General features: G+C 45.5%; 2 protein-coding genes and 1 long non-coding RNA gene across 3 annotated transcripts in view; all 3 read right to left on the bottom strand.

The window, feature by feature from the left end:
- Positions 1–4,617, bottom strand: part of slc26a6.2 (solute carrier family 26 member 6, tandem duplicate 2) — an 18,018-nt gene extending 13,401 nt beyond the window's left edge. The window contains exon 1 of the mRNA XM_031803928.1: positions 4,490–4,617. Coding sequence (XP_031659788.1) covers positions 4,490–4,617 — 128 coding nt within the window. The remainder of the gene's footprint in view (positions 1–4,489) is intronic.
- A 12,483-nt stretch (positions 4,618–17,100) lies between these two features.
- LOC116356988 (uncharacterized) lies at positions 17,101–18,458 on the bottom strand. The gene is made up of 3 exons (XR_004205271.1): positions 18,043–18,458; positions 17,742–17,837; positions 17,101–17,622 (listed from the first exon to the last, which is right to left on the bottom strand). It is a non-coding gene; the product is annotated as an uncharacterized LOC116356988 (long non-coding RNA).
- A 15,554-nt stretch (positions 18,459–34,012) lies between these two features.
- Positions 34,013–100,123, bottom strand: LOC109869744 (cadherin EGF LAG seven-pass G-type receptor 3-like). Its single transcript, XM_031803927.1, has 35 exons — positions 94,854–100,123; positions 84,149–84,486; positions 83,644–83,932; positions 76,897–77,119; positions 76,268–76,383; positions 76,071–76,159; positions 75,326–75,483; positions 72,299–72,462; positions 71,791–71,916; positions 71,505–71,674; positions 71,132–71,317; positions 70,387–70,497; positions 68,482–68,650; positions 58,277–58,418; positions 57,470–57,590; positions 55,999–56,182; positions 55,645–55,746; positions 55,058–55,152; positions 54,754–54,963; positions 54,451–54,634; positions 54,020–54,169; positions 53,697–53,883; positions 53,274–53,441; positions 52,709–53,042; positions 52,147–52,321; positions 51,851–51,963; positions 39,156–39,235; positions 38,853–38,979; positions 38,619–38,738; positions 38,152–38,249; positions 37,751–37,842; positions 37,303–37,476; positions 36,889–37,086; positions 35,739–36,696; positions 34,013–35,527 (listed from the first exon to the last, which is right to left on the bottom strand). The coding sequence occupies exons 1-35, from the start codon at positions 99,709–99,711 to the stop codon at positions 35,500–35,502; spliced, it is 11,037 nt and encodes a 3,678-aa protein (XP_031659787.1). The 5' UTR covers positions 99,712–100,123; the 3' UTR covers positions 34,013–35,499.
- Between the last annotated feature and the right edge of the window lie 23,822 nt (positions 100,124–123,945).

Genomic DNA, 123,945 nt, shown 5'->3' with positions numbered 1-123,945 from the left:
CACACATATGTGCACACACACACACACACACACACACACACACACACACACACACACACACACACACACACACACACACACACACACACACAGATACTTAGAAAAGCTAACACTAATGAGACATATGCAGGTCTGTGGTTAAAGAGGGTACAAAGATTCGCCTCTAATGTTCTACTGTTTGAGTACCAGCACCTGGTATCAATTTCCAGTTCTAAAGTTTTTACCCTGGTATGACAACAGTAAATTGAGTACCGATAATCCCTTAAAGCCCTGAAACAGGCACACAGGACCTACTGAGACATACAGGTGTAGGATCTTAATAATTGACATTTCCTGTTGCGGCAGAATCATTTTCCTGCTGTAGCAAACTTGCTCCTATTAAGATCCCACATCTGTAGGGGGAACTAAGAGGCACACTCAGATACTCTTAGACAAACTGCTAGAACAACACTAGGATACACTGAGACTGTCCAGGCATTACAGATGTTATTATATTTACTGTAGTCAGTTACGTTACCAGCTCAAATTTTGTAATCAGATTACAGATACTTTTGAAAAATTGGATGATTACTTCTTGGATTCGTTTTAGGGAAGAGAAAGGGGGATACTTAGTCAGTTGAATATGGAAAGGGGGATACTTAGTCAGTTGAATATGGAAAGGGGGATACTTAGTCAGTTGAATATGGAAAGGGGGATACTTAGTCAGTTGAATATGGAAAGGGGGATACCTAGTCAGTTGAATATGGAAAGGGGGATACCTAGTCAGTTGAATATGGAAAGGGGGATACCTAGTCAGTTGAATATGGAAAGGGGGATACCTAGTCAGTTGAATATGGAAAGGGGGATACCTAGTCAGTTGAATATGGAAAGGGGGATACCTAGTCAGTTGAATATGGAAAGGGGGATACCTAGTCAGTTGAATATGGAAAGGGGGATACCTAGTCAGTTGAATATGGAAAGGGGGATACCTAGTCAGTTGAATATGGAAAGGGGGATACCTAGTCAGTTGAATATGGAAAGGGGGATACTTAGTCAGTTGAGTATGGAAAGGGGGATACTTAGTCAGTTGAATATGGAAAGGGGGATACTTAGTCAGTTGAATATGGAAAGGGGATACCTAGTCAGTTGAATATGGAAAGGGGATACCTAGTCAGTTGAATATGGAAAGGGGATACCTAGTCAGTTGAATATGGAAAGGGGGATACCTAGTCAGTTGAATATGGAAAGGGGGATACCTAGTCAGTTGAATATGGAAAGGGGGATACCTAGTCAGTTGAATATGGAAAGGGGGATACCTAGTCAGTTGAATATGGAAAGGGGGATACCTAGTCAGTTGAATATGGAAAGGGGGATACTTAGTCAGTTGAATATGGAAAGGGGGATACCTAGTCAGTTGAATATGGAAAGGGGGATACCTAGTCAGTTGAATATGGAAAGGGGATACCTAGTCAGTTGAATATGGAAAGGGGGATACCTAGTCAGTTGAATATGGAAAGGGGGATACCTAGTCAGTTGAATATGGAAAGGGGGATACTTAGTCAGTTGAATATGGAAAGGGGGATACTTAGTCAGTTGAATATGGAAAGGGGGATACCTAGTCAGTTGAATATGGAAAGGGGGATACCTAGTCAGTTGAATATGGAAAGGGGGATACCTAGTCAGTTGAATATGGAAAGGGGGATACCTAGTCAGTTGAATATGGAAAGGGGATACCTAGTCAGTTGAATATGGAAAGGGGGATACCTAGTCAGTTGAATATGGAAAGGGGGATACTTAGTCAGTTGAATATGGAAAGGGGATACCTAGTCAGTTGAATATGGAAAGGGGGATACTTAGTCAGTTGAATATGGAAAGGGGGATACTTAGTCAGTTGAATATGGAAAGGGGATACCTAGTCAGTTGAATATGGAAAGGGGGATACCTAGTCAGTTGAATATGGAAAGGGGGATACTTAGTCAGTTGAATATGGAAAGGGGGATACTTAGTCAGTTGAATATGGAAAGGGGATACCTAGTCAGTTGAATATGGAAAGGGGGATACTTAGTCAGTTGAATATGGAAAGGGGGATACTTAGTCAGTTGAATATGGAAACAGGGATACCTAGTCAGTTGAATATGGAAAGGGGGATACTTAGTCAGTTGAATATGGAAATGGGGATACCTAGTCAGTTGAATATGGAAAGGGGGATACTTAGTCAGTTGAATATGGAAAGGGGGATACTTAGTCAGTTGAATATGGAAAGGGGGATACCTAGTCAGTTGAATATGGAAAGGGGGATACTTAGTCAGTTGAATATGGAAAGGGGGATACCTAGTCAGTTGAATATGGAAAGGGGGATACTTAGTCAGTTGAATATGGAAAGGGGGATACTTAGTCAGTTGAATATGGAAAGGGGGATACCTAGTCAGTTGAATATGGAAAGGGGGATACTTAGTCAGTTGAATATGGAAAGGGGGATACCTGGTCAGTTGAATATGGAAAGGGGGATACTTAGTCAGTTGAATATGGAAAGGGGGATACCTGGTCAGTTGAATATGGAAAGGGGGATACCTAGTCAGTTGAATATGGAAAGGGGGATACTTAGTCAGTTGAATATGGAAAGGGGGATACTTAGTCAGTTGAATATGGAAAGGGGGATACCTAGTCAGTTGAATATGGAAAGGGGGATACCTAGTCAGTTGAATATGGAAAGGGGGATACCTAGTCAGTTGAATATGGAAAGGGGGATACCTAGTCAGTTGAATATGGAAAGGGGATACCTAGTCAGTTGAATATGGAAAGGGGGATACCTAGTCAGTTGAATATGGAAAGGGGGATACTTAGTCAGTTGAATATGGAAAGGGGATACCTAGTCAGTTGAATATGGAAAGGGGGATACTTAGTCAGTTGAATATGGAAAGGGGGATACTTAGTCAGTTGAATATGGAAAGGGGATACCTAGTCAGTTGAATATGGAAAGGGGGATACCTAGTCAGTTGAATATGGAAAGGGGGATATTTAGTCAGTTGAATATGGAAAGGGGGATACTTAGTCAGTTGAATATGGAAAGGGGATACCTAGTCAGTTGAATATGGAAAGGGGGATACTTAGTCAGTTGAATATGGAAAGGGGGATACTTAGTCAGTTGAATATGGAAACAGGGATACCTAGTCAGTTGAATATGGAAAGGGGGATACTTAGTCAGTTGAATATGGAAAGGGGGATACCTAGTCAGTTGAATATGGAAAGGGGGATACTTAGTCAGTTGAATATGGAAAGGGGGATACTTAGTCAGTTGAATATGGAAAGGGGGATACCTAGTCAGTTGAATATGGAAAGGGGGATACCTAGTCAGTTGAATATGGAAAGGGGGATACCTAGTCAGTTGAATATGGAAAGGGGGATACTTAGTCAGTTGAATATGGAAATGGGGATACCTAGTCAGTTGAATATGGAAAGGGGGATACTTAGTCAGTTGAATATGGAAAGGGGGATACTTAGTCAGTTGAATATGGAAAGGGGGATACCTAGTCAGTTGAATATGGAAAGGGGGATACTTAGTCAGTTGAATATGGAAAGGGGGATACCTGGTCAGTTGAATATGGAAAGGGGGATACTTAGTCAGTTGAATATGGAAAGGGGGATACCTAGTCAGTTGAATATGGAAAGGGGATACCTAGTCAGTTGAATATGGAAAGGGGGATACCTAGTCAGTTGAATATGGAAAGGGGGATACCTAGTCAGTTGCACAACTGAATGCATTCAACCGAAATGTGCCTTCCGCATTTAACCCAACCCCTTTAAGTCAGAGAGGTGAAGGGGGCTGCCTTATTAATCGAAGTCCAAATCATCGGCACCCGGGGAATTAAGTTCAGAAAGTGTGTTTGCAGAAAATGCATGACGACACCTTTCTGTTTACTCAATGACATTCAATTCAGAATTTAAAAAATGTGCAAGTTTAAGTTTGTTCCACCTGAAGGAGTCTGATGACGAGTCAGATATCCCTATGATGACATACCAAATGCATTTGATGGATGCCTCTCAAAGTGATCCTTCAGAAGTTTTGTCTAATTTCAGACAGTAGAACGTGGTGTACAGCAAAAAAACATTTTTTTCCCCCTGATTTTTGGTAATTCATATGATATGTTGCAAATCCAATTCGTAAAAAATGCTACGAATTTGTTGTGCTTAAGATCACAGATGGCATCTTTAGGGGAAAAGCAGTCTAAAAGTAACTGAAAGTAATCAGATTACATTACTGAGTATGAGTAATTCAAAAGTTGCGTTACTCATAATTTTGGACAGGTAACTTGTAACTGTAACCGATTACATTTACAAATGAACCTACCCAACCTTGTGCATTATTATACTTAACAATACTCACTCAATTGTGAGTCATTTCTGAGACACATCATTCTAGAGACGTCAACACTAAACACTGTTTTGTCACAGTTTCATTTCATTTCATTTTTGTTTTGTATGCAAGGTTAAAGTAAGGTTATCACCTTACCTCAATGACTCTCTGATTTTTTCAGAGAAAGGGACTCTAACATCTGATTTCTCAGCCAACTGGTCCACTTTTCCCTCATCCAGCACCTCTCTGTGAACACAGTAGCCCACACGCCTTCTCTCCTCCATGGTTGGGCCTGTGTGATCTGTTAGAGTCCCGTATGTGTAGAGGTCACCTCTGATAATTCCTTCAACCTTGTCTCTCCCTGTGCTCTGATGTGTTGTGATCTTATGACTTAAATGTCTTATGTCTCAATAGAAAGTGGCTTCAGGTTGATTCTCAAGGATCAGTTGTGATATCCCATTTGTCGTAGTTTCAACCTGTGGAAAGATGTTTCTCTCCTTCAATGTCGGTTTGTCCAAATATGTTCATCCAAATGCTTGATGAATCTGTGTCTAAACTCTCTGGGCCTTTGTATGACTTTGTTCCAGTTAGAGAGGATATTTTTTATCTAATTAATCCCTTTGAGATTCACTGAGAGCCACACTCTTTTCCTCCTTAGCCTTCTCTGATACTGAGTATTCCCGCTTGTCCAAGTATCTTGACAGTGGACCTTGAAGACAAAACAGAGGTATAGTCGTGGAGGTGGGGAGGACTGAGGAGGAGAGCAAAGTCCCAGTCAATCATTTGTCACAGCTGAGACGGACAGCCAGGCATGCGGTTGGACATTGGAGCTTCAAGCCAAGGCAGTGAGACAGCAGGTCTTTAGAAAGAGACAATATGAGGAGTCTTATCTGGGCCTGATTAGATAGAGGACATCATTCAGTCGAGTCAGGGATATTACCATTGTTTTTGCTTACACTGTATGGATGGTGTACGACCAGGTTGTGTGCACAAACTGATACGGCCCCAATAATGATACTAGGGGACCTTGAGGTATAAATAATGAACCTGTTGGGCTGGAGTTTGTTGGACATTCTAATGTTAAAAACCAAATCTCTTTTGGAACAGGTTATTGTTGGTCCATGTCAAAGGAAATGCCTAAAACGGTGATCCTGGATGACCTTTCAACTTTGCCCTCCAGTTCACCCCTCTTGTGGAGTCCCTAATATGTAACTATATGTATGCTCTCTGCTCTCTACTTATTATCTACGGGCAGTTCTTCTGTCCCTCCCTTTGCAGTAAAGTTAAATTATAGGCTGTACTCTCTTCCCCCCCCCTCTTCTGACATGGAGCGGATATTTAATATTTATTCATATTTCATTTCTATCTGAAGCTTGATGATATATGTTGAAACAATATGACTTTATTTACTATTCAAAAGGTTCACATAGACTAACATAGAAGTGTTGGCTTCATAAATTTGCATTGGGAAAAGACTCCTAATGATAAGTAATCTAATAGGGGTGTTGCACCTGTCAATCATTAAAAGTAAACCCACCGTTGTGGAAACTGTGTGTGTGTGTGTGTGTGTGTGTGTGTGTGTGTGTGTGTGTGTGTGTGTGTGTGTGTGTGTGTGTGTGTGTGTGTGTGTGTGTGTGTGTGTGTGTGTGTGTGTGTGTGTCAGTGCTATTTGGTAAAATTCTTAATTTTGTGTATGTATCAGAAACAGGGGTGGCTCAACTTACCCCACTCTCCCCTATGAAACATCAGCTCAATTTACCCCACTCTCCAAAATAAAACATCAGCTCAACTTACCCCACTCTCCCCTATGAAACATCAGCTCAACTTACCCCACTCTCCCCTATGAAACATCAGGTTGACATGTTTATTGTCATCAGGTTTCCCCAGCTGCAAAGTCAAAATTGCCTGTATTGTAAACATTTATGAAAAAAAAAAGTGCTTTTTGGTCTTAATTTAAGGTTAGGGTTAACAGTGTGGTTACAACATGGTATCACAGGATAACGTCAGCTTGGTTTAATTTATTTTTTAATGTCACAGTAGTTAACAGTTCATTCTCTTCTATCTCCCTCTACTCTTTCCCTGCCTCCCCTCATCTCTCTCTCTCCTTCTCCCTCCTCTCTCCCACAGACAGGCCGACAGACAGACAGACAGACAGACAGACAGACAGACAGACAGACAGACAGACAGACAGACAGACAGACAGACAGACAGAGACAGACAAACAGACAGACAGACAGGCAGGCAGGCAGGCAGGTAGGCAGGCAGGCAGGCAGGCAGGCAGACAGACAGACAGACATACAAAGACAGAGACACAGACAGGCTGACAGACAGGCAGTTAGGCAGGCAGAGAAACAGAAAGACAGTTTCAAGTTAATAAAAACAAAAATTGACCAATATCCTCTTCAGAATTCATTCAATAATTCAATTAGTTTTCTAGAACTGCAAGACCATTGTGTCCAATGGAGGTCAAAAAACGCTTTTGGTTCGATTGACTTCAGATGTCATATGCAGGGTCCCCAGATCACAAATATGGAACATTTGGGAAGATTCAACTTTTTTAACCCTTTGAAACCACCCCTACGATTCCCAGTTAAGTCACGTCAATGTACAGCTTCCTGGGGACACTGTTTAACGATGCCCTGTCTTTCAAATCTTTACGTTAAGAATTGACCGATAGATGTGAGATGTTGAGGACTAAAAACAAAAACAGAACTATTGTAAAAGAGATTGTGTCCGTAAAATGTATATAGTATGTATGTATAAGCTGGAAGTAGAAGCCTAAGTGTTGTTGTTCATTCATTTACTCCAATTAGTGTAGTGTAGGGTTAGGGGAGGGGTGGTAGTGTTAGGGGAGGGGTGGTAGTGTTAGGGGAGGGGTGGTAGTGTTAGGGGAGGGGGAGGGGTGGTAGGGTTAGCGGAAAATAATGAAGGAAAATATATTTTAAAAAGAAGTGTGAAAAATATATATATGTACATATATACAGTTGAAGTCGGAAGTTAACACACACCTTAGCCAAATACATTTATATCCGTTTTTCACAATTCCTGACATCTAATCCAAGTATAAAATTCCATGTCTTAGGTCAGTTAGGATCACCAATTAATTTTAAGAATGTTAAATGTCAGAATAATAGTAGAGAGAATGTGTAACGGTTCTCTTGTGGTGAAGGAGAGTCGGACCAAAATGCGGCGTGTAGATTGCGATCCATGTTTAATAAACATACGTAAAACATGAATCAATACAAACACTTCAAAAACAACAAACGTGGAAACGTAACGAAAACCGAAACAGCCTATACTTGTGTAAACTAACAAAGACAGGAACAAGGACACTAAGGACAATCACCCACAAAACACTCAAAGAATATGGCTGCCTAAATATGGTTCCCAATCAGAGTCAATGATAAACACCTGCCTCTGATTGAGAACCACTTCAGACAGCCATAGACTAAACTAGAACACCCCACTAAGCTACAATCCCAATACATACACACCACATACAAAAACCCATGCCACACCCTGGCCTGACCAAATAAATCAAGATAAACACAAAATACTTCGACCAGGGCGTGACAGAATGATCTATTTCAGCTTTTATTTCTTTCATCACATTCCCAGTGGGTCAGAAGTTTACACAAAGGCAATGCTACTATTGAGTGTAAATTGTTTAACTTGGGTCAAACGTTTTAGGTAGCCTTCCACAAGCTTTTGGCCCATTCCCCCTGACAGAGCTGGTGTAACTGAGTCAGGTTTGTAGGCCTCCTTGCTCGTACACGCTTTTTCAGATCTGCCCACAAATGTTCTATGGGATTGAGGTCAAGGCTTTGTGATGGCCACTCCAATACCTTGACTGCGTTGTCCTTAAGCCATTTTGCCACAACTTTGGAACTATGCTTTGGGTCATTGTCCATTTGGAAGACCCATTTGCAACCAAGCTCAAGATGTCTTGAGATGTTGCTTCAATATATCCACATAATTTTCCTACCTCATCATGATTCCATCTATTTTGTGAAGTGCACCAGTCCCTCCTGCAGCAAAGCACCCCCACAACATGATGCTGCCACCCCCGTGCTTCACGTTTGGGATGGTGTTCTTCGGCTTGCAAGCCTCCCCCTTTCCCCTCCAAACATAACGATGGTAATGGCCAAACAGTTCTATTTTTGTTTCATTAGACCAGAGGACATTTCTCCAAAAAGTACAATCTTTGTCCTCATGTGCAGTTGCAAACCGTAGTCTGGAATTTCTATGGCAGTTTTGGAGCAGTGGATTCTTCCTTGCTGGGTAGCCTTTCAGGTTGTGTCGATATAGGACTTATTTTACTGTGGATATAGATACTTTTGTACCTGTTTCCTCCAGCATCTTCACAAGGTCCTTTGCTGTTGTTCTGGGATTGAATTGCTCTTTTCGCACCAAAGTACGTTCATCTCTAGGAGACAGAACGTGTCTCTTTCCTGAGCGGTATGGCGGCTGCGTGGTCCCATGGTGTTTATACTTGCGTACTATTGTTTGTACAGATGAACGTGGTACCTTCAGGTGTTTGGAAATTGTTACCAAGGATGAACCAGACTTGTGGAGGTATACCATTTTTTTCTGTGGTCTTGGCTGATTTCTTTTGATTTTCCCATGATGTCAAGTTTGAAGGTATGTCTTGAAATACGTACATCCACAAGTACACCTCCAATTGACTCATATTATGTCAATAAGCCTATCAGAAGCTTCTAAAGCCATTACATAATTTTCTGGAATTTTCCAAGCTGTTTAAAAGCACAGTCAACTTAGTGAATGTAAACTTTTGACCCACTAGAATTGTGATACAGTGAAATAATATGTCTGTAAACAATTGTTGGAAGAGTTACTTGTGTCATGCACAAAGTATATGTCCTAACTGACTTGCCAAAACTATAGTTTGTTTACAAGAAATTTGTGGAGCGGTTGAAAAACTAGTTTGAACCTAAATGTTTGTAAACTTCCGACTTCAACTGTACACACACACACACACACACACACACACACACACACACACACACACACACACACACACACACACACACACACACACACACACACACAGACACACACACACACACACACATACACAACCAGTCAAAAGTTTGGACACCTACTCACTCAAGGGTTTTTCTTTATTTACAATTTTTTACATTGTCGAATAATAGTGAAGACAATTACATTGATGGAAGCTACAATCTATCTGCAATATTAAAGCTGATCTACCCCCTGAAAAGTTTTTAAATATATATTTTTGGACCATTCTACAGATGATGGAAGACTGTTTTTGTGTAACTGCAGGGAGAGAATAAAGGACCATGTTGATTAATTAAGCCATTTCCTGTTGCCACATGGAGTAGAACATCAACATAGAGCATCCCTATAAGCTCCCGATTGGTTGTGGGCAAGGACGGTTAGCTAATTCAATCCCATTCAACGCGGGCAACATGGTTATGTGAGGGCTGTAGGTAATGCTTTTCTATGGAAGAAAGCCTTGTTCTCTGTGGGACCAAGTTTTCACTGTAAACAGTTCAAGTAGGCTTGCATTCTGTTGAACAATCCCCATGCGCACATTTTGTTTCAAGCCTCAACCGTTCTGCTGATGCCACTCAAAAGCACATTAACTCTAGGTCAGGCTTCAATTGAGGCCTACCTTTCTGCCATGCAGTGGCGGGAGGGGCAAATTAATAAATTGGCTTAAGTGTAGGATTGAGGTCCTAACCTTAACTCTAGCTTCATGTCCACATCCCAGCTCAACCCTAAACCTAGCCTCAACCCTAACTCTAGCTTCATGTCCACTCCCAGCTCAACCCTAATCCTAGCCTCAACCCTAACTCTAGCTTCATGTCCACATCCCAGCTCAACCATAAACCTAGCCTCAACCCTAACTCTAGCTTCATGTCCACTCCCAGCTCAACCCTAATCCTAGCCTCAACCCTAACTCTAGCTTCATGTCCACATCCCAGCTCAACCATAAACCTAGCCTCAACCCTAACTCTAGCTTCATGTCCACTCCCAGCTCAACCCTAATCCTAGCCTCAACCCTAACTCTAGCTTCATGTCCACATCCCAGCTCAACCATAAACCTAGCCTCAACCCTAACTTCATGTCCACATCCCAGCTCAACCATACACCTAGCCTCAACCCTAAAATAAAGGTCAGAACGTGACATATGGCTAGGGTTAGGGTTATGGCTATGGTTAGGGTTATGGCTAGGGTTATGGCTAGGGTTAGGGTTGAGCTGGGAGTGGACATGAGGCTAGGGTTATGGCTAGGGTTACGGTTATAGCTAGGGTTAGGGTTATGGCTAGGGTTATGGCTAGGGTTAGGGTTGAGCTGGGAGTTGACATGAAGCTAGGGTTAGGGTTATGGCTAGGGTTAGGGTTATGGCTATATGTGTATATATATGAAGTTAGGTTTCGGGTTGAGTTTAGAGTTTGTCTGCCTGCCTGCATCCCTGTCTGTCTGAGTTTATGCCTCTCTGTCTGCCTGTCTGTGAGTGGATATATACACTGAAGATACCAAACATTAGGAACACCTTCCTAATATTGATTACACTCCCCCCTTGTGCCCACAGAACAGCCTAAATTTGTCGGGGAATGGACTCTACAAGGTGTCGAAATCGTTCCATAGTGATGCTGGCCCACAATTGTGTCAAGTTGGCTGGATTTCCTTTGGGTGGTGGACCATTCTAGATACACACGGGAAGCTGTTGAGTGTGAAAAACCCAGGAGCATTGCAATGCTTGACACAAACTGGTGCGCCTGGCACTTACTACCATATCCCGCACTTAAATATTTGGTCTTGCCCATTCACCCGCCATCGTAATGACATCAGCTGAGCTCACCCATTTCTTATCTCATTGGAGGTGGTCCAAGAGAAACAGCCAACCGTTAAACTCACACAGACACCTCTTATCATTGCGCAGGAGGGTTGGACATGGACATGTCACAGAGATTGCAGACAGACCAACCGACTGACTTAGGCTGGCTCCTCTCCCTATGCTGCCTTTTCATAGCTCAAAAGAAGACTACAGCATGTTAATATTGAGCTCAAAAGGAAAGAAAGCTTCCATAGTCCTACATTACAATCTGAAACCGACATGCCCAGTACATTACAATCTGAAACCGACATGCCCAGCACATTACAATCTGAAACCGACATGCCAAGTACATTACAATCTGAAACCGACATGCCCAGTACATTACAATCTGAAACCGACATGCCCAGTACATTACAATCTGAAACCGACATGCCCAGTACATTACAATCTGAAACCGAGATGCCCAGTACATTACAATCTGAAACCGACATGCCCAGTACATTACAATCTGAAACCGACATGCCCAGTACATTACAATCTGAAACCGACATGCCCAGTACATTACAATCTGAAACCGACATGCCCAGTACATTACAATCTGAAACCGACATGCCCAGTACATTACAATCTGAAACCGACATGCCCAGTACATTACAATCTGAAACCGACATGCCCAGTACATTACAATCTGAAACCGACATGCCCAGTACATTACAATCTGAAACCGACATGCCCAGTACATTACAATCTGAAACCGACATGCCCAGTACATTACAATCTGAAACAGACATGCCCAGTACATTACAATCTGAAACCGACATGCCCAGGACATTACAATCTGAAACCGACATGCCCAGCACATTACAATCTGAAACCGACATGCACAGTACATTACAATCTGAAACCGACATGCCCAGCACATTACAATCTGAAACCGACATGCCCAGCACATTACAATCTGAAACCGACATGCACAGTACATTACAATCTGAAACCGACATGCACAGTACATTACAATCTGAAACCGACATGCCCAGTACATTACAATCTGAAACCGACATGCCCAGCACATTACAATCTGAAACCGACATGCCCAGCACATTACAATCTGAAACCGACATGCACAGTACATCACAATCTGAAACTGATTTCTAAAACAACTGCAGCTGCCATCACATCTTACACCAAAAACAGTACTATCAATGTCCTGAGGGGTACAAATCATAGCAATGTCCAGTTCCACAATAGGATATACAGTATATACAGTACATCAATCACTGTTGAGGGAAGAGCAGGGAGTTTTATAAGGGAGGTTGTCATGGCAGTAACATGACGGTTTGTGGGAATTTATCTGGGCAAGCTGCCAGAAACACACAGTATGGAATATCTCTATCTCACGCTCTCTCTTATGCTCATTATCACACACACACACACACACACACACACACACACACACACACACACACACACACACACACACACACACACACACACACACACACACATACACACCTTATTCGAAAACTATCTGTATGGTTGAAGATAACACAGAACACACAGATAACATCAACAACATCCATTATGATGTGCTGTGAGGTGAAGGAGGCCCATACATTTTGATCTCACAGCACAGTCATATTTTATGATATAATGGGTATTATGTTTGGCTGGATTATGCAATATGTTATGCACCAGTCACAACGCTATTATTAAAGGCAATCAACCCAATAAAGCAAATTGTTTGTACAGCTGGAATGCAGAACTAGAGATAATGACCTAACATAGTGTGGTAACATCATTGTCTTTACATGGGGATTTGTGTTATTTGTTTCAGGCAATGACTGTTTGGGCTCACCTTGCATAGTGCTTTGATTGACAGAGTCCATGAAGATGACTGAGGTTAACTCTAGCACCAGACCTTGCCTTGTTCCTGACATTTGAGGTAAGGGATGGTTCTCAATGAGGACTGCTGTTCTTTAAGCAAGACACAACGCGGAGTGCCTGGATACAGCCCTTAGCCGTGGTATATTGGCAATATACCACAAACCCCCGAATTGCCTCATTTCTATTATAAACTGGTTACCAATGTAATTAGAGCAGTAAAAATAAATGTTTTGTTATACCTATGGTATACGGTCTGATATACCACAGCTGTCAGCCAATCAGCATGCAGGGCTCGAACCACCCAGTTTATAATTGATGTTATATTGTCTGGGTTGAGCTATGGTTTATGTTATATTGTCTGGGTTGAGGTATGGTTTATGTTATATTGTCTAGGTTGAGGTATAGCTTATGTTATATTGTCTGGGTTGAGGTATAGCTTATGTTATATTGTCTGGGTTGAGGTATAGCCTATGTTATATTGTCTGGGTTGAGGTATAGCTTGTTATATTGTCTGGGTTGAGGTATGGTTCATGTTTTTTGTCTGGGTTGAGGTATAGCTTATGTTATATTGTCTGGGTTGAGGTATGGTTTATGTTTTTTGTCTGGGTTGAGGTATGGTTCATGTTTTTTGTCTGGGTTGAGGTATGGTTCATGTTTTTTGTCTGGGTTGAGGTATAGTTTATGTCTCGTGCCATGTAGCCTACCTCCAGTACCTCAGAGAGCAGAAGAACAGCTCAGCGTTTGCAAAGCACAGAGGGTTGGAGCAGGAGAATACAGTCACTCCAGTTATCAGAGAGAGGGCCATGGCAGCAGTCAGGCCCAGATCCAGATTGAACAGCAGGGTGGAGATTAGGGTGGCCAAACACACCAGCTGTAGGGAGAGATGGACGTACGGTGTCTTTTTATGACGGCTTATTCTAGTCGGCCATTTTTATGAAGTCTTATTACTGACCAGAATATGTATTTTTCTGACCACCATACGACCAGCAGGTCATAATTCTGACCACTATGTGGCCTACTGGTCATAGTTAAGACCTCATCATAACCTGGGGTAACACTTCATATTAAGGGCTGCTTGTTACAGTGTAATTGCATGTGTAATTACAGTGTAATTAGTGTAACAAGTATTGTAGTTAACTGTAACTAATAGTTAGTGTAATAACAAGTAACTGGTAGTAATAGTGGTCTGTGATTACAAAGGTGTAACAATTAATGGGCAGCTTTCCACTACATGTTTCTTCTCAGCTGCATCCGATTCAGTAACAACTCTCACAAAGGTTGTGACTCCTCGTGGATGTGCTGGGTGTCCGAGAGATTATGCTCAACAGACTAATTACTTACCCATGAATGTGGACTGTTGAAAATATATCTCCAGCCAATGTTATTGCTAGCACTTGCCACCAAAATAAAGTGTACCATCTGGGTTAACTGAAAACACACTATTTCAAAGCATAGAACGTCACTTGGTATTTTATTAGGATCCCATTAGCTTTTGCAAAAGCAGCAGTTTCTCTTCCTGGGGTCCACACGAAACATAATACAGAATGACATAATACAGAACATTAATAGACAAGAACAGCTCAAAGACAGAACTACATGCATCTTTAAAAAGGCACACGTAGCCTACATATCAATACACACACACAAACTGTCTAGGTCAAATATGGGAGAGGTGTTGCTTTATCTGTTTTTTGAAACCAGGTTTGCTGTTTATTTGAGAAATATGAGATGAGGGAAGTTCCATATAATTAGGGCGCTATTTAATACTGTACGCTTTGTTGAATTTGTTCTGGATTTGGGGACTGTGAAAAGACCCCTGGTGGCATGTCTGGTGGGATAAGTGTGTGTGTCAGAGCTGTGTGTAAATTGGCAATGCAAACAATTTGGGATTATCAACGCATTAGTGTTTCTTATAAAAAGAAGTGATGCAATGTAATTACTAGGTGTTACACAGGATTTAGATAGTTAAAATGAAATGTATCTTGAGGGGTACTTACTTGTAATTAATATGTACTTATACAGTACATTATGCATCCTGACAACCTGGCCCACATTTTAAAGCTTCTGGAACTTTCAAAAAAGGGCTCCTCGGCTGTCCCCATAGGAAAACCCTTTTTGGTTCAAGGTAGAACCCTCTGTGGAAAAGGGTTCTTCATGGAACCCAAAAATGTTATACCATTTAGCAGTCAAATATTTTTGGATTTTTTTGTGTACATTTTGAGAAACTGTTGTTTCCTGCTTTGTTGTTGTGTAGCCTACCAGTGGCACTGTCCCAACTACCATACGGGTATGTTGACCGATGTGCTCAAGCAAGCAGGCTGCCTGCACACAGAGATCAATTGCTGCACGTGATTCCAATCCAAGTTTTAGCTGGAACTGATATGCCTACCTCCTTATTTAACTACTAAAATTGAAATAAAACGTTTAAACAATTAACATAATGCATTGTCATTTTAAGGGAAAATATAACAGTCATATATTTGGGGTCAAGTTCAGGTGCAATACTTTTTGGACTAATTATTGAAGGAAATAAATGCAATAAAAATATATATTTTTAAATCCTGGTGGATTGTAGTAGGATATTGAAATACAATACATAGGCCTAGGTGTTATTTGTTAAATAATGGGCAACTGGACATTTAACACATGACCCTAAGCATGATGGGATGTTAATTGCTTAATTAAATCAGGAACCACACCTGTGTGGAAGCACCTGCTTTCAATATACTTTGTATCCCTCATTTCCTCAAGTGTTTCCTTTATTTTGGCAGTTACCAGAAAATATACAGTAGCAGTCTAAAGTTTGGACACACCTACTCATTCAATGGTTTGTCTTCATTTGTTCTATTTTCTACAATGTAGAATAATAGTGAATACATCAAAGCTATGAAATAACATTAATCCCAAACCATCTCAATTGGGTTATGGTCGGGTGATTGTGGAGGCCAGGTCATCTGATGCAGCACTCCATCACTCTCATTGGTCAAATAGCCCTTACACAGCCTGGAGGTGTTTTGGGTCATTGTCCTGTTCAAAAACAAATGATAGTCCCACTAAGCCCAAACCAGATGGGATGGTATATCATTGCAGAATGCTGTGGTAGCCATACTGGTTGAGTGTGCCTTGAATTCTAAATAAATCACAGACAGTGTCACCAGCAAAGCACCCCCACACCTCCTCCATGCTTTATGTTGGGAACCACACATGCGGAGATCATCCATTCACCTACTCTGCGTCACAAAGACACGGCGGTTAGAACCAATTTGGACTCATCAGACCAAACAATAGATTTCCACCGGTCTAATGTCCATTGCTCATTTTTCTTGGCCTCTTCTTATTGGTGTCCTTTAGTAGTGGTGTCTTTGCAGCAATTCGACCATGGAGGCCTGATTTCACACAGTCTCCTCTGAACAAATGATGTTGAGATGTGTCTGTTACTTAAGCTCTGTGAAGAATTTATTTGGCCTGCAATATGAGGTGCAGTTAACTCTAATGAACTTATCCTCTGCAGCAGAGGTAACTCTGGGTCTTCCATTCCTGTGGCAGTCCTCATGAGAGCACGTTTCATCATAGCGCTTGATGGTTTTTGCGACTGCACTTGAAGAAACGTTCAAAGTTCTTGACATTTTCCAGATTGACTGACCTTCGTGTCTTAAAGTAATGGACTGTCATTTCTCTTTTCTTATTTCAGCTGTACTTTCCATAATATGGGCTTGGTATTTTACCAAATAGTGCCATCTTCTGTATACCACCCCTACCTTGTCACAACACAATTGATTGGCTCAAATGCATTAAGGAGGAAAGAAATTCCACAAATTAACTTAACAAGATACGCCTGTTAATTGAAATGCATTCCAGGTGGCCACTTCATGATGCTGGTTGAGAGAATGCCAAGCGTGTGCAAAGCTGTCATCAAGGCAAAGGGTGGCTACTTTGAAGAATCTCAAATATAAAATGGATTTTGATTTGTTTAACATTTTTTTGGTTACTACATGTCTTCACTATTATTCTCCAATGTAGAAAATAGTACAAATAAAGAAAAGCCCTGGAATGAAGTATTTATTTGTGCCAGAGTTTAGTCTAGTGACAATGCAGCCAACTATGGACTACATATTCCCACATTTAACATCACTACCTGAGTTTTCACCCCAACACTCCCTTGGACCGTACTGTGTGGCAAGGATCAGCTGACAGCGAAACACATCCCTCCAATTGTGTTGCAGAGGCCTATCGCCAAACAGGTTCCTACAGCAGGGAGACCACTTATAGCAGTGAAATAGGGGGAGAGAAAAACTGGTTCTTCTGACAGTGGAGTGAGGATAGTGAGTTCATTATGAGAGCTCATTTCTCAGTTACCTGGTTGCTGTCCAAGGTGTAACCATGTTTGTGGGAGAACATTTATATCACAAATAAATTCACTTTCACTATTATTTCTCTACATTGCACAAACAGATGGAGACAGTAAGACTGACCCAGTGGGTATGTGTCCTACTACCTTGACACAACTCCAACTGCACCGACAGGAAGGTGGCCAGGATTACTCCAACTGCACCGACAGGAAGGTGGCCAGGATTATCTGAGGATAAAGTGAAGAGAACAGAGAGGAAATCATATAGGAACAGTCATCCACAGAAAGACAGACCTTTATGCAATTCTGACTCATTTCTGAATGTGTGTGTATATGTGTGTGTCTACCAGCACCAGCTCCCATGGAATGGGCAACTTCATCTTGAAGAGTCTATTCAGCATCTTGAGTCCCACCAGGATCACCATAGAGATGACCAGAACAGCCTGCCAGGCGTTGCAACAGTCAATCAATCAAATGTATTTATAAAGCCAAACTTACATCAGCTGATGTCAAAGTGCTGTACAGAAACACAGCCTAAAACCCCAAACAATGCAGGTGTAGAAGCACATGCTGTCACTCCAGACAGCACATCAACCAGCGTCTCTCACTCTCTCCTGCACACACACACAAACACCAAGCAAAGCTTACCCAGCCTACAACCAGAATGCCACTCTGCCTGTAGGTTGGGATGCCAAGAGTAGAGGCAGCTGGTGGATGTTGATATGGAGCGCTGGTGCCATGGTGTAGCCACTCAACAGGGACTGAGACAGCCAGCTACACACACCCCAACAAAAACAACAGTATCTGTAGAGTAACAGAGACAATTGACAGGGTGTGTGTGCGTTCACCTGTATGAGGCCACAAAGGAAGGTAAGTTGTACTGCCACACACTGTAACGGCAGATCTCCTCTTCGTCTGAAGAGGAATAAGGATCGGAACAAGATGCAGCATGGTAAGTGTTCATGATACAAAACAATAAATGTGACAATGAACGAAACCGAAACAGTACCGTGTGGCGACAAACACTCACACGGACACAAATACCCACAAACCAGCAGTGAAACCCAGGCTACCTAAGTATGATTCTCAATCAGAGACAACTAACGACACCTGCCTCTGATTGAGAACCATACTAGGCCGAAACAGAAACCAAACATAGAAAAACAAACATAGACTGCCCACCCCAACTCACGCCCTGACCATACTAAATAAAGACAAAACAAAGGAAATAAAGGTCAGAACGTGACACACACACTCTGGCCACGTCCCTGTCAACCCTCCCGCTCCTCAACACCGTTGCTAAGCAACTCCACGTTACACTTCACAGTGCCAATCACGATAGCAAGAATGGCGAAAGTACCTGTGTCAGTCATACATACAAACATACCGATAGCTATTATATTTAAAGCCTTGCATGATTTTCTCTCTCATGGTAACTTGACCCACATTTCACTCTTTTAGCACAAGCTGAAAGGACAAATAAATGACTCCTCCATCCTTTCTCCTCCATGACCTGGAAACTGATAAGTGGTTGAGTGATCGAGGAGTGTCAATTCGTTATTAGGTGAATGGAGGAGTCTGCCTCTGTCCTCCATTGCGTCTTCCCGCGGAGCAAGCACAAGTGTATCCTCTGAGTTTACTCTGCCACACACAAGAGAAAATCATGCACCAATTTCAAAACAAAATGCTACTTATCCTTTTATCTCTAAAATACATGTGTACAACTTTAATCATGTATTTTGGGATTCATACTCTGTAAGCATCATTTGCCCGATACTGTGCTAGTGGAGGAGTCTCATTTCATACAAGTGCATTTGTTTCCAAGTTCCAAGTTTCCTCAATTACCTTTTTCAAAAGGATGTAAGGAGAGTACGGAGGACAGAGGAGTTTAGCGAAACCCTATTGAGAATCTTTCCATGAACACAGCGCTGGGGCAAACAAGGCCCTCACTCACCAGCATTCTGTCTTCTACCTCTCCCAAAATGACCGGGACTTCTTTCTGAACCGCTGCACAAGGATATTCAGCTGTGTGCTTCATCCAGCATGGCTGTGTGATCAGGCAAAACAGGCTTGAGAGAATTAAGAATAATACTGTTCATCCTGACGTCAAAAGCACAGTGCAGAAACACTCTCCAGCACTGCTAGATAAGGACAGTCAACATTCCCTGACTTCTGACCATTTTCCATTCGCCAATGTCTCTCTATTTTTTGTATAAATAGTTGAGTGAAACAGTTTAGATATAATTAGAGTGAATGCAAAAAAAATAATAGCATAGTAATTAAATAGGGAAATATCCAAACAGTGTGTAGTAGAGTAAAAACCTGTAGGAAACTATGTGCAGAGAGAACAAGTAGGCCTATGTAACGTGAATGTGAGAGTGTGTGTAGCGTACACCATGTGAGCCTGGGAGGGTGGAGTGAAGCCTTGAACTCGACTCAGAATAGGGCCAATCCACCCTCCCGACTCCCTCCCTTCCCCTCCCCTTTCCCAACTGTTCAATGCTACTGAATGCCTCCTTTATCAATGGCTCCCATTCAGACAGAGGCAGCATCCTAAATGGCACCCTATCCCTTTGGCACTATGGGCTCTGGTAAAAAGTAGTGCACTATATGGGGAATAGGGGGCCATTTGGGAAGAGAACTGTGGCTTTAGTAGGGCTTTGCCCAGGAGAAAGAATCCAAACAAACCCCATGATCTCCTGGCCCATCTCTATAGCCATACTGTCACATCCACAGGATGACTTAAGCTATCAAGCAAATGGGTTTCTTTCTAAGAGCTCAGTCTAAAATCCTACAACACCATCAGTGAAATGGTTGGTGGATTACAAGGCATCATTCACGACTACACTGAACTAATCCCTCAAAGCCAACAGTGTGGAGAACTGAGGAAAGCATTCAACACATATACTAAATCACTAAACACACAAACCGCTTAAAAAGGTCCTGAAAAATGAAAATCCTGTTGTTTTCATGAAATTTGATTATATTTGAATGAAACCAGATCAAATAAGGACTACCAAAGTATGAAACATGACTGTTGCTTCTACACTGATAAAGTTTGATCACAGGGTTATATGTGTGTTATATTCCACCCCATTCTGGAGGACAAAGTCCAAATAGACAACATCAAAGCCTCTAGTTATCAGTCTCACTATCCATTGATATCAGACACCCACACGTGACACGATGTCAGTTAGCACAGGAGGGCATGTACACTATATGACCAAAAGTATATGGACACCTGTTCGTCGAATATCTCATTCCAAAATCAAGGGCATTAATAAAGGAGTTGGTCCCCCCCTTGCTGCTATAACAGCCTCCACTCTTCTGGGAAGGCTTTCCACAAGAAGGAACATTGCTGCGGGGATTTGATTCCATTCAGCCACAAGAGTATTTGTGAGGTTGAGCACTGATGTTTGGCAATTAGGGCTGGCTCGCAGTCAGTGTTCCAATTTATCCCAAAGGTGTTTGATGGGGTTGAGGCCAGTCAAGTTCTTCCACACCGATCTCGACAAACCATTTCTGTATGGACCTCGCTTTGTGTACCGGGGCCTTGTCAGGCTGAAACAGGAAATGGCCTTCCCCAAACTGATGCCACAAAGTTGGAAGCACAGACTCATCTAGAATGTCATTGTATACTGTAGCTTTAAGATTTCCCTTCACTGGAACTAAGGGGCCTAGCCCGAACCATGAAAAACAGCCCCAGACCATTATTGCTCCTCGCCAAACTTTACAGTTGGCACTATGCATTCAGGCAGGTAGTGTTCTCCTGGCATCCGCCAAACCCAGATTCGTCAGTCGGACTGCCAGATGGTGAAGCATGATTCATCACTCCAGAGAACACATTTCCACTGCTCCGGGGGTCAGATGGTGGCGAGTTTTACACCACTCCAGCAGACTCTTGGAATTGCGCATGGTGATCTTATGATTGTGTGCGGCTGCACAGCCATGGAAACCCCTTTCATGAAGCTCCCGACAAAGAGTTATTGTGCTGACGTTGCTTCCAGAGGCAGTTTGGAACTGTTACCTGTGGTGCTGATGTTTAGGCCAAGGTATATATAGTTTTTTGTGTACTCTAGGGCAACGGTATCTAGATGGAATTTGTATTTGTGGTCCTGGCATCTGGACCTTTTTTGGAACACCATTATTTTGGTCTTACTGAGGTTTACTGTCAGGGCCCAGATCTGTCAGAATCTGTGCAGAAGATCTCTCTCTCTCTCTTTCTTTCAAATCAAATCAAATTTATTTATATAGCCCTTCGTACATCAGCTGATATCTCAACGTTCTGTACAGAAACCCAGCCTAAAACCCCAAACAGCAAGCAATGAAGGTGTTGAAGCACGTTGGCTTGGAAAAACTCCCCAGAAAGGCCAAAACCTAGGAAGAAACCTAGGCTATGAGGTGTGGCCAGTCCTCTTCTGTCTGTGCCGGGTGGAGATTATAACAGAATATGGCCAAGATGTTCAAATGTTCATAAATGACCAGCATGGTCAAATAATAGGACTGGGACAGGTAGCATGTCCGGTGAACAGGTCAGGATTCCATAGCCGCAGGCAGAACAGTTGAAACTGGAGCAGCAGCTCGGCCAGGTGGACTGGGGACAGCAAGGAGTCATCATGCCAGGTAGTCTTGAGGCATGGTCCTAGGGTCCTCCGAGAGAGTGAAAGAAAGAGAGAATTAGAGATTGCATACTTAAATTCACACAGGACACCGGATAAGACAGGAGAAATACTCCAGATATAACAGACTGACACTAGCCCCCCGACACAAACTACTGCAGCATAAATACTGGAGGCTGAGACAGGCGGGTTCAGGAGACACTGTGGCCCCATCCGATGATACCCCCGGACAGGGCCAAACAGGAAGGATATAACCCCACCCACTTTGCCAAAGCACAGCCCCCACACCACTAGAGGGATATATTCAACCACCAACTTACCATCCTGAGACAAGGCTGAGTATAGCCCAAAAAGATCTCTGCCACGGCACAACCCAAAGGGGGGCGCCAACCCAAACAGGAAGATCACATCAGTGACTCAACCCACTCAAGTGACGCACCCCTCCTAGGGACGGCATGAAAGCGCACCAGTAAGCCAGTGACTCAGCCCCTGTAATAGGGTTAGAGGCAGAGAATCCCAGTGGAAAGAGGGGAACCGGCCAGGCAGAGACAGCAAGGGTGGTTCGTTGCTCCAGAGCCTTTCCGTTCACCTTCGCACTCCTGGGCCATACTACACTCAATCATATGACCTACTGAAGAGATGAGTCTTCAGTAAAGACTTAAAGTTTGAGACCGAGTCTGCGTCTCTCACATGGGTAGGCAGACCATTCCATAGGAGAAATCCCTGCCTCCAGCTGAAATTCTAGGGACAATTAGGAGGCCTGCGTCTTGTGACCGTAGTGTACGTGTAGGTATGTACGGCAGGACCAAATCAGAGAGATAGGTAGGAGCAAGCCCATGTAATGCTTTGTAGGTTAGCAGTAAAACCTTGAAATCAGCCCTTGCCTTAACAGGAAGCCAGTGTAGGGAGGCTAGCAGTGGAGTAATATGATCACATTTTTTGGTTCTAGTCAGGATTCTAGCAGCCGTATTTAGCACTAACTGAAGTTTATTTAGTGCTTTATCCGGGTAGCCGGAAAGTAGAGCATTGCAGTAGTCTAACCTAGAAGTAACAAAAGCATGGATTAATTTTTCTGCATCATTTTTGGACAGAAAGTTTCTGATTTTTGCAATGTTACGTAGATGGAAAAAATCTGTCCTTGAAACAGTCTTGATATGTTCGTCAAAAGCGAGATCAGGGTCCAGAGTAACGCCGAGGTCCTTCACGGTTTTATTTGAGACGACTGTACAACCATTAAGATTAATTGTCAGATTCAACAGAAGATCTCTTTGTTTCTTGGGACCTAGAACAAGCAATTTTGGGGCTTCAACATGTTTCATGGAAATGTACAGCTGTGTGTCATCCCCATAGCAGTGAAAGTTAATGTTATGTTTTCGAATGACATCCCCAAGAGGTAAAATATATAGTGAAAACAATAGTGGTCCTAAAACGGAACCTTGAGGAACACTGAAATTTACAGTTGATTTCTCAGAGGACAAACCATTCACAGAGACAAACTGATATCTTTCTGACAGATAAGATCTAAACCAGGCCAGAACTTGTCCGTGTAGGCCATGATTATTTTCATCATTGTGTCAAGAGATATAGTACTAAAACACTTGAGTGTCTCTCTTGATCCTAGGTCCTGGCAGAGTTGTGCAGACTCAGGACAACTGAGCTTAGAAGGAATACGCAGATTTAAGTCCGTAATTTGCTTTCTAATAATCATGATCTTTTCCTCAAATAAATTCATTAATGTATTACTGCTGAAGTGAAAGTCATCCTCACTTGGGGAATGCTGCTTTTTAGTTAGCTTTGCGACAGTATCAAAAATACATTTTGGATTGTTCTTATTTCCCTCAATTAAGTTGGGAAAATAGGATGATCGAGCAGCAGTGACGGCTCTTCAATACTGCACGGTACTGTCTTTCCAAGCTAGTTGGAAGACTTCCAGTTTGATGTGGCGCCATTTCTGTTCCAATTTTCTGGAAGCTTGCTTCAGAGCTTGGGTATTTTCTGTATACCAGGGAGCTAGTTTCTTATGACAAATGTTTTTAGGGGTGCAACTGGATCTAGGGTATTGCACAAGGTTACATTGAGTTCCTCAGTTAGGTGGTTAACTGATCTTTGTCCTCTGACGTCCTTGGGTAGGCAGAGGGATTCTGGAAGGGCATCAAGGAATCTTTGTGTTGTCTGTGAATTTATAGCACGACTTTTGATGCTCCTTGGTTGGGGTCTGAGCAGATTATTTGTTGCAATTGCAAACGTAATTAAATGGTGGTCAGATAGTCCAGGATTATGAGGAAAAACATTAAGATCCATAACATTTATTCCATGGGACAAAACTAGGTCCAGAGTATGACTGTGACAGTGAGTAGGTCCAGAGACATGTTGGACAAAACCCACTGAGTCGATGATGGCTCCGAAAGCCTTTTGGAGTGGGTCTGTGGACTTTTCCATGTGAATATTAAAGTCACCAAAAATTAGAATATTATCTGCTATGACTACGAGGTCCAATAGGAATTCAGGGAACTCAATGAGGAACACTGTATATGGCCCAGGAGGCCTGTAAACAGTAGCTATAAAAAGTGATTGAGTAGGCTGCATAGATTTCATGACTAGAAGCTCAAAAGACGAAAATGTCATTTTTTTTTGTAAATTGAAATTTGCTATCGTAAATGTTAGCAACACCTCCGCCTTTGCGGGATGCACGGGGGATATGGTCACTAGTGTAACCAGGAGGTGAGGCCTCATTTAACACAGTAAATTCATCAGGCTTAAGCCATGTTTCAGTCAGGCCAATCACATCAAGCTTATGATCAGTGTTTAGTTAATTGACTATAACTGGCTTTGAAGTAAGGGATCTAACATTAAGTAGCCCTATTTTGAGATGTGAGGTATCACGATCTCTTTCAATAATGGCAGGAATGGAGGAGGTCTTTATCCCAGTGAGATTGCTAAGGCGAACACCGCCATGTTTAGTTTTGCCCAACCTAGGTCGAGGCACAGACACGGTCTCAATGGGGATAGCTGAGCTGACTACACTGACTGTGCTAGTGGCAGACTCCACTAAGCTGGCAGGCTGGCTAACAGCCTGCTGCCTGGCCTGCACCCTATTTCACTGTGGAGCTAGAGGAGTTAGAGCCCTGTCTATGTTGGTAGATAAGATGAGAGCACCCGCCTCCCGGGTGACGCAGTGGTTAATGGTGCTGTACTGCAGCGCCAGCTGTGCCATCAGAGACTCTGGGTTCGCGCCCAGGCTCTGTCGTAACCGGCCGCGACCGGGAGGTCCATGGTGCGATGCACAATTGGCCTAGCGTCATCCGGGTTAGGGAGGGCTTGGTCGGTAGGGATGTCCTTGTCTCATCGCGCACCAGTGTCTCCTGTGGCGGGCCGGGCGCAGTGCGCGCTAACCAAGGTTGCCAGGTGCACAGTGTTTCCTCCGACACATTGGTGCGGCTGGCTTCCGGGTTGGATGCGCGCTGTATTAAGAAGCAGTGCGGCTAGGTTGGGTTGTGTATCGGAGGACGCATGACTTTCAACCTTCGTCTCTCCCGAGCCCGTACGGGAGTTGTAGCGATGAGACAAGATAGTAGCTACTTACTACAACAATTGGATACCACGAAATTGGGGAGAAAAAGGCATAAAAATTCAAAAATAAATAAAAGATGAGAGCACCCCTCCAGCTAGGATGGAGTCCGTCACTCCTCAGCAGGCCAGGCTTGGTCCTGTTTGTGGGTGAGTCCCAGAAAGAGGGCCAATTATCTACAAATTCTATCTTTTGGGAGGGGCAGAAAACAGTTTTCAACTTTTCTGTTGTGTAATTATTGTGCGTTTGTTTATCCCATGTGTAACTCTGTGTTGTTTGTGTCACACTGCTTTCCTCTATCTTGACCAGGTGGCAGTTGTAAATGAGAACTTGTTCTCAACTGGCCTACCTGGTTAAATAACGGTGAAATAAATACACATTTAAAAAACAATTAGGCGTTTATGGTAGAGTGGCCAGACGGAAGCCAGCTAAAGACTCTCAGACGATGAGAAACAAGGTTCTCTGTTCTGATGAAACCATTGAACTCTTTGGCGTCACGTCTGGAGGAAACCTGGCAACACAGGAGTGGCTTCGGGACAAGTCACTGAATGTCCTTGAGTGGACCAGCCAGAGCCCGGTCTTGAACCCGATCGAACATCTCTGGAGAAACCAGAAAATAGCTATGCAGCAACGCTCCCCATCCAACCTGACAGAGCTTGAGAGGATCTGCAGAGCAGAATGGGAGAAACTCCCCAAATACAGGTGGTAGCGTCTTACTCAACAAGACTCCAGGCTGTAATCGCTGCCAAAGGAGCCTCTACAAAGTACAGAGTAAAGGGTCCGAATACTTATGGAATTGTGATTGTTTTAACATTTTTTATAAAATAGCAAAAAAATGTAAAACCATTTTTGCTTTGTCGTCATGGGGTATTGTGTGTAGATTGAAGAAAAATAAATAATTGAATACATTTTACAATAAGGCAGTAACCTAACAACGTGGAAAAAGTCAAGGGGTCTGAATACACGGTATAGTGTATGTGTGTACAGTATGTGAATGTGTGTGTTTCAGCAGCTGTCATGTTCTCTCCAAACACTGTCATTGTGGCACCAAGGCAGTGGGGTATAGGTGTTCGAAAATGATTGTGCAGGTGAACTCAGGTATCTGTACAAGTGAGTTGGTCAAAGCTCAGGTGTATGTGATTATGTGTACTTGCTGTACTGATATGCAGAACGGCCTTTGGACAAATCCTTCATTTGCCACATCACATATTAACACATTAAAGACTATAACTGATTGTAGAATATAAAGTGATATGACTAAAACAAATATGCTGAAAAAAGATGTTTCCCCATTATTGGGAGAGAATTATTGTGAACATATGCCACATTATATTGAACATTAAAGAGATTCTCCGGTACTTTTGTGTACTTTTTAGCCAGTAGTTCTGAAAGTAGCGCTCACGAGACAAAAGTGGTCACCAAAAATGCCTTACTATCTCACATGTGTAGATATGTGCACCACGTCATTGCTCTCCCTCTGCTGTGTTTGTATCCTGCTAGCTGTCACTCAAATAGCGAGGGGCTGAAGATCACTGGCTAGAACTGGCATTGGGGCGCTGGCACTTGTGGAGAAACGGCGCAGCACAGCTTACAGTCGCTTTCAAACTAGGATTTCATGGCTAATTGAGGTAAGACCATTGGGTGTGTCTAGAACATTTTGAATGGGGTGGCCAAGGCGGGGCACAGACCCAGTTTAGGGGGGCCATAACATTTTTTACCTTAATCGATGCAAGGTGTATTTTCTATATAATTATGATGGTTCATTGCATTAAATACTTCAGTTTAGGTTTAGTCAATTTCACTGTTCAAATAAATCAAATGATTGTTAGCGTTTGGTCAGGATTTAATATAATGTATTAGCATACAGCAGTAAGATCACTTGAAAGTGCCATCCTTCCGTGACAAATGTCTTATGAGCTTTATAATAAAGACATATTTCCTTTGAATGTGAACACAACTGTTCATGTTATCATCTGATTGTCAAACTAATCCCTTTAAGTTGGTTACCTGCGCATGTTCGTCTACTCCAAAATAAGTCCAGCATCTCGAACAGTGCACTGTGCACCCGCCCTTTGAAAAGGACATCTATTACAAACACTAAGTTAATGACATTCAGCCTAAAAAGTTGTGTGTATTCATAGTTGCCAAGGGAAGCCATGTTTCCCCCCAAAACTACAATAAAATAAACACATTTCTCATCCATGTTTCATCATTTTCCTGCAATACGCAGCGCCCCTCTGGTTTAGTATCTGTAGCCTATGTATCTGCTCTCTACTCTTTTTGGCCAGATAGCGTCAGATACTGTACATGGGTTACAAATACTAAGACAGAGGGGCGCTGTTTCACTCACTCGGATGCTTTCTCCAGTGAGATAGATTTCTGTTGGTGCGTGCTTTGGTCAAAATGATCAATATATTCAGAGACAACATATCAGAACTAAGAGGGGGCGGGGCAATCAGATTTCAGGGGGTGCCACACCCTGGACATGCCACTGGGTAAGACAGTAATTCTGCTCATAAACTCAGGAAAAAAAAGAAACGTCTCTTTTTCAGGACCATCTTTCAAAAAGAATTAGTAAAAATCCAAATAACTTCATAGATCTTCATTGTAAAGGGTTTAAACACTGTTTCTCATGCTTGTTCAATGAACCATAAACAATTCATTAACATGCACCAGTGGAACGGTCATTAAGACACTAACCGCTTACAGACAGTAGGCAATTAAGTTCACAGTTATGAAAACTTAGGACACTGAAGAGGACATTCTACTGACTCTGAAAAACACCAAAAGAAAGATGCCCAGGGTCCCTGCTCATCTGCGTGAACGTGCCTTAGGCATGCTGCAAGGAGGCATGAGGACTGCAGATGTGGCCAGGGAAATACATTGCAATGTCCGTACTGTGAGATGGCTAAGACAGCGCTACAGGGAGACAGGATGGACAGCTGATTGTCCTCGCAATGGCAGACTACCTGTAACAAGACCTGCACAGGATCGGTACATCCAAGCATCACACCTGTGGGACAGGTACAGGATACCAGGCAACAGCGTTACCTATGGGCACAAGCCCACCGTCGCTGGACCAGACAGGACTGGCAAAAGGTGCTCTTCACTGACGAGTTGCATTTTTGTCTCACCAGGGGTGATGGTCGGATTCGCGTTTATCGTCGAAGGAACGAGCGTTCCACCGAGGCCTGTACTCTGGAGCGGGATCGATTTGGAGGTGGAGGGTCCGTCATGGTCTGGGGGCGGTGTGTCAGCATCATCAGACTGAGCTTGTTGTCATTGCAGGCAATCTTAACGCTGTGCGTTACAGGGAAGACGTCGTCCTCCCTCATGTGGTACCCTTCCTGCAGGCTCATCCTGGCATGACCCTCCAGCATGACAATGCCACCAGCCATACTGCTCATTCTGTGTGTGATTTCCTGCAAGACAGGAATGTCAGTGTTCTGCCATGGCCACCGAAGAGCCCGGATCTCAATCCCATTGAGCACGTCAAGGACCTGTTGGATCGGAGGGTGAGGGCTAGGGCCATTCCCCCCAGAAATGTCCGGGAACTTGCAGGTGCCTTGGTGGAAGAGTGGGGTAACATCTCACCACAAGAACTGTTGTTGTGAGCGTTACAGTGCATTGTTTATTATTTCATGCCCTGTGTGTCTCTGTTGACAGGATCAAGTGTCTGTTGACAGAGAACAAAGCCAGAGGAAAACAAACACTTGAGAGCCAACAGAGATGAGAGGGGATGAAACAGGATATGAGGAGGAGTAGGAGAGGATGCAGAGCAAGAGGAGAAGGAGCTGGCCTTTTAAACAGTCATGGACCAGAAGTCAACACACAGACAGTGAAGCAGGTTCAAATAGTAGCGCTATTAAATTAAGTGGTGTGAAACCTTAGTTGGTTCACAGTACCTGCTGGTTTCCTTCCAGAGGAGCCAATCATAGGCAACCGATCCCGTAACACCATAGTGCCTATAACCTGTGAGGACAGAGCAGGGAGATCACAGTTCATTACTTTAGTCCATAATAACACATGACAACAATGTTACCCATCTTAACTAAAGTACCTCTCTGGTGGGTGTGGAGGGCTCCTCCTCCCTCGGGGGTCCACTGGCACACCTCCGCCTCGTTCTCCTGGCTCTGGCGACGCCGAGGTATCCCTCACGCACCACTACACACACACACCACTACACACACACACATCACTACACACACACACACACCACTACACACACACACACACACACACCACTACACACACACACACCTCCTTTGTCACTTTAACCTCTCAGCAGACAATGCCTTCTGTCCAACTGTGCTTACAGTAAATGACTTCACCAATCAGCCCCGACTCCCTTCAGGCATCAATAGATTCCTTCCATGAGTCTTCTCTCACTCTGCACAGACACAGTTGAATTACAGGTCTTTCTATTGAAACAAAACAAATCCAGAGATTTCCCATTGAGCCTGTCAGAAGCAATGTGTATGTATTCACATATACAGTTGTTTTTATACGGCATTGGTCAGAAGGCATCCCCTCCTTCCATCCTCTGGCTCTTTAACTAACATTCTCTCAATAGTTTACTTATTTATTCACCTCTGCTGTCCATTTCCATACTCAAACCCTTCTCTCTCTCTCGTAGCCTTTTTCTGGTCATCGAGACATTCAGGTCATCGAGACCTCCATTTCACAACACAGCACTTGCAATACACCCCCCCCCCCCTTAGGAAAATGTCAGATGCTTTGACAATGAATTTAGTAAAGTACCAGTCCATGGGTCTGAAAGCACTGGGTCCTGTACACAACAGGTCATGTTGACTTGTCTGGTGAAAAGACTCTTTCACACATCCCACACATCTTTCTTCCAGTTGTATGCTACCCGTTCCCTCCATCCTCCATGTCTGTTACCTTCAGCAGCTGTAACCCCTGTCCACAGACAACCACCCAGCCCCTGTCCCTAGCCCCAACTACAGGCCCAGCCCCCATCCATACATCCAGCCCTACTGGGTCTATGCCATGGGAGAAGAGTGCTCCCTGCTGGCTGAGTCCGGTACTGGCCAGCCTCAACAAACACCCTCTGGTCAGGGGAGGTGGACATCAGCAGGGCTCAGCATCCTTAGGGCAGTCAGAAGGGCAGTGTGAGCTAAAGCCACTGACCACTGAGACTGGAGCTGTAGGCACTCTGCTGCCCTCTACCTCCTCCCCCATGGTACTGCACCCTGATGAGTGTCCCACACCACAAGGTGGACCAAGTGGAAGACCATGATCACAAAGTGGGCCTTTTTACCACTCCCAGACCCAGTCCCTTCTAGTTCCTGGACCTTCAGGTCATCTTTAGAGTCCTGGGGTTCCAGAAGTAGAACTCTCCAGCCACTCCATCCCCCTGCATGACTGATGGACCCTCAGAACCTCAAGACTCTCTGGTCCGACCCAGAGGACTCACACAGCTATCTCTACCTGCGCTGTACAGCTGTCCGCGATGCTCACACCCACGTCACCTCTTGCTTCGGGTGTTCTCTCCCTTCAAAAAGAAGCAGTGATCCTCTCCTGTTTCCACATAGCAACAGTGCCCCCTGTGGATGGTTGAGGTAAACTACAGCAGTGAGCCGGCGTTTTGCACAGGAAGGCAGGAGGAGAGCACAGTGGTTCTACCTTTAGATCCAGTCCTGTGTCTCATCTCTACCTCCACCTGCAAATGATAGACCAGCCCCTCTGCCCCGGACACCTGCAGGTATCCCCTGTCCCTCTGCCTGCGCCACCCACAGCACACTGTGGACCTTCCCTGGCCCTGCCCTCAACAACACCCCTGCACCAGGCTGGGACATGGGGAAGACATACACCCCTTCACGGAGGCTGCCTATAGCACACAGCCCCTCCCTGGATGCAGCAGACCCCCAACCCATAAGTCTCAACACCTCTAACACACAGGACCTGAACTCAGAACCCCCGTCACAGGAGGGGAAGTCAAGGTCCACCAGGCACGTAGCTGGACTACGTGCATTTAAATGGGGAATCCCAGGTGTATTAGTTTGACAGTAATGCTATCTAGCAAACCTGCTAAGGTAGCAAGCAATGCATTCGATAGGTGGATGAAAAATGTGGAATCCTTGCGAACGGTGGCTGATGCCTCTAAAAATCTCAACCTTGCTGCAGGTATTCATATACATTTGAATTTCGTTCTGATGTGTGTCCTTCTATTTCAAACCCGGAAAACAAATGATTTTGTGCGTGATTAACAATCACACAATTGACCACTGCACGTGTTCATCATGTAATTTGATGTAACAGTGGACAGCCATCTGTTACTGTGAGAACATTCCAAACCAAGTAAATACATACACCTAGCAGTTCTTGCAAATGATCAGGTCAACAAATTAGACTAAACCACACACCAAACACTGTCACCGAAAACAACCTTGTTTCAAATTCAACTGAATGCTAGCTAGCTGCATCACATCCAGCCGTGATTGGGAGTCCCATAGGGCAGCGCACAAAACCAGAGCAGGACTAGACCCCTTAGCTCCACCCCATTGCCTTGGCAACCAACAACCATGTCGTACCTCACTCCCAACTTCACTATGCAGCAAAAGCTCTACTTCCTGCAGAGGATTCAAAGCATGGTTCGCACAGTCCAGGACTACAGGAAGGACACCAACGGTGCACTGCAATGCCATGTGGGGCGAGGTGGTGAATGTCTTCAATGCTGCCTTCCCTGACCGGCCACTCAGCTCGGTGGGTACCATGAAGACACTGTGGAAGAGACTGAAGGTGGAGAGTCGCCAGGTGCTGCACCGGTGCCAGAAGCAGGTGGTCACTGGCCTGCCTGTCACGGCCATGGTGCCCAACCTCATCACCAACCAGGACGACATGGACAGAGAGGAGGGCTACACCGGCCTCTGGCCTGGCTCCCCCACTGCAGGTGATACCACACTGCTCAAATCCTATTTATTTATAAAGCCCGTCGTACATCAGCTGATATCTCAAAGTGCTGTACAGAAACCCAGCCTAAAACCCCAAACAGCAAGCAATGCAGGTGTAGAAGCACTACTCTGTGCTGACACTCTGCTAAGATGAGCTCATCACATTGAGTTTATAATATTTGTTTTCCTCAGATGATATAATGATGTGGTGTCATCTGCTCACACACATAGTCAGTCCAAAATTATTTGCACCCTTGATAAAGATTAGCCCCCCAAAAAACTAAAATAAATACAAATATTGTATGCTCCAAAAAATGATTTTATACAAATAAAACCGGATTGGCACCCTGTTTTCAATACCTTACTTTACGTAGCCAGTAGATCCGACCTGCTTGCTTACAGCTGCACTAGGGTCAGACAGATTTCCTGTGTAGATCAAGACACCGCGAAGCCGGACGAGATATGGCTCAGAAAACGTACATCAATCCAGGGATGAGAAATGCATTGTACTCTGAATTGTCCCATTATCTCAACTGTTACCCTGAGAAGATTGTCCAATCTTCTCGGTGTAACAGTTGGGATGAATTATTAAATATTAAAGCATTAGACCTCACTAAAGGTTAAAAGTTGAAAGTTCTTCTATTATAAGGGCAGAATGTCTGACAGTAGAGTTAATCTAACCCAGTGTCATGTCTTCCCCACGAGTGTGAGAGTAAACACCAGGTAGACATGAGTATCGGCATCACCTCCTTTACAGTACTAACAGAAAGTGGTGGACTCCTTCTGGCCCCCTCCACCAACAAGCCCAATGCCTCCACCCTCACCCACAGTGGATCCACTGGGTCTGGGACGTCCCCCTCCTGCCCTTCTCCACCCATTCCAGCTGCCTCATCCGCTAGCCTGCTCACCTCTTGCCCTGTGAACTTTGACCTACCCTACACCTCCCGGGCCACCACACGACCCCTCACCTCTCTGGCGGCAGTGGCAGGGCGAGGTGCGGAGGACCCGCGGTATGGGCCGCGCATGTTGTAACTGTCGGAGCTGGAACATGAGCAGAGGATGAGGCTTCTACAGATGGAACAGAAGGTTCTAGATGATAAGAGACAGGCGGTGAAGCAGAAAGAAGGCCTACAGGCAAAAAAAAATAGATACTATCAGGCTAAGCTGAAGAAGATGGGGGAAGAGGTACGACTGTCCTCTAGTAGCAAGGACATTGAGGATCACGATCAAATCATTTGACGTTTGTTGCTTTTTACATTTTTATTGCTCTTATTTTCTTATTTTCAGTTTGACAGTTTCAGGTCTTTGTGATTTTTGTTTTAGTATTCCTTTTCATTGCTGCTCAGAATCAGGGGGAGTTTTGTTGTAATGGGCTGGGGGATATCTCTGAATATGAAAAGACACCTGGCACATAAAAATACCTGAGAGAGAAGAGCCTCCGGAAACAAACTGTCAAAACTGGTCTCTGCTAACACTTGTTTTCATCAGGGAATGTCACTCACAGAAAACACATCTCGTTAGGAATAGTTCTTTTTTTTAATGTGCAACATTTCTCTTGTATGGTTTCCATGGTAAATGAGGAGCAGCCGTTTCAAATTCCCCCTATGCTGACTGGATAGCACATACCCCAGAATAAAGTAACTGACAAAGACAATCCCCCGTCCTCTCTCTATCCCTTCATCATCACATCATTGTCTTTTCTCTTGTCATCTCACTCTCTTTTCTCTCAACGCATTTTGTCACAGTGGGAGAGTCAGGCCATAGGAAACATTACATCCTCTCACACAAAATTACAAAGTAAGAAATATGATCGTCATAAATAAAATAAAATCTTATGTCTGTACAAGTTAAAGGTAATGCAATAATAAATCCTGTGAAAAAATAACTGGCCAGTAGCTAAATAACTGGAGCAGCTAAACATAGATGGAACATGGGTAAGGATGGATATTGGGGGTACCCCTGGGGACATTTTTGGCAATTATAGTGTCACATTTATAATAACATATCACCAAAGACATGAAATGATATTACAGCAGGTCATTGAAAAGAGATATTCTACACATAAATGGACCACATATCCTCAGGCAGAGAAACCATTAGATACGGAACCATGTCTGATATAATACTTTGTTTTGGCTGATATGTTTTGTTTGTGATTTATAGTAGCACAGAGAGCTATATGATGCTGTAGAATAGATGTTCGACATTCAAATGCAGTGGGTCTTGGATTAACAGAACAATTATGTCTAAAGAATGAGGAGATAATCAAGCCATCATCAAGCCTTGCAAATATAAAAGTATATCTGCTTTCTTTCTTGTTCACAATCATTTGTTCTATCAAAACCCGCTTTCCTAGAATTCCTTCCTATTTACAATCACCCGCCCCCAACATCTTCCTCATCCTATCACGTCTTGTAATCTCATCCAATCAACACTAACCAACCCCAGTCCCTAGTTTTATAAACATAGTTGACAGGTTTGAGGAAAGGTTTCGGGATAATGGTAGTGGAATTTGGGATTGAATTAGGACTATCGCCCATAGAAACAGATTCCATTCACATCTCCTTCACAACCACACATGGACACAATCTTCCAAAACATCACAAGAGATTTTTTCTTCTTCATCTCTGTTGAAAAAGATACAAAATGTATAAAAATGTTATCTACAGGTTCATCTTTTTCTTAGCAGATCGATTCCGATCTTTGTGTTCATGTTGAAATCTGAGGATCGAAGAATGTTAAAACGTAGTGGCTGAGGTAGCCTCTGTTTCAATCATATAGCCCTCCTCCCCATACTGGTTGCTACTTGTGACCGAAAATACTTAACAGCAGCACCAACCCAGCACCTCCAAACTCCCTCTCACTGTCTCTGCCTTCCTTCAACACATATCCTCCAGTATCCCAAAGTGCTTCAGCAGTCCAGGGGCTCCTTGACCTCTGCCCTACCCCCGCGCAGTCCTTGGTCACTCCACTAGACATGCATTGTGGGATTTGGAGAGTGTCATCAAGACTGTCCTTCACTTCTGTTGACTCTGAAGAGGCAAGAGAAAAGAACATGATTGTTATTAATGCTACATAAATCTCCAGATATGTAGGCTATGACACATTTAGAATCCAAATCACCACATCTTTGATGGGGACCAAAAAGAGGGATGCATGAGGATAAAGAGAGCAGAGCAGGAGTGTGAAGAGAAAAGGAAGCAGGTAGATGAAGGTGAGTGAGTGATTGAGTTTAGGACTTACTCAGAGTCTGGGGAAACCTCAGAGATGCTGTGGGAGGTGGCGGAGTGGGGCGGGGAGGGGGAGGGTCCCTGTGCAGATGAGGGGTCTGGGGGCGTGAGCACAGATGAGCTGAAGGAGGCCAAGATGGAGGACAGGATGTCCAGGTGCTCACTGGACGGGTGGCGGCTGGGGGGTGCGCCGAGGGCAGGGAGGGGGTACCTACATGGGGGAGCAGAGTCCAGCCGGCCGCGACGGGGTAGGGGGGATTCCTGGGGTTCCTCGCTGATTGGGGGTGGAGGGGGGGAGGGTGGGGGCTGGTCAGGGTGCGAGGGCTGACGCGGGGGCAGTGTGCGCAGCCACTCCCTGCAGGGCTGGGTCTGAGTCCCCCCACCGCCCCCATTGCCCTCCAGCTGCTGGCGGGAGTGGCTGCTCATTAGCGCTCCTCCCAGGTGTTCACGAGAGGAGGCCTGGCGTTGCATCAGGTTGTTGAGCTGGGAGCGCGACCCCCCCAGACTCGGCTCCACACCTCCATTCCCACTCAAGTCCTCCTGGGAGGCATGGGCGCTGTGCTGCTGGATGTCCAGCCTGTCTCTGGAGCTGCTCAGGTTCTCCCTGGAGGCTCTGTCCAGGCCCGGCTCACGGCGGCGGGGGAGCAGGTCCAGGTTGTCCCGGGAGCCCTGGCGGTCCAGGCGGTTCTGGGACCCTCCTCCAGCCTGGCGGCCCAGGGGGTCTCTGGAGAACTGTCGGCGAGCCAGAGAGTCCAGGTGCTCCCTGGAAGAGTAGCGTGAGGCAGGCTGGGACAAGGAGCCCGTGCCAGACAGGGAGCCTGTCCCACTGTACATGCGGCCGTAGGAGGCTGCCGGGACGCCCCTGTGGCCCAGGGTGGAGGTGCGGTACCAGGAGAGATCGCTGGGGACCCGGCCCATGGTGGAGAGACCCTGCAGGGCCGGCGGACAGCCAATACGGTTCTTCAGGATGCCTGAGACAGCAGGGAGAGATGAGAAGAGAGAAAAGGTTAATCATGTGTATGTATTTTGGCCTTTGAGTCTACATGAATCTGTATGTGGAACCCATTGGTAATAAATGCCGGTCATCAGCACTCCAAAGTCAACCATTGATACCCCCACAGACCAAAATAGTATCATCTGGTCCAACTGAGGTTGTGACTCACCCTTGCGGTGGCGGCTGGGCTGTCCTGTCAGTCCGTTCTCGTCCCCGCTGGTCAGCGCTGCGTCAGGCTGGTTGTTGTTGGAGCCATCCTTGCTGTAGTCAGCCCCTAGGCGGCGCTCTGAGCCCCACTTCTGCAGGGAGTGGACCTCGCACTCCTCCAGCGCTGGCCAATAGGAGAGCAGGTCATTGCCATCCAGGTCTGACACAAAGATGGATAATCGCCAATGGCCAACAATTCAAAATAAATCACAACTGTATCCAATATGAGATAATGTTTTGTAGAAGTGACATGTAAATGGATAAGGATTTTTATTGATTTATGGATATCGGTTTCTGACATTTATAACATCTGTATGTATTCATTTGTGAATCTATGATTCTATCAGTCTGACATTTTCTTAGCGTCTGTGTGTACCTTTGGTGCTATTGTGGGTGGGCTCTGTGAGCAGCCGCTCGCTGTGATTGGTGCGTTTGAAACGCCGCTGGATGCGTCCACGGAGACGAACGTTGTCCTCACTCTCGGAGGAGGGGATGGAGAGACTACGTTCCCCTTCCAAAGAGACATCTGAGTCTGTGTCTGAGTCCTCACCTGAGAGGAAAGATATAACGAGAGGGAGGGAGCAAGAGAGAGAGAGAGCGTGGTTATAGAACCAGTTATCAGTCAGTCACCAATAAAAACTTAAAAGTGGTAATGTACATTTGTTATGATTTTAAGTGTATTGTATACAGTGCAATAAAACCCTAGTTGAGTGTTTATGAATGTGTGTATTTCTATTACAATGCATGTGTGCACACGTGGGCAAGACTGCCTGCGTGTGTGTTTGTTTGTGCGCATATGTGTGTGTGTGTGTACCAGTGGGTACCTCTGTCTCTATGGAACATAGCCACGTCCAGGTCTGTAGCTCCAGTATGTCCCAGATTGTGTTCCAAGGTCTGGCGGGCCAGCAGGTTCTCTCTGTGGGAGGAGAGGAGGTGTTAACCAGAGCATTTACACATGACATCACACAAACTGAGACACTAGACTGGTCACTACATTAACCAGGCTCCATATAAACCTTATTTACAAACAGTGGAAGTCTGCAGTACATGTACACCATGAGCCGGTTTCCCAGACTCTGACTGAGCCTGGACTTAAAAGCATGGTTGATGGAGAATCTCCATTGAAATAGCTTTTAGCCCAGGACTAAGCTGAATCTGTGTCTGGGAAACTGCAACTTCATATTTCAGTCTCACAGATCCTGTGCATCTCAGATGGCTTACTGACCGAGCGCTGCTGACAGAGGAGATGGTGGAAGCCCCGAGGGTGATGCGGTGCAGCCCGCTCTGCTCCAGCAACGATGCATTGTTGTAGGGGTTCTGACCCTTGACACAAAACACACACGTATTGAAAAATACATTCAGGACTAGAGCACACATCAACATTCTTGCGCTAGTTGAGTCAGAATTAGTCAGAGCAAACAGCAACAATCATTCCCCAGATGAGTCAGTGGCAGAGAACAATTGTAAAGACAGCAGGCTAAGCACAGTGCATTGTGGAATGTGGGTCAAGTGAAGAGCCCTGAGGGGATCATGTTAAGGGAAGACTAGGGTGTGCTGATTTGGATTGGGGGGGGGGGGGGGGGGTGATGTGTGTGGTAGAATGGGGCCAGATGATGTACAGTGGATGGGTGGGTAGATGGGTTCCTTGTTGGTGTAGTGGGCTGTGTGTGTGTGAGGGGGGGGCATGCTCACAGGGATCTGTGGGGCTCTAGGTGCGTCCTCGTCGGGGCTCTTCTTGCCCAGACATGACAACTTCCAGACCTCCTGCACCTCCGCGTTCAGCACCGTGAATACCAGGAACATGGCAAGACCCTGGGAGGAGGGGAATGTATACATTAACACACCACAAAGTACTCACCAGGACTATAAAGCAACTCACACAGTCTAATAACACACACACACACACACACCAGACAGGGTCAGTACCTGCAGTAAGCATAGTACAATGAAGATATAGTGGAAGGCCAGAATGCTGTTGTTGACAGCCATCAGCCCAAAGAACCACGTAGAGGTGGCCAGGAGCAGCAGGAGGATGGCACCGCGTATAGTGGCTCTGGAGAGACAGAAGGAAAAGGAAAAGAATAGAGAGGAAAAGAGAGAGAGAGCTTGTCAAACAGTGAAGAGACAGAGAGGTTCTTTATCAAAAGAGCTTTAATGGCTGGATGTAAAGCTCTACTGTAGAACCCGGACATGTATATGTAATATGTTCAACCTCTCTGGGATACTCACATGACAGGTAGTTTCTTGGTCTCTTTCTGGGAGGGGTTGCAGGACATGCGAGCCACAAGCAGAAACATCCCACCATTCATCTGCAACAAAGAGACAGCAATGAGGCAAACAAACTGACTGACACAGAACTAGAGGTATAGAGGCAAACAAAGTGACTGACACAGAACTAGAGGTATAGAGGCAAACAAAGTGACTGACACAGAACTAGAGGTATAGAGGTATAGAGGCAAACAAAGTGACTGACACAGAACTAGAGGTATAGAGGCATAGAGGCAAACAAAGTGACTGACACATAACTAGAGGTATAGAGGCAAACAAAGTGACTGACACAGACCTAGAGGTATAGAGGTATAGAGGCAAACAAACTGACTGACACAGAACTAGAGGTATAGAGGCAAACAAAGTGACTGACACAGAACTAGAGGTATAGAGGCAAACAAAGTGACTGACACAGACCTAGAGGTATAGAGGCAAACAAACTGACTGACACAGACCTAGAGGTATAGAGGCAAACAAAGTGACTGACACAGAACTAGAGGTATAGAGGCAAACAAACTGACTGAAACAGACCTAGAGGTATAGAGGCAAACAAAGTGACTGACACAGAACTAGAGGTATAGAGGCAAACAAAGTGACTGACACAGAACTAGAGGTATAGAGGCAAACAAAGTGACTGACACAGAACTAGAGGTATAGAGGCAAACAAACTGACTGACACAGAACTAGAGGTATAGAGGTATAGAGGCAAACAAAGTGACTGACACAGAACTAGAGGTATAGAGGCAAACAAAGTGACTGACACATAACTAGAGGTATAGAGGCAAACAAAGTGACTGACACAGACCTAGAGGTACAGAGGCAAACAAAGTGACTGAAACAGACCTAGAGGTATAGAGGCAAACAAACTGACTGAAACAGACCTAGAGGTATAGAGGCAAACAAAGTGACTGACACAGAACTAGAGGTATAGAGGCAAACAAAGTGACTGACACAGAACTAGAGGTATAGAGGCAAACAAAGTGACTGACACAGAACTAGAGGTATAGAGGCAAACAAACTGACTGACACAGAACTAGAGGTATAGAGGTATAGAGGCAAACAAAGTGACTGACACAGAACTAGAGGTATAGAGGCAAACAAAGTGACTGACACATAACTAGAGGTATAGAGGCAAACAAAGTGACTGACACAGACCTAGAGGTACAGAGGCAAACAAAGTGACTGACACAGAACTAGAGGTATAGAGGCAAACAAAGTGACTGACACATAACTAGAGGTATAGAGGCAAACGAAGTGACTGACACAGACCTAGAGGTATAGAGGTATAGAGGCAAACAAAGTGACTGACACAGAACTAGAGGCATAGAGGCAAACAAAGTGACTGACACAGAACTAGAGGTATAGAGGCAAACAAAGTGACTGACACAGACCTAGAGGTATAGAGGCAAACAAAGTGACTGACACAGAACTAGAGGTATAGAGGCAAACAAAGTGACTGACACAGACTTAGAGGTATAGAGGCAAACAAAGTGACTGACACAGAACTAGAGGTATAGAGGCAAACAAAGTGACTGACACAGACCTAGAGGTATAGAGGCAAACAAAGTGACTGACACAGAACTAGAGGTATAGAGGCAAACAAACTGACTGACACAGACCTAGAGGTATAGAGGCAAACAAAGTGACTGACACATAACTAGAGGTATAGAGGCAAACAAAGTGACTGACACAGAACTAGAGGTATAGAGGCAGACAAAGTGACTGACACAGAACTAGAGGTATAGAGGCAAACAAAGTGACTGACACAGAACTAGAGGTATAGAGGTATAGAGGCAAACAAAGTGACTGACACAGAACTAGAGGTATAGAGGCATAGAGGCAAACAAAGTGACTGACACATAACTAGAGGTATAGAGGCAAACAAAGTGACTGACACAGACCTAGAGGTATAGAGGTATAGAGGCAAACAAAGTGACTGACACAGAACTAGAGGTATAGAGGCAAACAAACTGACTGACACAGAACTAGAGGTATAGAGGCAAACAAACTGACTGACACAGAACTAGAGGTATAGAGGCAAACAAAGTGACTGACACAGAACTAGAGGTATAGAGGCAAACAAAGTGACTGACACAGAACTAGAGGTATAGAGGTATAGAGGCAAACAAAGTGACTGACACAGAACTAGAGGTATAGATGTATAGAGGCAAACAAAGTGACTGACACAGAACTAGAGGTATAGAGGCATAGAGGCAAACAAAGTGACTGACACAGAACTAGAGGTATAGAGGCAAACAAACTGACTGACACAGAACTAGAGGTATAGAGGTATAGAGGCAAACAAACTGACTGACACAGAACTAGAGGTATAGAGGCAAACAAACTGACTGACACAGAACTAGAGGTATAGAGGCAAACAAAGTGACTGACACAGAACTAGAGGTATAGAGGCAAACAAAGTGACTGACACAGAACTAGAGGTATAGAGGTATAGAGGCAAACAAACTGACTGACACAGAACTAGAGGTATAGAGGTATAGAGGCAAACAAAGTGACTGACACAGAACTAGAGGTATAGAGGCATAGAGGCAAACAAAGTGACTGACACATAACTAGAGGTATAGAGGCAAACAAAGTGACTGACACAGAACTAGAGGTATAGAGGCAAACAAAGTGACTGACACAGAACTAGAGGTATAGAGGCAAACAAAGTGACTGACACATAACTAGAGGTATAGAGGCAAACAAAGTGACTGACACATAACTAGAGGTATAGAGGCAAACAAATTGACTGACACAGAACTAGAGGTATAGAGGCAAACAAAGTGACTGACACAGAACTAGAGGTATAGAGGTATAGAGGCAAAGAAACTGACTGACACAGACCTAGATGTATAGAGGTATAGAGGCAAACAAACTGACTGACACAGAACTAGAGGTATAGAGGTATAGAGGCAAACAAACTGACTGACACAGAACTAGAGGTATAGAGGCAAACAAACTGACTGACACAGAACTAGAGGTATAGAGGCAAACAAAGTGACTGACACAGAACTAGAGGTATAGAGGCAAACAAAGTGACTGACACAGACCTAGAGGTATAGAGGCAAACAAAGTGACTGACACAGACCTAGAGGTATAGAGGCAAACAAAGTGACTGACACAGAACTAGAGGTATAGAGGCAAACAAACTGACTGACACAGACCTAGAGGTATAGAGGCAAACAAAGTGACTGACACAGAACTAGAGGTATAGAGGCAAACAAAGTGACTGACACAGAACTAGAGGTATAGAGGCAAACAAAGTGACTGACACAGAACTAGAGGTATAGAGGCAAACAAACTGATTGACACAGAACTAGAGGTATAGAGGTATAGAGGCAAACAAAGTGACTGACACAGAACTAGAGGTATAGAGGCAAACAAAGTGACTGACACAGAACTAGAGGTATAGAGGCAAACAAAGTGACTGACACAGAACTAGAGGTATAGAGGCAAACAAAGTGACTGACACAGACCTAGAGGTATAGAGGCAAACAAAGTGACTGACACAGAACTAGAGGTATAGAGGCAAACAAAGTGACTGACACATAACTAGAGGTATAGAGGCAAACAAAGTGACTGACACAGACCTAGAGGTATAGAGGTATAGAGGCAAACAAAGTGACTGACACAGAACTAGAGGCATAGAGGCAAACAAAGTGACTGACACAGAACTAGAGGTATAGAGGCAAACAAAGTGACTAACACAGAACTAGAGGTATAGAGGCAAACAAAGTGACTGACACAGACCTAGAGGTATAGAGGCAAACAAAGTGACTGACACAGAACTAGAGGTATAGAGGCAAACAAAGTGACTGACACAGAACTAGAGGTATAGAGGCAAACAAAGTGACTGACACAGACCTAGAGGTATAGAGGAAAACAAAGTGACTGACACAGAACTAGAGGTATAGAGGCAAACAAAGTGACTGACACAGACCTAGAGGTATAGAGGCAAACAAAGTGACTGACACAGAACTAGAGGTATAGAGGCAAACAAACTGACTGACACAGACCTAGAGGTATAGAGGCAAACAAAGTGACTGACACATAACTAGAGGTATAGAGGCAAACAAAGTGACTGACACAGAACTAGAGGTATAGAGGCAGACAAAGTGACTGACACAGAACTAGAGGTATAGAGGCAAACAAAGTGACTGACACAGAACTAGAGGTATAGAGGTATAGAGGCAAACAAAGTGACTGACACAGAACTAGAGGTATAGAGGCATAGAGGCAAACAAAGTGACTGACACATAACTAGAGGTATAGAGGCAAACAAAGTGACTGACACAGACCTAGAGGTATAGAGGTATAGAGGCAAACAAACTGACTGACACAGAACTAGAGGTATAGAGGCAAACAAACTGACTGACACAGAACTAGAGGTATAGAGGCAAACAAAGTGACTGACACAGAACTAGAGGTATAGAGGCAAACAAAGTGACTGACACAGACCTAGAGGTATAGAGGCAAACAAACTGACTGACACAGACCTAGAGGTATAGAGGCAAACAAAGTGACTGACACAGAACTAGAGGTATAGAGGCAAACAAACTGACTGAAACAGACCTAGAGGTATAGAGGCAAACAAAGTGACTGACACAGAACTAGAGGTATAGAGGCAAACAAAGTGACTGACACAGAACTAGAGGTATAGAGGCAAACAAAATGACTGACACAGAACTAGAGGTATAGAGGCAAACAAACTGACTGACACAGAACTAGAGGTATAGAGGTATAGAGGCAAACAAAGTGACTGACACAGAACTAGAGGTATAGAGGCAAACAAAGTGACTGACACATAACTAGAGGTATAGAGGCAAACAAAGTGACTGACACAGAACTAGAGGTATAGAGGCAAACAAAGTGACTGACACAGAACTAGAGGTATAGAGGCAAACAAAGTGACTGACACATAACTAGAGGTATAGAGGCAAACAAAGTGACTGACACAGAACTAGAGGTATAGAGGCAGACAAAGTGACTGACACAGAACTAGAGGTATAGAGGCAAACAAAGTGACTGACACAGACCTAGAGGTATAGAGGTATAGAGGCAAACAAACTGACTGACACAGAACTAGAGGTATAGAGGCAAACAAAGTGACTGACACAGAACTAGAGGTATAGATGTATAGAGGCAAACAAAGTGACTGACACAGAACTAGAGGTATAGAGGCATAGAGGCAAACAAAGTGACTGACACAGAACTAGAGGTATAGAGGCAAACAAACTGACTGACACAGAACTAGAGGTATAGAGGTATAGAGGCAAACAAACTGACTGACACAGAACTAGAGGTATAGAGGCAAACAAACTGACTGACACAGAACTAGAGGTATAGAGGCAAACAAAGTGACTGACACAGAACTAGAGGTATAGAGGCAAACAAAGTGACTGACACAGAACTAGAGGTATAGAGGCATAGAGGCAAACAAAGTGACTGACACAGAACTAGAGGTATAGAGGCAAACAAACTGACTGACACAGAACTAGAGGTATAGAGGCAAACAAAGTGACTGACACAGAACTAGAGGTATAGAGGTATAGAGGCAAACAAAGTGACTGACACAGAACTAGAGGTATAGAGGCATAGAGGCAAACAAAGTGACTGACACATAACTAGAGGTATAGAGGCAAACAAACTGACTGACACAGAACTAGAGGTATAGAGGCAAACAAAGTGACTGACACAGAACAAGAGGTATAGAGGTATAGAGGCAAACAAAGTGACTGACACAGAACTAGAGGAATAGAGGCAAACAAAGTGACTGACACAGAACTAGAGGTATAGAGGCAAACAAAGTGACTGACACAGAACTAGAGGTATAGAGGTATAGAGGCAAACAAAGTGACTGACACAGAACTAGAGGTATAGAGGTATAGAGGCAAACAAAGTGACTGACACAGAACTAGAGGTATAGAGGCATAGAGGCAAACAAAGTGACTGACACAGAACTAGAGGTATAGAGGCAAACAAACTGACTGACACAGAACTAGAGGTATAGAGGCAAACAAAGTGACTGACACAGAACTAGAGGCATAGAGGCAAACAAAGTGACTGACACAGACCTAGAGGTATAGAGGCAAACAAAGTGACTGACACAGAACTAGAGGTATAGAGGCAAACAAAGTGACTGACACAGAACTAGAGGTATAGAGGCAAACAAACTGACTGACACAGACCTAGAGGTATAGAGGCAAACAAAGTGACTGACACAGAACTAGAGGTATAGAGGCAAACAAAGTGACTGACACAGAACTAGAGGTATAGAGGCAAACAAACTGACTGACACAGAACTAGAGGTATAGAGGCAAACAAACTGACTGACACATAACTAGAGGTATAGAGGCAAACAAAGTGACTGACACAGAACTAGAGGTATAGAGGCAAACAAACTGACTGACACAGAACTAGAGGTATAGAGGCAAACAAACTGACTGACACAGAACTAGAGGTATAGAGGTATAGAGGCAAACAAACTGACTGACACAGACCTAGAGGTATAGAGGTATAGAGGCAAACAAAGTGACTGACACAGAACTAGAGGTATAGAGGTAAAGAGGCAAACAAACTGACTGACACAGAACTAGAGGTATAGAGGCAAACAAACTGACTGACACAGAACTAGAGGTATAGAGGCAAACAAAGTGACTGACACAGAACTAGAGGTATAGAGGCAAACAAAGTGACTGACACAGACCTAGAGGTATAGAGGCAAACAAACTGACTGACACAGACCTAGAGGTATAGAGGCAAACAAAGTGACTGACACAGAACTAGAGGTATAGAGGCAAACAAACTGACTGACACAGACCTAGAGGTATAGAGGCAAACAAAGTGACTGACACAGACCTAGAGGTATAGAGGCAAGCAAAGTGACTGACACAGAACTAGAGGTATAGAGGCAAACAAACTGACTGACACAGAACTAGAGGTATAGAGGCAAACAAACTGACTGACACAGAACTAGAGGTATAGAGGCAAACAAAGTGACTGACACAGACCTAGAGGTATAGAGGCAAACAAAGTGACTGACACAGAACTAGAGATATAGAGGCAAACAAACTGACTGACACAGAACTAGAGGTATAGAGGCAAACAAAGTGACTGACACAGAACTAGAGGTATAGAGGCAAACAAACTGACTGACACAGAACTAGAGGTATAGAGGCAAACAAAGTGACTGACACAGACCTAGAGGTATAGAGGCAAACAAAGTGACTGACACAGAACTAGAGGTACAGAGGCAAACAAAGTGACTGACACAGAACTAGAGGTATAGAGGTATAGAGGCAAACAAAGTGACTGACACAGAACTAGAGGTATAGAGGCAAACAAACTGACTGACACAGAACTAGAGGTATAGAGGTATAGAGGCAAACAAAGTGACTGACACAGAACTAGAGGTATAGAGGCATAGAGGCAAACAAAGTGACTGACACAGAACTAGAGGTATAGAGGCAAACAAACTGACTGACACAGAACTAGAGGTATAGAGGCAAACAAAGTGACTGACACAGAACTAGAGGCATAGAGGCAAACAAAGTGACTGACACAGACCTAGAGGTATAGAGGCAAACAAAGTGACTGACACAGAACTAGAGGTATAGAGGCAAACAAAGTGACTGACACAGAACTAGAGGTATAGAGGCAAACAAACTGACTGACACAGACCTAGAGGTATAGAGGCAAACAAAGTGACTGACACAGAACTAGAGGTATAGAGGCAAACAAAGTGACTGACACAGAACTAGAGGTATAGAGGCAAACAAACTGACTGACACAGAACTAGAGGTATAGAGGCAAACAAACTGACTGACACATAACTAGAGGTATAGAGGCAAACAAAGTGACTGACACAGAACTAGAGGTATAGAGGCAAACAAACTGACTGACACAGAACTAGAGGTATAGAGGCAAACAAACTGACTGACACAGAACTAGAGGTATAGAGGTATAGAGGCAAACAAACTGACTGACACAGACCTAGAGGTATAGAGGTATAGAGGCAAACAAAGTGACTGACACAGAACTAGAGGTATAGAGGTAAAGAGGCAAACAAACTGACTGACACAGAACTAGAGGTATAGAGGCAAACAAACTGACTGACACAGAACTAGAGGTATAGAGGCAAACAAAGTGACTGACACAGAACTAGAGGTATAGAGGCAAACAAAGTGACTGACACAGACCTAGAGGTATAGAGGCAAACAAACTGACTGACACAGACCTAGAGGTATAGAGGCAAACAAAGTGACTGACACAGAACTAGAGGTATAGAGGCAAACAAACTGACTGACACAGACCTAGAGGTATAGAGGCAAACAAAGTGACTGACACAGACCTAGAGGTATAGAGGCAAGCAAAGTGACTGACACAGAACTAGAGGTATAGAGGCAAACAAACTGACTGACACAGAACTAGAGGTATAGAGGCAAACAAAGTGACTGACACAGACCTAGAGGTATAGAGGCAAACAAAGTGACTGACACAGAACTAGAGATATAGAGGCAAACAAACTGACTGACACAGAACTAGAGGTATAGAGGCAAACAAAGTGACTGACACAGAACTAGAGGTATAGAGGCAAACAAACTGACTGACACAGAACTAGAGGTATAGAGGCAAACAAAGTGACTGACACAGACCTAGAGGTATAGAGGCAAACAAAGTGACTGACACAGAACTAGAGGTACAGAGGCAAACAAAGTGACTGACACAGAACTAGAGGTATAGAGGTATAGAGGCAAACAAAGTGACTGACACAGAACTAGAGGTATAGAGGCAAACAAACTGACTGACACAGAACTAGAGGTATAGAGGTATAGAGGCAAACAAAGTGACTGACACAGAACTAGAGGTATAGAGGCATAGAGGCAAACAAAGTGACTGACACAGAACTAGAGGTATAGAGGCAAACAAACTGACTGACACAGAACTAGAGGTATAGAGGCAAACAAAGTGACTGACACAGAACTAGAGGCATAGAGGCAAACAAAGTGACTGACACAGACCTAGAGGTATAGAGGCAAACAAAGTGACTGACACAGAACTAGAGGTATAGAGGCAAACAAAGTGACTGACACAGAACTAGAGGTATAGAGGCAAACAAACTGACTGACACAGACCTAGAGGTATAGAGGCAAACAAAGTGACTGACACAGAACTAGAGGTATAGAGGCAAACAAAGTGACTGACACAGAACTAGAGGTATAGAGGCAAACAAACTGACTGACACAGAACTAGAGGTATAGAGGCAAACAAACTGACTGACACATAACTAGAGGTATAGAGGCAAACAAAGTGACTGACACAGAACTAGAGGTATAGAGGCAAACAAACTGACTGACACAGAACTAGAGGTATAGAGGCAAACAAACTGACTGACACAGAACTAGAGGTATAGAGGTATAGAGGCAAACAAACTGACTGACACAGACCTAGAGGTATAGAGGTATAGAGGCAAACAAAGTGACTGACACAGAACTAGAGGTATAGAGGTAAAGAGGCAAACAAACTGACTGACACAGAACTAGAGGTATAGAGGCAAACAAACTGACTGACACAGAACTAGAGGTATAGAGGCAAACAAAGTGACTGACACAGAACTAGAGGTATAGAGGCAAACAAAGTGACTGACACAGACCTAGAGGTATAGAGGCAAACAAACTGACTGACACAGACCTAGAGGTATAGAGGCAAACAAAGTGACTGACACAGAACTAGAGGTATAGAGGCAAACAAACTGACTGACACAGACCTAGAGGTATAGAGGCAAACAAAGTGACTGACACAGACCTAGAGGTATAGAGGCAAGCAAAGTGACTGACACAGAACTAGAGGTATAGAGGCAAACAAACTGACTGACACAGAACTAGAGGTATAGAGGCAAACAAACTGACTGACACAGAACTAGAGGTATAGAGGCAAACAAAGTGACTGACACAGACCTAGAGGTATAGAGGCAAACAAAGTGACTGACACAGAACTAGAGGTATAGAGGCAAACAAAGTGACTGACACAGAACTAGAGGTATAGAGGCAAACAAACTGACTGACACAGAACTAGAGGTATAGAGGCAAACAAAGTGACTGACACAGACCTAGAGGTATAGAGGCAAACAAAGTGACTGACACAGAACTAGAGGTACAGAGGCAAACAAAGTGACTGACACAGAACTAGAGGTATAGAGGTATAGAGGCAAACAAAGTGACTGACACAGAACTAGAGGTATAGAGGCAAACAAACTGACTGACACAGAACTAGAGGTATAGAGGTATAGAGGCAAACAAAGTGACTGACACAGAACTAGAGGTATAGAGGCATAGAGGCAAACAAAGTGACTGACACAGAACTAGAGGTATAGAGGCAAACAAAGTGACTGACACAGACCTAGAGGTATAGAGGCAAACAAAGTGACTGACACAGAACTAGAGGTATAGAGGCAAACAAAGTGACTGACACAGAACTAGAGGTATAGAGGCAAACAAACTGACTGACACAGAACTAGAGGTATAGAGGCAAACAAAGTGACTGACACAGACCTAGAGGTATAGAGGCAAACAAAGTGACTGACACAGAACTAGAGGTACAGAGGCAAACAAAGTGACTGACACAGAACTAGAGGTATAGAGGTATAGAGGCAAACAAAGTGACTGACACAGAACTAGAGGTATAGAGGCAAACAAACTGACTGACACAGAACTAGAGGTATAGAGGTATAGAGGCAAACAAAGTGACTGACACAGAACTAGAGGTATAGAGGCATAGAGGCAAACAAAGTGACTGACACAGAACTAGAGGTATAGAGGCAAACAAACTGACTGACACAGAACTAGAGGTATAGAGGCAAACAAAGTGACTGACACAGAACTAGAGGCATAGAGGCAAACAAAGTGACTGACACAGACCTAGAGGTATAGAGGCAAACAAAGTGACTGACACAGAACTAGAGGTATAGAGGCAAACAAAGTGACTGACACAGAACTAGAGGTATAGAGGCAAACAAACTGACTGACACAGACCTAGAGGTATAGAGGCAAACAAAGTGACTGACACAGAACTAGAGGTATAGAGGCAAACAAAGTGACTGACACAGAACTAGAGGTATAGAGGCAAACAAACTGACTGACACAGAACTAGAGGTATAGAGGCAAACAAACTGACTGACACATAACTAGAGGTATAGAGGCAAACAAAGTGACTGACACAGAACTAGAGGTATAGAGGCAAACAAACTGACTGACACAGAACTAGAGGTATAGAGGCAAACAAACTGACTGACACAGAACTAGAGGTATAGAGGTATAGAGGCAAACAAACTGACTGACACAGACCTAGAGGTATAGAGGTATAGAGGCAAACAAAGTGACTGACACAGAACTAGAGGTATAGAGGTAAAGAGGCAAACAAACTGACTGACACAGAACTAGAGGTATAGAGGCAAACAAACTGACTGACACAGAACTAGAGGTATAGAGGCAAACAAAGTGACTGACACAGAACTAGAGGTATAGAGGCAAACAAAGTGACTGACACAGACCTAGAGGTATAGAGGCAAACAAACTGACTGACACAGACCTAGAGGTATAGAGGCAAACAAAGTGACTGACACAGAACTAGAGGTATAGAGGCAAACAAACTGACTGACACAGACCTAGAGGTATAGAGGCAAACAAAGTGACTGACACAGACCTAGAGGTATAGAGGCAAGCAAAGTGACTGACACAGAACTAGAGGTATAGAGGCAAACAAACTGACTGACACAGAACTAGAGGTATAGAGGCAAACAAACTGACTGACACAGAACTAGAGGTATAGAGGCAAACAAAGTGACTGACACAGACCTAGAGGTATAGAGGCAAACAAAGTGACTGACACAGAACTAGAGATATAGAGGCAAACAAACTGACTGACACAGAACTAGAGGTATAGAGGCAAACAAAGTGACTGACACAGAACTAGAGGTATAGAGGCAAACAAACTGACTGACACAGAACTAGAGGTATAGAGGCAAACAAAGTGACTGACACAGACCTAGAGGTATAGAGGCAAACAAAGTGACTGACACAGAACTAGAGGTACAGAGGCAAACAAAGTGACTGACACAGAACTAGAGGTATAGAGGTATAGAGGCAAACAAAGTGACTGACACAGAACTAGAGGTATAGAGGCAAACAAACTGACTGACACAGAACTAGAGGTATAGAGGCAAACAAACTGACTGACACATAACTAGAGGTATAGAGGCAAACAAAGTGACTGACACAGAACTAGAGGTATAGAGGCAAACAAAGTGACTGACACAGAACTAGAGGTATAGAGGCAAACAAAGTGACTGACACAGACCTAGAGGTATAGAGGCAAACAAACTGACTGACACAGAACTAGAGGTATAGAGGCAAACAAAGTGACTGACACAGACCTAGAGGTATAGAGGCAAACAAAGTGACTGACACATAACTAGAGGTATAGAGGTATAGAGGCAAACAAAGTGACTGACACAGACCTAGAGGTATAGAGGCAAACAAACTGACTGACACATAACTAGAGGTATAGAGGCAAACAAAGTGACTGACACAGAACTAGAGGTATAGAGGCAAACAGTCAGTCAAAGTGACTGACACAGAGTGAGAGGGAGACAGTACCAGGATGACGATAGCGATGGGTCCAGCGAAGCTCCAGATGAGTTTGTCATATATGGAGATCCAGCAGAAGTCTGGGTTTCCATAGCCCTCAGGATCCAGCCCTACCGCCAAACCTGAACACAGAGAGTAAGATGTGTGTTTCACTTTGTGTTCTTACTGGTATCCGTGAAATCCATTCTGAAACAGGTCTCTGTAGGGAACTGCGTGTGTGTGTGTGTGTGTGTGTGTGTGTGTGTGTGTGTGTGTGTGTGTGTGTGTGTGTGTGTGTGTGTGTGTGTGTGTGTGTGTGTGTGTACCTGTGATGATGGCAGGCACGCCCCATCCGATGGCATAGTAGAACCTCATGGCTCCGTAGTTGATGTTGCGAGCCTCTGTCTGCATGCGGTAGATATGGAGCCCCTCCACAAACAGCCAGGCAAACGTGGCCATGAACAAATAGTGCAGCAGGATGGCCACCACCGTACACAGGAACTAACAGAGAGAGAGGACAGTCAGAGCCATGTATAGAGATTATGTTATGACAACTTTCAATGTATCCATATGGGTCTGTAGACGAGTTCAGTGACTATTTGCCCATTGGGCTTCTATTGGTGAGTTTGGCCGAAATTTGTTTAAGGCCTTTGGCTTTCAGACCAGTTAGAAAACATTTACTGGGAGAGAGAACGTATGAAACCTGGTGTTATACGGTCAGCATCACAGTGCAAAACACCAATGAACACCAAGGCAGTGTGCACCCAGCCAGACATTTTGTCCACCCACTCAAACAGAAAAACCTTTCAGTCAGTTTGACTGGAAATGATCCAGACTGATCCCCCCCCCCCATACACACACACACGTAACCTACCCACCCACACATACCTGCTGCTCGGTCTGGTTGATGCCGAGCAGGAAGACGAGCTCAGAGAGCAGCATGGCGGCGGCCATGTTGGAGTGGATGGAGCGGGTGTTGGACTTGAGGCCCCGGAGGCAGGACAGCACCAGGACGGTCAGCAGCAGGGCCAGCATGGACACAGACAGGGAGAAGTAGGTGACCAGGGCCAGGGTCTCCAGATCCCCCTCCAGCTGTTCTCTCTGGGAGCTGTCCATCAGGACACCAAAGGTGCCCAGCCTCTGACACTGGCAACGCACGTGGGACGTGTTCCTGTATACTACGATGCAGTCCCTCACCGTCCAGCAACCTCCCACCTCCAACCTGTAGAGAGAGGGGGGTGGGGTGAGAGAGACAGAGAGAGAGCATCAGAGTGAGAGAGAGAAGGAGCGAATAGGGGGAGAGAAAAGGTGGGTGGGAGAAAGTCAGGATGAAGAAAAGAGATGGGTTGAGTGAGAGAAAGATAACGACATCAAACACACTGCAACTCCCAGCTGACAGTATCTATTTCCCATAGAGCACAAGCCCCCTCAAGTCATGTAAAGCTCTTCTCACGGGCTGCTGTGGTTCCACTGGACACACAGGGGCTTGCTGCGGTTGGTGGTCTCCAGCAGGCGGAACTCCAGCAGCAGGGGCGATTCCAGAGGACCCCCGACAAACGTCTGGTTGTTGTAGATGGACACACTGACCACTGGAGAGTTCATCACTGGATGTCTGGGGAGTCTAACGGAGAGGAGGAGTAACAGAGAAGAGAGGGGAGAGGGAGAGAGATCATTTGATTTAGTAGGACGGACTTAATAGCCCTAAGACTGTTTTATGATTCACCAAACACACAATACTTTTGGCACAATTCCAATGCTGTGCTTTGAAAAGTCCAATGAAAACATAAATAAACAGTCACAAATACACACTCCTGGTAAACCAGATGTCATGAGAGAGACAGACACTGGAGGGCAGGCACATACAGTACACACACACCTGACTCCTCGTCGGTCAGTGTGGTACTTGGGGGGGAGTGCTGCTCCAAGGCTACGATAGATCAACATGATGACAATGGTGACAGGCGGCTCCAGTAGCGAAACAGAATGCCTGGCTGCAGCATAGTCTTCCGTCTGATTGGCCAACGTACTGACAGGGGCAGGAGCTGTGTTCTGTGAAGCTGAAACTGGAAAATGCACAAGGCGTAAGAGGAGTGGCATAAGGTAGGTAGGCGCATGTGCTTGTGTGTGTGTGTGTGTGTGTGTACAGTATTTGTGCTTGTGTGTTTCAGTGGCTGTGGTGTATGTGTGTGTTCTCCTTACGTTGGTGTCGTTGTGGCACCAGAGCAGCAGGGGGCAACACCACATGTGTGTGGGGGTCCCAGAGAGCCTGGCCGCGGAACAGAGGGCTGTGGTAGCGAGGGAAACGTCTGCGCACGTGGGTGTGGTTCTCAACGCGGTCCAGGTTCATCACTGAAACACGAGCATACACACAGTCCATGACTCCAGGTTATACCACACAATATAACAAAAATAACCTGATGAACAATGTTGTTGTTCACTACTCAGCAATAAAACAAGTATTAAAGCCAAGGTCGGTCGTCTGTCATCAGTGTGTCGTTTTTACACTTGTTTTTGATATTTATACAGTATGTTCCTGCTAAAACCAACCCTGGATCTCTACCTGCACTGCTGTGAACAGGGTTCTCTCTTTCCTTTTACACAGGAAAAGGACTAGGGGGGGGGGGGCTCACCGATGTTGGGGGCGACCAGAGCCACGGGGTTCAGATAGGTGAGCTTCATGTTCTGGGCCAGGGTCTGGGCATACTGTTCCAGCAGATCAGCCAGTCCTCCTGCCCCTCCCTGGGCCTGGATCTGGGCCCGCCATAAACTTGCACTGCCTGGACCCAGCACCGCACTGCAGCCCTGCAGAACATTCTGGAGAGGGAGGGGGAGAGGGAGATTCAGTTCCTACACACACAATCTAATAAAACAGTGACTACATTTTCCAAACTCCACTAAAAGGTTTTACGAGCGTGTTGCCAGGCAACCCTCACCTCGTTGAAGTGTGCGTCCTGGGTGGCAGTCAGGCCGAAGCCCGTCTGCAGACTCTCGAAGGTCAACAGGCGGGACAGTAGCCGCTCGGCAATCTGGAGGTCATTGCCATAGAGACGGGGTGTGGCCTCTGTGACATCACGGAGCTGGTGGGCCAGTTTCTTCTCCATGATGGTGCTGAGCTCTGTCTCGTTCCGCTCAACCGACTCCAGCTATGCACACACACACACACACACTATGTTAGACACCATTCCGTATTGTACAGTTCCAACCAGTATGAGCAATGGGGTAGTAGAGTATTCTTACTGCTGCATTGAGCTCCACAAAGGGAGGAGAGGTACAGTTGTAGAGATCCGGCTCCAGCCAGCCCCTCTCCACATCACAGTGTCTGATAGCAGCACCTGGAGAGAACAGACACAGACACTAATACCTGTATAATATATCCACAACAGTAAAAAGCAGCACAGGGGATACAATCAAACACAGATACTAGGTTTCAAAGGAATGGGGAGTTTATGTGCCTATAGTCAGTATAGATCATGAGTCTTCTAATGGGAGATGTTATCATCAAAGGAATGGGGAGTTTATCTGCCTATAGTCAGTATAGATCCATTAGATCAGTCTTCTAATGGGAGATGTTATCATCAAAGGAATGGGGAGTTTATCTGCCTATAGTCAGTATAGATCCATTAGATCAGTCTTCTAATGGGAGATGTTATCATCAAAGGAATGGGGAGTTTATCTGCCTATAGTCAGTATAGATCCATTAGATCAGTCTTCTAATGGGAGATGTTATCATCTTTCCATCTGTGGAAGATTCAGGAAATATAAAGACTTTACTGAGTGACGGTTCATATAACTACAGAGAAAGTGTAGAGTGTTGAGGGACTGACCCACGGATCCTTTAGGACAGGGCACGGCTGCTGGCAGGTTGAACTTCGTCCTGGGCCACCAGATACCCAGGGTGATGGTCTTAGGACAGCCGTCATAGATGACTAACAGAGAGAGAAACAGGGGGGAAAGACTATGAATCAAAATAAAACCTGTGTATGAAGGCAATGAAAATCTCATACTAGTTTGAGAGGAGAGAGGTTTGACAAGGGGGAGATGTTTTTGAGAGAGAAAGAGTCTTACAGCAGGGGAAATGAGTGAATCAGAGAAGCACAGAGAAGATGAGAGAGAAGACATGAGAGGAAAAGAGAAAGAGAAGATCACAGGTAGGAGGAGAGGAATCCCCTCGGTCTCACCTTCGCAGCCCTTCTGTGTGACTTCAGCGAAGGGGTTGTCGCACATGTTGCACTGTCGACCAATCACACCAGCCCGACACTGGCACTGGCCACTCTCTGGGTCACATGACCGGGAGAAGGAGCCCACAGGGTAGCAGTCACAGGGCAGGCAGGAGTCACTGCCCAGCAGGTGGTAGTGGAACTCCTGATACACACAGAGATAGGTACACAGAGACAGACACACATATACAGAGATATAGACACAACAGAAACAGATATACACATGTAGACATGACATTCAGACCAAAGACAACCACATCCAAATACACAAAGAACAGACATAGCAAAGTCACATACATATACATGTACATAGACGCACACAGACAGATACACAAATGCGCACACAGCAACATGAAAATGAGAGAGGGGAAGATGAAAGCGGGCAGATTGACAGAAAAGAGAAGGATTTAGAGAGAAAAAGAGAGACATACAGAGACATGGACAGACAAACACAAAACAATATTGTCAGGTGGGCGTTTAGAAATGTGTTTTTTTATCTGTTATTTTACCAGGTAAGTTGACTGAGAACACGTTCTCATTTGCAGCAACAACCTGGGGAATAGTTACAGGGGAGAGGAGGGGGATGAATGAGCCAATTGTAAACTGGGGATTATTAGGTGACCGTGATGGTTTGAGGGCCAGATTGGGAATTTAGCCAGGACACCAGGGTTAACACCCCTACTCTTACGATAAGTGCCATGGGATCTTTAATGACCTCAGAGAGTCAGGACACCTGTTTAACATCCCATCCAAAAGACAGCACCTTACACAGGGCTGCCCTGGGGCATTAGGATATTTTTTTAGACCAGAGGAAAGAGTGCCTCCTACTGGCCCTCCAACACCACTTCCAGCAGCATCTGGTCTCCCATCCAGGAACTGACCAGGACCAAGCCTGCTTAGCTTCAGAAGCAAGCCAGCAGTGGTATGCAGGGTGGTATGAAACACCAGTATGTTAAATCTCATCTTAGAACAATTCAACATTTAAATTACAATACTCAATATAATACTATAATACTATACTGTGAGAAAACTGAGCTTCTGTACTGTCCTTGAAACGGGATTTAAGATGGGGTCACAGTGTGGAGGGTGGTATGAGGGATAAGGGGGATCCGGGGCATTAAGAGTGTTAAGGGTAATGGGGTTGCTCAGATTACAAGGTGAAGCTGCTGATAATGCCTCATAAGACAACGCCTGTTTGATAGCAGTGTCAGGTTAGGATCAGTATGAAGGATTAGGGTCACAAGCAGGGATTAGAAAACAGTAGGTAAGGGTGATGCTGAGCTATATAAGAGCATGGATCAGTGCCTGGGTTTGCGATCAGTGCCTGGGATTGCGATATGAGTTTAATAACGGTAAGAGTATTTACTACAGATATGTGTGATTGCGCGCGCGCTTGTATGTGTGTGTGTGTGTGTCGTGGGGGGCAGGTCACCTTGCAATGGCAGTGGCCACTGGTCTTGTTGCAGTCGGGGTCGAATCCTTTACTGGTGTTACAGTGGCAGGGCCCACATGTTGGAGAGCCCCACCAACCACGTGGACACTGGTGGTCAATCCTACACAGGCACGCACGCACACACACACACCCACACACGTTAAAAGTGGTAGTTCTCTCAATTTCAGTCCCTGTCTGCTATATAGGCCACAGTACCTAGATCAAAGGGAAATTAGGAAGTGACAAATCTGTGAGACCTAAAGCTGGGAGGGATTTCACATTGGGGTGGGGTGACACCTGGGTCACATATAAACACTGTGTGTTATCATCACAGAGAAACTTAAGTCTCCTCTCATCCTCTCCTGGGGATTAGGGCAGATCTGCTGAAAAACAAGGACAACAAATCCACATTGACAGATAGACAGAGCAGAGCACTGTAACACGGCTGTCTCACCCCAATCTCAGGTACTGCTATGATGTACTGTTACTAACATTAGAAACACACACAGACAATCTCAGGTACTGCTATGATGTACTGTTACTAACATTAGAAACACACACAGACAATCTCAGGTACTGCTATGATGTACTGTTACTAACATTAGAAACACACACAAACATTTGGGACTCAGTAATATAGATGGGGTTCAGTCATCTGAAGTTGATGTATAGTTATAGTGTTTACTGACCTGTCTCCATAGTCACAGATGGACAGTATGTTCATAATATTAATGTATTTAAAGTTGATGTATAGTTGACACACTGACCTGTGCTGATCTACAGTTGATGTAAAGTTGATAGACTGACCTGTGCTGACAGTACTGGCCATAGTGGTTGTCTCCACAGTCACAGATGTATCCGTGTGATGAGCTGGGCTTCCTGTGGCACTTGGCATCATTCTCACACGGGTTCAGCTGGCACGCTTCTATGCAGCCCTTACCATAGAAACCTACAAAACACACACACAGTCATTACCATGGGAACCTACAACACATGTACACCGTCATTACCATGGGAACCTAACACACAAACACAGGCATTACCATGGGAACCTAACACACGAACACAGGCATTACCATGGGAACCTAACACACGAACACAGGCATTACCATGGGAACCTAACACACGAACACAGGCATTACCATGGGAACCTGCAACACGTGCACAATTTGATATAAAAAGGGAGTGGCTCCTAATCCGTGACTGGATCTTTTATTTCTGAGGCTTCATATCTGTGAGTGCGCAGATTCTCACAGTATCTCAAGAGAATTTGGGACTTAGATACACATAGCTAGTTAAATAAAATGCAAAAATATGATATTCGCAATGTCACTAAGCAAAAAAACTACCAAAACAGCAATAGCCACTACAATGTCAAAACATGAGTTCAGCACCATTTGCTTGATTTTATGGACCCACGACTATGGTGTATCAACATTAGCATGCTAGCGATGCTATAAAATGTTTTTAGAACTAACCCTCACTGTTCTATACTAAAAATATATACATGCATGTTTAATGAGCTGAAATAAAAGATAATCCATCCAGCTGTAAGGTGTGGCATATCAAGAACCTGATTAAACAGCATGATCATTACACAGGTGCACCTTGTGCTGGGGATAATAAAATGCCACTCTAAAATGTGCATTTTTGTCACACAACACAATGCTACAGATGTCTCAAGTTTTGAGGGAGCGTGCAATTGGCATGCTGACTGCAGGAACATCCACCAGAGCTGTTGCCAGAGAATTGAATGTTAATTTCTCTACAATAAGAATTTGGCAGTAAGTCCAACTGGCCTCACAACCGCAGACCACATGTAAGCACACCAGCCCAGGACCTCCACATCTGGTTTCTTCAGCTGCAGGATTGTCTGAGACCAGCCACCCTGATGAAACTGTGGGTTTGCACATCCTAAGAATTTCTGCACAAACTGTCAGAAACATCTCAGGGATGTGCTCGTCGTCCTCACCAGAATCTTGACCTGACTGCAGTTCGGAATCGTAACCGACTTCAGTGGGCAAATGCTCACCTTCGATAGCCACTGACACACCGGAGAAGTGTGCTCTTCACGGATTAATCCCGGACTCAACTGTAATGGGCAGATGCCAAAAAGTGTGTATGGCATTGTGTGGGCAAGCGGTTTGCTGATATCAACGTTGTGAACAGAGTGCTCCATGGTGGCGGTGGGGTTATGGTATGGGCAGGCATAAGCTACAGACAACAAACACAACTGAATTTTATCAATGGCAATTTGAATGCACAGAGATACCGTGACGAGGTCCTGAGGCCCAATGCCGTGCCATTCATCCACTGCCATCACCTCATGTTTCAGCATGATAATGCACAGCCCCATTTCGCAACGATCTGTACACAATTCCTTGAAGCTGACAAATGTCCCAGTATTTCCATGGCCTGTACACTCACCAGACATGTTACCCGTTGAGCATGTTTGGGATGCTCTGGATCAACGTGTACAACAGCGTGTTCCAGTTCCCGCCAATATCCAGCAACTTCAGACAGACATTGAAGAGGAGTGGGACAACATTCCAGAGTCAACAGCCTGATCAACTATATTCGAAGGAGATGTGTCACGCTGCATGAGGCAAATGGTGGGCACATACTGACTGGTTTTCTTATCCACACCCCTACCCTTTTTTTAAGGTAGAGTATCTGAGACGAACAGATGCATATCTGTATTCCCAGTCATGTCAAATCCATAGATTAAGGCCAAATGAATGTATTTCAATTGAATTATTTTCTTATATGAAATGTAAAAAAAAAATGAAATGGTTGCGTTAATATCTTTTTAATACATTTTTTACACTAGTGTTAGCTTGCTAGCTAGCCAGCATTAGCTACCTAGCTAGCAAGCTCTAATCTAGTCCAATGGAAACCGATGCAACCCTGCTGGCTACATGGCTAGCTAGATAACCAGTGGGGACAGTGAGTTCATATGATATTCAGGCCTCCAATAAGTGCCATTGTGCAGAAAAAAACTAAGAAAAATACTGTTTGATGAGCTAGCTAAGTTAGCTAGCAATGTATACCTGTCATCAAAGAGGATGCTAGCTAGCTTTGCATGCATGGCAGGACCAGTGTTGTCAAAGACAATAGAGACCGCCTCTGGTGCTGTCAATATTACAATCAGGACGGACTGTTCTATGGGAGGCAAAAGCACCGGCACATACACAGATGCAGCTCTCATTCATTGCAATTATATTTTATTAGCTGTAGTTAATCATAGTCAATACACGTAAATTCACATAGCTATGAGTGAGCATGTTGTAAACTGTAAAGTATCTAGCTAGATGTGTCATCGCCATTATCTTGCTATTGCATAAAAAAGTGCATACAACAAAATAGATCTCACTACGTTGCCTATTTAGTCAACAACTCCTCTGACATTTGGCTCGTAGTTCTTGAACAGGAAAGAAGTGGAGACAGTTTTTAGTGACCTACCAGATCACAACAAACAGAACTGTGAGGGGGAGATAAAAATGATGGTTAGGGAGAAATCAACCATATCACCACTAGGTATCATCATATCCCCAATAATCAAATTGATTTCAACAGTACTTGATATAGAGTCCACTAGCTTGCTGCACTGGTGTAAAATGTCTATTGTATATGATTTGTATATAAACCCATTTTGGAAAACACTTATGGATCTCTTAGGCACACATACATCTATGTATTTTCTCTGTATACTGATTAGAAAACTGACTCACATTTCTGGGGTAAGGTGGGGCTAACTAAATGATAAATGGCAATCCAGGAGAAATGTATATACTGCATCCTTTGCTGTATGAACTGCCTTCTTACACTAACATCAAATCAAATTTGATTTGTCACTTGCGCTTATTTGTCACCTTACAGAGAAATGGTTACTTACAAGCCCTTCACCAACAATGCAGTTTTAAGAAAAATAAGTAAAAAATAACATAATTAAAGAGCAGCAGTAAAATAACAGTAGCGAGGCTATATACAGGGGGTACTGGTACAGAGTCAATGTGCGGGGGCACCGGTTAGTTGAGGTAATTGAGGTAATATGTACATGTAGGTAGAGTTAAAGTGACTATGCATAGATAATAAACAGAGAGTTGCAGGAGCATAAAATAAAGGGGGGGGGGCAAATAGTCTGGGTAGCCACTTGATGAGCTGTTCAAGAGTCTTATGGCTTGGGGGTAGAAGCTGTTAAGAAGCCTTTTGGACCTAGACTTGGCGCTCCAGTAACACTTCCCGTGCAGTAGCAGAGAAAACAGTCTATGACTAGGGTGGCTGGAGTCTGACAATTTTATAGGGCCTTCCTCTGACACCGCCTGGTATAGAGGTCCTGGATGGCAGGAAGCTTGGCCCCAGTGATGTACTGGGCCATACGCACTACCCTCTGTAGTGCCTTGTGGTCGGATGCCAAGCAGTTGCCATACCAGCCAGTGATGCAACCAGTCAGGATGCTCTCCATGGTGCATCTGTAGAACATTGAGGATCTGAGGACCCATGTCAAATATTTTCAGTCTCCTTATGGGGAATAGCCTTTGTCGTGCCCTCTTCACTAATGTCTTGATGTGTTTGGACCATGATAGTTTGTTGGTGATGTGGATACCAAGGAACTTGAAGCTCTCAACCCGCTCCACTACAGCCCCATCGATGAGAATGGGGTGTGCTCAGTCCTCCCTTTCATGTAGTCCACGATCATCTCCTTCGTCTTGCTCACATTGAGAGAGAGGTCGTTATCCTGGCACCACACGGCCAGGTCTCTGACCTCCTCCCTATAGGCTGTCTCATCATTGTCGGTGATCAGGTCTACCTACCACTGTTGTGTCGTCTGCAAACTTAATGATGGTGTTGGAGTCATGCCTGGCCATGCAGTCATGAGTGAACAGGGAGTAGAGGAGGAGACTGAGCACGCACCCCTGATGGGCCCCCGTGTTGAAGAGCAGCGTGGTAGATATGTTGTTACCTACTCTTACCATCTGGGGGCAGCCCGTCAGGCAGTCCAGGATTCAGTTGCAGAGGGATGTGTTTAGTCCCAGGTTCCTTAGCTTAGTGATAAGCTTTGAGGGCACTATGGTGTTGAACGCTGGTCTGTAGTCAATGAACAGCATTCTCAAATAGGTGTTCCTTATATCCAGGTGGGAAAGGGCAGTGTGGGGTGCAATAGAGATTGCATCATCTGTGGATCTGTTGGGGCGGTATACACATTGGAGTGGGTCTAGGGTTTCTGGGATAATGGTGTTAATGTGTGACCAGCCTTTCAAAGTACTTCATGGCCACAGACGTGAGTGCTACGGGACGGTAGTCATTTAGGCAGGTTACCTTAGTGTTCTTGAGCACATGGACTATGGTGGTCTGTTTGAAACATGTTGGTGTTATAGACAGGTTGAAAATGTCAGTGCCAGTTGGTCAGCGCATGTTCCGGAGTACACGTCCTGGTAATCCGTCTGGCCCTGCGGCCTTGTGAATGTTGACCTGTTTAAAGGTCTAACTCACATCGGCTACGGAGAGCGTGCCTACACAGTCGTCCGGAACAGCTGATGCTCTCATGCATGCTTCAGTGTTGCTTGCCTAGAAGCGAGCATAGAAGTAATTTAGCTCATCTGGTAGGCTCATGTCACTGGGCAGCTCGCGGCTGTGGTCCCTTTGTAGTCTGTAATAGTTTGCAAGTTATGCCACATCCGACGAGGGTCGGAGCCGGTGTAGTACGATTCAATCTCAGTCCTGTATTGACGCTTTGCCATGTTTGATGGTTCGTCGTTCGTCGTTCGGGATTTCTTATTAGCGTCTGGGTTAGAGTCCCGCTCCTTGAAAGCGGCAACTCTACCCTTTAGCTCAGTGCTGATGTTGCCTGTAATCCATGGCTTCTGGTTGGGGTATGTACGTACAGTCACTGTCGGGATGACGTCATCGATGCACTTATTGATGAAGCCAGTGACTGATGTGGTGTACTTCTCAATGCCATCGAAAGTATCCCAGAACGTATTCCAGTCTGTGCTAGCTAAACAGATGGGGGATGCAACCAAGCTTACATGAAACCATTCATGAAGACAAACGATCTGAAGTACGTAGGCCCCTACCTGCTGAGTATAAAAAATAAAGATAACTATAGAATCACACAGAACTGATGAATATCTAGTGCATTTGATCTGGGTATAGGAGGACATCTAGAGGTCACCAGGTTTTTTCATTCTCTGTCACAAGCTATCATAATGTGTATTGCCCCTTCACAAGCTTGATGTTGGGTCCCCTTTCCTATGGACAAAAAACAACTAGAGATTTTACGCACTATTGTGGAATGCAGTGATATATATTTGATACAGGTATTAACTTTGCAACATGTATTGTTATTGACTAGAACAAAATATAACTGTATGAGCTATGCATCTGTGTACCCCTCTGCTGCTGACTGAGAGCAGTCTGGTCTAGCTAAATAGACCAGGCAGTCCAGTTCCAGAGAGGCAGTCCATTCTGCATGCCTTCTTGACTTCGATACAATGTGTCGTCATGCATTTATGCATGCACACTGGTAAATGTCATAGCTATCACGCTAGCTGACTTAGTTAGCTCATCAACCAGTATTTTCTTTGCCATTTCTGCATGATGGTACTTCTAAATTAAAGTCTTGAATTGCCCTCACTGGTCATCTAGCTAGCCAGATAGCCAGCAGAGTTGCATCTGTTTACACCTACAAGAGCTGGCTAGCTAAGAAGCTAACGCTAGCTAGCTAACGCAAGCTGATTATCATGTAGCATGCTGACTAGCGTCGCTAGCATGCTAATGTCGATACACCGCGATGTTGTGGGTCTGCAAAATCAAGCAAATGTTACTGAACTTATGACAAAATCATGTTTCAACATTGTAGTGGCTATTGCTATTTTGGTTGTTTGTTTTTTCTTTAGTGACATTGCGAATATAATCTTTTAGGCATTTAACTCTGATTTAACTACCGGTATGTATCTAATCCGGTTTTGGCATGAGAAAATGAGTGAAGTTCCAATTTCCCAGAGAATTTGCAAACTCAAGATACAGAGCTTCAGAAATAAAAGTTCTGGTCACGGATTAGGAGCCACTACCAATAAAAAAAACTCTCCATTGAAACCTAAAACAAATGCAAGTTGTAAGTTTACATACACTTAGGTTGGAGTTATTAAAACTCGTTTTTCAACCACCTCACAAATGTCTTGTAAACAAACTATACTTTTGGCAAGTCAGTTAGGGTATCTACTTTGTGCATGACACAAGTAATTTTTCCAACAATTGTTTACAGACAGATTATTTCACTTATAATTACAATTCCAGTGGGTCAGAAGTTTACAAACACTAAGTTGACTGTGCCTTTAAACAGCGTGGAAAATTCCAGAAAATGATGCCATGGCTTTAGAAGCTTCTGATAGGCTAATTGACATCATTTGAGTCAATTGGAGATGTACCTGTGGATGTATTTCAAGGCCTACCTTGCTTCTTTGCTTGACGTCATGGGAAAATTTAAAGAAATCAGCCAAGACCTCAGAAAACAAACTGTAGACCTCCACAAGTCTAGTTCATCCTTGGGAGCAATTTCCAAAAGCCTGAAAGGTACCACATTCATCTGTACAAACAATAGTACACAAGTATAAACACCATGGGACCACGCAGCCGTCATACCGCTCTGGAAGGAGACGCTCTGTCATTCTGTCTCCTAGCGATTAACGTAATTCAGTGCGAAAAGTGAAAATCAATCCCAGAACGACAGCAAATGACCTTGTGAAGATGCTGGAGGAAACAGGTACAAAAGTATCTATATCCACAGTACAACAAGTCCTATATCGACATAACCTGAAAGGACGCTCAGCAAGGAAGAAGCCACTGCTCCAAAACCACCATTAAAAAAGCCAGACTAAGGTTTGCAACTGTACATAGGGACAAAGATAGTACTTTTTGGAGAAATGTCCTCTGGTCTGATGAAACAAAAATAGAACTGTTTGGCCATAATGGCCATCGTTATGTTTGGAGGAAAAAGGGGGAGGCTTGCAAGCCGAAGAACACCATCCCAACAGTGAAGCACGGGGGTGGCAGCATCATGTTGTGGAGGTTCTTTGAAGCAGGTGGAACTGGTGCACTTCACAAAATAGATGGTATCATGAGGAAAGAAAATTATGTGGATATATTGAAGCAACATCAAGACATCAGTCAGGAAGTTAAAGCTGGGTTGCAAATGGGTCTTCTAAATGGACAATGACCCCAGGCATACTTCCAGTTGTGGCAAAGTGGCTTAAGGACAACAAAGTCAAGGTATTGGAGTGGCCATCACAAAGCCCTGACCTCAATCCTATAGAAAATTTGTGGGAAGAATTGAAAAAGCGTGTGTGAGCAAGGAGGCCTACAAACTTGACTCGGTTACACCAGCTCTGTCAGGAGGAATGGGCCAAAATTCACCCAGAATTCACCCAAGCTTGTGGAAGGCTTCCCAAAACGTTTGACCTAAGTTACAAAATCTAAAGGCAATGCTACCAAATACTAATTGAGTGTATGTAAACCTCTGACCCACTGGGAATGTAATGAAAGAAATTAAAGCTGAACTATATCACTCTCTCTACTATTATTCTGGCATTTCACATTCTTAAAATGAAGTGGTGATCCTTACTGACCGAAGAGAGAGAATTTTTACTAGGATTAAATGTCAGGAATTATGAAAAACAGAGTTTAAATGTATTTGGCAAAGGTGTATGTAAACTTCCAACTTCAACTGTATGTGCATTAATACATACTACACACAAAAAAAACACTTTTAGCATAGAGCTGTTCACACAAGATACATAGGCCGCTATTCAATCCTATCGTAGGTTCTTGGAATTGCGGCTTTTAAAGGCAATGTGTTTGTGGAGATCCAATTCATGGTAAATGCTGCAAATGTTGGCTCAATAGGAAATGGCCTTTTATTAAAAACAAAGTACTTTAACATAACCCTCAGTCACTAGAAAAACCTATGCATAACACCATAGAGCCCTACTGTCCACACACATGATATTTGTGTATCAAAGAAATCCATATAAAACTACAGCCTCCTAGAGCTCTTCTCACAAACACCGTTTTCATCAGAAGAAACAAAGCTTCAGAGTTGAAAACTCCCTATAGAACCAGGTGAGTGCTGTGAACCTCTTTCTGTGAACAGCTCTTACAAAAGTCCCTCACAAAGGATCCTGCACCTATTAAATGTGTCCTTGCATTCACAATATAAGGATATCTGTCACTATAGATTCCTACACATAATAGCCCTCACCATGGAAACTGACAAAGACAGAGATGTTGGCCTTGACTGCATACAAATGCACACAATGACACCATCCTTGATCAAATTAACATACATTATATATACAAAAGTATGTGGACACCCATTCAAATTAGTGGATTCGGCTATTTCAGCCACAAGGTGTGTAGAATCGAGCACACAATCATAAAATCTCAATAGGCAAACATTAGCAGTAGAATGGCCTTACTGAAGAGCTCAGTGACTTTCAACGTGGAACAGTCACAGGATGCCACCTTTCCAACAAGTCAATTCGTCAAATTTCTGCCATGCTAGAGCTGCCCATGTCAACTGTAAGTGCTGTTATTGTGAAGTGGAAACGTCTTGGAGCAACAACGGCTCAGCCGCAAAGTGGTAGGCCACACAAGCTCACAGAACGGGACCGCCGAGTGCTGAAACGTGTAGCCTTTAAAAACTGCCTGTCCAACACTCACTACTGAGTTCCAATCTGTTTCTGGAAGCAATGTCAGCACAAAAACTGTTCGTCACGAAATGGGTTTCCATGTCAGAGCAGCCGCACACAAGCGTAAGATCACCATGCGCAATGCCAAGCGTCGGTTGGAGTGGTGTAAAGCTCACCGCTATTGGACTCTGGAGCAGTGGAAACGCGTTCTCTGGAGTGATGAATCACACCTCACCATCTGGCAGTGACGGATTAATCTGGGTTTGGCACATGCCAGGAGAATGCTACCTGCCCGAATGCCAACTGTAAAGTTTGGTGGAGGAGGAATAATGGTCTGGGGCTGTTTTTCATGGTTCGGGCTAGACCCCTTAATTCCAGTGGAGGGAAATCTTCTAGACAATTCTATGCTTCCAAATATTTGGCAACAGTTTGGGGAAGGCCCTTTCCTGTTTCAGCATGACAATGCCCCCGTCATAAAGCAAGGTCCATACAGAAATGGTTTGTTGATATCGGTGTGGAAGAACTTGACTGGCCTGCACAGAGCCCTGACCTTAACCCCATCGATCACTTTTGTGATGAATTGGAACACCGACTGCGAGCTCTGGGCTGATTCAACTGCAATCTATCAGAACTAACCCTATTTCATTTTCATTGCAGCTAATTATCCTATGCATGCTAAAAAGCAAGCAGGCGAACACAAACAAACACAGCACCACGCTGACAGCAGATGTCCTCATGTCAGTGCCCTGTCGTGCGGTGCCCTATGTGTATGTACAGTATGTGTGCCTGTATAGTATATAGTGTGTGAACAGAGCTGTAACTCTCTCGTGCGTGAGAAAGCCCTTAAGCTAATTCAGCACTGAAGTACTCACAGCCAAAGATGAGAGGGAATTATTCAGAGCACTTCCGAGTGGCGTTATGAAACTTTGATTGGTCTCCTCCTGACGCTCATTGGACAGCTCCGTATGTACTATAATGCTCATTGTGCTGATGAAAGCCAACACCGTGGTAATGAAGCGCTGCTACACTATGCTAATAGGGAGAGGTGTTTGTTGTAGATGGTGCTGAAGGCATGTCAGCCTCTGTATTTCCTCTCCTCCCCCCGCGGTGCTCACCGCTTCCTCCTTCTTTTTTCACTCTTTCTTCATCACACCTCTCAAACTTTCTTTCTCTTTATAGTCACCTCACCTGATAGTTTTGTATCATTTGCCAACAGAGAAATAAACATAGGTCTTTTTGCAAATGCTAAATGCCTGCACATATACACACACACACGCATTTGCTGACTCACAAACACATATTCTCTCTCTTGTAGTATCTTACCTGGTTCGCACAGACAGGTGTGGCGTTCCCAATTGTCACAACAGCGGCTGTGGGGCGGGCAGGGGGAAGAGACACAGGGGTTGCCAACGTTACAGCCCGTCTCCACTTTGACAGCCCTGGAGGGGCGGGGCAGGGGCATGGCATCTGGTCTCACCCCCAAACGAACCCCCTAAAACATAGACAAAATAGGTGTCAAATACAGTCTCATAAGAACATAGACCAATATACCATACATAGCATAAAGCCGTGGCCAAAAGTTTTGAGAATGACACAAATATTAATTTCCACAAAGTTTGCTATTTCAGTGTCTTTAGATATTTTTGTCAGATGTTACTATGGAATACTGAAGTATAATTACAAGAATTTAATAAGTGTCAAAGGATTTTATTGACAATTACATGAAGTTGATGCAAAGAGTTCATATTTGCAGTGTTGACCCTTCTTTTTCAAGACCTCTGCAATCCGCCCTGGCATGCTATCAATTAACTTCTGGGCCACATCCTGACTGATGGCAGCCCATTCTTGCATAATCAATGCTTGGAGTTTGTCAGAATTTGTGGGGTTTTGTTTGTCCACCCGCCTCTTGAGGATTGACTACAAGTTCTCAATGGGATTAAGGTCTGGTGAGTTTCCTGGCCATGGACCCAAAATATCGATGTTTTGTTCCCCGAGCTACTTAGTTATCACTTTTGCCTTATGGCAAGGTGCTCCATCATGCTGGAAAAGGCATTGTTTGTCACCAAACTGTTCCTGGATGGTTTGGAGAAGTTGCTCTCGGAGGATGTGTTGGTACCATTCTTTATTCATGGCTGTGTTCTTAGGAAAAATTGTGAGTGAGTCCACTCCCTTAGCTGAGAAGCAACCCCACACATGAATGGTCACAGGATGCTTTACTGTTGGCATGACACAGGACTGATGGTAGCGCTCACCTTGTCTTCTCCGGACAAGCTTTTAACCGGATGCCCCAAACAATCGGAAAGGGGATTCATCAGAGAAAATGACTTTACCCCAGTCCTCAGCAGTCCAATCCCTGTACCTTTTGCAGAATATCAGTCTATCCCTGATGTTTTTCCTGGAGAGAATTGGCTTCTTTGCTGCCCTTCTTGACACCAGACCATCCTCCAAAAGTCTTCGCCTCACTGTGAGTGCAGATGCACTCACACCTGCCTGCTGCCATTCATAAGCAAGCTCTGTACTGGTGGTGCCCCGATCCCACAGCTGAATCAACTTTAGAAGATGGTCCTGGCCCTTGCTGGACTTTCTTGGGCGCCCTGAAGCCTTCTTCACAACAATTGAACCGCTCTCCTTGAAGTTCTTGATGATCCGATAAATGGTTGATTTAGGTGCAATCTTACTGGCAGCAATATCCTTGCCTGTGAAGCCCTTTTTGTGCAACCAATGATGACGGCACGTGTTTCCTTGCAGGTAACCATGATTGGCAGAGGAAGAACAATGATTCCAAGCACCACCCTCCTTTTGAAGCTTCCAGTCTGTTATTCAAACTCAATCAGCATGACAGAGAGATCTCCAGCCTTGTCCTCGTCAACATTCACACCTACCCCAACCTACATGTGCATATTACCTAACGAGAGAATCAGCTGGTTCTTTTGTGGCAGTGCTGAAATGCAGTGGAAATGTTTTTGGGGGATTCAGTTCATTTGCATGGCAAAAAGGGGACTTTGCAATTAATTGCAATTCATCTGATCACTCTTCATAACATTCTGGAGTATATGCAAATTGCCATCATACAAACTGAGGCAGCAGACTTAGTGAAAATTAATATTTGTGTCATTCTCAAAACTTTTGGCCACGACTGTACATGTTAACACACAAAGTCTATAAGAGTCCCAGAAAGAATTATGGGCATCGGTTAAGATACAGTTGCCATTGTGATGGAACCCTTACCTGGATGCAGCCCCGTATCCCGTTCTGCACCTCCCCCAAGCCCAGGACTCCTCCCACATGGAGGTGTTTCACTTTCAGCCCATGAATCTCATTCCCCACTATCACTGTGCCCTGAGAGAGAGTGGGAAGAAATAGAGAGACTAAATAGATTACACTTAAAGATTTAGCCAGTTAACGGACGCTGTTATTCAGAATGACTTCAGTGCATTCAAATAGATGGAGTTAGAGAAAGAGAGGGGGAAGAGTGAATATGTGAAATAACAGAACAGAATAGATAGAAAGGGTTAGACAGGTTTAGGGAGAGAAAGAGTGAGAGACAAACATATTTCAATGAAAGCAAGTGAACAAGGAGGATACAGGAGAGACAATGAAAGAGCATAACAAGACAGTGTGTGGTGCTACATGGCTGGAGTGAATTTTTACAAACACAGGTTTTAACACCAGCAGTGGGCAGACATTATACTGGCTTTAGGATTGGATATTGGGATTAACAACCTACAGGATTTACAGGGCCAATTAGAGGTTATGATTTGCATTGAGACGTCTGCACTGCTGAGTGACATGGGGGTTTAGTGTGTCACTGTTCATTCTGGACACGACCTTAATGTGTCTCTACGGGTAAAAGTCACCTTTAGGTGCAGATCTAGGATCAGTTTACACCTCGACAATTATAACCTAATCAATTAAGGGAAGAAACGCAAATCTGACTTTAAATCAGTGTGTACGGACAATTTGTGACTCTCACCTGGAAGAGGCCAAAGTCGAGGCGGACAGTAGCCACGTAGCGCGTCTCCCTCCCGCTGCGGACATCTCGGAGCTCCAGCTGCAGGTCGTGCCAACGCCCGTCGCTCACCTGCACCTGGTCCAGACGCAGACGCACCGGCAGCGTCGACCCCTTGGTCACCGAGAACACCAGCTGACCACTCACCAGCTGCAACAGAGACACGTGTGAATAATCCACAGAGTAATCCACACAAATATGATTTGGAGTCCCCCTGTAGGTTGCTATTACTCCAACATAAACGGACACATTTCCAAAGACAGACGGACATGTAGACACAGATCAACTAGTGCAGGTTAGGTAGCACAGGTAAGTGTATATGTATGTGTGTACAGACCTGGAAGACCAGGCTGGTGTACTGTCCGGCCTGTGCCTGCAGCAGAGTGCCCTCCCTGGCCCGCGTCCTAAACACCAGCCCCAGGTACCAAGGTGTGGAGATTGTCACGTCATTCTTCAGGTCCCACCAGAGGGCACTGTTTCCCAGGAAACGATGTGGGTGGGGCATCACTGTAGGGTGGCAAGGAGAAGAGGTATGGTCAGTGAGGTTAGTATGAGGTGTGTGTATACGTCTGTTAATAAAGGAGAAAAGCCTATGTTTACTGGACAGGTATGTCAGTGCTTACCATGGCTGCAGTCCTTCCCTCCAAACCCTAGGGGGCAGTCACATGAGAAGGTCTCCCAGCTGACACGACACGTTCCACCGTTCTGACATGGGTCGGAGTTACAGAAGGGCAGCTTGGCACTACATCCTATCAGAACAAGAGAAAATCATCACATCTGTGTTAACTCAATCAAACTCAATCAACTTAGCGGTTAGTGGTTTCTATTGACAACACAAACACAGACAGCTAAAGACGCTTTGTATCAAGTCTACAAAACTTGTGCACTGTGTTCACAGAATATTATCCTTTTGGGAACAGAAAACTGCATTGAGATTGAACTTTTCATCGATGAGAAAATGTGTAGAACGTCAGCCCAGTTTCATCTCGCTCCATCTTCTCCATCTGCTGGCCACTGTACCTCCTCTCATCACCATATTTTGCTGGTGAGTGAGTGGAAGTTCCAACTGGATTTTTACCCCCAGTAAAGTATCTGAGTTTCCACATGTATCTGTGAGTATGCTATACAGACCAGGTAGGGTTCCATTGTTAGAGATGTATCCCGCCAGGTCCAAAGGTCTGTTGTCGATGTGGAGGTCTTTCATACAGCCAATAAACTCCCGGGTGTGAAACGGGAAATGATCAGGCATGTTGGGCACTCCGCCTAAAAACAAGGGACCGGTGAGATCCAGAGATCTGAGAAGGGCGGAGAGAGAGGGAGAGAGAGAGAGAAGGGTGAGGGATAGAGAGAGAAGGCAGAGGGATAGATAGAGAAGGCAGAGGGATAGATAGAGAAGGCAGAGGGATAGAGAGAGAAGGCAGAGGGATAGAGAGAGAAGGTAGAGGGAGAGAAGGCAGAGGGATAGAGAGAGAAGGCAGAGGGATAGAGAGAGAAGGCAGAGGGATAGAGAGAGAAGGCAGAGGGATAGAGAGAGAAGGCAGAGGGATAGAGAGAGAAGGCAGAGGGATAGAGAGAGAAGGCAGAGGTATAGAGAGAGAAGGCAGAGGTATAGAGAGAGAAGGCAGAGGGATAGAGAGAGAAGGCAGAGGTATAGAGAGAGAAGGCAGAGGGAGAGAAGGCAGAGGTATAGAGAGAGAAGGCAGAGGGAGAGAAGGCAGAGGTATAGAGAGAGAAGGCAGAGGGATAGAGAGAGAAGGCAGAGGGAGAGAAGGCAGAGGGAGAGAAGGCAGAGGGAGAGAAGGCAGAGGTATAGAGAGAGAAGGCAGAGGGAGAGAAGGCAGAGGTATAGAGAAGGCAGAGGGATAGAGAGAGAAGGCAGAGGGAGAGAAGGCAGAGGGATAGAGAGAGAAGGCAGAGGTATAGAGAGAGAAGGCAGAGGGAGAGAAGGGAGAGGGAGAGAAGGCAGAGGTATAGAGAGAGAAGGCAGAGGGATAGAGAGAGAAGGCAGAGGGAGAGAAGGCATAGGGATAGAGAGAGAAGGCAGAGGGATAGAGAGAGAAGGCAGAGGGAGAGAAGGCAGAGATATAGAGAGAGAAGGCAGAGGGATAGAGAGAGAAGGCAGAGGGATAGAGAGAGAAGGCAGAGGTATAGAGAGAGAAGGCAGAGGGAGAGAAGGCAGATGGATAGAGAGAGAAGGCAGAGGGATAGAGAGAGAAGTCAGAGGTATAGAGAGAGAAGGCAGAGGTATAGAGAGAGAAGGCAGAGGTATAGAGAGAGAAGGCAGAGGGATAGAGAGAGAAGGCAGAGGGAGAGAAGGCAGAGGGATAGAGAGAGAAGGCAGAGGGATAGAGAGAGAAGGCAGAGGGATAGAGAGAGAAGGCAGAGGGAGAGAAGGCAGAGGGATAGATAGAGAAGGCAGAGGGATAGAGAGAGAAGGCAGAGGGAGAGAAGGCAGAGGTATAGAGAGAGAAGGCAGAGGGATAGAGAGAGAAGGCAGAGGGAGAGAAGGCAGAGGGAGAGAAGGCAGAGGTATAGAGAGGGAAGGCAGAGGGAGAGAAGGCAGAGGTATAGAGAGAGAAGGCAGAGGGATAGAGAGAGAAGGCAGAGGGAGAGAAGGCAGAGGGAGAGAAGGCAGAGGGATAGAGAGAGAAGGCAGAGGGATAGAGAGAGAAGGCAGAGGTATAGAGAGAGAAGGCAGAGGGAGAGAAGGCAGAGGGAGAGAAGGCAGAGGTATAGAGAGAGAAGGCAGAGGGATAGAGAGAGAAGGCAGAGGGAGAGAAGGCAGAGGGATAGAGAGAGAAGGCAGAGGGATAGAGAGAGAAGGCAGAGGGAGAGAAGGCAGAGATATAGAGAGAGAAGGCAGAGGGAGAGAAGGCAGAGGGATAGAGAGAGAAGGCAGAGGTATAGAGAGAGAAGGCAGAGGGAGAGAAGGCAGAGGGATAGAGAGAGAAGGCAGAGGGATAGAGAGAGAAGTCAGAGGTATAGAGAGAGAAGGCAGAGGTATAGAGAGAGAAGGCAGAGGGATAGAGAGAGAAGGCAGAGGGAGAGAAGGCAGAGGTATAGAGAGAGAAGGCAGAGGGATAGAGAGAGAAGGCAGAGGGAGAGAAGGCAGAGGGATAGATAGAGAAGGCAGAGGTATAGAGAGAGAAGGCAGAGGGATAGAGAGAGAAGGCAGAGGTATAGAGAGAGAAGGCAGAGGTATAGAGAGAGAAGGCAGAGGGATAGAGAGAGAAGGCAGAGGGAGAGAAGGCAGAGGGATAGATAGAGAAGGCAGAGGGATAGAGAGAGAAGGCAGAGGGATAGAGAGAGAAGGCAGAGGGAGAGAAGGCAGAGGGATAGATAGAGAAGGCAGAGGGATAGAGAGAGAAGGCAGAGGGATAGAGAGAGAAGGCAGAGGTATAGAGAGAGAAGGCAGAGGGAGAGAAGGCAGAGGGATAGAGAGAGAAGGCAGAGGGATAGAGAGAGAAGTCAGAGGTATAGAGAGAGAAGGCAGAGGTATAGAGAGAGAAGGCAGAGGGATAGAGAGAGAAGGCAGAGGGAGAGAAGGCAGAGGGAGAGAAGGCAGAGGGAGAGAAGGCAGAGGTATAGAGAGAGAAGGCAGAGGGATAGAGAGAGAAGGCAGAGGGAGAGAAGGCAGAGGGATAGAGAGAGAAGGCAGAGGTATAGAGAGAGAAGGCAGAGGGATAGAGAGAGAAGGCAGAGGTATAGAGAGAGAAGGCAGAGGTATAGAGAGAGAAGGCAGAGGGATAGAGAGAGAAGGCAGAGGGAGAGAAGGCAGAGGGATAGATAGAGAAGGCAGAGGGATAGAGAGAGAAGGCAGAGGGATAGAGAGAGAAGGCAGAGGGATAGATAGAGAAGGCAGAGGGATAGATAGAGAAGGCAGAGGGATAGAGAGAGAAGGCAGAGGGAGAGAAGGCAGAGGGATAGAGGGAGAAGGAGGATGGAAGAGAGGAGCACAACACTATTAGATGTTGCCCTTGTAATTTCCTGAGCGCTTACAGAGCACAGCAGTGGTGAGTGACTTGTCAAGTCCAGACAGCATTACCAGGCTTAAGTGGTAATGCTGAGGGTTTAACTCTGACACTGACTTGCACATGACGTGCACGTGTGTGTGTGTCTGTGTCTGTGTGTGTGAGATAGAGAGATGGAGAGACTTACTTCTTGGAGCTGGTCTGTTTGCCCTGAGCAGCACAGCTGTAGTTGCCGAGCTGCGTTCCGAAGCGTAGCGACACTGCTGTGTCACAGTCGTCCATGCTGACCACTGCCACCTTCTCATCAGATGGACCCTGGGCCTCCCCACTCACACTGCGCTTGGGCTGGGGCAGACAACAGGAACAGTCAAATTTAACACACACACACGCACACATACAAACAGTACACACACAGTACACACACAGAACACACAGAATACACCAAAACATCTTGCTGTACTCTTGCTGCTTGTGCTGCTACAAAGACAGAGAGTAAAATGCAGTACACACACAGTGGACTATCAGAGAGAGGGAAGAATATGTGACATAGAAATAAACACTGACACTGCAAATGGGCTAAGAGGGCAGGGGAACTCACAGCCACACTCACAGAGAGTGAAAGACAAACCTGTACACACAGCCACACTTACAGAGAGTGAAAGACAAACCTGTACACACAGCCACACTCACAGAGAGTGAAAGACAAACCTGTACACACAGCCACACTCACAGAGAGTGAAAGACAAACCTGTACACACAGCCACACTCACAGAGAGTGAAAGACAAACCTGTACACACAGCCATACCGTACTCACACTGTGCGAGGGCTGAGAAAAATGTAGAAGGCGAGAAAATTCTAACAAATGCATGGTATGTGCAGATATTACGGGTTACACACACACACACACACACACACACACACAGGGACTCACCTTGTTGTAGTAGTGGATGTGGACAGTGTGCCAGTTTCCATCGGTCACGCCCCCAGGTAGAAAGGGGCTCACCTGAGTGGACAATTCACCTGGGGACAGACAGATCAGAGGTCACACTCAAAACCAAGGTTTCGCCTACCATTGTATCGGGGCACACCCACAAAGCCATACACATACATATACAGATAGACACATACCTGTGGAGTACTTGAGCACCACCTGACCCTCTAGGATCTCCAGAGCCAGGAAGTCGTGTTTCTCATTGAAGCGTCCATTGTAGAAGAGGAGGCCACTGTTCTCCAGAGTGGCAAAACTGTAACACAACCCACAACCATGTTAGGGAGCTGTGAGTAACCCCACCATCACACACACGGTACAGGAGATGCTCTGTACATAGTACAGGATAAGCTGTAGGGTTCACCGCAAATCTCTAATGCAAGTGTACATGAGTATATAGGACATTGTGGTATATAATAAATAAAAGAGCTATGCCTGCTGAGAGAGGCTGAGACGGATCACGTCATGTGTCTTAAAGCTAATGTACCTCTGAGTCATGGGATTTAGTTAGACCTGAGATCACATTTGTGACCACTTCACAATAGCAATCACGTCTGACCAATCAGAACACAGCAAGGGGCCACACCAGGTCCCAAGTTGGGCCTCTAGAAGTGGGGGAGGGGACAACGAGAACAGGATAGAGGGTAAAATATAAAAAATAAATAACATGACACATGAAAGAAAGAGCAGGGAATTGAGAAAGGGTCTAAAAAGAAAGATTGAAAGAGAGAGCGAGAGAGAGAGAGAGAGAAAGAATGTCAGTACTCACGTGAGAGAAATGGAGAGGTGGAATCTCTGGCGGAGGCCTCGGAACATGATAAAGGATTTGGGGGGGAAGGAGCGTGCAGTGACAGCACAGTAGGGCCGCTCATATCCTCCTGCAGGGCACTCACAGCGGAACCCCCCTCCAGACAGCTCCCTGCACGTCCCCCCATTCCTACACACACCCGGGACACAGCGGCCCTGACGCCTGTCCCACTCACACCGTTCACCTGGGAAGGAGAGGGGATGCAGCATGTTACTGTACACATACAGTACCAGTCCAAAGTTTGGACACACCTACTCATTCATGTTTTTTAATGTTTTTAATGATTTTCTACATTGTAGAATAATAGTGAAGACATCAAAACTATGAAATAACACATATGGAATCATGTAGCCCAAAAAGTTATGCAAATCAAAATATATTTTATATTTGAGATTCTTCAAAGTAGCCACCCTTTGCCTTGATGACAGCTTTGCACACTCTTGGCATTCTCTCAACCAGCTTCATGAGGTAGTCACCTGGAATGCATTTCAATTTTTTTTATTTTATTTTACCTTTATTTAACCAGGCAAGTCAGTTAAGAACACATTCTTATTTTCAATGACGGCCTGGGAACAGTGGGTTAACTGCCTGTTCAGGGGCAGAACGACAGATTTGTACCATGTCAGCTCGGGGGTTTGAACTCGCAACCTTCCGGTTACTAGTCCAACGCTCTAACCACTAGGCTACGCTGCCTAACCACTAGGCTACGCTGTGCCTTGAAATTAATTTGTAGAATTACTTCTTAATGCGTTTGAGCCAATCAGTTGTGTTGTGACAAGGTAGGGATTATATACAGAAGATAGACATATTTGGTAAAAGACCAAGTCCATACTATGGCAAGAACAGCTCAAATAAGCAAAGTGAAGCAACAGTCCATCATTACTTTAAGACAAAAAGGTCAATCAATACTGAAAATGTCAAGATCTTTGAAAGTTTATTCAAGTGCAGTCGCAAAAACCATCAAGTGCTATAATGAAACTGGCTCTCATGAGGACCGGCACAGGAAAGGAAGACCCAGAGTTATCTCTGCTGCAGAGGATAAGTTCAATAGAGTTACCAGCCTCAGAAATTGCAACCCAAATAAATGCTTCACAGAGTTCAAGTAACAGACACATCTCAACATCAACTGTTCAGAGGGGACTGCGTGAATCAGGGCTTCATGGTCGAATTGCTGCAAAGAAACGGGCTATTTCAGGCTATTTCAGCCACACCCGTTGCTGATAGGTGTATAAAATCGAGCACACCGCCATGCAATCTCCATAGACAAACATTGACAGTAGAATGGACTTACTGAAGAGCTCAGTGACTTTCAACGTGGCACAGTCATAGGATGCCACCTTCCCAACTAGTCAGTTAATCAAATTTCTGCCCTGTTAGAGCTTCCCCAGTTAACTGTAAGTGCTGTTATTGTGAAGTGGAAACGTCTTGGAACAACAACGGCTCAGCCTCGAAGTGGTCGGCCACACATGCTCACAAAACGGGGCCGCCAATTGCTGAAGCACGTTGCGCGTAACACTCTACTGTCCTCGGTTGCAACATTCACTACAGAGTTCCAAACTGCCTCTGGAAGCAACGTCAGGACAAGAACTGTTCGTTGGGAGCTTCATGAAATTGGTTTCCATGGCCGAGCAGCCGCACACAAGCCTAATATCACCATATGCAATGCCAAGCGTCAACTGGAGTGGTGTAAAGCTCGCCACCATTAGACCCTGGAGCAGTGGAAACACATTCTCTGGAGTGATGAATCACGCTTCACCATCTGGCAGTCCGACGGACAAATCTGGGTTTGGTGGATGCCAAGAGAAAGCTACATGCTTGAATGCATAGTGCTAACTGTAAAGTTTGGTGGAGGAGGAATAATGGTCTGGGGCAGTTTTTCATGGTTCGGGCCCCTTAGTTCCAGTGAAGGGAAATCTTAACTCTACAGTAGATAAGGACATTCTAGACGAGTCTGTGCTTTCAACTTTGTGGCAACAGTATGGGCATTGTTTCAGCATGACAATGCCCCCGTGCACAAAGCGAGGTCCATACAAAAATGGTTTGTCAAGATCGGTGTGGAAGAACTTGACTGGCCTGCACAAAGCCCTGACCTCAACCCCATCAAACACATTTGGGATGAATTGGAACTCCGACTGCAACCCAGGCCTAATCACCCAACATCAGTGTCCAACCTCACTAATGCTCTTGTGGCTGAATGGAAGCAAGTTCCCACAGTAATGTTCCAACATGTAGTGGAAAGCCTTCCCAGAAGAGTGGAGGCTGTTATAGCAGCAAAGGGGGACCAACTCAATATTAATGACCATCATTTTGGAATGAGATATTCGACAAGCAGGTGTCCACATACTTTTGGTCATGAGTGTATTAAATGTTTCGATGAACCATAGGAATGTATAGAGGACTCATCTTCATATCTGTGCCATTATAGCATCTGTGACAGCATGGGCAGCGCCATTGAGGCTACAACCCATCAGAATCCCCACCCAGTTGACTACTTTAAAATGTCTGAAGCATGGTGGAAGCACACAATGGTGCTGCCCATGCTATAACAGCCTTTTGGCCACTAGAGGCTTCTATCATTCTCTATGGGAGAAACCAACATTTCCTCAAACAATTCTCTTGCCAGGATTTCTCAAAATATGACTGTAACTGCAAGCAACCCCATTTGAGTGGGCAGTAGTCTCACTAGATGCTTCTATCATTCTCTATGGAATGAACCAACCTTTCCTCATTCTATTCCTTTGCCAGGATTTCTCAAAATATGACTGTCACTGCAGGCAAACCTATTTGTGTGGGCAGTAGTCTCTGCTCAATGCCCAGCAAATAAAACTATATCACTACAGGCAAAAATGTACATATAATCAGACTCAGCAGATTGAGTAAAATACCTAGCTAGAGAGCACCAGCCAGCCTCCCTTTCAATGAGCTGGTGTAAACACAGTGTGGGCATTAACTGCCTTCACCCTGCAGACACTGCTCCTCCAGGCCCCCAGTTTAGAGGCCTGCTGAGGTCCATGGAGACATGCAGATCATGTTAGAGCTGCAGGCCTTTGTATGGCGGGCCTAATGGTGTCTCGTTGGTACAATATTTGTTCAACGTCAAGGCACTACTATGGTGAATGTAGCCACTGGCATGGTTTAAAACAACCACCAAGCTTGGTGGGCGAGACTGCAGAGTGCCTTGGTCTTTTTCTCATGCGCGTATGGACACCCACGCTGACACACACACAAACTGACTGACTGTACCCCCCGGTATGATGTGCAGTGTTAAAACATGGTCGAGTTCTGTGTCTAAAAGCAAGAAGACTTTAAACGACTTTCACCCCTCCTTCTTCCTACACCCACGCTGCTCACATATACACATACACACATATACACACACACACACACACACACACACACACCAACTTATTAATATTAAAATAAATAAACAGACATTAATAATCATTAATTATTTGTCTAGTGATACAGACAGACAGAGCAAACATCTAGCAATCCGAAGGTTGAGTGTTTGAATCTCATCACGGACAACTTTGCCATTGTACCTAAATAGCAACTTTGCAAGTACTTACTTCCTTTTAGCTACGACTACTTAGCATGTTAGCTAACCCTTCCCCTAACTCTAACCCTAACCTTAACCCTTTAACCTGAATCCTAACCCTAACCTTGATCCTAACCTTAACCCCTAACCCTAACCCTAACCTTAACCCTTTAACCTGAATCCTAACCCTAACCTTGATCCTAACCTTAACCCCTAACCCTTTGCCTAGCTCACATTAGCCACCTAGCTGATGTTAGAGACAACAAATTTGAATACATAACATATTATACGTTTTGTTAATTGGTAACATATTGTACAAATTGCAATTCGTAATATATTGTACGAAATGGATGATAGACATCCACAAATCAATGTATGCCATATTAAACGTAACATATCATACTAATTGGAGTCGCCCAGATTTACATTTACTATGTTATGTCTACCACTGAGTCCATGTTGCCCTGGCAAAGAACAGAAGATCCTATTCTTTTCACTTCACTGACTCTCTTATAATTGTTTGGTGTACAACTCTGCGCTCACTCAACACACTGAAGGCCCACTCAAACCGATAGGGAGCACAGTTTAGCTTCTACATTCATATTCTTCACAGACTTACATGGAAATGTAGCAATTACTGGACAAAAGCTTTCCCTAAGATAACAAGACACTTATGCTCTTGTTATAAAAAACGACTCTACATTCTACCGGTGCTTCTCGATTCTCTTTATTCTGTACAAACGGAGCACTATTTCTGTCCTCTTCCCCCCCACTCTCTTTTCTTCTCCACCCTCCCTGTCCATCCTGACTTCCCCTTTTCCTCTCTTCCCCCCCCCTCTCTTTTCTTCTCCACACTCCCTGTCCATCCTGACTTCCCCTTTTCCTCTCTTCCCCCCCTCTCTCTTTTCTTCTCCACACTTCCTGTCCATCCTGACTTCCCCTTTTCCTCTCTTCCTCCCTCACTCTCTCCATCCCTATGCCTGCACATTCTTAAAACTATCTTCCGATTGCCCGTCATCCCTATCTTTGCTTCTTATTTCCCCTGCTTCTTATTTTCTCCTCCCTTCCTCATTCTCTCTGTATCTCGAGCTAATGCATTCACACCCCTTCATTCATGGGATGTTTTATTCATCAAAGCCATCCCTTCCCCTACGGCTCCTCAACCTACCCCTCCTTCCCTCCCACACATGGTACATCCCCAGAGGCCATCTCTCTACCTCCTCTGACTCTTTCGCTCTCTTTTTCTACCTCCTTCCCTCTCTCTCCATCTTTACCTCCTTCCTTCCCTGTTCTCTCTCTACATCCTTCTCTCTCTTTTTCTCTCTCTACCTCCTTAACTCCCTTTCTCTCTGTACATTAGTCCCTCTCTCTTTTTCTCTGCCTAGTTCTCCTCTCTCTGCCTCTGATGCTTCCCTTTCTTCTTCCTAGCTTAGCCCCTCCCACTCCCTTTAGTCCCCCTTTTCCCATGTGGCTCAGTTGGTAGAGCATGGTGCTCAGTTGGTAGAGCATGGAGCTCAGTTGGTAGAGCATGGTGCTCAGTTGGTAGAGCATGGTGCTCAGTTGGTAGAGCATGGTGCTCAGTTGATAGAGCATGGAACTCAGTTGGTAGAGCATGGAGCTCAGTTGGTAGAGCATGGAGCTCAGTTGGTAGAGCAGGGTGCTCAGTTGGTAGAGCATGGAGCTCAGTTGGTAGAGCATGGAGCTCAGTTGGTAGAGCATGGAGCTCAGTTGGTAGAGCATGGAGCTCAGTTGGTAGAGCATGGCGCTCAGTTGGTAGAGCATGGAGCTCAGTTGGTAGAGCATGGCGCTCAGTTGGTAGAGCATGGAGCTCAGTTGGTAGATCATGGTGCTCAGTTGGTAGAGCATGGCGCTCAGTTGGTAGAGCATGGCGCTCATTTGGTAGAGCATGGAGCTCAGTTGGTAGAGCATGGCGCTCAGTTGGTAGAGCATGGTGCTCAGTTGGTAGAGCATGGCGCTCAGTTGGTAGAGCATGGCGCTCAGTTGGTAGAGCATGGCGCTCAGTTGGTAGAGCATGGAGCTCAGTTGGTAGAGCATGGAGCTCAGTTGGTAGAGCATGGAGCTCAGTTGGTAGAGCATGGAGCTCAGTTGGTAGAGCATGGAGCTCAGTTGGTAGCGCATGGAGCTCAGTTGGTAGAGCATGGCGCTCAGTTGGTAGAGCATGGCGCTCAGTTGGTAGAGCATGGCGCTTGCAACATCAGGGTTGTGGGTTCCATTCGCACGGGGGACCAGTAAGAAAATGTATGCACTCACTGCTATGTCGATCTGGATAAGAACATCTGCTAAATGTAAAATGTGCTTTTTGCTCCATCTCTCCCTCTCTATACTCCCCCTCTTTCCTTTATCTATAAATACTCTAAGTAGTTATCTTTTCTCCATATCTTTTATTATCTCCATGGGAATCATTCCATCTATTGCAGAATCATTATTAAATGCCTGCGTTAGTTCTCTGCAGTCCATTGAAACAACACAGTGACATTTCATATAAACACAGGCAGTACAGAAAATCCTCAAAACCCTCCTCTCTATTTCTCATCAGTCTCTATTATCTATTCAATCGTTACGATCACTTTTTTCATTCCCCGTATCTCTCTCGCCCTCTTTCTAGTCTTCCCTCCCTCCTTTAGTCTCTAACTTCTCTCTCTGCAAGAGTTTGAACAGCGCTTAAGGCTCCTTCTCACTTCTGAAAGAAAAGTGCTGGTTCACCCCAAGCTTTTTTGATCTGAAATGAAAGAGAATATGAAACACCTCTAACATATTCATGGCATCTATCCTCCATCACTTCCACCATAAGACAGTATTGCAGCTATTCCCAGGGGAAATGAGGAGGGATGGGAAACACGTCCTTGTGAGGACATAACACTACTCTGTTTCCAGAGACTCACTCACAGGAAAAAACACACACATTTTTCATAAACAGTCAGAAAACGTCACACAAAATGTCAGACACAGTGAATCAGACATAAGCATACACACACGCACGCACGCACGCACGCAGGCACACACACACACACACACACACACACACACACACACACACACACACACACACACACACACACACACACACACACACACACACACACACACACACACACACACACACACACACACACACACACACACACACACAGTGACTAAACACCTACTACCTGTGTAGTCTTCTCTGCAGATACAGGTGTAGCCTCCCTCCCTGCGAGCACACACACCTCCGTTGAGGCAGGGGTTGGAGTAACACAGGTTGATCTCCGTCTCGCAGTAGTCCCCAGTGAAGCCTGTGGGGCAGCGGCAGCGCAGCCCGGCGATGGGGTGGATGGGCCGGAACAGGATGGAGGGAGAGGAGATGAAGGGAGCAGAGCTGTTGAAGCGAAGCACCGAGATACACTTCATGTAGTTCTGACACGGCTCCCGCAGACACACGTTGTCATCGAACGGGAGCACCTGTTTTACAACACACACACACAGATAGTTTCAATTCAGTGGACGGGTTGGGAATAGAGTGAGAGTGAAAGAGAACGAGTGTTTGTGTGTGCGTGTCCGTCCTCTTGTAAGTGTGTGTGTTCAGTGCGTACATCTATGTATCTTGATGCGTAACCACATATGTCTAATGCTATCTGTGTTTCTGAGTTTATCTGTCTGTTCTTCCGCCTCCCGTACCTCCATCTTTGCCAAGGAGGTGAGGTGCGGACGGTTGAGGTAGAGTTGCTCTTCCAGGGCCTCTGAGGGTAAAAAGTTACCCCCGGGCAGCGCAGCGGTGAAACTGACGTTCAGGATGCCCCCTGCCTCGCCGTCCGGCTGGATGTTGAATACAAAAACATCCTCTGGAGGGATGGACAGCACCGCCGACACCCCTTCCAGGAAGTGACCCAGCAGTGGGGACAGAAAGTGCTCCTGGGACATGTTTTGGAGGCGCACCGTCACGCTGCTGCTCAACATGTCCTCTGTGATGATGAGCACTCGTAGAACGCACTGGGCCGAGATACTGTGGACTCCGTCTGAGAGAGAGGGGGAGAGAGGGAGAGGGAGAGGGGGATGGGAGGAGAGAGAGGGGGGGGGGTGAAGTTGCTATGTCAATCTGTAGAGATATACATATTTAGGTAGCATGACACACACAAATAGGAAAGAAGGAGAGAGTGAGTGTCGGTGGAGCTACTAAGAGATAGGAGAGGCAGGAGAGAGTGATGGTCTGTGGAGCTATTGAGAGACAGGAGAGGCAGGAGAGAGTGATGGTCGGTGGAGCTACTGAGAGACAGGAGAGGCAGGAGAGAGTGATGGTCTGTGGAGCTACTGAGAGACAGGAGAGGCAGGAGAGAGTGATGGTATGTGGAGCTACTGAGAGACAGGAGAGGCAGGAGAGAGTGATGGTCTGTGGAGCTACTGAGAGACAGGAGAGGCAGGAGAGAGTGATGGTTGGTGGAGCTACTGAGAGGCAGGAGAGAGTGAGTGTCGGTGGAGCTACTAAGAGACAGGAGAGAGTGAGGGTTGGTGGAGATACTGAGAGACAGGAGAGAGTGAGGGTTGGTGGAGCTACTGAGAGACAGGAGAGAGTGAGTGTCGGTGGAGCTACTGAGAGACAGGAGAGGCAGGAGAGAGTGATGGTCTGTGAAGCTACTGAGAGACAGGAGAGGCAGGAGAGAGTGATGGTTGGTGGAGCTACTGAGAGACAGGAGAAAGTGAGGGTTGGTGGAGCTACTGAGAGACAGGAGAGGCAGGAGAGAGTGAGGGTTGGTGGAGCTACTGAGAGCCAGGAGAGGCAGGAGAGAGTGATGGTCGGTGGAGCTACTGAGAGGCAGGAGAGAGTGAGGGTTGGTGGAGCTACTGAGAGACAGGAGAGAGTGAGGGTTGGTGGAGCTACTGAGAGACAGGAGAGAGTGAGGGTTGGTGGAGCTAATGAGAGACAGGAGTGAGTGAGGGTTGGTGGAGCTACTGAGAGGCAGGAGAGAGTGATGGTCGGTGGAGCTACTGAGAGACAGGAGAGGCAGGAGAGAGTGATGGTCAGTGGAGCTACTGAGAGACAGGAGAGACAGGAGAGAGTGATGGTCAGTGGAGCTACTGAGAGACAGGAGAGACAGGAGAGACAGGAGAGAGTGATGGACGGTGGAGCTACTGAGAGACAGGAGAGACAGGAGAGAGTGATGGTCTGTGGAGCTACTGAGAGACAGGAGAGGCAGGAGAGAGTGAGGGTTGGTAGAGCTACTGAGAGACAGGAGAGACAGGAGAGAGTGAGGGTCGGTAGAGCTACTGAGAGACAGGAGAGGCAGGAGAGAGTGATGGTCTGTGGAGCTACTGAGAGACAGGAGAGGCAGGAGAGAGTGAGGGTCGGGTGGAGCTACTGAGAGACAAGAGAGAGTGAAGGTCGGTGGAACCACTGAGAGGCAGGAGAGAGTGAGGGTCGGTGGAGCTACTGAGAGACAGGAGAGGCAGGAGAGAGTGAGGGTCGGTGGAGCTACTGAGAGACAGGAGAGAGTGAGGGTTGGTGGAGCTACTGAGAGACAGGAGAGAGTGAGTGTCGGTGGAGCTACTGAGAGACAGGAGAGGCAGGAGAGAGTGATGGTCTGTGAAGCTACTGAGAGACAGGAGAGGCAGGAGAGAGTGATGGTCGTGGAGCTACTGAGAGACAGGAGAAAGTGAGGGTTGGTGGAGCTTATGAGAGACAGGAGAGACAGGAGAGAGTGATGGTCTGTGGAGCTACTGAGAGACAGGAGAAAGTGATGGTCGGTGGAGCTTATGAGAGACAGGAGAGACAGGAGAGAGTGATGGTCTGTGGAGCTACTGAGAGACAGGAGAAAGTGAGGGTTGGTGGAGCTACTGAGAGACAGGAGAGGCAGGAGAGAGTGAGGGTTGGTGGAGCTACTGAGAGCCAGGAGAGGCAGGAGAGAGTGATGGTTGGTGGAGCTACTGAGAGACAGGAGAGAGTGAGTGTCGGTGGAGCTACTAAGAGACAGGAGAGAGTGAGGGTTGGTGGAGATACTGAGAGACAGGAGAGAGTGAGGGTTGGTGGAGCTACTGAGAGACAGGAGAGAGTGAGTGTCGGTGGAGCTACTGAGAGACAGGAGAGGCAGGAGAGAGTGATGGTCGTGGAGCTACTGAGAGACAGGAGAAAGTGAGGGTTGGTGGAGCTTATGAGAGACAGGAGAGACAGGAGAGAGTGATGGTCTGTGGAGCTACTGAGAGACAGGAGAGACAGGAGAGAGTGATGGTTGGTGGAGCTACTGAGAGACAGGAGAAAGTGAGGGTTGGTGGAGCTACTGAGAGACAGGAGAGGCAGGAGAGAGTGAGGGTTGGTGGAGCTACTGAGAGCCAGGAGAGGCAGGAGAGAGTGATGGTCGGTGGAGCTACTGAGAGGCAGGAGAGAGTGAGGGTTGGTGGAGCTACTGAGAGACAGGAGAGAGTGAGGGTTGGTGGAGCTACTGAGAGACAGGAGAGAGTGAGGGTTGGTGGAGCTAATGAGAGACAGGAGTGAGTGAGGGTTGGTGGAGCTACTGAGAGGCAGGAGAGAGTGATGGTCGGTGGAGCTACTGAGAGACAGGAGAGGCAGGAGAGAGTGATGGTCAGTGGAGCTACTGAGAGACAGGAGAGACAGGAGAGACAGGAGAGAGTGATGGTCAGTGGAGCTACTGAGAGACAGGAGAGACAGGAGAGACAGGAGAGAGTGATGGACGGTGGAGCTACTGAGAGACAGGAGAGAGTGATGGTCTGTGGAGCTACTGAGAGACAGGAGAGGCAGGAGAGAGTGAGGGTTGGTAGAGCTACTGAGAGACAGGAGAGACAGGAGAGAGTGAGGGTCGGTAGAGCTACTGAGAGACAGGAGAGGCAGGAGAGAGTGATGGTCTGTGGAGCTACTGAGAGACAGGAGAGGCAGGAGAGAGTGAGGGTCGGGTGGAGCTACTGAGAGACAAGAGAGAGTGAAGGTCGGTGGAACCACTGAGAGGCAGGAGAGAGTGAGGGTCGGTGGAGCTACTGAGAGACAGGAGAGGCAGGAGAGAGTGAGGGTCGGTGGAGCTACTGAGAGACAGGAGAGAGTGAGGGTTGGTGGAGCTACTGAGAGACAGGAGAGAGTGAGTGTCGGTGGAGCTACTGAGAGACAGGAGAGGCAGGAGAGAGTGATGGTCTGTGAAGCTACTGAGAGACAGGAGAGGCAGGAGAGAGTGAGGGTCGGGTGGAGCTACTGAGAGACAAGAGAGAGTGAAGGTCGGTGGAACCACTGAGAGGCAGGAGAGAGTGAGGGTCGGTGGAGCTACTGAGAGACAGGAGAGGCAGGAGAGAGTGAGGGTCGGTGGAGCTACTGAGAGACAGGAGAGAGTGAGGGTTGGTGGAGCTACTGAGAGACAGGAGAGAGTGAGTGTCGGTGGAGCTACTGAGAGACAGGAGAGGCAGGAGAGAGTGATGGTCTGTGAAGCTACTGAGAGACAGGAGAGGCAGGAGAGAGTGATGGTCGTGGAGCTACTGAGAGACAGGAGAGGCAGGAGAGAGTGAGGGTCGGGTGGAGCTACTGAGAGACAAGAGAGAGTGAAGGTCGGTGGAACCACTGAGAGGCAGGAGAGAGTGAGGGTCGGTGGAGCTACTGAGAGACAGGAGAGGCAGGAGAGAGTGAGGGTCGGTGGAGCTACTGAGAGACAGGAGAGAGTGAGGGTTGGTGGAGCTACTGAGAGACAGGAGAGAGTGAGTGTCGGTGGAGCTACTGAGAGACAGGAGAGGCAGGAGAGAGTGATGGTCTGTGAAGCTACTGAGAGACAGGAGAGGCAGGAGAGAGTGATGGTCGTGGAGCTACTGAGAGACAGGAGAAAGTGAGGGTTGGTGGAGCTTATGAGAGACAGGAGAGACAGGAGAGAGTGATGGTCTGTGGAGCTACTGAGAGACAGGAGAAAGTGATGGTCGGTGGAGCTTATGAGAGACAGGAGAGACAGGAGAGAGTGATGGTCTGTGGAGCTACTGAGAGACAGGAGAAAGTGAGGGTTGGTGGAGCTACTGAGAGACAGGAGAGGCAGGAGAGAGTGAGGGTTGGTGGAGCTACTGAGAGCCAGGAGAGGCAGGAGAGAGTGATGGTTGGTGGAGCTACTGAGAGACAGGAGAGAGTGAGTGTCGGTGGAGCTACTAAGAGACAGGAGAGAGTGAGGGTTGGTGGAGATACTGAGAGACAGGAGAGAGTGAGGGTTGGTGGAGCTACTGAGAGACAGGAGAGAGTGAGTGTCGGTGGAGCTACTGAGAGACAGGAGAGGCAGGAGAGAGTGATGGTCGTGGAGCTACTGAGAGACAGGAGAAAGTGAGGGTTGGTGGAGCTTATGAGAGACAGGAGAGACAGGAGAGAGTGATGGTCTGTGGAGCTACTGAGAGACAGGAGAGACAGGAGAGAGTGATGGTTGGTGGAGCTACTGAGAGACAGGAGAAAGTGAGGGTTGGTGGAGCTACTGAGAGACAGGAGAGGCAGGAGAGAGTGAGGGTTGGTGGAGCTACTGAGAGCCAGGAGAGGCAGGAGAGAGTGATGGTCGGTGGAGCTACTGAGAGGCAGGAGAGAGTGAGGGTTGGTGGAGCTACTGAGAGACAGGAGAGAGTGAGGGTTGGTGGAGCTACTGAGAGACAGGAGAGAGTGAGGGTTGGTGGAGCTAATGAGAGACAGGAGTGAGTGAGGGTTGGTGGAGCTACTGAGAGGCAGGAGAGAGTGATGGTCGGTGGAGCTACTGAGAGACAGGAGAGGCAGGAGAGAGTGATGGTCAGTGGAGCTACTGAGAGACAGGAGAGACAGGAGAGACAGGAGAGAGTGATGGTCAGTGGAGCTACTGAGAGACAGGAGAGACAGGAGAGACAGGAGAGAGTGATGGACGGTGGAGCTACTGAGAGACAGGAGAGAGTGATGGTCTGTGGAGCTACTGAGAGACAGGAGAGGCAGGAGAGAGTGAGGGTTGGTAGAGCTACTGAGAGACAGGAGAGACAGGAGAGAGTGAGGGTCGGTAGAGCTACTGAGAGACAGGAGAGGCAGGAGAGAGTGATGGTCTGTGGAGCTACTGAGAGACAGGAGAGGCAGGAGAGAGTGAGGGTCGGGTGGAGCTACTGAGAGACAAGAGAGAGTGAAGGTCGGTGGAACCACTGAGAGGCAGGAGAGAGTGAGGGTCGGTGGAGCTACTGAGAGACAGGAGAGGCAGGAGAGAGTGAGGGTCGGTGGAGCTACTGAGAGACAGGAGAGAGTGAGGGTTGGTGGAGCTACTGAGAGACAGGAGAGAGTGAGTGTCGGTGGAGCTACTGAGAGACAGGAGAGGCAGGAGAGAGTGATGGTCTGTGAAGCTACTGAGAGACAGGAGAGGCAGGAGAGAGTGATGGTCGTGGAGCTACTGAGAGACAGGAGAAAGTGAGGGTTGGTGGAGCTTATGAGAGACAGGAGAGACAGGAGAGAGTGATGGTCTGTGGAGCTACTGAGAGACAGGAGAAAGTGATGGTCGGTGGAGCTTATGAGAGACAGGAGAGACAGGAGAGAGTGATGGTCTGTGGAGCTACTGAGAGACAGGAGAGACAGGAGAGAGTGATGGTTGGTGGAACTACTGAGAGACAGGAGAAAGTGAGGGTTGGTGGAGCTACTGAGAGACAGGAGAGGCAGGAGAGAGTGAGGGTTGGTGGAGCTACTGAGAGCCAGGAGAGGCAGGAGAGAGTGATGGTCGGTGGAGCTACTGAGAGGCAGGAGAGAGTGAGGGTTGGTGGAGCTACTGAGAGACAGGAGAGAGTGAGGGTTGGTGGAGCTAATGAGAGACAGGAGTGAGTGAGGGTTGGTGGAGCTACTGAGAGGCAGGAGAGAGTGATGGTCGGTGGAGCTACTGAGAGACAGGAGAGGCAGGAGAGAGTGATGGTCGGTGGAGCTACTGAGAGACAGGAGAGACAGGAGAGAGTGATGGTCGGTGGAGCTACTGAGAGACAGGAGAGGCAGGAGAGAGTGATGGTCAGTGGAGCTACTGAGAGACAGGAGAGGCAGGAGAGAGTGATGGTCGGTGGAGCTACTGAGAGACAGGAGAGGCAGGAGAGAGTGAGGGTCGGTGGAGCTACTGAGAGACAGGAGACAGAATGAGGATGTTGACATTGTGGGGGGAGGGGAGCGTTGGCAGCTGGTTTGATTACAGGATTATGAGGAGGCTGACTCCCTACTGACCTCACACACACTCACACCACACACGCACACACACACCAGGCGCTAATAAATGAACAACCAGGGGGTCGACTAGGATTATGAGAGGAAGGCTCAAACCAAAATATGATTCTTCATGTTCAAGAAATAATATAGGGGAAAACAGTGGAGAATTTCTCTCATTGTAAAAAGAAAAAGGAAATGTCAACACAAAATACAAAATAGGGAATACTGCTCAGACAAAATAACTTGCAAAAATGAATATCTAATTACTTTTGTTATTGAAATGAGACATGGATCGTAGTCAAAGGAGGTAATCTTTTGTGATTTGCACCCCTTGCCTGGCTTATTTCTGGCTAGCAGCTAGATAGCTAACTCAGAAACAGGTACACACAATGAGCTACAATATAGGCTAATCCACCCAGCAGCTAGCTACGTCGGTAGCAGGTAGGCTACATACAGTACAATATAACTGAGCAATCAGCAATAACTTAGGAACAGATACTGTACATACAGCACAATAATATAACCCAGCTAGCAGCTAGTAGCTAACTCACTCTGAAGCAGGTATTGTAGCTACACAACAAAACCCAGACCTAATGCATATAGCTACTGGCCCTCTGAGGCTAAGCTACCTTTCTCGCGCACATCTTTAAACTTTTATAACCCTCCTCAAAGTATAAATGGAGGTTATTTTAGCATCTTTAGCACTGAGGGGAAAACAAGTGTTTGTAAATAACACTTTGTGGGCTTCTTTTTGCTCCTATCCATGTTTTCGCGTCATGACTCCACACTTCAAACGGAGGAGTGGCATTTTAGGTCTGCTGGGTTGAGAGGGGCTATTCCAGGTACACTTGGCTAATATAGTTTTACCGCCTCCTAGATATAAGCAATACTTCCTTTCCTAAACATAGGGCTGGAAATAGCAAGCTGCCTGCTACCCACGTCAGTAGCTATGCAGTATATGCCCAAACACTTTTAAAGAGATGGAGCCTTGCCTTGCCTTGTCACTTCAGCCAAGCCTGAACCTGCTGCGAGACGGGAACAACTTTCATTTCATGTACACACAGCTCCCTTTCCCTCCAGTCATATCAGGGGAGACTGAACAAGTGTTGGCCTTTTCAAATGGATGGAAATTGTTTTGGGCATGCAGAGTCACCTAGAAATAACAAGTGTAGGTCCCCAGGAGGGTTAAATTATGAACACAAAATGTGGCACAGACTCACACACACGGAAACACACACACATACAACCATAGAAAGAAACACATCTATAGCCTGCATTCATTCACAATCTTGCTCGTTTGAACACAGACACACACGTACACACTACAGGCAGTGGTCTGACAGATGATTTCCGTGCTCTGTTTGTTTTAAAATCCCTTCTCCCCCTGAGGTCTGAACACTCATTATTCTCAGTGCAAAGTAGAACGGAATAAGCCACACAGTCAAAGAGCTCTCTGCAGGCTTATACTGCATCTTTACAACACAGTGTCTAATCTCCCATTAAACCACATACATGGATACACACACACACGATCACTTTACACACACATTGGGCATCAGCATAAAAGTGCATTTTACAGACATATGCTAACAGTCTCAGTGATCTGATCTATCTGTTTTATCTTCCCAGGCGTACAGACGTATCTACCACGCCACATTTACAACTACTGTATGTATATAATGGGAAATTACTCATTTGTAGCATACACACTCCCTCACATTGACTATACTGTCCTTATGCTTGCACACACAAATACACCTGGGCACACTCACTACAGGATGCATCAGTGTGTGTTGAATAAGTAAAGGATGATCCTAAGAGAGGAGAGGAAAGAAAGAGAGAGGAGGTATGGGACCCTGCTGTCTGTTGTGGTTCAATTACAGAGGGATTATATTATTATTATTTATTTTTTGTACATTTACCCCTTTTTCTCCCCAATTTCGTGGTTCCAATTGGTAGTTACAGTCTTGTCCCATCGCTGCAACTCCCATATGAACTCAGGAGAGGGGAAGGTCGAGAGCCGTGCATCTTCCGAAACACGACCCTGCCAAGCCGCACTGTTCTTGACACACTGCTTGCTTAACCCGGAAGCCAGCCGCACCTATGTGTTGGAGGAAACACTGTACATCTGGCGACCAGGTCAGCTTGCAAGCACCCGGCCCACCACAAGGAGTTACCAGAGTGCAATGGGACAAGGACATCCCAGTGGGCCAAACCCTACCCTAACCCGGATGACGCTGGGCCAATTGTGCGCCGCCCCATGGGTCTCCTGGTCACAGCCGGCTGTGACAGATCCTGGGATCGAACCCATGTCTGTAGTGACGCCTTAGACCTCTGCGCCACTTGGGCTGCCAACAGAGGGATTATTTAGCAGCTGGAGCAGGAAGAAAAGGATCTCTTTACGAACACTGTAAACTGTGCCAGACTATCTGGCCATCCCTTGCATGACCAGTCAAGAACACATTTATATATGTTGGACGCTAAACGTTTACAACACACGTTTTATAGAAAATGCTAATCAAATCTCTATTATTTGCCTTCCATGTTTAAATATCTCTGTCTACACCCATATGTACTGTATAGACACACACAAACACAGATACCCACCTAAGCACACAGATTCACACACACACAAAAGAGGGGAAGTGGTAGTGGTGTGTGTTGGTGTCCCAGGGGAAGAAGACAGACAGATAGACAGAGACAGATATCAGATGAGTCCTGCTGTCCTGTTGGGATCTTAGACCGACTGGCTATATTACATCTTAATCCCCACTCTCCAGTGTTAGACAAGAGCACGAGTCAAAGCCAAGCAAGCGAGAGAGAACCAGAGACAGCCACAGCCCCAGAGAGAGAGAGAGAAAGAGAGAGAGAGAGAGAGAGAGAGAGAGACCATGACAGACAGAGAGAGAGCGTGAAAAGAGAGTGATACAGAGAGCCCATGAGAGACAGATAGAGAGCGAGAGACAGAGAGCATGAGAGAGAGAGCGTGAGAGCCAGAGAGAGAAAGAGACAGAGAGCATGAGAGAGAGAGCGTGAGAGCCAGAGAGAGAGAGAGAATGTGAAGGGAGGGGAGGAGAGGGGAGGGGAGCCAGGCAGACACAGACAGCAGCATATACAATGAATCTGACAGACTTGCTCTCAGACTGACTGTATTTCATTATAATCTCATAACACTCCAGCCCTGGAGGAGAGGAGTGGGCAGAGCGAGGCTGAGAGAGGCTGAGAGAGGCTGAGAGAGGCTGAGAAAGGCAGAGAGAGGCTGAGAGAGGCTGAGAGAGGCTGAGAAAGGCTGCGAGAGGCTGAGAGAGGCTGAGAAAGGCTGAGTGTGGGAGAGACGGAGGGAGGGCGACATGGAGGGAAATGATGAACAGAGACTCCTACTGCATAGGGAAAATTGAAAGGGACAGGGAGAGAGGGAGAAAGAGAGACGCACAAACACACACGCACATACAATCACGCACACATACACAGACAAACAAACAAACACTGATGGACAAACAAACACACACTCGTATATATATTGGAATAAAAGCTCTGTAAATAGGCCAGCTCACACAAAAAACACTGCCTATATAAAACCTATGTATTAACAAACTAGAAATGCATGACTGTTGTACAGTAAAATAAATCATAAACCATCGTTACCAGGCAGTTTATCATACCATGCCACATATCGCCTCTTTCATTTATCTCAATACAAATACATAAATCATGGAACAAGAGCCTAAGTATTTGAAATGCCCCTTTACCGCTCAGTCATTCACGTTTTCTGACCAGCTCTTCCACCACACTTTTTCTGTCCCCCCCACACACACACACAAACCACACACTCTTTCTGTCCCACACACACACACAAACCACACACTCTTTCACACACACACAAACCACACACTCTTTCTGTCCCACACACACACACACACACAAACCACACACTCTTTCTGTCCCACACACACACACAAACCACACACTCTTTCTGTCCCACACACACACACACACACACACTCTTTCTGTCCCACACACACACACAAACCACACACTCTTTCTGTCCCACACACACACACAAACCACACACTCTTTCTGTCCCACACACACACACAAACCACACACTCTTTCACACACACACAAACCACACACTCTTTCTGTCCCACACACACACTCTTTCACACACAAATCTCTCTGTCCCCGTCCCACCCTACACATCCAGCCACTCTCTCTCTCTCTCTCTCTCTCTCTCTCTCTCTGTCTCACCTGTGACAGTGATGAGCATGGGGGCCACCAAGGCTCTGTTGTTGTCCAGCTTGCGGCTCAGCCGGATCTCCCCGCTGCTGTGGTTGAGAAGCAGCAGGTGCAGCTCGTTGCCCCGCTCGATAGTGTAGTAGAGGCGGTCGCTCACGTCCGGGTCGTGGGCCGGCACCCGTCCGATCCCCCCACTGGGGAAACTGTTGGAACGGTTGGACACAAAGTTGTTGAAGATAATCTGGAAGTCCTGGAGCTGGGGCCGGTTGTCGTTCTGGTCCACCAGCCGGATGCGCACCGTGGCCCGGCTCACCAGGGGGGCTGAGGTGGCCTGGACCACGATCACATACTCTGAGCGGGCTTCGTAGTCCAGGTCGATGAGGGAGGTGAGCTCCCCAGAGAAGATGTCCATCTGGAAGATCTCAGGGATGTTGCCTTCTACGATCTGGTACATGATCTGGGCGTTGGCCCCCTCGTCTGGGTCTGTGGCTGTAATCTGGGCCACCACTGACCCCACAGCACTGTTCTCCTTCACTAGAACCTCAAAGTCATCCGCTGGGAACACGGGTGCGTTGTCGTTGACGTCGAGAACTGTCACCTGGATGTGGACGGGCGTCCGCTGTGGAGGCACACCACGGTCCACTGCGTACGCCGTCAGCTCATAGAAGGGAACGCTCTCGCGGTCCAGACGACGGACCGTGCGTACAATGCCCGATGTGGGCTCAATGGTGAAGTCCCCGTCGCCGTCCTCCCCATTCTGGAAGGTGTACTGGACGCGCCCGTTGGCGTGGGCATCTCGGTCCGTTGCGGATATCTGTAGGACACTAGTGAAGGGTGGCGCGTCTTCACTGACGGTGCCCTGGTACCTGGGGCTGAGGAACTGTGGTGCGTTGTCATTCACATCGTTCACATTCACCTCTACGTAGGTGGTGTCAGACTTCTGTGGGATGCCGTTGTCTCGGGCGGTGATGGCTAGAGTGTAGGTCATCTGGTCTTCGTAGTCCAGCTCGGCCTGCAGTGTGATGGCTCCGCTGGACGGGTCGATGCGGAACTGGGGGATGTTGTCCTCCAAGAAGTAGGTGATGCGTGCGTTCTCACCGACGTCATCATCCGTGGCACTGATGACCACGACCGTGCTGCCCGGCGGCCGGTCCTCATTCACAGACACTGAGTAGTGAGCACTCTGGAATACAGGCCGGTGCGTGTTGGCGTCCGTGATGTTGACGTGGACCTGGCACGTGTCGTGTAGTGTGCGATCTGAGGCAGTCACCGTCAGAACGTAGCGCCGTTCCTGTTTGTAGTCGAGTGGCAGTGCTAGAGAGACCAGCCCCGACCCTCCGGCTGTGCTTATGGCAAAGCGGTTACGCGTGTTGCCCCCCGTGATCTGATATGTGACCGCACTGTTGACATCACGATCGACCGCGGTCACAACGACCACACTGGTGCCCACGGCCGCGTCCTCATTAAGCCTCACAAAGTACTCTTTCTGCAGGAACTCTGGCCTGTTGTCATTGACGTCCATCACTGTTATGGTCACGCTGGCTGTGGCAGAGAGAGGTGGGACGCCATAGTCTCTGGCATCCACCCCAAAGAAGAAGTGTTCCACAGACTCCCGGTCCAGAGCCGAGCTGACCGTCACCCAGCCGGTGGCAGAGTTGATGGCGAAGGGCATGTCAGGGCTAGTGCCAGTCAGCCTGTACTCCAGACGGGCATTGTCCCCAGAGTCAGTGTCGATGGCCTGGATGTGGAGGATGGAGCTGCCCACGGGGGCACTCTCCAGCACTGACGCCTGGAACGGTGTGGATACGAAGATGGGAGGGTTGTCGTTGACGTCGGTCACCTGCACGCTGATGATACCTGTGTTATTGGAGAGGGGCGGCCGGCCGTTGTCCTGGGCTCGTACCCTCAGAGTGTACTCCCTCTCTGCCTCGAAGTCCAGAGGGGCAACTACCTGGATCTCCCCCGTCACACTGTCGATGGAGAACTGGCCCCGGCTGTTCCCACTGATGATGTTGTAGTGGACGGCAGCGTTGCTATCCTTATCATGGTCCGTAGCGCTCACCCTCAAGATCTCCGAGTGGGGCCGGATGTCTTCCCTGACCGCCACCACATAGCGCTTCTCGCTGAACTGGGGCACGTTGTCATTCTCATCCAGCACCGTGATGAAGACCTTAACGGTGGCGGAGCGCGGCCCGGGCTCCTTTCCCTGGTCACTGGCCTCCACGTGGAGGGTGTAACGCTCGTTGGTCTCCCTGTCAACTGCCCCCCGCGTAGTGATCAGCCCTGAGCGGGGATCGATCTCGAAAGCGGCGCGGGCGGTGGCTGCGGTGTCTCCTATGAAGCGGTAGCGGATGTTGGCGTTGGACGGGGCATCCAGGTCAGTGGCTCGGAGCTGCAGGATGGGGTAACCCTCTTCCACGTTCTCCCGGATGGTCTCCCGGTACTCTACATGCTCAAAAATGGGCGAGTGGTCATTGCGGTCGGCCACGGTGATGGCCACCATGGTGGTGCCAGAGAGGCGTGGAGAGCCATGGTCTGACGCTGTGACCCGGAAGTAATGCAGATCCATGTGCTCCCTGTCCAGCACCTGGGAGGTGGTAATGAGGCCTGTGTCGGGGTCAATGTGGAAGTAGTCAGTTGATCTGCTGTTCATTAGAGGGGCCATGGTGTAGCTGAGCATGCCTGCATCACCTGAGTCTGGGTCTGTGGCTGAAATGGCTATGACTGAGGTGCCTGGGGGCTGGTTCTCTGGTACCTGCACCTGGAAGTTATACAGGGAGAAGTGAGGGTGTCTGTTGGCAGCACGGCGAGCGCGTCCCACCACCAAAACCTCTTTCTCTCTGTCCCCCTCACCTCTATCTTTCACTATGTGCCTTTCCAGGCTTCTCTCTCCCCTCGAACTGTGCCTTTCCTCCTCTTCTTCCCACTCTCCCTGTGTGCTTTCATCCCCCTGCCACTCTTTGTTCCCCTGTCCTCCTGACCCACTCTGTGCCTGTGTGTGCCTGGCCCTCTCCTGACCCTTTCCTCCCTCTCCCTCTCCCTCTCCAGTTTCATCTGTTTGGGCTGTGGCTCTCTTTGTTATTCCTTCTGACTCCCACTCCTCCACTTCCTCCCTCCACGGCTCTCTGGCCTGTCCCTCCCCCACCTGTAATTCTCCTTCCCCAGACCCCTCTTCAACCTCGACAACCATATGCCTCTCTCGCAGACTGACACCTTCTTGTTGTAATGGCACCAGTTTACTGGATTTTAATTGCATGCGCGAGCCCCCCTGTACAGTGGTTAAGCTGTCGACAGTACACGCAGCGTGAAGGCACTCTTCCGGGAACGACCCCTGCTGTGTCTGTGAGCACGGTCCACTCAGATCCCCCGACACCTGTCTACTATCGGCATCGTTACTTTCGTCATTCGCTAGAACATTCTCCTCTTTGTTCTCCTCGTTGCTATTGTTGTTGTGGTTCTGGTGGTCGTGGTTCTGGTTGTCATTTCTTAAGTTGTTATTGTTATTGACGTTGTGAACACTCCCGAAAAAGATTGGCTGAAAGTGTTGAGCCAAGTCTGCGTGTTTACTTTGGGAATCCTGTGTAAAGGTTTTCATGGGAGCTGTCCACAGTGCCTGTGGTGCTGAACTCATGTGCTGAGAACGGGTAGTGCGGTGGGGGCTAGCTCGTGGCCGGGAATGTGAATCTGAGTCATCATCCCGTTTAGTCAGGTTGAGCTCGATGGAGAATGATAAAGGGGTTGTGGTAACGATATCCCTGTGAGTAACACCAGACTTAATTGCACGGGCGTGTGCCGAGAATGATATAGTGAAAGCGGCGATGGAAGACATTACAGGCGTGACGAGAGCTGACTCACTGTGAGCTGGCTCAGACTGAGGGTGAGGATTAGTGGCTCGAACAGACAATTCTGCTGCCTGTATGTCATCATGGAATAAGGAAAACGAGTTTGTAGAGCTAAGTGAATTTATGTTTTCATTAGCGTTAGATAGAAAACAGAGACTATGCGTAATATTTGTGGTGGGGGAAAATTGGATGTCGACATTACTCCCTGCTATGCTCCCCCTAGGTCCAATAACGTTGGCTGGAGGTCCTCCCCCCACATCCATCTGCTGCAAACCACAACACCCCGTTTCGGGGAGAGACCCCCAGGGTAACCCCTTGCTCTCTACACGGGATTGAGAGGTCTGTTCTCGGCCTGCCACCACTTTCTGTGGAGGAGCAGCCCGCACTTTAGGCTTGGCTGCTAGATAAACAGAGGCAAAATCATCATCCGGCTGGTGGAGAGGCCTTCTACACCTTTCAGAAGCCGCTCTCACGTCCGTAGCTGTCTCGAACGCCTCGCTCTCAGGTCCCCGGTGGTGGCCGCGCACAAAGACTCTCCTGGTGTCGGGTTTGGAGAGCAGCAGACAGGATGGTAACCGCGCGCACACTCTAGTCCTTTGTACAAACCGCATTTTGCCATTTTGAACAGGGGAAGAGAAAACAGGTGAAACAACGCCCCTCTCCTCACTGCTGCTCCTGCTCATACCTGCAGGGTCGGGAAGCATGTCTCCATTCCATGCCCCTGTCGCCCCCCCTTCTTCCGTGCACAAGGGTCCAAAAGGGTCTCCGTGCCATATAAAAAGACTCCACACTGGGCATTCTGGTCCCGATGGGAACCGCTGTAACGTCCACCTGGGGCGAATCACCGAGCCGCTGTTGCTCGCCAAGACCCCAGCTTCCCCGGGATGGCTAGGTGTCTCAGGGCAGGGTCCCGGGCTCCAGCGGCAGGACCCTGCTGCCTTCCCCGGGATAACTGCTAACAAAGGGCTGAGGAACAGGTGGAGAAGAAGTGGCGAGAGCAGGCAGGAACCCAGTAGCAGTGCAGCCATTAGTCTGGTAAGATCCTTTCTCCTCTCCCCCTTTCTCCCTCTCACCCCTCTCTCTTTCTCTCTCCCTCGCTCTCTATCTTCGAGTGCGTCTCTTCCTCTCTTCCGTCGCCAGCTAGGTCGCCAGCTCCAGCGGCACCGCTCGACACCTTCCCCCGCGCTCCCCCGTCTCTCCTTGGGCCCGGGAAGTTGTCATTTACTCGCTGTGTTCGGTAGAACTCGGGCTGTCGGCGTCAGGGGTGCATCATCTCTCCCTTTCATTCATATCCAACATGGCTCTCAGCAGACCCCGTGGTACTACCATCCTCGCGTTACACTCTCCTCCTCTCAACACCCCTCCCCCTCGCTGCTCTCTTCCTCCGCCTCCCTCTCCCTCTCGACTCACAGAAATAGGAGAGAATGGTTTATTCCAGCGCGCAGGGCTGTTACGCCACCCGTAGCCGCCATATACACAACTGGAAAGCGACTCTATTTCTTACAATCATCTTTTAATAAACCCATCTCAATAAATTACCTTATAGCCTTATAGCCTATATCAGAACCTAATAGCCATGTAGCATATGAAACCAAATGCCATTTTGGTGATAATTATAAATATTTGGGCTTTATTAAATATGAAAGTGTAACACAGAGAGTACTGCAAATGATGTTTATTATTGCACATGTTCTGTCACACGTAACCTAATACATTATAAAGACAGTCAGGCCTATGTTATGTACCAAATGAGCTGGCTGAATTGAGCCTCTCCATTACGTCATGCTCTGCCTAAACGTCAATGAGCAATCTACAGTAGCCTAGCTACCCCTATTCATTGCTTTTCATTCGATATAATCATCACCCTTCACTTATTATTTTAGATAAACATGAATTTATATGGATATGACCAAATATATGTAATTGTATTTGCAAAGTGGATAAAAAGTAGTTTATATGAAAATATCACTTTTATTCCCAATTTAATCACACAATTCATTCTGCTGGTGAATTATACAACCTATAAAATGACATCCCCACATTTCGGAAATGGCTGAGGGAGGGAAGGTGTGTCTGGCAGCCTTGGCTTGTATCGTCGGATGTGCTGTGGCACAAAATTGATATGTTAGGAAAACCAATCTGTGTTTCTCTCAGTCTGGCTGCCTGTCGCCGCTGCCACGGTTGGAGCGGATCCACACATTTTGAAATATTCATGCTCCAACCACAATAATATTGTGGACGAAAAAACGCCAACCCCCGCGCTCTATGCATTTGCTCTCTCCTGATATCCGAGCCGAGCTGAGAACAGTCAGTCAGTAGCCGCGAGGAGGAGAGGGTCTGGCCGTTTAGGCAGGCAGCCCTGTTGGGTGTCATTGCTCGATCGCCTTGCTCGCACACCAACAATATTTGCGGTGAAAAGTAGGTTATGCTGGCGAGCCGCCCTCTCCATGATTAGGACGGATAGGCCTACATGTCATCACGCTCAAAGCAGGCTAGCCAAAGTGGCACTTGTGATATCATAGTGAACTAGTGTGAGGAAGAAAATGCAGTTTACCAGGTTACATTAAAACTGGATCTCATTCCATGATATTCCTAGATTTAATATAAATAATGTATCTGGATAAACACACTTTTGTATTAATGGAAAGTTATTGAAATGTGAAGCGACGCCAAAGCGGGGTGCTGTTTAACTCTAGCCGTCCATAGTCTCAATGGTGACTCCCTGTTTAAATAAAGGTGAAATATACAAATTAAAAATAAAAAGTAAATAAATGATGAACGACATGTGAACGAGAGGCTTGTAGAATCATGACTCATAGCTCCTACTCAAAATACTTACCCCCTACTCAGAATATGGGTTGCGGGTGAATAAATGTATGAAATTACAAGAAAAAGAACACATGCCTTTATACAGAGGCCAACCAACTACGTTAGTGCAACATTGCTCTGGCCATGCAACGTTTATTTATATGTGTCTTTTTAATGCACTTATAGGTCTACGGGCGCGCGTGCATTTTAGAATGTATAGTAGTGATGGGAAGTTCGGATCCTTTCGACTCGTTCAATCAAAATAACGAATATTTCTACTAGTTTCGTTCATTTGAGTCAGTAACTCCCAGAGCAGGCAGGACCAACTACCGGCCAACGATTAACTGAAAACTCGAAAGCTTTAACTTAACAGGTCTTGTGTGGACTCAAATGGTCCGATGCAGCAGGCCTATTTGGAGTGCCGCTGTCCGCTGTAATGAGGTCGATCACAGCGCGACTAAATATGACCCAACATTTCTAGTAATTTCTCGTCGGAAAGATATCCATGTTGTGGACTGCTTACAGTTCGTTGTTTAGTGTTCAACAGGGCTTCGTTTTTTGAGACTTCTGCCCCTGAACAAGGCAGTTAACCCACCGTTCCCCGATAGGCCGCCATTGTAAATAAGAATGTGTTATTAACTGACATGCCTAGTTAAATAAAGGTTAAATTAAAAAACATTTTTAAAATGTATGTTATGTTATGTAGGCTACTCTCAGCATAGTCGACATGGGCGCAGTCCACGGTGTTGTAGTGCTGAAATGTCCATAGCCTGTTCGTGCGCCCATCTCTCCCATCACATTTTTGTCTTATTTATTACTTTTGTGGGTCTGATGGACCCAGAACATTTGTTAAAAAAAAAAAAATGGTCAATGCAAATGCTCAGATAATTGTAGGCGGGAACATGATCAATGGGAGAACCATCCAAATAATAAATATGTAGTTCGTTGCATAAATTTTTGCACCAGGCGATCAATTAATCTATCAGTTCTAAACATGTATATTGCTTCTCTATGCTGCCTGTAGCATGATCTTTTTTATGCGCGCATATAGGCCTATGAAGGACAGCTGTTGGTCGGAGAACGTGTCCAGAGTCGAGTTGCGGAGCAGCATATTAACCCTGCAGTGGAATTCATTGCGGCCAGCCTGCAGGTCAAACGAGCGAGTCACTCAGAAAATATTCAAAAAGAACTAATCGTTTGCAAACTGTACATCACTCATTTATAGACACCCTTTTCAAAAAACTGTTGTGTCCAAATTTAACTGGGTGGCTCCCCTCCACGCAACCGTGGATCCATATACGCATCCTCACTGGGAGTCCCCTATCTATCTACCGCGAGCCGCAACGCAAGACCCTGCTTTTCAACGGTGTGAGTTACCATGGGAACAGCGAAAGTGGGAGTACTTTTAGCCTGTGGGGGATTATACCCCGCCGAGGGGTCGAGTGTGCAGGGAGGGAGGGGCACTGTGGAGGCTTTCTTTACTCATTTTGCCTGCCAGTCACATACTCCTTAGCCTAATTGCATGCCCCCGGCCCCGCTCTCCTTGTCTGACCAGGCCGGGTGCCACAGAGTCCCCAGTCCTTTCCCTGAAATCCTGAGCGGCAGGTGGTAGTGGCGGCACGGTTTATATCTGGCCTCGACTGGAAATTATGCGGCAGTATATATTCACAAGAGGTGTGAGGGAACGCACATAGATTGACGGATAGGCTAGTCGTGTCATTTGCCAATGCCAACCAATCGCCTGTTGTCTTCGACATCGATCATTTATGGGAAAGGAAGAAGGACAGGGCCCTGGCCGTCCTGCCACTTAGACAGGTCGACACAGAGGGTCGCTATCCGGGAAGACCCACTCCATCCCTCCTCTCTGATGGCATATGGCAGCAGCTGCGTGGCGCGTGTGGGGTGATTGTGTGACTCTTGCAACAGCTTATATAGGGCCTATGGGTTGCGCGTGAATAATACAGCAATAAGCCTCTGCACGCTACGTTGACGTGAATACCAAACAGCCAAGAAAGGTAAAGGGCCCTTAGCTCTCCTTGATCTCACAGTTGATTAGAGACCATTCATTTATTCATTGTTCGGGCCTTGATTCCTATTGCAACCTGTTTTCCTCTCATGTTTGAAGTGTGTTTTCCTTCTTGCCTTCAACAGTCAACCAAAAGGATGATGTCATTCATTATTTGGGGAGATTAGCCCTATGCATAAGGCCACATGGACCATATGGACCATATGTTCATTATCTGGCTGCTAGTTTATTAGATTCAGACAGGGGCCTAGAGCTTGGCCAATTTGATCATGAAATTACTGGCTCTACTATCCTATACACAAACACATCAACGCACCATTCTGGGTTCCATTATAAATCAACACATTTTGAAACAACCATGTGGCAAGGTAAAACCTTTGAACAAATTGGAAAGGGTTCTCTGTCGTATAAACATCTAAAGCAAATATAATGAAAATCTCTTGATATGAAGGAGAGGTTTACTGACACCCCCCCACCCACAGTTTTATTCAGGGCACAGAGTTTTGTTTATAAAACAAGTGATGAGAGAGACCTTGTGGATGGATGAAGGGAAAGTGTCACAGAGAAAGAGACAGAAGTACATTTTCAGTGTGGGCAAACAACAACAAACACATGTTTTAAAGGTCTGGGTGAGTGTGTGCCTTAAGTATATTGTATGTGTGTCAGAAAAATTGGGTATGTGTATTTGTGTGTGTGTGTTCATAGTTTTTTAGGCCAGCTGTGTGTTGTCTCTTATCAGCCAGTGACCCAAATCACTGAATAAAGAGAGAGAGAGAGAGAGAGAGAGGTGGGGGTGAAGAGCGGGAGAGAGAGAGAGAGGTGGGGGTGAAGAGCGGGAGAGAGAGAGAGAGGTGGGGGTGAAGAGCGGGAGAGAGAGAGAGAGGTGGGGGTGAAGAGCGGGAGAGAGAGAGAGAGGTGGGGGTGAAGAGCGGGAGAGAGAGAGAGAGGTGGGGGTGAAGAGCGGGAGAGAGAGAGAGAGGTGGGGGTGAAGAGCGGGAGAGAGAGAGAGAGAGGTGGGGGTGAAGAGCGGGAGAGAGAGAGAGAGAGGTGGGGGTGAAGAGCGGGAGAGAGAGAGAGAGGTGGGGGTGAAGAGCGGGAGAGAGAGAGAGAGGTGGGGGTGAAGAGCGGGAGAGAGAGAGAGAGAGAGGTGGGGGTGAAGAGCGGGAGAGAGAGAGAGAGAGAGGTGGGGGTGAAGAGCGGGAGAGAGAGAGAGAGAGGTGGGGGTGAAGAGCGGGAGAGAGAGAGAGAGAGAGGTGGGGGTGAAGAGCGGGAGAGAGAGAGAGAGGTGGGGGTGAAGAGCGGGAGAGAGAGAGAGAGGTGGGGGTGAAGAGCGGGAGAGAGAGAGAGAGAGAGGTGGGGGTGAAGAGCGGGAGAGAGAGAGAGAGGTGGGGGTGAAGAGCGGGAGAGAGAGAGAGAGAGAGGTGGGGGTGAAGAGCGGGAGAGAGAGAGAGAGAGAGGTGGGGGTGAAGAGCGGGAGAGAGAGTAAGTTGGCATTTAAAAAGGAGAACGATGAAAAATGATGCAGCACAGATATAAATATCAGACCTTGGTATTCCATAGCATTCCCTGAACAATGCTTTTACCATTGCTCACACAATCTGCCCAAGTCTATTCCCATAGAATGTATCAAACTGCCATGGCACTGATTATGGAAATGTTCTGTTCTGAAGAATGTGAACATTCAGATAGAACACAGATGTAAAAATGGCAAGAATGAAATCTTTGACTGTGAGGAAATATTCAGAACATAAATCCCTATTGCCATATTACCAATGACAGACAAAAGTGATCCCTCGAAATACAATGTCTAAACACAGAATCACATAGTCACTGCAATAAATATAGATTGAGATCTAGATCAGTAGGCTACATGATGAGGTCATGAGATTCTAGAGCAATATTTGCCAGGTCTAAGAGCTAGCAGAGCCACAACACTATCAGGCTGGATCTATCCAAGCTGGATTCATATCAGATGAGATTAGGCTGGATGGAGGATCCCTATCACACTACTGTGGTCTAGGTTGCATCAGACTGGCTCCTGGTGGCCGCAGGCCCAGGTCGAACTGGAATCTGGATCCATTTCAGATGGGAACCCTACCAATACAAATTGCATGAGCAGCAGCAGCAGCTGAATATCTGGATCTCTATCACTGGGTATTGTAGGTATCACTATCAGCAGAGATCAGTAGGACTTTATGAGACTCATCAGCATTAGCTAAAGAAGTGTATTATCTGTATAAGCAGAGCTACTAAACTAGGGTCCTGGAGGGCTTGAACCCAGCAGGGGGCCTCCCAGCCCCAGCCTCATGCTGACACCAGATCATTATTGCTGGATGTGCAGTTACTTTGATATAGGATCTTCTCAACCATTTGGCTGGTTAAGAGGATATTGGATTAAATGGAAGTGCTGGGAGAGGTTCAATATCCATGCTGGTACCTCTTCCCCTTTGACATCAGTTGAACAGTGATGTGATCTGATCAGCTAGTAAACATGTGAATGTAGACTTAAGATTGCACACACATAGCATGCCTACATAAACATCTGAGAAAACAGAATCAGGAAATGAATGATTAAAAGCAGTTAAAGCAGCAGTCAGCAGGAGAAACAATAGCAAGGCTTCCTCCCCGCCCCTGTTTCCTTAAAAAGCTGAGGGATGGGGCTGAAGAAATGTAACCACTCTCAAATTCATAGACAGAGCTGTGGATGCAAGGACTGACCATCCATCACAGGCAGCTTGTGGTACCAAAATTGGGGAGGATGGCTCATTGTAATAGCTAGAATGGAATAAATTGAATGGTATCAAACATCTGGTTTCCATGAGTTTGATACCATTCCATTTACTCCATCCCAGCCATTATGAGCCATCCTCCTCTCACCAGCCTCATCTCCTGAGCCATCCATATCAATTATAGTTTTAACCATGTTTTAAGGCTATATAGTGTTAATTTACATCTACTTTGTTTACAAATATTGGAATAAAATAACCTTATATTTTGGTTTCTAATGGGGTTCAACAGTTAAACTCAGCTCATGAGGCAATTACGTTATATTATACAATAATCTATGGTTACATACCATTCATTTATACATCTAAAAATGGATGCAGCAACTGCTGATTGTCCCTTTAAATAATCATAATGCACTAATTCAGAGAATCATTAAAACAATGGATGGTTGGTTTCATTTGCTCACAATTAGGTATCCAGTATACAGAAATTCTAATTCAACCAGTTCCCTAATTTGTATTCAACCAGGGTAGAGTGAGGAGGAGAGAAAGGAAAGGGAGCCACAGAACGAGAGAGGGAGAGAGGCAGCGAGGGCTGGATGACAGCTGTTGCATGAGGAGTTTATCTGATTAAATCTGTCCATCTCCGGGCCCCTGCCCCTGCCATCAACCAACAACTACAACCCAACCCCCACAAATTCAAGTTCTCCTCTCACCACACTCTGCACATTCAAAGACACTATGGGACACGTTCAACAGGAGCCACATTCACTTGGAAATAAGCAAGCCTGATGTGCAAAATTGCCCATGTGTTAAAAAGACACTATTTATCTTTTGGATAGAATCCCTATCGGTCTCTTCGTCACGGCCAACACTGCCTCTGTGTTCAAAGTGTTCATTAAGTAGAAAATATCCTGGATGTTCTAACTGATATCAGTCAATGTGTTTCTGTGTTACACATCATTTATGTTATCTCTCTGCTCCTCAGTCTCGCTGTTAGCCTCCCTCCACCCCAATCTCTCATCCTGTCGTTTCCTGGTATACCGAGCCAGTCAGCCAAAGCACTTAAATACACATCAATATCAGTAGCCTAGCCTAGCCTACTCCCTCCCTCCCTCCCTTCTGTGCTCTCTCCTGCACTCTCTCTCTCTGGCAACCACAAAGAACTCTATTCTCATGGGCATCCCTGACCTCATTCATCTCCCTGTTTTCCCCCTCCTTTAAGACAGTAGATTTGCTCATAGCATTTACTCTGCATGCTCTCCTCCTTTCCCCTTGCATTCATCCCTCCATTTTTAACTCCTTTCATGTTTGCATCCCCTTTTCTCTCTCTCTTCCATCCATTGTCTCTGGCCAACCAAGGCCTGAGGGGAGTGATTGACAGGCAGGCGAAGGGGAGACGTGATAGCAGGAGATTAAAAGCAAGGCTGCCTGCTGGTGGACTGTCTGTCAGGTGGTTGAAATATGTCAGTAGACCTCCACCCTGTGGCTATGTTCATGTACTGCATGACCCCTGCCTATTCTTGTCAGACTTCTAAAGCCAGACTTGCTTAACTCATTGGCTGTGGGGAATAGGAACACGGGAACACACACACGTTTCCAAACTGCAATAACCAGGCCCGTATTCCCAGGATTTAAAAAAGCTTAAGTCATAGCATTGCATCATGTTGCACCAGAAATCTAGCCAGTATATGGCGATCTGAGTATGAATTTACTCACAAATATGAAAGAGAATGGTTAATAAACTATGGGAAATCAACTAGGCTTCAGTGCTGTAAACATACTGCTTTCTATTCCCCTGCTAAATGGATAAATAAAACTGCTGGAGTCAGAAACAGCTGATTCCACACAGTTCAGTGTAACACTGAACTTAGTGTCACCCCATACATCTGCTCTGTAAAACCCTGTCTCTCTCAAGAGGTTTGGTCTGGCGTCAGCAAACCGTCTCCACCTTGCGTCGGGAAGACTGTGGGGGTAAAAGAGCAAAGGTGTGTGTATGGAGATATGGGGTGTATTTATTAGGCACTAAACAGAAGGAAGCAGAATTAAACAGGGAGTGACTACCAAAATATGTCCAATCAGAAAGGCTCAATTTCATTTTACATTGCGAAGCATTTTACTACAGTGTGTCATAATGAATAGTTCAGTGGAGGCTGGTAGGAGGACCTATAGGAGGCTCATTGTAATGTCTGGAATGGTATAAAACCATGTTTGAACTCCATTCCATTCCAGCAATTACAATGAGCCTGTCCTCCTATAGCTCCTCCCAGCAGCCTCCTCTGGAATATGTTTACCCATGGTGGTGGTGATTGGGAGGCCAGACAGCTGAAGCCTGTGGAGAGCTCCAATGCCAGCTGTTCCATCTCATTATGGAGGGGGGGGGGGTCAAAAGGACACCAGGGGGAGGGGGAAATAATCACTCCATCTTTTATACAGAGCATAGAGCTTGGTGTGGCAGGACCAGCTAATGATGAAGAGAGCTCTTACTTTCCCCAATTATTCTCAATAGTCGCCAACGTGGGGAAGATTCTAATTGCGTGGCCCCGTCACCCATTTTAATTGCCTAGGGTGAACTTGAGCATCCATGTACCTTTCTTTTATTAGTGCTATGATTGGGTAAATTATCTGATATTACCTACAAATGAATTATTCTCATAACCAATTATTTCCATAATCCCCAGGCATTATCCAACCATCTAGATTTTTCCCTGTAATTTGTCACACTTAAAAGCTGGAATACTTAGCTGCTAAATACATTTTTGGACTTATTAATGAATTATATATACACCAATTGATTCTTGAAGAATATAACTTATGCCTCATGAGTTTAGTTCAACTGTCGTACCTCATCAAAACCCCAAATAAAAGCTTGTTTTACTCCAATGTTTGTAAACAATATATACTGAACAAAAATACAACATTTAAGATTTTACTTAGTTACAATTCATATAAGGAAATTAGCCAATTGAAATAAGTATGAATTTGGCCCAAATCTATGGCTTTTACATGACTGGGCAGGGTTGCAGCCATAGGTGGGCATTGGAGGGCACAGGCCCACCCTATCATAATGAGTTTTCCTCCACTAAAGGGCTTTATTAAAAGACAGAAATACTCAACACCTCTCCCCCTCAGATGATTCCGCAGCTGAAGAAGCCGGATGTGGTGGTCCTGAGCTGGCGTGGTTACACGTGATCTGCAGTTGTGAGGCCGGTTCTCTGGCAACAGCTCTGGTGGACATTCCTGCAGTCAGCATGCCAATTGCACGCTCCCTCAACTTGAGACATCTGTGGCATTGTGTTGTGTGACAAAACGTCTAATTTTAAAAGTGGCCTTTTTATTGTCCCCAGCACAAGGTGCACTTGTGTAATGATCATAATGTTTAATCAGCTTCTTGAGATGCCACACCTGGCAGGTGGATGGATTATCTTGGCAAAGGAGAAATGCTCACTAACAGGGATGTAAACAAATGTGTGCAAGTTTGGGAGAAATAAGCATTTTGTGCATATGGAACATTTCTGGATTTTTTAAATTTCAGTTCATGAAACATGAGACGAACACTTTACATGTTGCGTTTATATTTTTGTTCAGTGGAAACAAACACTGTATAGCCTCAAAACATGGTTAAACTATCATTTTGATATCATGGATGGCCAGTCCATGCATCCCCAGCTCTGTCTATGAATTTGAGGGTGGTTAATCTTCTTCAGGCACATCCTTCAGCTTTTACCAAATCAAAGTCAGGGTGACCGCTTTGTTATTGGTTCAATTAAGGATTCTAGAGTTAAAGTGACCAAATAGTGGAACACCGTGCTGCAATATGACACATACAAACCTTCACACACAGCAGCGGGGTCACCGAGTTCAACACTCATTTATTGATCAAATCAGTGAAGGTGAAAAATATATTGATCTGATCTCACAGTCCTCAACTGGCAGCTTCATTAAATAGTACCCGCAAAACACCAGTCTCAACATCAACATTGAAGAGGCGACTCCAGGATGCTGGCCTTCTAGGCAGAGATGCAAAGAAAAAGCCATTTCTCAGACTGACCAATAAAAAGAAAATATAAAAAAATGGGCAAAAGAACACAGACACTGGACAGAGGAACTCTGCCTAGAAGGCCAGTATTCTGGAGTCGCCTCTTCACTGTTGATGTTGAGACTGGTGTTTTGCGGGTACTATTTAATGAAGCTGCTAGTTGAGGACTGAGGCGTCTGTTTCTAAAACTAGACACTAATGTACTTGTCCTCTTGCTCAGTTGTGCACTGGGGCCTCCCACTCCTCTTTCTATTCTGGTTAGAGCCAGTTTGCGCCATTCTGCAAAGGGAGTAGTACACAGCGTGGAATAGCCTTCACGCTGCCTTCAGCGTGGAATAGCCTTCATTTATCAGAACAAGAATAGACTGACGAGTTTCAGAAGAAAGTACTTTGTTTCTGGCCATTTTGAGCCTGTAATCGAACCCACAAATGCTGATGCTCCTGATATTGCTGATAATGGGCCTCTATCTACATAGGTGTACATTCCATAAATTTAAAAAAGCAATTTCCAGCTACAATAGTCATTTACAACACTGTATTTATGATCAATTTGATGTTATTTTAAATAGATTTTTTTGTTGTTGCTTTTCTTTCAAAAACAAGGACATTCCTAAGTGACCCCAAACTTTTGAATGGTAGTGTACATAAGACCGAATCGAGCGGGTCTGTAATATTTGATACATTTGGTAGAAATCCTTCCTTAAGTTCTAGACTTCAGCTGAATCTGGTAATCAATGGTGTGGCTGTTGAACAAGTTGAGGAGACTAAATGACTTGGTGTTACCTTCGATTGTAAACTGTAATGGTCAAAACATGTATACTGAACAAAAATATATACGCAACATGTAAAGTTTCATGAGCTGAAATAAAAGATAACAGAATTTTCCATATGCACGAAAAGCTTATTTCTCAAAAAATTTGCACAAATTTGTTTACACCCGTTAGTGAACATTTCTCCTTTGCAAAAGTAATCCATCCACCTGACAGGCATGGCATATCAACAAGCTGATTAAACAGCATGAGCATGACTTGTGCTGGGAACTATAAAAGGCATTTCTAAAATGTGCCGTTTTGTCACACGAGAAAAAAAGAAGAAACCTGCACACTGCTCAATAGTATTAATGCTCTTTAATAAGCTTTACGTATCAGCCTTGCGGCCTTCCTCAGAGCAACACATTGCTACAAATGATGTCTCAAGTTGAGGGAGCGTGCAATTGGCATGCTGACTGCAGGAATGTCCACCAGAGCAGTTGCCAGAGAATTGAATGTTAATTTCTACCATAAGCCTCCCCCAACACAGTTTTTAGAGAATTTAGCAGTACGCCCAACCGGCCTTGCATGTATATTTATGTCCAGTATAGATTCAATGGTTGTAAAGATGGGGAGAGGTCTGTCCATAATAAAGAGATGCTCTGCTTTTTTGACACCACACTCCACAAAGCAAGTCCTGCAGGCTCTAGTTTTATCATATCTTGATTATTGTCCAGTCATATGGTCAAGTGCTGCAAAGAAAGACCCTGTTAGGCTGCAGCTGGCCCAGACCAGAGTGGCACGTCTTGCTCTTCAGGGCTAATATTAATACTATGCATGCCAGTCTCTCTTGGCTAAGAGTTGAGGAAACACTGACTGCATCACTTCTTGTTTTTTTGTGGGTTTTTTTCAATTTAAAGTTTTATTAAGTTGTCTTGTTTTTCAAATCAACCAACAAAACACATTCCACATTCACAGATGTGACAGGCTTTAAAAACACATTCCACATTCACAGATGTGACAGGCTTTAAAAACACATTCCACATTCACAGATGTGACAGGCTTTAAAAACACATTCCACATTCACAGATGTGACAGGCTTTAAAAACACATTCCACATTCACAGATGTGACAGGCTTTAAAAACACATTCCACATTCACAGATGTGACCGACTTTAAAAACACATTCCACATTCACAGATGTGACAGGCTTTAAAAACACATTCCACATTCACAGATGTGACAGGCTTTAAAAACACATTCCACATTCACAGATGTGACAGGCTTTAAAAACACATTCCACATTCACAGATGTGACAGGCTTTAAAAACACATTCCACATTCACAGATGTGACCGGCTTTAAAAACACATTCCACATTCACAGATGTGACCGGCTTTAAAAACACATTCCACATTCACAGATGTGACCGGCTTTAAAAACACATTCCACATTCACAGATGTGACCGGCTTTAAAAACACATTCCACATTCACAGATGTGACAGGCTTTAAAAACACATTCCACATTCACAGATGTGACAGGCTTTAAAAACACATTCCACATTCACAGATGTGACCGGCTTTAAAAACACATTCCACATTCACAGATGTGACCGGCTTTAAAAACACATTCCACATTCACAGATGTGACAGGCTTTAAAAACACATTCCACATTCACAGATGTGACAGGCTTTAAAAACACATTCCACATTCACAGATGTGACAGGCTTTAAAAACACATTCCACATTCACAGATGTGACAGGCTTTAAAAACACATTCCACATTCACAGATGTGACAGGCTTTAAAAACACATTCCACATTCACAGATGTGACAGGCTTTAAAAACACATTCCACATTCACAGATGTGACAGGCTTTAAAAACACATTCCACATTCACAGATGTGACAGGCTTTAAAAACACATTCCACATTCACAGATGTGACAGGCTTTAAAAACACATTCCACATTCACAGATGTGACCGACTTAAAAAAATAACAATAAATTCTAAAAATCTTTAAAAAATAAATAAACTTGCAGCAGCACTATCAAGGTTCTTTATCTATTTCCAGCCTTAGCTGCGACGACAAACAAATAATTAGTTTGTTTTTACAGCACCTTACACAACATTTCCCGAATCACCCCATTCATTCGGTCCAATTTGAAATATTGTTTAGTAGTGGAGACCAGAGTCTATCAAACTTGGGCTGTCTCTTGCGGAGGTCATAAGTGAGCTTTTCAAGAGGGAGAAAGTCAACAATCTGGTCAATCCACATTTTAAATGTAGGAGAAGTATTAGAAGCCCACAATAGAAGAATACATTTCTTAGCAAAGTATGTGATAGTCAAACAAATTTTCAGTCAGGATCAAGAACAAAGCCCTGCTGGGCATTAAAAAGACATGGGGTCATATCAAACTGTACATCTAGTATTTTCTGTGCAGCAGTATGTATAGATTGCCAGATTTTGGCAATCTCTCTACAGCTCCAAAATACATGCATATATGTTCCACTTTCAGAGGTACATCTTTTACAGTTAGGAGAAATGTCTGTTTTCATTCTATGGAGTCTCAAAGGAGTGTAATAAAATTTGTAATTAGATTCTTTCATTTTTACACTGGTAGAGGAGCAGTATACCCTGTCGCAAACCTCCGCCCATAACTCATCACTGATAGTCAGACCAAGGTCCTTTTCCCAGATTATTTTCAAAAGGAGTAAAGTAGGAGCCCCCTTTCTCAGAAAGGAGTCTATAGATATGAGATTTTGCCTGTAATGGATTGTGCTGTAGCAAGACGGGTTTCAGCTTCATTCAGCTGAGCTCTAAACCTCCTGTTGGAAGTAAATGAAGAAATGACGTGTCTAATTTGAAGATAAAAAAAAAAAAGGGATCTTGGCACATTGAATTCACTGCAGAGCTCTTGAAAGGATTTCAGTGTAGTGGTTTTCTGATGACATAGGTCTGAAAAGGTCCCGATTCCTAAAGTATGCCAAAGATTAAAGTTGGCATCACTCAGGGCTTTTGGCAAGTCTGGGTTGCCTACTATAGGCGAGTGAGGACATATTTGGGAGGAAATGCCCAGGTATTTCTTACAGTCCCTCCACGCTAGTAGGGTGCTGTAAATCAAAGGTTTTGGCTATGTTGCCCACTTCACTAAAGTTATTAATTTATATAATTGAGCTTAGGGGCCATGAACCACAGGATTGGGCTTCTATCTGAATCCACGTTGACTCTTGTCTGTTTGTGATCCATGTTAGCATGTTGCGGATTTGGGCAGACCAGTAGTACAATTGAAGGGAGGGAAGGGGAAGACCACCCTTATATTCAGGTTTCGATAGAGTGGAGAACTTGCTCCTAGGTTTTTTATTGCCCCATATAAATTTGGTGATGCTTTGGTTAGTTCTTTTGGAAAAGGAAACTGGGAGATAGCATGGGAGCATTTGAAATAAATAGTTAAATCTAGGGAGGATGTTCATACAGATGATATTAATTCTTCTGACTAAGCTAATTGGGAGATCCAGGTTTGGAGATCGTTCTTGATTCGATCCAGGAGTGGGAGATCATTTTCCTTGAAAAGGCTATTCAGATCTGGTGTTATGAAGATCCCGAGGTATTGAAACCCCTGTGTTTTCCATTGGAAAGGACAGAGTGTCTTCATAGAGCTGGTGAGTGTAATATTGAGAGGGCAGACAGTGGATTTGTTAAAATGTATCTTATATCCTGAAAACTTGCCATACTGAGCAATTGTGTCTAAAATGGGAGGTATTTCTCAGGGTTAGATATGTAGAGCAAGACATCATCCGCATAGAGCGAAATCTTGTGCTGTAGCAAGACGGGTATACTTATACTTGGATTGCTCCTTATCAACTATGCCAGAGGCTGCGCACCCAGCAAGTAGAGCAGGGGGGACAGCGAGCACCCTCATCCTGTGCCCAGTCCCAAAGGGAATCTGTCAGAGTTCAGTCCGTTAGTAGTCACCATGGCATTTGGATGAGAGTATAGGGACTTAATCCATTTAATAAAGTTTGGGCCCATATTGAACTTTAAGACTGAGAACAGAAAGCTCCACTCCATCCTGTCAAACTCCTTCTCAGCATCCAGTGAATGTTATCAGAAGAGTACCTGTCTCTAATAAATCCAGTTTGCTCCGCCTTTATTATTTTGGGAAGAAGAGTGCTTAGTCTTTTGGCGAGTAATTTGGTAATGATTTTGTAGTCGAAATCCAACAAGCTTATGGGCCGGAAGGACGAGCAGGATAGAGTGTCCTTGACTTTTTTGAGCAACACTGTAATGCGAGCTGTGTGCATAGAGTCTAAGAGAACTCAGTTTTTGCAAAAATCATCCAGCATTGGCATAAAAATAGGGCTAAACTGGGACCAAAAACCTTTGTAGAACTTTTGGGAATCCATCTGGGCCTGAGGACTTATTAGGTGGCATGGAGGTAATTGCCTCCAGGATCTCCTCAGGAGTGAAGGGGGAGTTGAGATCCTCTTGGTCGGTCTCTGATAGTTTAGGTAGCGAGATTCCCTCTAGGAAGGAGTGGAGTTCTCGGAAGGATTGGAGTTCTCTCTCAGAAGTATATAGTTTGCAGTAAAAATCATGAAAAGTTAAATGGATCTTTTTTGGGTCATATGTGACCTCGTCCTCTGCTGTTCGGATAGCCATGATTGTACACTCGGACTGCTCTTTTTTAAATTGGTAAGCAAACAATCTACTGGGCCTATTGCTATACTCATTTCTGTTTGGTAAAAAAATAAATGAATCTCCCGAGCATAGTCCAAGTTCATCAAAAAGAAAGGAGGACCAAGGCACTTCTTATAATTGAATAGAAACAAAGTTATTTTTTAAACCGACGCGGTTCGGCTGCATGGCCTTCGTCAGGGAGAACAAACAAAGGAATACAAGGTCCTCTTTTTAACAGCTTTACAATTAGCCCTAATTAGCCCGAAGAAGGGGTGGTTACACAATTGATTGGACACACCTAGTAAGCAATACTATACACATTAAAAGGTGAAATACTGTAGCTATGTTATCATAGAAATACAACTCCAAGCTAGAAGTATCAGAACACTAACAGGTAGTTCTAACCTGAAATATGACTGGGAGAAGTGTCAAGAATAAGAAAGCTAAATATTCCATAGTACACTAGAACACAGCAAAACATGAACAGTCGAACCATAGCTGAGGGCAATTGAGCAAAATGTCCACTAGATGACAGCAAATGGACCCATCACGACCCTACAGGAAGGGTGAGAAATCCATATCGTCATTTAAACCAGGGTATTTAGTGGCCTGTAGTTTGTAAATCCCTATCTTCATTTAAACCAGGGTATTTAGTGGCCTGTAGTTTGTAAATCCAAAAACGTTCCCTTTGGTTTAACTGTTTAAGATGGTCGCCTTTTCTAATAGAGGCCGGAATATGATCAATACCCATAGCTTGTATGGAGGCAGGGTTGCCATGGTGTAGGGACTTGTAGTGCCTTGCCATGGGGTAGTCTTCCATTACCTACCCGTATGGCATACTTGTGTTCCGCTAAGCGGTCTTGAAGGCGTCTCTTTGTCCATCCAATGTAGAACACCTTGCACTGTGGACATTCCAATCTATAGATGACATGAGTGGTTTTACAGTTAATGAAATGCTTGACGTAATACTCCATTTAGGAAGCTGTGTCAACAAAATACTTATTCTGTACAATATTACTGCAATGGTTGTAATGGTTACATTTAAAAGAGCCCTTGGGTTTGTGGTCAAGACATAATAATAATAATAATTAATAATTAATAATCTCCTGAGTATAGTCCAAGTTCAGTTTGGCTTTGGCTGCTTTAAGTTGACTCCAGGAGGTGCTGTCTGTGGATTGTTTATGTCCTTTTTCAGTGTTCCAGCTCCCTCAAGATCTAGCCTGTGTGCTTCCATTGCTTTCTTCTTAGAGGAAGCATATGCAATTAGATGACCTCTTGGTGTGGCTTTGGAAGCGTCCCACATTGTGGCCGGAGAAAAGTCTTTGTTGTCTTGTGTGAAGTTGTCTATCCATGTAGTTACCAATGTACGGAACGCTTCGTTTGATAACATGGAGGTGTTGAATTTCCAGCTCTTTGACCTCAGAATTGTTTTGCAGAGGTGAAAGCAGAGGTGGACAAAGGCGTGATCTGAAAGTGCTATGGGTCCGATTGTACACGTGGCTGAATTAAACTCTTGTAATCTATACGGGAGTAGGTGTTATGGACATTAGAGTAGTATGTATAGTCCATAGATAAGCTATTAGTCTCTGTCCAGATATCTAACAGTCCCATCTCTTTAGTAAGAGAGTTAAACATCTTTGCAGATCTAGGATTTGTGGTGGGGACTTGAGATGATTTGTCCAGGGTTGGGTTGAGGGTACAATTCAAATCTCCAGCCAGCACTCCAAAGGAAACACAATGCTCATTGAACAGGGTTATAATTTTTTACATGAAAGCAGGAGTATCTGTGAATATATATATATTCCCCTAAGATCGTAATTGGTTGCCCATACATTGATCCAGTTATCAAAATAAATCTCCCCTCCGGATCAGATATGTTTTTGTAAATTATAAATGGAAACATTCTTATGGATAAGTATGGTTGTACCTCTACTGGCTGTACCTCTACCTCTACTGGCTGTACCTCTACCTCTACTGGCTGTACCTCTACCTCTACTGCCTGTACCTCTACTGGCTGTACCTCTACTGGCTGTACCTCTACCTCTACTGGCTGTACCTCTACCTCTACTGCCTGTACCTCTACTGGCTGTACCTCTACCTCTACTGGCTGTACCTCTACCTCTACTGGCTGTACCTCTACCTCTACTGGCTGTACCTCTACCTCTACTGCCTGTACCTCTACTGGCTGTACCTCTACTGGCTGTACCTCTACCTCTACTGCCTGTACCTCTACCTCTACTGCCTGTACCTCTACTGGCTGTACCTCTACTGTTTGATTTGAAAGATGAGAAATACACCAGTCCAAAGTTTGGCACCACAAAGGTGTGTCTCTTGTAATAGTGCAATGTCTGTTTTTTCCTTTTTTAGAGCACATAGTATCTTTTTCCGTTTTATTGCATGACCTAAACCATGGCAGTTCCATGTCAATAGATTTAAGGTACCAGTCAACATCATCGAACTCCTAGTGCAAGTCATCTCTGGGTAAAGGTGGATAATAGTTACAGCTGCGATCACATAAAAGAAAAATGAATGGTGTACATAAAATAACCATCTCTGAACCCCCCAGCAGAGTTCCCAAAACAACTCGACACATCCCGTTCGATCTATTACGCAAAACGTTTCCCCCTCCCCACCAAAGAAATGCCTCATCCTCATTGAGTAAATGACAACCTCTCCCTCTCCCCACCAAAGAAATGTCTCATCCTCTCCTCATTGAGTAAATGACAACCTCTCCCCCTCCCCACCAAAGAAATGCCTCATCCTCTCCTCATTGAGTAAATGACATCTCCCCCTCCCCACCAAAGAAATGCCTCATCCTCTCCTCATTGAGTAAATGACGTCTCCCCCTCCCCACCAAAGAAATGCCTCATCCTCTCCTCATTGAGTAAATGACATCTCCCCCTCCCCACCAAAGAAATGCCTCATCCTCTCCTCATTGAGTAAATGACGTCTCCCCCTCCCCACCAAAGAAATGCCTCATCCTCTCCACCCCGCATTGAGTAAATGACAACGTAGCCCTCGTCTAGACCACATTAAAAAAAGGAGAAAATAAAAATCAATAGCCCAGTCTAGGGCTAATCGTTTGGCCCAAATAAAACAGAAATGTTGGGGCAAATCCTTAAGAGGGATCTATAGGATAAGTTGTTTGTTTTTATTAAAACGTAATATCAACAGGATAAGGCCATAGGCCTTCTCGTTAGGGCTGTAAGTGTGTCGTAATCGACAGCCTATGGTGGGGGCGAAAATGCGAAAATGTGAAAATGAGAACTACAAATAATAATAAATTTATTTTTTTACCCCTTTTTCGTGGTATCCAATTGTTTTAGTAGCTACTATCTTGTCTCATCGCTACAACTCCCGTACGGGCTCGGGAGAGAAAGTCATGCGTCCTCCGATACACAACCCAACCAAGCTGCACTGCTTCTTAACACAGCGCACATCCAACCCGGAAACCAATGTGTCGGAGGAAACACCGTGCACTTTGTTAGCGCGCACTGTGCCCGGCCCGCCACAGGAGTCGCTGGTAGGCGATGAGCCAAGGATATCCCTACCGGCCAAACCCTCCCTAACCCGGATGACGCTAGTTACGACAGAGCCTGGGCGCGAACCCAGAGTCTCTGGTAGCACAGCTGGCGCTGCATTACAGCGCCCTTAACCACTGCGCCACCCAGGAGACCAAAAAAGTGGGTATTTGAATCCCCTAAAGATGCCTCGGTCAATGGAGTATTTCTTCACCTCGTCAAACTCTCGGCGTATTCCATCTCACAGGTCCTGGTGTAAAGTGAGTTTGGCGTTTACCACTGTAATGGTGTTGATTTTCGCCACCTGTAGGACTCGTTCCTTGTCGGTAAATCTCAGGAAACGTATGATGATTGGGCGAGGTGGTTGTCTGGCTGCTGGTGGGAGCCTCATTGCCCGGTGAGCTCTCTCGAGTTCAATGGGCCTGTTGGTGGACAGGTGGAGCCACTCGGGAAGTTTGTCTTGCAGGTGGCGGATCAGTGGCATGTTTCCCTCTTCTTTTTCGCCCAGATCTAATATAACACAATTATTCATTTGCCCCGTTTTCCAGGTCCTCTGTTTTCTTTCCCAGATGCTCCATTTTCTTTTTAGCATATGCTATTGTTTCCATGGCGTCTGTCAGTGAGTTTTCCATGGATAGGATTTGCCTGCCTCATCCAGGCGCCCCGAGTTGATGGTTATCTAGTTGTTGAGGTCAGGCAAAGCATTTTCCAGGGTTGTCACCTTGCCCCCTATTGCACTGAGCTGAGAGTTAATTGTTGAGTTCTGTACATTGGGATCTCAGCTCAGAAAGGATGTCTTCGACAAAGTGCGAGGTTGGGCCTCGGGGGGGGGGGGGGGGGGGGGTCCTCTTGCTCCTGGCTAATGGCGCTAGATTTTTCTGAAACTAGCTGCTTCTTGGAGGCTTTTTCTGCCGCTAATGCTCGAGTCCGGGTAAAAATGTCACCTGTAATATGGCCTTTTGTAGCCACCATAACTTTTTGACTAAAGCTAAAAGGAGTTTTAACTTGAAGTGGAGGAAACTACTTGTGCGGAGCTCTTAGTTCATGCGGCCAACTCATTCAAGGGTCACGTGATCCCCCCCACTTCTTGTTTTTATAAAAACATTCAATGTGTAGAAAATCCTAAATGGTTTGCATAGTCAACTTACACACACACTTACCCCACCAGACATGCCACCAGGGGTCTTTTCACAGTCCCCAAGTCCAGAACAAATGAAAGGAAACATAGTATTATACAGAGCCATGATTGAATGGAACTCCCTTCCATCTTATATAGCGCAAGTGAACAGCAAACCTGGTTTCAAACAACAAAGAAAGCAACACCTCACGGCACAATTACATTGAGTTAATAAAGCCGCATAAAAACCTGGTCTCTTTTTTGCTTTCTTGAGTAAGGCAGCTAGCTCCAAAATTCAGGTGTTCCAGCCTAGCTCAGGGCTTTCGGTGGTGGGGCTAGCCAGCAGAAAATGGAGCATTGTGCCTGATTGGCTCAGTTTTCTATCACTCATGGCACAGTACATCATCCCCAATTTTAAGGTTAGAGACCGAACATTTTAGCTCCTTGGGTTCTGCCATATGTTTTCATTAGAAGTACCCATCCAAGAAGGCTCAAGGTCACTGGCCACAGATAAAATGTCAAATCCGGTTATATCTACGGTAGCTTTGATTGGACGGATCATGTCAACATCATACTTTCAAAATCTTAGCTAGCCGTTATCATCATGAATCAGGTCGACAAACAAATCCTTTTCGATCCTTGTCATATGAAGTGAAATTCGAGACAAAACGTATCGGTGCTCATCGGCCATAAACATTAAACAAGTTGGAAATAGCAAATTCAAGGAATCAGTGGCTGAGTTCAAGACAACTTGGAACTCGTGAAAAACGAGCTACGACTGGGAAAATATGTTTTGAAAGGTCATCTTTCTCTTTGATGACAATTTTCCCATGAAGGACCGTCACGCCCCTTTCCTGTTCAAGCACATCACAACATGAGTCCAAAAATGTCTTATGCAGCTTCATAAATGATATAGGATACCAGAGGGATGTGTATACTGTAGCTAAAGTAATGCTAAGTGAGTGTTGTGTAGTAAGCCGTTAGTAGCTCATGTGCCTCACACAAATAATTTGGCCAATTTTCACCAACGTGGTAGTGTAAACCTATCGTTCGTGGCCGGTGTGGGCTTGTTTGCCTATAACCTGTTTTAGAGAAAAGTAATCATTGAATATTGTAAGAGCTTTCATTTCTGATTATATGTATGAACGGCCCATGATCTAAATTCTGTCGCTGTACATTTCAAAAGTGATGAACAAATAGTTATATTGACTACGTCCGTCCAAGCTCGCTCATTAAGGTCTTCATTGAAATTACGGATGGCCTCTTATTCACTTGTCGTGCCCTTGTGACATAGTTTGTACATCTCAATTGTCAGTAGAAACCACATTTGTTAAAGCAAGTCAGCCATATTGGCTATGTTTATTTAAAAGGCAGTATATGAGGCTGAATGAACTGTAGCAGTGGTAAAGCATTGGGACAGCTTTATGTAGGCCCTAACAGTTTGTGGGCACTGTTTGTCACCGTTATAGTGCTATTAATGTATTGGTGAGTGTTGTGTAGTGGCTTTGCTGGCATGCATCCCACACCAAGATTTACATGCTAAAATCGCCACTGGGTGTGTGTATGTACTGACATGTATTTTTTAAATTTAACCTTTATTTAACCAGGAAGGGCTCATTGAGATTTAAAATCTCTTTTTCAAGAGCGTCCTGGCCAAGATAGGCAGCACCAAGTCATTACAAACATTACAGACAAACAACATGAAAAACTACAAGTAATCTGGTAAAAACCATAGAATTCACAAGAGAATAACAAAATTAAACACAGCAAATTAAAAACATAGACAGGTCAGAGAATCAGTCTCAAGATCATTCATTAGTGATTTAAAAACATAGACAGGTCAGGGAATCAGTCTGAAGATCATTCATCAGTGATTTAAAAACATAGACAGGTCAGGGAATCAGTCTCAAGATCATTCATCAGTGATTTAAAAACATAGACAGGTCAGGGAATCAGTCTCAAGATCATTCATCAGTGATTTAAAAACATAGACAGGTCAGGGAATCAGTCTCAAGATCATTCATCAGTGATTTAAAAACATAGACAGGTCAGGGAATCAGTCTCAAGATCATTCATCAGTGATTTAAAAACATAGACAGGTCAGGGAATCAGTCTCAAGATCATTCATCAGTGATTTAAAAACATAGACAGGTCAGGGAATCAGTCTCAGGATCATTCATCAGTGATTTAAAAATACCAATCGGGACAAGTTCTTCCAGTTTAAAAGTATTTTGTAAGGCGTTCCAAGACGATGGTGCAGAGTACATAAAAGCCCTTTTAACAATTTCAGTTCGGACATTTGGAACAGTTAGCAGGACAAAGTCCAGCGAACGAAGAGAGTACCCACCACATTTCTGTACAATAAAAATGGTCAAATAATGGCTTTGTAAATAAAAGTGTACCAGAGTGAGCCTATGATTGACTAGAGAAGCCCAGCCAACCCTGGTATACAAAGTGCAGTGGTGTCTCAAAGTGCCATGGTAAAGGCTGTCAATTGATCTCAAACACTGAGCAGAAGCATTCATATATAACATATGGCCATAGTTCTGTATAGGCATAAATGTAGCTGATACTAGCCTCCTGGCTTCAAAAGAAAAACAGAAATTCCTAAAATAAAATCCCAATTTCAGCTTCAATTTTTTGTAAGTTGTTGAATATGTAATTTAAAACAGAGGCCGTCTTCAATTAAAATTCCAAGATATACCTCCTTGCCCTGACAGGTAGTAGTAGGTGAAAGGTTCAGAGGTCTATTTCTTGCTTTAGAAAACATCCAAAGTTTAGTCATTGTTGAGGATAATCTTCAATTGACACAAGGTATGTTGAACAGTATAAAAAGCAGTTTGCAAGTTCTGGAAAGCTTTTGTAAGAGATGAGGCACAACACTAAATAACAGTATCATCAACATAAAAATGAAGTTGCGCATTTGACATTTTTGTCTAAATCATTTATATAAATAGTGAATAAGAGAGGACCAAGTACAGAGCCTTGGGGCACACCATTAAAGACAGACAATTTAACAGACATAAGCCCATCAAATTGAGTGCACTGAGTTCTATCAGACAGATAGTTAGCAAACCATGCAACTGCATGCTCTGAAAGACCTACAATCGACAATCTCTGACTTAGTATAGCATGATCAACTGCCTTAGAGAGATCAATAAAAAGTGAGAAACAGGGCTGTTTTTTTGTCAAGGGCTTCAGTGATATCATTTAAAACAGTCATGGCTGCTGTAATTGTGCTATGCTTCTTCCTGAAGCCCGATTGGTGCATTGATAAAATAGAGTTGGTAAATAAAACTCTTTTAGCTGTTCACTCACAAGGGTTTCAAGTATTTTCACCAGGGGTGACCGCTTTGAGATTGACCTATAATTATTTAAAAGGGTTGGATCTCCCCCCTTTTCATTGCATTCCAGGGTTAGATTGAACAGATATGTAAGTGGTTCAGCTATGAAATCAGCTGCCAGATTTAAAAAGCAGGGATCCATAAGATCAGGACCTGCAGGCTGATCTAAGGATTTCAGGGCTTTATGTACCACCTGCAGTGAGAATGGCAAAAAGCTAAAAGTTTGACCAGCTCTCACTGGTTCATCCACA

The sequence above is a fragment of the Oncorhynchus kisutch genome, linkage group LG24 (genome assembly GCF_002021735.2).
Source record: "Oncorhynchus kisutch isolate 150728-3 linkage group LG24, Okis_V2, whole genome shotgun sequence".
In the NCBI taxonomy this organism is placed as follows: domain Eukaryota; kingdom Metazoa; phylum Chordata; class Actinopteri; order Salmoniformes; family Salmonidae; genus Oncorhynchus; species Oncorhynchus kisutch.
Note: the sequence above shows the minus strand (reverse complement) of the source record. Positions and strands in the feature narration are given on the sequence as shown.

Excerpts from the sequence above, each read along its gene's own strand:
- LOC109869744 (XM_031803927.1), bottom strand. The coding sequence starts at position 99,711 with ATGGCTGCACTGCTACTGGGTTCCTGCCTGCTCTCGCCACTTCTTCTC. Across the intron at positions 75,484-76,070 it reads ACATCCACTACTACAACAAG|CCCAAGCGCAGTGTGAGTGG; the intron begins GTGAGTCCCTGT and ends TGTCTGCCCCAG. Across the intron at positions 54,635-54,753 it reads AGGACGCACACTTCAACGAG|AATGTTCTGCAGGGCTGCAG; the intron begins GTGAGGGTTGCC and ends CTCCCTCTCCAG.